Source organism: Cyanistes caeruleus, chromosome 5 (assembly GCF_971803275.1).
Source record: "Cyanistes caeruleus chromosome 5, bCyaCae1.hap1.1, whole genome shotgun sequence".
NCBI lineage: Eukaryota > Metazoa > Chordata > Aves > Passeriformes > Paridae > Cyanistes > Cyanistes caeruleus.
Genome location: NC_141705.1, coordinates 7,270,217 through 7,414,395, shown reverse-complemented (window position 1 = coordinate 7,414,395; position 144,179 = coordinate 7,270,217). Strand labels below are relative to the sequence as shown.

General features: G+C 39.3%; 1 long non-coding RNA gene across 1 annotated transcript; it reads right to left on the bottom strand.

Annotated features, from left to right (window-relative positions):
- Nucleotides 1-72,148: 72,148 nt before the first annotated feature.
- LOC147652905 (uncharacterized) lies at nucleotides 72,149-138,232 on the bottom strand. The gene is made up of 7 exons (XR_015287049.1): nucleotides 138,068-138,232; nucleotides 130,766-130,815; nucleotides 98,965-99,053; nucleotides 83,523-83,712; nucleotides 73,651-73,735; nucleotides 72,664-73,034; nucleotides 72,149-72,554 (listed from the first exon to the last, which is right to left on the bottom strand). It is a non-coding gene; the product is annotated as an uncharacterized LOC147652905 (long non-coding RNA).
- Between the last annotated feature and the right edge of the window lie 5,947 nt (nucleotides 138,233-144,179).

Genomic DNA, 144,179 nt, shown 5'->3' with positions numbered 1-144,179 from the left:
CCAGATCTATTTTGCTTTCATAATGAGCAGATATTACCACTGCACAAAGAGGATAAAGACATTCACAGTGATAGATAGGCGAGAGATTAAATGGGATCTTTATGACTTCTTCAGCCATCAGTTTTGACTGTGCGATAAGACGAGTCGAGTTGGGCACTGATTTGTTCTTTATTGGAGCCAATATTAGCATGGGCTTACTGGTGCACAGTCTGATAAAATCCATTTAAGGTGGAATCTGTATAACAATTCACGAGTTACAAGAACTTCTCCTATAAGATGCATCTTCAGCAACCTCAGCAAAGACAAAATAAGTAATTTTGCCTTTATAACTCCCTACTTTCTGTGGCAATACTCAATTAATAATTATTATACAATTCTGTGATTTATCAACCTAGATCCTAGAATCACAGGTTTAAATCCTTGTACCCAAATCACCCCTTAGCTTGCCATTGCTCTAAAGTCTGTTTGGGCAAACCTTTAAAATCCAAGCCTCACCTGATCTACCCAAGTTTTAGAGGTTGTCTGACAAAGTTTGCTCACTTTGGCTACAGGCTTTCCACCTGCCTCACAGTCCTGTTTCCCTTACAGGGCTTCTCTCACCTCTTCTCCAGCCTGCAAAAAGAGCACTGTTATGTGTCTGTCCATGGCTTGCAAGTCCTCTGCCATAAAAGGTCCCCTAGAAACATTATCAGATAAGGGCCAGTAAAGTGTATTAGAGGGAAATTTGAACAGCTTCCACTGGGAAGCTGAGACTTTGTTAATAAACATTGTCCTGCTTCATTTTCAAATATCTCAGAGTGGGGTTGGGTGTCACGTGTCTTTCTGGCAGCACAAGTCTTGCTGTTTTTCATTCCAGCAGCAGATTACAATGAAGTTATGGAGGGAATGGCAGCTGAACCCTGCTATCCATCACCACTGTGGATTCTGGGATTGCCTGAAAATGGAGGACAGGAGATGCATATTTTCATTCTGCAGTTCCAGGCTCCTGGGACCCAATTGCTCAGCTGAAGGTCCAAGCACGTTTTCTCCTCTGCTCTGCTATGGCTGAAGGAAAGAGTTGTCAGAGATGAACTGTGATGTGGGGATTAGGATCAGCATTCAGAGTTGCAAATGGTATATGAATACATTATAGCCAAGTTATCTCCATATTTTTGACTAGCAAAAAAGTCTTCTGAGGGACAGATTTTTTAGGAGATCAAAGTCTGCCACGATTCTGAGATCAATCATAAAGGGTTGAGGGGTTGGGGTCAATTTTCACTTCCAGATGCCAAATCAATTCTGTCTTGTTTCAAGACAAAGATATTTGTTTACTTAGAATATTGACGTAATTTGCTATTCCTCTGGATTATGAGTGGGCCCTAAAGCATCAATCAAAGTCTCACTGGATTTGATCTTGTTCCAATTCATTCCAAAAGCTCACTGACAAGTTTTCTCTAAGCAATGCCCATTACCCTGCCCGCATCCCTCTCTGCCTGTGGAAATCCCACGAGGACTCTGCAAATCTTCCAGCCCTACACAAGGCTGCTCAGCAGCTGATCCTATGTGGTTATTCACTTCAGGAGCATATTTCACACCGGTTAAACCAGCACACACCACACAGCCACAAGACAGCTACTCTTTTTTGTCCTCCCTCTGCTTTTATTATGACAAACTAGCTCAACTGATTGGAAAAATGTTATTTTTTGGTATGTTTTTCAGCAGGCTGAGGAAGCCGCTGGTTAATACATACTTCTGTAGGTAAGTAAAGAAACAACTCCCTGTGATGATCTGGCCATATATGTAATTTCTTGCATTATTATAAATGATATATATCTATAATAATGTCATTTTATAATATATATAATTATTAACAATTAATATTATAATAATATAATTTTATTATATATAATAATGTAATTATTATAATTATATTTTAATAAATATATTGTTATCATATTTTATTACTTATTTTATTATATATTTTATAACTATATATATGTCATTATTATTCATATATTAGCCAATATTTTATTTCAAAATATAAATCCAACCAACTCAGTGACATCATGGTAGTCAATATATGGTGAATCAAAACTTTTATGGACAACTCAGGATTGTCAAGGCTGAAAAAAACCTAATACAACCCAAACCTAGATAAATGAAGCGTGCAGAAGCAATGATGGACTTTACATCTGTATTAACAGACAGGTGAATGGAAAACCAAGAGTAGCACAACAGCCACATGAAGTTCACAGTCAGCCTCAGCTAGGAGTACTGAGCTTTCTCATCACTGGATGAATTCAAGGAGACCAACAGATCCTTGTCATTACTAATTTCATATTTTCTCCTTATTTCAAGCTCTGTCACTAATTTGGTATTTGGACCAAATTTATTACCTATTTTTTACAATTCATATGTCTTCCAAATAGAAAAACAAGCTTGATATGATATTTTGCTTTTAGAAAACAAGAAATCCAAGGTTTTGAGATAGAAATTAATGATTTCAATTAAGTCAACATCATTCCTTTGCACAGACAATACAACCCTGAACAGACAGTGCCTTCCACCATGTAACAGACTAATATTGACAAATGACAACTTCTTGTTCTGCCTTGTTTTACCAGAATCCTATAGGCAACAGTCATAAACAATTTTCTTGTATTCATCCATGAAGAGAGCTCCCCCGTGGTCTTAAACAACTGGGGATAGATGACTCTTGCCTCCAACACAGTCAGCAGTGCTGACCAGAGGCAGAGCTATGGCAAGGTGCTTGTTCTCACAGACATGTGCCACCTGTATTACAGGTATATGGCAGTGTAGAACACCCTATCAAGAAAAGAAACAACTATCAAGTAGGTAACTTCACCTTGCTGTGCATATATTGATGTTCCTTAGCATCTTTCCTTAGGCAGTTAGAGAGTGAATTAAAAGAGATCTTTAAAAGAATCTGGTTTGGGGACACCTACAGGAGTTCAATTTATACGAGTGAAAAAGTTCTTACCAATTTGGTCTGTCCTTTACTCATCTGAAACACAAATAGATCCAAGATAGGTGTTTACCTGTTACCTTAAAAATCCACAGATGGCATAAATTGTTTAACTTCCACTTCCTCTTCATGAGACTCCAAAGAGGATTACCCACTGTGGTTACAGAAAGATGCTTAAGAACTGTGGTAAAGTACTGGTTCTGTTGGGTAAGACACCTCAGTGTCTCAAGTCTAGTAATGTATCATTTATTCTCTCCATTTTAATCTCAACTGACAAAGAACTGTGTTTAAACACCAATAAAACCAGCATTGCCTCTATATACAGAGGTTTTGGTGGTCGGGTCTCATTAACAATGAAATGACAAATGATGTAGCTCATAATGCTGCCTTTTCTGTGAGGACACGTGGTCACCTGCTGCTCACATCTGCTTTAGGAAAGGATTCCACCCAGACACATGCACACATCTTCTGGCCTCAGCAAACTGTGTGGTGTATAAATATAAGAGGAAATACAAAACTGTGAGCGATAACTTTGCATACACAGAAGCATCTTTCTTCCAGACAAAGCATTTTGTCACATCTCTTTTTCAACTTCCCATCCTGTAAAATGAGGATAATCATAATAATCTCATTGGCACGGAGAGAAATTACCCAGCCTTCAAGAAATGCCACAAGGGCTTTGAAAGGTTTGTGTACAGTAACAGAAAATATGAACAGAGAGATGATACACAAATAATGAAGCAGAGAAAGTTAGTGAGATAGGAGCAAGGTACCCCATCATCAAAACACAGTGGAATGTGAAGCCTGTGGAAACTCAGTGAGTATTTGATATGGCAATCAAAAATGTATCTGAGATAAAGCATCGCTATAAAAGCAGTCATAGTCATTCATTGTAGATGTCATTAAACATGACCACAGTGTGATTTGTGCCAGTGTTATGGGATTGATTTCATCTATGTCTGGACTGCTCACTGTGTTAATTCCACCAGTAAGTCATTTTATGGCTTTGGTATGTAGTGACTGGGTATAAACTCCCAAACTTCTGAACCAATGCCCACAGCAAGCCTCACCAGAGTGGTTCACCATGGCTTTGAGGCTGTGCTACCCATCCTTACAGAGAGCAGTGCCGTGGACCTGGAGCGTGCTGGGGAAGGCCAGTGCAGCTCCTCCTGCTCCCACCACCAGGAGCCTTCACGTGGCTGGGAGAATCACCCATAGCACAGGCTCATGCCAAAGGCATTGCTGTGACCACAGCTGAGAACATCTGGATTGGCCTAAAGTTTAATTGGGATGATACTAAGAAATGGTAATGATTTCTGACATGAATGAATTATGTATGGACTGCTGTCGTTCCCATCAGAACATTCTTATCTTTGCTAAAGCTACCTTAAGGGGATAAGAAAACACATTAAGAAGGAATTTAAGCCATTATTCCAGGTAAAAACCAAGGAACTCAAGGTGAAATATGATCCTATTGCAGGATTTGTGGACATGACTGCAGGTAGGTATGTGCCATATGGTGAATACTATACCCAACAGAGGCTCTTTTTCTACACCCACCTTAAAATGAGACATTTGTAAGTAGAAGTGTTTTCAAAGGCCAGAGAAACATGGCTTTCAAAGAGAATGAATTTTCAAAACACCTGAGAGGCTTAGTGAAAAGAAGGCCATCCAGAATGAGTTATTTGTATGTCATTTTACAGTCTACAGAGACAAAAGCAGGAGAAATTAGAAAATACAGCTACGAAGGTAGCTTCTCGTTCAAGTTCAACCCCTAAGAATCATTAATGTCACAAGCATATGTCAAGGTGTAAACCAAAATGGTTCACATGACCTAACATGCTTCTTTTGTAACAAATGTAAGATGTCCAGGCCCTACAGCATTAGAGAAGAACTGGTTTTTTGTTTGCATGCATCAAAGAAAGATCCAAAAGACCAGACTAAGAAAGAGGAGGGGAAGAACATGTACCAGCTTCTGAAGTAGCACGGCTCTTAGGAAAGCCTTAAGAGGACTAAGAGTTTATTTTTGTCCAAGATTTATCTTTGATTTAGAATGATGAGAAACTACAGCAGCTCTCTTTGCCTGGCTCCTGCCCAGATCAGGGACCCACGACAGTGCAGCCTTATTACACAGAGCGGAGCAGATGCTCCCACAGCCCACTTATTTGTTTATTACCTTTAGAGGAGCCATTCACAGGGCTCCTGCTGAGTGCTGAGAACACAAAAATGTCACATTAAGGGTTGCACAGTCCAGGAGAGGCCCTGCCTGGGATGGGCACAGGCAGTGACAGAGAGAAACAGACACCACCAGAATCATCATATGAGGAAAGAGATGCCTTTGTCTTCCTGCCCCCGGTTTGCAGTAAATGTTACTGGTGACATTCCCGGGATCCCATGTCCCTGCAGCGTTGGAGTGAGGGCTGTGCCACACAGAGCAGGTACAGCCCTGTCCCAGCACCTTTGGGCAGCCAGGCAGCTTAAAAAACCCCCCAACAGTTTATATTTGCACCAAAGACTCCTGAGAAATCGAGTGAGCAATCTGCACTTGGGTAAATTTGTTGCCGTGTTGCTTTTGGCAAATACAGGGTTTGTAATTGCCCTGTTGCTGTGCTGCTCACAGCACCCAGCCACCAAGTCCTGCACACCAAACACGCTGAGGAGCACAGACTGACTGCTGGGAACAGCATTACTTTAACTTGCTGTTGAATGGCACTCCAACCACCTAAAAACCTCTCCTGTTCACTGATTTAAGCTACTGTTATAATTTAAAGTTTTAGCAGGGCAGGAGCAAAGCCACTGTAAAAGTAAAAACCAAAATGCTGCATAGAACTAGAAGATGAAAGGAAGAAAATCAGCTGTTTTCATTTCCTGATGTTAAATTCAATGGCAGTAAATCCCCTTCTTTTTTTCCAGCACGGTTTTTTTTTCAGAAATAATTTACATTCCAAAACGCATCTCATGGCATACAAATCAATCTCTATTGAGCCTGCCTGCCATTAAAGAAGGTCCAGAAGGGAAAAAAAATAAAAATGAACAATAAATAGTTGCATACTGACACATTTTTCATTTTGAAGATGTCTGTTGCTTATGTTCATAAAAGTCCAGGTTGTCCTTCAGATTTCCCCATTTTGCAGTAGGGCCAGTGGACTACCAGGGGGTTTTCCCTGCTGCAGAGCATCTGGATCTGCAGCTGTGCAGATGTGCAGAAGCTCCAGCAAGCCTAAACCACAGAGTGACAATTAACACCAGAAACAGGCATCAAAACAAGACTCTGCTGTTTCAGCCTCGATTCCAGAATAAAATCAGCTCCCTTTGGTCCAACCAGTGTGTTTTAAATACTTTGATGAAGTTTCCACCTTAAGGATTGTGGGGAGGAAAAAATAGAAAAGCAAATTGCAGAGTGTAGTCTGAAGTACTTGCGATCCTTGTGACAAATACTAATGTATAAATCAGCAGCCCAATCCAGGCCCGGGCCGCTGATCATGTTCTTTGCTGAAATGTCACCTGTTCCTATCTAACGATTTGCATAATGCAAAGCTTCTCACTCGTAAAATACAGATTAAGAGGGGAAGCAAAGAGTCATTCTCGAACCATGGAGCCATTTCAAACGAAAAAAAAAAAAAAAAAGAGTCTTTACTATTAACCCTGTCACAGCCACAGGCTTTATTCCCCTGTTTGCTATTTGAAACGATAGCTCCATTGGGAAAGGGAAATAACCTGTAAGAATCCAGCCTTGCCTTTTTATTGGTTTGCTTCATTTCTGGTAGACTCTCAAATTTAACATGAACAGAAGTAAAATAATTAAGCTATTTAACACTGGCATATTAGTGAAACGTTTGACTAGTCTCATAGACCCTGTCTGAAATGCATGGACACCTGGACATACATAGACAGATTCCTGTCAGCTTCAGTGGGGTAAGGCTCCAGTAGCCATTTTGAGGAAGTTTCTTTACTATTTATGTCTGTGTACTTCTTAATTTACCATAATTTGATTGCTATCTTACTGCCTAGGAAGAAGGGCAAGGCAGGGGGGAGGGATTTTACTTTCCCTGCAGTGAAGACAACAGCTCTTACATCCACACAAAATTCTTTTAAATCAGCTTTATGCAGTATTTGCTTTATTTTGCTAATAAAAAGCATTCAGAGTACAGCTGGAATTACATAGGCAAAACCAGAAAGATGTGTTGAACTGACTATTTCAGGTTTGAAAACAATTCCAATTGTTAAAGGTTAGAATGAGGCTTATCCTTTCCCACATTATCCTAACAAAGACTGGTCTCCTTCAGGGCTCTCAGCTGTCCCTGTAAGCAGCTGGTCTTGGCCATCAGCAGGAACTGGGTGCTGGCACTCATTTGGCTCAGGGTGGTGATTCCTCTGCTCCAACTGACTGTACTGTTCTGAGGCAAAGGTTTCCAAGGGATGGAATCTGTTTTCTTGCAACAAATTCAAACTTGCATATGCATGTGTAACACAAGGACAGCCTGACATTATCCAAGCTGCAGCGTGTGCCACATCTTTTACAAGGACTTTTTACAAGGGCATGTAGTGATAGGACAAGGGAGAACGGCTTTAGACTGAGAATAGGTACAGATCAGCTGTTAGGAAGAAATTGTTTATTGTGAGGATGGTCAGGCACTGGCACAGGTTGCCCAGAGAAGCTGCAGTTGTCCCATCCATCCCTGCAAGAGTTCCAGGCCAGGTTGGATGGGGCTTGGAGCAGCCTGGGATGGGGGAAGGTGTCCCTGCCTGTGGCAGGAGGGTTGGAGAGAGATGACCTTTAAGGTCCTTTCCAACCCAAACCATCCTATGATCCTATGATAATCATCTCCCCTGGGCCAGTTATGCCTGGCAAAACCCTCACCCAAGATATCTGGCCTAGGCAAGGTGTTTTTTGTAATAGTTTAAGATCTCCACATCTCCATACCTACGAGACAAGGTTCTGTGTGCTGTTGTGACAGGGTGGGAGATGGGAGCACACCTGAATGCTGCCACATCCTCTGTTTGACTGCCTGCAGAGCAGCCCTGGGGATTTTCAGAGAAATCAGGTTTTACTGGCATTCCCCACTGGGCTGCAAGTGCCAAAGCCCATTAACCTTCTGGGAATGGTGCAAAGCTTATATATTTCTCGTGGTTCTGAACTGCAAGTTGCTGAAGCCTCCTTGCTTTTTCTGGCAAGAGAAGTATGTCATAATGAACTTGCTGCACCCCAGGCGCTTCTGTTTCCTTCAGGAGGCTGCACTTGTTCACTCACCACCGATTAAGCAATTTCATGATGTTTTCCTCAAGATTTTTAAATCCCAGAGGAAATAAATAAGAAAACCTGAGCACAATAAGGTCCAATAATAAAGACTAAGGCTTCAGCCTCTTCTCATTGGCACACCCCTGGGGGCAGGAAGGGAAAGTATGCTACTTGAGAAACTAAAATTTGAGTCAGTTACTTTGGGAAAAAGCAGAAAGCTATGAAATATTATATATTTTCTGGTTTTTTAGAGATTCTTTTCTGATGATACGAAGTCTGAATGAGAATACGAGTTTGAAAATAACCTGAAATTTTAAGAGACCTTAGGAAATAAAGTATGGTAAAATGCAGGGTATTTAAGGCCTGAAGGTGTCACACAGCAGCAGAGCCTCTTACATGATGCTTGAAGATGAGTTGAGACATCAAATTCAATACTGATTTCCATGGGACTCAAGAGAGGCATTTCAGAGGAGATAACCCCTTCCCACAAAGGGTTACTCCCTTCCTTACTGCCTGTTTTCACAAAACTAATCAGAAATTTCTCTGATCTTATCAGTTCAGTGAAGATTGTCCAAAAAACATGACAAAAACATGAAGAAGCAGTGACATATAGGACAGGACTTCATTGAGACAAAGCTGAAGGTGGAAAATAAGGGCATTCAGCTGATAAGAAGAAACTGAAAAGGGGCCATCAGAGTCAAATTTTATGTCACTGCACCAAAGAATTTTCCATAAACTTAACTGCAGATCATATCAGTGTGGGTGTTACTGGTTATTTCCCTCCTTAATACTCTCATTTCATAGTTGAAATTTCAATATCCAGTCTAAAAAGAATTACTTTCTGAAGTCAAAGGCAATAATCTAGGACTCCAAGAAAAGCAACTTGGAAGAGAATTCAACCAGGTTCCAAGAATTGATATCCACAGAGACTGCCAAAGGGAGAGTGTTCTGTAGTATTTCACATAACAAGAGACACAATGGTTGCACAAACATTAGCAAAAGTTACTGGGAACACTTCCCTACCTGGAAGCTCTTCTTCCAGGTACTTCCAGCTTTCTGATGTGGTACAGGGAGGTAGAACAAGGTAAGAACAATGCTAAGGAGGGACAGACTCCCACTACATCAGGCCTTTTCCCTCTTACATCACCACTGTCTTCTCCATTAGTGGTTCTTGATCCCATTGTCATCTTCACTCTTGAGACTCTCCTGGCTTATATAAAGCACAGCTTATATAAAGATTATATAAAGCACATCCTCTTCCTGAAAGTCTGTGGACAAGATGGTCTAATGGGTCTTCTCCATCTCACATCTGTGATTTTTGTCTTTATAAAGTACCTCACTCCCCGTTTCCATCTCCTTCTGCAAATTGAGACTGGCTGAGGGGAAGCTTAGAAGAGAATGAGCTGTCACTTAAACTCTCTGCATCACTCAATCATTCTTATAAAAAGGGACCTCAAATGGCATCAGCTCTGCCAGGAAAGCCAAGCCACTCAAAGTTTCTCAATATTCAAGATGTGCAGAACAAATTACAAAGACCATGTTTGTCAACAAATACTTCTCTTTTGGAGGGAGCATCTCTGCTTGGAGATGCTGGTAGGATGTGAGCTGACACGCAGTCACACACACAGAGCCTTCAGAAGCTTCAGCACTTCCAAAAAAGTACCTGCATCTTTCCATAAAAGCTTGGGGGAATTGCTCTACGAATGTTGAGAGCTGCAGGGCTCTCTAGGCTCATCTGTGGTTGGCATAAGGGTCTGTAAACCAGTGCCTCCTCTGGACATAGGCTAAATCACCAAATCTAAATTCTATCTCAATTTATGCTGTAATTTTTAGGATTATTGTTTTGACACCAGGAGAATTCATTCAACCTGTTACACTTTTTAATGCAGAAGTGGCTATGCTAACTCTATATTCCTCCCACAGCTGAAGCTGAGCTGTCTATAGGCACACGCTTAATTAACAGAGGCCTGTTTAATTGACATCCCTTACCTTCAATAGAGGCTATTATTTCTGTCCAGCATGGGCAGAGCAATGGCTGCAGCACACCTGGCACTGTGGTTCACACAGATATGGCTCTGCCCTCAGACTCAATGAATAGCTCTGAATATTCACTTCTGGTGAGAATTGCAAGAATCCAAAGAAGCCAAACACTGAAATACAGGTTTAAGTCACAAAGTTAATTGCTGAATTGGGAGCAGAGCCAAGAACTGCTTTTCTATGAGGTATTTTTCTAATCTAAGAAGTAGACTTTTATATTTTAGAATATTTTACATCATATTTTATTATAGATACTATATATATTTATATATATATTATATATATTTAATATTTTATATTTTCAGCAGTATTATATAACATAATTTCTGTTGGAATTCCATTAATACTTCTACACTTTTCTTAGCATTACTCAGACCCTTTATTCTTATTCTATAGAAATATCTAAGATTATCATACATTGCTTATATTTATCCAAGCTAAAATTTTTTTTTGCACAAGCTGTCTATGCAAATTAATAATGATAATGATGATGATGATGATAGTAATAATAATAATAATAGCGATAAACATAGTTGTGATTGCTGTGCTTAAGTCTGAACAAAAGGTGAGCTGTTTCTCTACTCTATGGAGAATTCTGATAAACTTCAGGGGAAAAAAATGGAGGAACAGGCATGGGGAAAGAATCAAATGGGTTTCAGGGTCAATGTGTATTATCTGAAATATTTAATAACCCAAATATGACAACATTTTGGTTATAGTTCTATCCAGAAGAATAGATGTGATATGATCAGCCTTTTTTTTTTTTTTTTTCTTTAGTACTGATCAAGGAAAGTGAGTGATTTTCCCCTCCAGTTCTTTTCCTCTGCTTCTGTCTCCTGAGAACAATTCCTTTGCTGATTCTTGTGGCTGAGATTACAGTCCCATTTACAAGATGCATCTGTCTTCTTAAAGTGGACCAGTGTGCAAGATAAATAACAAGATTATTTATTTTCTGTGCTCAATTACAAAAAAAATTCAAGTTTACATAAATGCCATTTACCGATCAGGTTCTTTCTTATAAACATCTCAAAAGTAAGATGTTTATTATTTCATTGAAATTGTAGCATTTTCCCTGAAGACTCACCTTATATTTTCTAGGATACGAAAATCTGCATTAAACAATATCCTGGGGTACAGAGCTGCACAAATCCAAAAGACAGAGATGATTAGACAAAACACCCCAAATGAGTTGCAAAACATCTTATATTAAAGCACGACATTGCATTCACTCTCCTGTTGTGGATCTTAAAATTTACTAGAGTTAAAATGTTCCAAAATCAACTCCAATGGTTTTTACCAAAAACCACTAAGGAAAAACACAATAAGAAGCAGAAGAAAATTTATTTTTGTCCTTGATTTTCCCTTGGAGACAACCTGCTAGAATTTGCATTATACACTTGGGGGCCCAGTTCCCTCCCTCCTGCCTTAACCACTCACCCCTGCTGGAGAAGTCAATGGGTGTTCGGTGTTCCTTGCTAAGGCAGAATTGATTTGCTTGTGTTTCAGATGCTCATATCTCAGCTCTCCACAGTGCAAATAAATTGACAACTTTTCCAAACTATGAACAACCTGCTTTCGCTCTGTAATCTCAGATAATAGAATATATGTATGTGAAATATGCATATTACAAAATAGAGTAGTTCAGTTGGAAGTGATCTACAAAGATCATTAAGTTCAGCTGCCTGTTATCAGCATCTTACCTGTTAAAAACAAAAAGAAATCTCAAAAATGTGGTGGGGAAAGGTAAAAAAAGAGTGAAGGTTTTTTGGCTGTACAGCTAATATTAGGCAAAGTAATATCTACAAAAGTCTGGCCCCTGAGCCCCCTTTCTTACTAACCCAGTGGGTTAAGCCAGTGGTTTGGTGTGGATTTCCTGGGAGAAGAAGCTCTTGGCAGATGTTTCCAAGCAGCAACACTTTCAAAGGAGTGGGTATTCTCTGTGGTATAGATCATATGTGTGAAACCACAGCATTTACTTTTTCATTGTAGATGTATGGTTAAGACATCAGAAAAGAGGGATGGAAAAATCTCCTTAATATACATAGAGCCACCTTGTGGTCCCTCTTTGGATTTGGTCCCTCCTTCAGCCTTCTTTCTACATTATTTATATTTTATATTTTCAGCAGTATTATATAACATATAATTTCTGTTGGAATTCCATTAATACTTCTATACCTTTTTTCTTCTTTTTTATACCTCTTCTCTTCTTTCCCTTTCTCTTCTTCTCCTGGGAGCTGCTGACAGGTTTGATGGCTCTCAGGCACCTGTGAGATGAGAGCTGCACCCACCACATCAGGTGCTGCCATCCCCCTGAGCCCCAGCACTGCAGATTTTTTATGATCTCAGGCAACCTAGTTATTTGTTTATGCTCCTGAACAACATGATTTCCCAGACAATACCTCAAAAATACTTCATAGAATTTAGTAAAGAAGGAAAGAAAATAAGCATGAAGGCAGTCTGCTCTTTCAGCCTTTCCTTCCAGTTTCCAAAAGCTGGAACCTGTTGATGTTTTTAGTATTTTTCCATACTAAATGAGACATTTACTTATCCATACCACAGGACAATAGTGGAAAAAAATTCCTACAGCCTATCTGTAGGTAGTGGTGCACAATACAGGAAATAATGAATGGATTCCCAACTTATGCAATAGTCTCATATTTAAAAAAAAAAAAAAAAAAAAGGTGTCATGATATTATTAAAAATCTCCTATATACTAATATTCAAAGCATCTTATGTTGGGACTGCCTTGGCTCAGTAAAGCCTTTCAATGATTTAATTTTGTCATATGAAGTCAGAATATTATTAATATTTTTAACACAAGTGTTTTGTCAACTCAGGATCCAGTTTTGTTCCTGAAATTTTATTTCTGATGTTGATGCAGGAGAGGTGACAGTGGAATCAGGTAGGACAAGATGATCTGACCTCTCTATATAATTGAAGTCCATGACAAACTCATTCATCTGCCCCTGTTATACCCCAAGGAGGGCAACCAGCAGATTTGTTGAACAATTCAGAGTGCCTAGAAGAGGTTTGATAACCCATGTCCTGGATCCATGCCTCTGCAGAGGAGCCACTTCCACTGCAAGTATCCAAATGGCAAATTCCAGTGCAAGATGGAATTATTGCTACCCGTGGTCTCTGCAGATGTTTTCTCATCCCTGACTGCATAGATTATTTAAGTTTGATTGTGCATCAATTTAAATTAGTCTAGCTAAGGGTGTGTTTAGAGCCAATTTAAACACAGGATGGGAAGTAGGGATATCCTTAAATCAACCTAGAACATCGCACATTTCCATACCTCTTCCAAGTATGGAGGTTTGTTCGTATCAGTATAATTTTAAGCTTTGTGCAAGATTATATTTTTTCCCCTCAATTAGCATCTCTGTCAAAATCTCCTGAACCCAATGAGAGGCTTTTCACTGACTTCATTAGATTTTAGATCCATTCAAATCCTTCAGTTTATGACCTGTAATGATTCCAGGCTCTGGTGGAGCAGCACACTGAGCACCATGTCCATATACAGGTGGACGTGTTCACCTCCCAGTGCATTGTCCAAGTTACTATTCACTATTTTCTTAATATATCTCAAATTTTCCACTCCAGTCACAATGAAGAAAGTGAAGTTGGCACTGAATTGCTTTGAATTTCCTCCTATTCAGAGGAGTTCCTCACAACAGCTTAAGCAAAGCATTTATTTTACTACCACCTGAAGAAAAGGACAGCAGGGGAGGCACATTTTCCTTCCTTGGGATAAAAGGGCACACTGGATGCACCTCATGAAGTTGTTGAATACATGCTTTCCTCTCCCTGGATGTCTATCCAAGCAGCAATGAGAGATACATGTATGTCAAGCTGAGCTCCAGTTTTCCCAGCCTGGAAGTTGTTCCTACCCCTGCTCTAGGCCCAGGACCTGCCGTGGGTCACCTCTGCTCAATGCCACCTGGCATGGGGACAGCACAACCTAGACAGAAAAAGAGCAATTTTTTCACTCTAATTGTCTGTTGGAGACAAGACATGACCTCTGGAAAAGATCACAGAGAATACTTACAGAAAAGAAAAGTCTAAATATATCCCAAGAGGGTATGATAGGACTACCCATCTCACAGAACACACAGGACACAGAGTAGAGGAGGAAAATCTCCCTCTGAGGTCAGACACAGCCAAGTCACCATGTTACTTTAGATTTCTCACAACAGTTTTGGAGGCATTCCTCCAAAATCCAACCTGTACTGCCCACGTGCAGGAATGGGATGGCACCTCCAAGCAGCTGGCACTGGAGGCCAAAGAGGAAGGAGTAGGTAGGGCTTTATATGGAAAGAGAATGGAGAAGAAGGAGCAAGAAAGAGAAGAAGAGTTTGGTGGCTGCAAGGAGACTGAGCAGTGGGCAGAGACTGGAAGAGAGCAGGGGAGGAGAAGGCTTGGTCCAGGCAAGTGGGGAAGACATAGCCCAGCTGGTCCCCGAGCTGGCTGGGAGGGAAGGGAAGGCAGGGAGGAGGGGTAGAGGCTCTGTCCCTGTGCTGGGGAGTGGGAAGGTGCTGGAGTGAGGTGGTTAACAGACCGCACTCGGCTGCCTCACCAGGAATGGCAGTGACACCTGACTGGGAACTTGGGGAAAGAGTTGGCGGCTTATTAAAGCAGCCGGACCCCGGCTGAACCCCACGACTACACGCTAGGATTGCTGTGTGCCCCTTGATAACTCACAGCTGCTGATAAAGTCCACTGGTAATGGCTTTTTGCTAATGAGAAAAGTGCTGCTGATTATGACAAATAGCCTTGGACCAACAGGCTAAGCTGCTACATAGGCTCCCAATTGTCAGTCTGGGTGATTTTTGCATTTCATTATTTCTTTCCTGACGTCCTGGCTCCTTCTATCTTTAACGTACTCCCAGAGCCGTGTGTCACAATTTTAATAACACTTCTTTATCTCAATTTTTCCCCCCTCTCTCCATGGGAGCTGGAAACAAAAGGCTGTTACAGAAATAATGTTTAACCTCGCTCCTGTGCAGCAGCAAAAGAAACCCCACAGCTATTGTTCAAGAATTAAAAAGGCGTAAATGGGGCACACAGAGCCCACTCAACCCTTAAAGACAGACTTTTAAAAATACCTATTATTACTGTTATTTAGAGCTCTTTCCTGCACAGCTTTGAGGCCTGCCATGTTCCCTTTCTCTTATCCTGTGACAAAGGTATAGCACATATCTAAGCACAGAGAAACCTTGGTGGGAAGTGACACCGTCTCCCTGTTTTGAATGCCTTCTAATAATAGCAATATTATTTTAAAGGGAAGAATGTAGTGGGGAGAAGCCATCAAGGATTCAGAATAGACCTGCTATCTTCTTCAGAATTGCTTACAAGTGATCTCGTCTTTAAAAAATGGAAGCTGAAGAGTATGGGATGGATAAAGCAGAACAAAGGCCAATGCAGGTCCTAAGACAAGGTGTGAAAATTACGCTTTTCTGCCCTTAAGGTTACAAAACAACAGCAAACAACTGGAGTTCACCGAGGCCTCTCCTACTCTAGGATTTCCCAAAGATCTCTGCTTTTAAGTATATGCTGCTGCTTACAATTCTTGACTTGTAAAAAGGGCTGGTCTCACTGTCAGATCCTTGTCTACCTTGTTCATGACCTGGTGTCCTGCAAGAGGGAAAAAGGGCAAACCACAGCCCACAGAAACTCCTTGCAGTGGTGGTGGGGAAAGCAAGGACACCATGGAGATTGTGGTGGAGGCAATCCTTGGGCAACTGAGTTTTCAGTCTGCTTGTAAATGTAAAACCAAAGAGATAGAAAAATGCTTACAAGAGCAGAATTAAAGAGCCATGGCAGACAAAGCAGGGGCACAGGCTCTCCCCATCCCCTCTAACTAGTCAGGCAGTGAGGGATTTTAAAAGACTGAATGATCAGAGGAATCTGCAAAAGAATCGGGAGTTCAGAGTATGGGATTAACTGTATGACCTTACATCTGTTGCTGGCATTTCTCTTTGTCTGTGATTTTATAAATTGCAGCACTAGAATAACATTGGCTTTACAAGTCTTACAGCTACATTATATCAGAGACATTAAAATCATCTCAGTTGGAAAAAAAAACTCTTAGTCTTATGACTCTTAGTTCCTCTATGATATATAATATGCAACTAAAGATGGCTGCTTTAGTTTTTAAGCATCTTGAGAAATTTTGGGCTTCCTAAGCTTTGTCATCCCAAACTGAAAGAGAAGAGGCATTAAATCTTCAGTTAGGTACAACCTTCACTAATACTTCTTTACATTCTTCTTAGAAAAGTAATGAATCATGAAAATAGTTTAAAATATACAAGAAAATTATAGGACTTATTTGGAGTTTTTTCAGTTGAAATTTCCTTTGTCAACACTCTGTTTCTATAGTTGCCTATAAAATCTAACTTGAAGGAAAACATACAAAGCATATGAAATTTTTGTACCAAAGACTATCTTTAAAGTATTTGGTAGTCTTGTTTATTTGAAAATAAAATGCTTTCTATCTGTATGACAGAGCTCACTCTTGTTGCATAGAGCTTGATAATTTAAAATGGTTATTATAAAGAAGTTTGAAAAGTAATTTTTTTGCTTTACCACAGCTTCTGCTGCTCTACAAGAGGAATCTTTGCAGTATTAATTTTATTAATGCAAGGAAAGTTTACTTGATAAAATAACACACTCAGTTCACATAAGTCAACCGTAAGCGCTGGTGCAAGATCAGAGCCAGAAAATTAATGCACAATCAATTACAAAACGACTCTCAGAGCAACAACCAGATACTAATCGCTCCCTTAGAGAAGGAAACCTACGCAAAATCCTCCTGTACCTTCAAAGACCCACTTTGGTTTGCTCCAGCTGATAACCTGCTGAAAGTCATCTCCCCTCCTGGGCTCTCTAAAACAAAGCTTGAGGAGTAATTCTCAGCTGCACTGTTTCTGGGGTGGCATTTTTGGTACTTATGCACGTTTCCAGTTTTGAGTTTTACTGGTTAATAGTCCACTAACACAGAATTTTCCTGTCTCAAAAATAAAAGTAGCAGCCAGGTTCTAACACCTAAATGCAATCTTCTCCCTCATACAGTGCCATTGGTTTCAAGTCACTTACTTGAAAAGTAGCCCATTACATTGAATCTAAAGGGCCTATATTAAAAAATCCTTACTCTTCCCCCCCAGCCTGCTGTTCTCCCTCTAAAATATCTCCTTCCTTCATCCCTTACAAACAAATGGAAAATGCCTAGAAAAGCACAGATGCCATTGTAAGAGAAGTAAATATACTCACAGCAGAGTTCACACAACCTTTCTGACATCTAAGGAGTTTTTTAGCGTTTCAGTCAACATCTGTGTTGTGAGCAAAATTTTGTTACTGTTTACCTGGAAAGTTTCAATTATATAAGTAAATCAGTAAAATCCCACCAGCAGCTAGAAACTGTAGAACGTGCTTACCTGGACACAGCTAATCTTAACAGCAAGAACACATTCCTAGTATTCTTAAATTAAATTTTAATTTATACTCATAAATTAAACAGACAGGAATTAAAAACTGTGATTTTCTGGGGTTTTTTCTGCTTTTTAACAGTATTTCTTAAAAAAAAATTGCACTCCATTTATTGTGGAGATTTTCTTGGCTATATAGATGTTTGTGTTTGGTGAGGAATTTATTCTTTTCTGTACAGAGAAAGCACTTCCCAATATTCAGGTGTGGCTGCTATAAATGTGAGGACATTGTTTTAAGGAAATATTTATATGTTTAGGTCTATTGACCATTTATGCCATTATTTAAAGGGGTCACAGAAAAGGGCAGTGGTTATTAAAATGGAGAGAGCAAGTAAAAGCAGGAGAGACAGAGGGAGCGAGAGGTAAGAAACTCATAATGGGATTTTTCATGTGGAACGATCATTTTATCTAATACGTCTGAAAATGTAATCCATTACTACTAATTACCATGCTGGCATTGAAATACAGGATCACACTTACTCCAGATCCAGATAGAGGCCCAAATCTCTCCATTCATTGTTCCTCCCATCCCACCTCGCCTCCCTCCCTTTCTGCTTCTCCAAGAAGAAATTCAGCCCTTCGGACATTAGTGAAGAAGGGCCCGAGGTCTCCCTATCATCCTAAAGCAGAAGCTAAACAATATTAGCCAATCATTTTTGATAGATGAAGCATGGAAATTAGTTCCAGAGTTTAACTGATAACTGAAACCACACAGTTACATTCCATTATGGCAGCCTTAATTGATGAGCTCATTAAGCCCATTATTAGAGAAATTGATTTCAAATAGGCACTTAAAACTGGCTGGCAAAAGAAAAAGGTGAAGAGATACCGTACAATGTGAAGAAAGTAACTAAAATACATAATGAAGCAAGTAATTTTATAGGTTTGTTTAATGAAAGCCTCAAGAGCATATTAGTTGCTGTGTGGATTTTAAACACTCATTTTATGTACTAATAAAGCTCCCGTCCATTATGGGAGTTCTGAATGCCTCCAATCTTTAATGCAGCTCTGCTACTAATTAATTAATTAACCCCAGATGAAGCAATCAATTAGTCATGCAGAATCGACACTTTAAAGGTCTGCCAGGTAGCGCTGGGTACCAGTGCAGAACAGTGGAAGCAAAGTTTCTTTTTAATTATTTTTATATTGCTTTCAGCATAACAGGGAAAAAAACCCAAACAAACAGGGATGAAATTGAAAAGCTGCATTAGCAGCATAGTTAAAATGAGTGATTAACACTCTGACCTTACATTATTTCAGAGGATAAAACAGTGGAACAACACTGGAAATTTTAGAGATGAGTTCAGATTGAAGATGTACAACCCAGACAGTTAATTTTTAATACATTCATCTCAAGCAGCCGCTGCTGCTCAGATTAAATGCAGACAGCTGCAAGTTTCTGGGCAGTGCATGGAAGTCCCTTTTCACACCTGGGGTCTGAGGAAGTAAACACATGAAGGAAAGATAGTAATAATAAATCATCCAGAAGCAAATCTTTATTTTATAGTATTTATTTGAGGAAAGAGAAGCAGAAAAACAAACCCCTTGATATTAACCCCTCTCATGTCTCTTTATTTCCTCCATTTACCTCCTCTTGAATGCTAAAATGTAGAGCCTTTATCCAAAGGGCACTATATAAATGGTCTTTCATTAAACAAAGCTCATCAGCCATGACCGATTAACCTCAGTTGTAAAGTGAGATTGCTGTCTACGTGAGCTTAAGTGTGGATGAGCTGCTTTGCTGGAAGACTGAACTCATGATCTTTCCACTGGGGTGAGCTTGGAGGAAAAGCTCAGGAGATTTCACTGAGAAGACAGTTAGAAAACTGGATTGTATTTATTCTTTCAAGGATATATTACTGCTGTTATTATTATGATTGTTATTAGCAATAGCATTAATCTTCATTTTAGACCATGGAGCTCAGTCAGCTTGCTGGTCCTGTGCTGAGGACTCTTGGCAGGTCACTGGGTGATGTTTTGGGCAGCAGAAGATCAGACTGAAGCTCATTCTTGATAATGAGGGACAAAATATTTTTGTTTTGTCTTTGGGGCCACATTTTTTTATTTTTTTCAGGAGAGCTCCAAAAGGGGGTTGATAAAAGACCAAGAAAATAACTTGGAGTGTCCATGTCCAACATTTCAATCTCTTTTCACCGCACTAGACTTCATCAGACAATATCTTTTTAAGGTGAACTAAGAAAATATTTTATGTATCAACCGAGTTCCAGACTTAACATTAAAGCAAGGAATATTATTCCTGAAATCACATCCAGGAAAGATAAGTTCACACTGAACTGAGGTAAAGAAAAGTTATGAAGTTGTCTTGAGAAATGGAGGTCTTTCTTTTTAAGCGAGCTTTGCTTAGCCTAGCAAAATGAAGGCAGATATGTGATATAGTTCTCCCTATAAATATATCAAAGGAGCATCTTCTCCAGCAGGTAGAAAAATCTATTTAGGCAAAAGGGTGAAGTTGGCACAACAGCAAATGCATATGAATAAATAATATTTGAATGATAAAATTCAAATTGGCTATAAATTTAGACTGAAAATGAGAAGAAATTTACCATCAGAGCTGTGAGATTTGGGAAAAGCCCCCAAGTGGGAAAAGCAAGAGAAAGGGATCTATAGGATTTCATAAGGCACAGTTATTTATGATAGGTTATGATAAAGACTACCTGCTTGTCTTTGATATGCCTCAGAGAGGATTCCCTTTCCTTGCCTGGAGGCTGAGCTTGCTGCACATGGCATCTGGGTGGGGTTTACTATGTGCCTGTGCAGGCACTGAAAAACCTAGGCCAAAGGAATCTGCTCTGCTTGGCCTGGAGTCAGGGAGCACAGCTAAAAGTTCAAGCCACTTACATTTCAAAACAAAATTCTGTGTAGTACAAGAAAATACTTTGGGTTCTTCCTCTTTCCTGCATTTGCTTGGTAGTTTAGGGTAATATTTTCTTATGTGTCATTGGTGGTTTTGTGTCCTCATTTCTATTTCTGTGGGGTCAAGCCAGGTGACTCCCCAGAGTCCCAGTTGCTTTCAGTCTAGGCACAAAATGACCATCAAGTAGCACATTAGGGAGGGGATAATGAAGGACAAATGAGTATTTCAGCCATAAGAACACAGGTAGAATAAAGTGGTCTATGAGGTTCACTTTGCACTGAAGCACTGCAGGGGCACTGGCACCCCAAGTGAAAACACCTTGGAGCAGAGGGAGAACTGATCTGCTGAAGGACACTAAATCTGAAACCACTACATCAGAAATTAGCACGTACCTATGCCCCAGAAGTAAATTAATCTAAATAACTATTAGTGCAAGTCTTGATGTTACTAAGGGAGAAACAGAAGAGAAAGCTAAAGCTGTAAATAAAACTTAAAAACAGAGACTAGTGAGTATAAAACAAACAAAAAGGAGGCATAACGCCAAACATAAGACAAACATCACCAAATCTTATCAAGGACTGATTAGTGCCTAATTCATTCAAATTCTTCATCTGTGAGAAGCCACTGGGGATATGAATCCAAGCAGATTAGAATCAGTTGAAATATTAGCTTGAATACAACAGCATAAAACCTTTAAACATCACTCTGGTAAACAGGCTTTATACACCAGGGCTGATTGCAAGCTGCCTGCTCATATGGTGCAGAGAATGAAGCCTTAGACAATTGTGTTTCTGATTTCACGCAAGTTTTAGGCTTGTGTAATTCCAATGGCTGACCCAGAGTACACCAGCAGAATAATTGCTGTTTGAAAAAGAAGAGCAAATGACATCTCCTCTGTTAAAATGTTCTTGTTTCATCATCTTACGCCTTGCATTTGATACCAGGTATTTGACAGCAGCTTTGGAAGATTTCCTTGATCAGCCGAATCCAAATGGATCCAATTTCAGTTTTCTGTTTCAGGTATGACAGGACTGTACCAGTGCTGACCTCAGTCCCACAAACAGAGCTCTCCATCCTGAGCTGTTTGCCCATGCTCTTTGTTGTGGACTTCTTCAGCCCATGGAGGAGCACGCTTCAACACCCAACATAGCTATTCACCAGTTACTTACAGAATTTGGTTCAAAATCAGTGGGAAAAAAGCAAATCTCAGTTCTGAGTAAGCTAAGCCCCATTCTGACCTAGGAGGAGCATCCAGGAGGCACATCCAAGAGGCACACACATACCTGGTTCAATACTACACATCTTTTAAGCCACTCCAGGAATGTTGACTCCCCCACATCCTTGGGCAGTCAGTTCCAAAGCTTTTCACTTCACATTTCTTCAGTGAAGAAATTTTTCCTCATAACCAATCTAAACCTCCCCTGGCACAACTTGAGGATCCTCCCATCATCCCATCACTTGTTACTTGGAAAAAGGGACCAATCCCCACTGGCTCCTCCTGTCAGGGGGTTGTAGAGAACAAGAAGATCCCCCTTGAGCCTCCTTTTCTACAGACTGAGATTCCCCCAGCTCCCTTAGCTGCTCCTCTTCAGACTCGCCTCCAGACCCTTCCATGGCCCTGTGACCTTCTCTGGACTCACTGCAGCCCCTCAATGTCCTTCTTTTTGCGATGGACCCAACACTGAACAAGGTTTTTGAGGTGTGGCCTCTCACCAGTGCTGAGTACAGAGGGACAATCACTGTCCTGATCCTTCTTCTGGCCCTCCTGGTAGATGGCATCACATTTGGTGACCTCCAGTCACCCAGAACCCCCTCAGTGAGCCCGGACTGCTGGTGAGTGATGGAGAGTGGCTCTGAGCATTTCCACCAGCTCCTTCAGTACCCTTGGGTGGGTCCCATCCACAGGCTGGTGCCCTGGTTGCTGACCATTTCCCTTGGGATTATGGGGATTATTTCTGATTTGGAGCCCTTTCCCCCTGAAGCTGTTGAGAGCAATTTCTCACCATGAGGAGCAATAATCAGCTCTGACCATGCCTTGTGAAAACCATAAAAACAGACACTCTTGGTCTGAATTTCTCTTGCCCCTTATCTGTGTATGTCCCCAAGCTTACAGCTGCACATGATAGAAAGGCAAAGCAGAGAGTTCATAAGCTTAATAACCACTTGACTTTCACAAATACTTTCTGCTACAAGATGCTGAACAATTTAAAAATGTTCCAGTATTTATATTGCAACCCAGATTAAATAACTGTTGTCATTTTCTGCCTTCATTGTTCTCATAGTCAATTCAATTGAAAATAGGCCCATTAAAAGTATTCATTTGTAAAATATTGCACTATAGCTATTTTTTTTTATTTAGCAGTTCTGAAAACACCTACCAAGTGATTGCCATTTAAAACCCACTTAAAGGCCAATTTACACAACATTTGTGCTTGTGTAAATAAGGTTTGCTGTTATGCTAATGTGCAATTGCACCACTTGTGCTGTTTCGAAGGATAATTCACAATTTTAAATTGTGCTGTATGACAGAAGAATTCAAGGATGTTTTAATCACAGCTTTCGTTTGCATTAATCAGATGTAAAAGCACATACTGTTTTGTCTGCTGCTGAGAAGCAGGCAGTGCAGAGACAAATGACTGAAAGGAGATTTACAGTTTTTCTTCCTCAGATTTCCAATTAAACCTTGGGTATTTAGTTAACACTCTCAACTGGAAGTCTCATGATAGAGGCAATACACAGGAAGATCTATAACACCATTTAAAAAAACCCAACAACAAACAACAAAAACCCAGAAGCCAAACTAAAAATCAACCTCCGCAAATTTGCTAGCAATAGTCTTTTTATTTCAAATAACTGTAATTTTTCCTCTGGGTATTGCTGCAGATTATGCATTTTCCTTCATGATTTTTTAATGAAGGACTAATTTACCTATTGTCCAAGTGCATTATAGACTGTAAGTATGATTATTTAATTCAGAACAAAATCCAGCATGTCAAGATTAATTCATATTTACTAAATGTTTATAAATTAGGTATCTAAATCTTCATGGATGAATGCCAACTTGTACTAGGACTTATTTCTTTACTTCACAGACGTTTCTGTAAGTGCTTATAGCCACACTGCAGAACTAGAAAGAACTGGTAGCAGCAACATTTTTTAAAAATCATCTGCTGAGACCGTATAAACTTTCTAAAGCAGGATTTTTTTTTTTAATTATAGGTTTATACAGTGGCTGGCAAAATGGAAATGTAGTGCAGAAGTAGCTGTTGGCTACTGCAATACAAATAAATACTGATAATGTGTATACATTAGTGTACAATCATATAAAGGCTGGAATAAATATAGTAGTAACATTCCTTTGCTCCCACTCATTTGAGAGCCAATCTGCATAATGTTTTCCCTTCAGAAACACTTTCACAATGTATTTAACCCAGCTTCTGGGTTGGACTGAGTTTTAAAATGCCCTTTAAGGACTTCTGGTCAGCTGGTCCCAACAGACACTGTTCAGAGACTCCTATGAGCCAAACAAGGTTTTATTTACATTCATATTTAAGTCCCTGGCACAACACCCTATAATCCTTGTGTATTCATAATCCCTGTGTATTTAACCATTTAAATATAATGCAGGTGTAATGGGCTAACACTTAAAGTGTATGTGATAGCTTTTTATTCTAGCTATCCTTCCTCCAAAAATCCTTCAGTAATCCCTCTCTGGAAGCTGTTGATCTGATCCAAGCTCTTTTTAAATTGCCCCCATTCCTCCAGACAGAACCCCAGGCACTGGTATTCACACCAGTGACCTGGGAATGCCCTCTTGCTGTACTTAAGGCCAGAAAGTTGTCCATCTATTTGCCTTTAAAGCAGGTACTGCACCACTTGGGCTGTGATGATCAAACTCTGAAGGACACTCTACTGTCAAATATCCATCTCCTTGCCAAGATCTTTTCTCTACCACCATCACAATGTCTAGAATATAGGAATCAGAGAATTGTTTAGGTTGGAAAAGACCTCTAAGACCATTGAGTCCAACAATTAACCCAGCACTGCCAGGCCCACCACTAAATTTACATGTTTTTTGAACTCTTTCAGGGATAGCAATTCCACCACTTCCCCAGTTTCACTGCTTGACCACCCTTTCCATGAAGAAATTTTTCCTAATATATAATTTAAACTTTCTCTGGTGCAACTTAAGGCCATTTCCTTTTGTTCTATCCCTTGTTAACTGGGACAGGAGAGCAACTTCCACCTCATTGCAGCCTCCTTTCAGGCAGAAGCAGCATGGCCTATAACAACATTTTAACCATCTAACACAGTGCAGGGTCCATACACACTGCACCAGGAGTTTTTGGAGAGGCATTTGAGAGTGGGATCAGTTGGGGAGCCACACACCAAAACTCATTCACAGTGTAGCTCTGCAATTTTCAGGGGCTGCACTCATATGCCTCATGCATACAATGCTGCAAGTTATCCTAACAGAAGGTTTAGGCAAGCTGACTTTTATTGCTGACAAATTGAGGCTCAAGAACATGTTGCAGTGCAATGGATGGCATGGAGCTGGTCATCTGTCAGACAGGATCTCAGCTCAGAGTTTATTAATATTCATGGTTGGAAGGCTTCCTTGGATGTATGTGCCTCTACAAAGCATTCATTCCAGCTCTGCATCGACACTTGAAATAGTGAATTTTAGCAGTGTGCCTATAAAATAAATTCCCACCACAAACCTTCCTTGCAACAATAAAGTGTATGTTCTTTAACACAACTTGTTGTTGATAATAAATTTAATTACCCATCTCCTATGAAAAACCAGGGAGAACGTAGGCATAAATTGTTCTGTTCTAAAGGGAGCAGGAAGATGTCAGTGCTGCTGGAAGCCATCCTCAGTCCTGAAGAATATCTCCCAGTTTTCCCTGCGATGCTATTTCCATGTTTTCTCTGTTCTTTTGCCCCTTTAGCTGAGGGACTCTGGGCAGACAGGCAGAGCTGTCACCCCATTCAAACAGGCTGCAGTGGCACAGGACAGCACGGCCAGTGCAGGCTGTGCTCTGAGCATGTGGAGGATCTGTTCAGCTCCTAAAAGCTGGAACAACAAAGTCCTCAGCCCATCCAGAGCTACTTGGGTGGCAGTCCCACATCCTAAACTTTGCTATTCCTGAGAAAGAACTGGACCTCCTGAGAATGATAAAATGCTCAGCCTGCTTCCCGACCGAAGTGTCTCAGACACTATAGGGCTGAAACACTTTAAAAACCACCCTTGACAATATATTAAACTATTTCTGTCAATGCCTCCACAGCTCATCTGATAGATACTAATGGCTTCCAGCAACAGTCCTATTTAGCATGATTATTGTTTTCATTTTTTAAATGCACTCCATGCTCAGTTAGTGCTAGACACACCTTCATTACTCCTATCTGTTTGGAGGATCGCAGCCTCCAGACTGACATATGAGACATCTCAGGATGGCTGAAAAGCAGTTCATTACGTGAATACATCACAGATCCTGGTAACATCAATTGCAGTAACAATTCTTAATGCAGCTAATAAGGTGTTAAAAGTCCCTACAGTTTTTTTGGTTATCTGACTTGTTTAAGATACCAAGCTGGGTTTTCATCACTTCTCAATTGGAAGGTTTAGCAGATTTAGGTTTTGCTAAAAACATATATATTCTGTAGGTATGCACTTTTTTCAGAGATTCCTCCACTCTTATAAAGCAAAGTGAAAAGTGCAGGGGAATTACTGAGTACAAAATGATGTGCCAGTTGCAGCAAATACAGATTGCCAGGCACTTCCCTGGTCATTGACAGCTGTGGATGTTTATGTTACAATCCTACAAACAAAAAAATCTGGACTACTTTCTTCTTTGTGCTAGCACCTGTTTAAAAGAGGAGCTGTTTGTCACATGAAGTATAGGGAACAGAATAAATCTAGCACCAAAGAATAACCATTCCAACATCCAAAACATCTATTGGGTACTCTTACTCAGTAACACTCCTTCTGGATGGCAACACTCATGAACTCTATCGTTTTCTATGGATCTCAGCACATTGAATTTAGGTCAAAAGTGAGAAACTCTAGAGAGGGATTCATTCTAGTTAAATTAGATCAGATATTAATCTGAAATAACAGCCTGCCACTCCATGTACAACAGATTTTCCATACAAAAATATTAAAGAAAAAATTTACTCACAACACAACAGCATTTAGTCCCAAGGAGCTCAGTATTTTGATGGTTCTGTGACTTCATCTGACAGACACACCCTTTGATGGCTGAGTTCAGATCCTGAAATCAGGCAGCAAAGTTCCATGTGCATACATTATTGAAGTTTAACTCATGAAGCTACATCTCAGTGGATTGCTCCAGTGCTAATAATCTGTTTCCCTCTCTCCTCCACCTCTGCTTTATGTTTCTCACAAATCCTTTTGGAGAGATGAGAAATAAAAAAAACATTTTACTCTCCATCTATTTTATCCCTACTTAATTCTCCCTGAGAGCAATCACCAGGGAGGTATCAATGACCAAAAATGGCCTGAAGAACCAGATACTGAAGGACCTGCTGGTGGCAGTACTGAGGATGGCACTGGGTAATCTGAGGGCAGATTTCCCTATATGTCTGCTTGTATTTGTTCTGACAGCAAATAAGAGACATCCAGGTTCCAGACTGTCAGTACAGCACATTATGCAAACATTAAATTCCCTTAAAAAACAAAAATCTCAGTGGGCCAGTTATAAACTCCTCCATGATAATCATAATGGAAACATTTCTGTGTCCCTACAGCTATAATGGGATTCTGGCAGTAATCCTACACTGTTTATGGTGCTGATATTTTAAATAATGCATTCCATATCTTTTACTTTTCCCCTTTTTTCATGGTGCTGTACACACTTGGCATCCTTTCAATGACAAACACTGAGCAAAGTGCAGCAATAAATTATTTCCTCTTTGAATCCTTTTACTAAAGGAAAGAAATCTATGTGCACACACAGCAGCTTGAGTCCAGCTAGTTAATCAGTTGCATTATTATTACCACCCACCTCCTCCTGTTAAAAAGCCAGATTTTTCTACCATTTGTGCTGCTTTTAATCCATAGGAAGTCAATTTTCCACTCATATATTAGTTTATTTTATATTTTCAAATTGATTCTACTATACATTGATTTCCTGTTGTGTGTATTGTATCCTGAGCTAGGATTATACATTTAGTAGAAGTGGATATTCCTGCCACATAAAGGTTGCTGCAGCTCTATAGGACCCTTATCTTGAAAAGGGAGAGTCCAATTTTATTGAAACGGCTAAAATCCCACTTAATTGAATTTTTTTTTCCTAAGATGTACAAGCTTAGAGACTTTTGGTTTCCAATTCAACTTCAGCTTCGCGGTGTTTAAATTTCCAAACCCATAAAGACCTTTATGAAAAAGAACTTACAAATATTGTATTTCTGATATGGTGAATTACTGGAGAAGCTCAAGGTAAGAAGCAGTGAAATATCAATAGTTTGTAGAACATCTTTTGATCATGCTGGCTTTTCATGGCCTGTTTAACACATTCCTATGGAAAAAGATTGTGTTTGAACCCACATTTTACAATGTTAGAGTCCTGAAATGCTGCAGAGTAGAATTAGGGCTGTGCACTGGAACAGAAAGAAATGTGCTACCTGAAAACATTTGATGCAAGAAGATGAGGCAACAACAAATCTTAGTTCCAGGGCAAAATTTCTGGCTCAGCTCACAGCCACTGGGGTTTTGTCCTCAATTCCAGGGAGTTGCAGTTCCAAGTGCAACACAAATTTTTCCTGATTAGACCACTGTTCACACTGCCCCCACAGTTAAATTTTAAGAACCTATATCCTTGAGTTCATATTTCTTAAGTAGAAATAGACCTCAGAGAATTTTTTTTCTTTTGTTTCAAAGAAAAGTTGCTCCTCAGAGGAAGCTGCTGTAAAACTAGCTCCCTAGTTTTACTCCTGAGCTTGATTCTGCCCTATTCTTTGACCACCCCAGTCATGGCCATGTTTTCCATCCCACAGAATGCCATGATTATGGCATCTGCCCATACCAATATCAGAGCCAGATTCTGTAGGTGGATCTGTGAACACATTTGCACCATTGTTCACTTTTCAGCCAGGCTTTGTTGGTAAACCCCTGTGTAAGAGGCCTGCAGCAGAACCAGAACCTTCACCAGGATTTCCTCCAACCTGAGCACGTCTGCAGCTTCTTCCTGAGCACACTGACCACCCCACAAGCTGAGGATAATAAATACAGCATGAGCAGAGATGTGCTCAGCAGAAGATGCAATAAGACAGGTGTCCCACTGCCCAGAGGGAGTGCAAGCAGGCAGCCAGGCACTTGCCTGTGCTCCCACTGCAAAAGCCTTTACAGATGAGCTCTAAATTTATATGCTGGACATCAAGGCTGGCATGCAGAAATAGAACTAAGCAATAAAATTAACACTTAGATTTGAACTAAGTTATTTTTGTAAATCCCAAGGGTTCAGTTTTTATAGTTGTTCTGTGGTGGAAAATTAGACCCCAAATTTGTAGGTCCACGGAGCTTGGAGAGCCAGACCCCAAAGTGAGTGAGATGCCAGTAAACCACAGGGTCAGGCTTTTCATGTGAGTTTGCCTCATTCAAAGCCATGCAAAGCCAAGTGAAGCCCTGCCACCTTGAAGTCAGCATCATTTTGCAACCATCTCACACCACTGAATGTGCACAGCACACAGCAACAAAGAATGTGGTCCAAGTGGCTTGGAGGAGGCTTGTGATGTGATTTCTGGCCTTCATTTTATAGGTACTTAAGAAACGGCCGTATAAAGCCCAGCATCTGGTAATTAGATTAGAGGGCTGAATGTGAAGCCTGAGGAATAAATCTTGCTGCCTGTTGTGCTTGCATGAGGAGGGAGGAGCTGCAGAGCATCTTCCCTGGCCTGGCAGAGCAGTGGTGGCTGGCCTGGGCTCCCTGAGGAGATGGAATGACAGGCTGCTGCAGAGGCAAGAGAGGATCCCTTTCCCTGTCAAGCAGATAAGGGGCAGTTGATGTCTGGTTCAAACTAGAAAAGAGCAAAATTTGGTCAATGCTGCTGAGCCAACAGCTCTGAGGAGGAGGCACTGGATGGATTAATTCCCTCTTTTCTGGCAGCAACAAGAGAAGTTTCAGCCTGTCATTTCTCAGCAAGAGCTACATGTTTGCACCAAAGGAATACTGCCCCATGGTTTTCCCTCTGGGGAGTCTGTGCCTGTTCCCAGGGGTGGAAGGTGTTCTGTGCTGGGGACAACTAAAACAACCTGGCCAAGGAAATGCAGAAGGAAGGTGGCAGAGGAGTAAACACACACCTGCATTCTGCAGGCAGATTTCAGGCAGGACTGGATCTCCTGCACTCTGCACAGCCATTTGTGCTTTACTCCTTACCCTAGGCTCGTTGCACTTTCACCATCATATAAAGCAGACCCAGGCTCTTTGCTCCTCACCCTCTGCCTGTGAAACCCATTTCAACCCCTTCCTCCCCCTTTTTTTGTACATTATTAAAGGATTCAGACTGTCAGTGTCAGAGAGACGATGGAGGAGCCACATGGTCATGCAGTTGTAGCCTCCTGGCCCTTTGCCCCTTCCCCTCTCCCCAAACCCCCACAATGCCTTCTGGGTTTTGTTCACTTCCAGACACCTTCATTATTTGAACCGCAAGCTCTTAGGGAGCAAAGACTGCAATTCTTGTGCGTGCAGTAATTAGCACATAAATAATCAACACCAATAATATGAAAGTGTCTCTTTTTTATTCTGCACATTTTATAAGTGGTAAAGGAGGAATATTATTTCTCAACAGATATTATTTTCTCTTTCCAGATGTACATCTCTGCAGAGGAAGATTATTTTCTTTTCAGTCCTTTTTGCACATTCCCCACTGAAATATATTCACATCTTCCCCTCCACTATTCCCCTAAGTGCTGTGAAAATAAAAAAAAAACCCTAAATCTGCCCCAAGTGTAGAACATCTCTTTTAAAATGTCACCATGTTTATTTTCAAAATCCTCTTCTGCATGGTTATCTCACTGCTCTTTACATTTGCTACCTTGTTAAGCCCCCACTGTGGTAAATAAAACATGAAGAGAAATAGAGAAAAAATGTAAGGCTTTTATTTACTCTCATTTTTTGGATATATTTCTCTAGATGAATGCTTCTCCCTTTAATGAAACCCTTGACTGCTCCAGTGGTGAATGTGATTTAAGTACAGTGGAGACAGCTATGATTCACAAACCCTGTTCTACTCCAGCACTGACCGTTATCTGATGCCTCTTCATGCACAGTTGCCCAAATGACAGTTTAATGGCTCACTGTAAAGGCTAGTTATTTTGTATCTCTATCCACTGAAAATGGCTAATGGTGATAAGGAAAGGAAAAAACAAAGCAATTGTTCAGATCTTCAGACTCAACCGAGCTACTTAGCACGTGCTGAGAGCCTTCAATTAATTATTTCCTCAGTCCAGTGAAGCACTCAGAGATGATTTTAAAACTCACCAGCTGCACTAAGAGCCTATGTTAACAGGGTGCAAGGAGCTAAAATTGCACATAAGGAGAGCTAACGGGTTTATTAGGGAAATGCTGATTATATCCATATTCACAGAAATAACACCAAAAATAGGCCAAGCAGATTTAAAGGAAAAAATCAAATACTAAAAAAACCCCACTTCCCTGCCCCTTACTTTTCAGAGTGAAATGACAGAGAAAAACATGTTGAAGGAAAATACCAGACAAATTTTTAAGATATCTGTCTCAAGAAACAAAGAGATTTCTGTCAGCATTGTGCTGTTCACCTGTGACTTCATGTGAGCAAACGTATTGCAGTGCATGTTTCTGCCTATTTAAAAACAACCCAACAAAAAAAACACAGGAGGAAAGAAAGAACAGAGTAAGAGGAAAACGAAAGAAAAATCTCTAGGAACCCAATTCAAAACACCAGTTAAACACATTTTTGATTTTCAATACTTATGTCTTTTCTCTATTTTTATGGTCCATAAAGCAACAAGGACCCAATCCCAGGTAGTGGATTGTGTCTTCAGGATCTGCCACAAGGGAAAAATTTCTTACTTTAATAATACCCAGAAATGGCACAAGCCATTTGGAAAATCTAAGCTAACATACTAACCCAAATGTAAGAGCAATTTGCTGGCTTTACTTGCAGAAAAATCCTACCCAAGTTACAAGTTCTGGGTAACGTTTGCATCAGGGGTGCAATTTAAATGTCATGGAGGTTAAGATAAATAAGAGGGTCTGATAGGAAAACAGATTCATTGAATCATAAATGTGTGAATGTTTCTAGAGAACAGATTCCAAAATAATTTTTTTGTCTAGTCTAAATTGCACCACCTGTTAAGATTTAAAACACTGTCTGCCCACTGGTACTAGGTCTTGGAGTTTAAGCACAGCAGGAATCTGAATAATCAGTTCAGGTCAGTAATAAGACATCATTCAAAAGGGCTGCATGGTGCAGCTTGAGGCTGTGCTAAGTCTCTCCAAGATAGATGCTTCTGGATAGCAAAACTGACAACCATGGGATCATCCAAACTTCTGCAGGGCAGTTGTCCATGCAGATTGACCACTTTTTGCTTTCAGTTCTTTAGTATCCTGTAGTAGGTTTGCCTGTTTTCTTTTTTTTTTATTATTTTTATTTTTATTTTTTTAATATTTTTTTTTTTGGTGTGTGTGGACTCCTTACTTAATATTCTACTGGATGAATAATTTAGAACCAACACTTCTAGCTTTCAAGAGCAACACCACCACAGCTGGTGATAAGGACTTTCCCCCAAACCAAACCCTATCTACAGTCACATCACAAACAATTTATAACACACAGCTTTGGAAACCTTTTAAGATGAGCTTAAATTACCATCCCGTTTGTACTAGAACAAGTGCCTTCACACAGAGTAAGAAGGAAAAGGGGAAAAACAGAGATCTGAGATAAATAAGTCAGTTCCAGAACCAGAATTGGTCTGCCCATGACCCTCCCATATAAACTCAGACACGAAATTTCTCATGCAAACTTCTATGTAATTTTGTAGCTGGGTGTGCAGGCTTTGCATGTCCTGGGCTTTTTAAATGATCCACCTTTCTTATTTCTACTTCATGACAGTTACAAGAAAATACTAATTTGTTTCTTACCCCTGTTGTACAGGTGATGCACAGGAATGATCCCTTTGGTCATCAACATTGGAAAATCAGTGTTCCAGCTCTCATTCTCAGCATATCTAACAACTGAATAGGAGATGTGAAGAAGAGGAAGCTTGTTACACTTTTGGACAATCAGCAAACCCCATTCTGAATAACTTGTCTTCATGTTTGAGCCCAGAGTTTAATCTTTACCATTGATTGCCTATAACCATCTAAATCCACAGTTACCAAATATGCTCATTTTGTGCAGCCCAGTGCTAATTTGGTAACCAGACTGACATCAAGGTAGTGTTAATGTGCCTTACCCACACACTCAGATATTTCACTTTAAGCTCACTAGGTCTGAAAATTGAGCCCCAGGATTAGTTTGGCTGCCCAGTGCCCCATGGCTGAGGATGTGTGTTAGCTGTCAGCAGCACACAAGCACAGCTAACCCATCATTTCCAGCTCCAGTGCCTTCAGCAGTACCTGGACTCATTCTGACAGAGTTAAACTAAAATTTAGGGTGATGAAAGCATAAGAGGTATCCCCCATCACCTGTGAAGACTACAGCTTATAACACTGGTAATTACCCACATGCTCCAAGACAGAAAACTGTATGTGCAAATGTGTGCACAAGTGTGCAAATACCTGAGTACTGGCAACGTGATTTATCTGCCTGGTTTAGTCCTGCTATCTCTATGTTTCACTCACAGAGCATGTTTTACTCCTTTGTTTTTGATCCTCAATCTATGGATTTACTCATAGGTACAATTTAACTTAGGGATTTCACATTACAGCAGCTATTTCCCCTTGTACAGTCCTGTCCTAGGCAAAGAATACCTGGTGTTAATTACCGGGAATTGCAGCTCTTGAATTCGTGGGATAATTGATAATACCTGCATGCAGAAAAATCCCCATCATGATGTTTTAAAGATTCAGTTAATTAGACCTGTGCCTGGGCAATCAGGCATTAACCATTTGCCTTAGGGCTCCTCCTTCAGGCTCTTTCAGAAACCTGTTATTTAGCTTTTAGGGGTGATTAGTACAGAGAAAGCCAAGGGAGGAAGGCTGTGTGTGAGATGTTGTCACCAGGGAATAAGGAGCCCTTTGTCCTGTCAGGAACTATCCTAACAAAACATTCAAATAGGATTTAATCACTGCAGTGGTCTGCCCACATAGCTCTTAGGGTTAGATACCCCCATAAATCATGCATAGCTTGGAGTCAAGGGTGCCTTGAAGTTGTTCACAGCTGACTCTCTGCTGCACAGAGCAGATCGAGATCACTTACTGCTTCCATCGGCTTTTTGGTGCAGCCACTCTGACTCACATCTTTCTGTCTTGAAAACCTAGCAAACCACAGAAAACAGGTCAAGAATGCTTGCCTTATAAGCTCTGGTTTGAGTGAAGAACGTTAGCATCTCAAAGCAGAATAATTTTATTACTGACCTTATAGCTCATGTTTGATTACATACTGGTAGAAGGGAAAGAAATGATCATCACTTTTTTATGTTACAAGGAATCAAAATCAATTTTCTTTCACATTTTTCCTTTGCAATAGATATTCTGCCTAAAGATGGGTTTAATCAATTTTTTAAACAAGTAAGACTACTTCAAGTAAAGTGATACCCAGTGATTAATTTTGAGCTTTTAATGATACAGTTATCAGTCATGAAATTCCCATCATCACACTCACATGCTTCAGCCATGGCCTCAAGTCTAAGGAAATGACAGGGTATTTCAGAGTTTTGTGTCTTCTGTGAAAGTCACAGGGGTTGTTTGGGGTGAAATATGTGATGTAAACAGAGAAGGGAATTCTATTGAAATTACTAAATTTCTTTCCAGATTCTCAATCAAACGACCACGACACAACAAAGTGAGCAGAGCAGTAACCACCCCTGGCTGCTCTTAAGCTGATCCTTTCAAAGCAAAATGCTCAATACTGAATTCTTGAGACACCTGACTTGCCAGCCATGGAAAACTGGCCATGACCCAGCACTCACAATATCCACAATACCTTCAAGTGTAAATTGTGAAGATTTTGTAAAAACTTCAAATAGTTTCACAGGGACCACAAAATTCAGCCTGATCCCACTCTTGCCTTGAAGAGTCCTTTTCTGCATACAGCTCCTATGGAGACTTCCTTTTCCTTTTCAGATATTTATAAGTCTATAAAAATGCCACAAAAATTGAGCAAAGTAATTAAAATTAATCACTGGTAAAATGCAACTGCTTCAAGTATAGAGCTCTGTTACAAAAGGTTTCATATACAAATATCTGAAAAGTAAAAACAAATTAAAAATAGAACTTGTATTATCTGAAAAATACAGGTCAATATAGAAATAGTACTATTTAATCTAAAAGAAAAAATCATGGGCTGATTTTTTTTCTACATCAGGCTTGTAGCGCTATATCCTAACAAAACCATTGCTCAAGTTATTTTCTTAATGATTAATACTTTTGTGGAGCATTTTTCTGCATGTTGGGGAAATAAAACTCTTTTCCAGCACTCCCAGACTTTAACAATCCCAGTTACAGGATTTCAGCATTGACCATTCCATAACATCTTCATATGAAAAACTACTTCAGCCAGGAGGATTTCTTCCAGTAACACTGATTGGCAAAGTCTGATTAGCAACTGCAAATGTAGCAATTACATATGCAAAGTGGCTGAACATGCAAAAATCAGTAGATAATCCAGAGACAAGGTTGACTTAAAATCACGTGTATGCAGTCAGAAAACCAAAAATATAGACAAATTGTATAACTTATCCTTCCCCCAGGAACACCAGTAAAACTGAGGCAGTGTAGTCTAACTGAAGACCTCTCCTACATACCACATAGATAAAGCCAAACCCAAATGTTATTGAAATAACTTTGGAACCAGCACCGTTCATGTTTCTGTTAGGCTGAACTGCTCATGGGCCTTCCTTCATTCACTGCATCCTAAGACTTGTTTGGCACCATTGATTTCAATGGTGTAACTCTTGATTTATGATGATAAAATATGTAAAATTTATTAATCAGCATTGGAATATTTGTTAAAATACTAGTGGTGTCTGTACACATTATAACAACTGCAAAGACATAGGGTGGGATAATTTCATCTGCACAAATTTAATACATCAGAATCAAGCCAAGACTTCCTTTCAAAATATTTTTAACTTGGTCTATGTTGACTTCATCAGAGTTGTGTTTATGGACATGAGATAACATGAACAGAGAAACAGGCATTATGCATAAGTTGCTAACCCACAGAGCAATTTTTATTCTATATTCTTTTTGAAAGAATTTATGATTACAAAGTCACTTGGAGAGCTGAGACATTGCTTGTGAGAACCAGTGCAGCTCCACTTGCTTGAGACAGACACTGAGCCTAAGTGCCAAAGATAGGCCTTTCTATGAAACTAAAGGTTTTTTTATTAGGAGCAGAAATTAATAAATACCCACTTCTTCTCTTCCTTCCCTCTCCCAAAATCACTTTTAAAAATTGAGCTTCCTTTTCTATCCAGTAACAAAACCCTGTGTTGTAAAGTCCTGTTTGTATTATGAATTGCATGTCACATTTGGCAAGGCTACACCTGCAAGGGAAGGAATGAAGGTTGATACAATCTACCCCAAGTGCTGCAATGTCAGGACATTTATCAATTTGTAAAATGCAAGGGCAAGATTTAAGGCTTATTAAAAAAATAACAGAAAAAAGTAGAATACTGAATGAAAAGGTATTTTTGCAGACTTGTCTGAAAGTTTATAAGGATGCCAAGAAGAGCATGACATTGTTATTGGAAACACACATGGCTATTGGCATGCACAAATCTCAGCTTATGTCATAGACACCAGTGAATTACATTCCCCATTCTGCAAAAAGCTTTGCTGTTGTGATTTTTATGAAAGTTCAAGTCAATGTAATATAACCCCCTACGAAGCACTGAGAATATAAGGCTGTGCTCACTGATGGGGAAACTGGAGTCTGAAGATGCAAAGACCAAGGAAATTATTATTGATATCTTTTTTCACCTGGTCCCATGTCTCACTTGAGGAATAAACAGCTTAAAGTTATGCTACAACCTTCTGGCTTTTTCTTTTACCTTGAGAACAGCAGTTTAAAATGGGGAGTGAGAGCCATGACTTTTTTTGGAAGTAGCCTGGAAATTCAATCAAAAAGTTAATTTTTGTCATGATCTGATCCTGACTATTACTGGTCGTTGAGTCTACAATATTCCCTTTCCTTTTGAGACCCATGAGCTGGGTCTACAATTTGCTGCAATCAAATACATATAAACCATTCAAAACTCATACATTGCAGGGAAACCAATAGACACACATCACCTCCACCCAGGAACCTCCCCAGACTGAGTTCCTCCAGTTAGCTTTAACAGAGGCATTTTCTATCATAGCTGGAAGACTTAGACAAGCACTGTCTACCATTAAGAAAGAAATTCCCAGCAGAAATTCTCATTTTCTCCTTCAGGCCTTTGTCAGTCAAGCAGGGAAATCAATAAATCCTGAAAAAAAAAAAAAAAAAAAAGAAAAGAAAAGAAAAAAAAGAAAAAACACTAGGTAGGGTTCTGACTCTGGAATGGAAGGAGCACTACAAAGCCCCATGGCCTCTACCCAGCTCTCCACATCAGGGTTGTACTTCAGATGCTGCCACTGTGACCAAGGCTGTTAAAACCAACCCCAATGAATCACTGAGCAGATCCCAGCCTCACCTGCACTGCCCACAAACTCTGCCCACTTGCTGCTGCCTGGGGAGTCCTCAAGCCTTTCACACACAGATTTGGCAGCTGGTACCCAACACTGCCTCACTTTGCAACCAGTTGTGGATGTCAGATTCACACCCCACTCACAAGGTTTTCTTGCCCTAAACTTGCACAAAAGGACAAACAGTGTGGCTACTGCCCAAGGAGGATAAATGATCTTTGCTAGCCCTCATCTTTTAATGGATCCTATGTGAAAAACAGCTGATGAGTGAAGAGAAGTACAATGATATTCTCTTTCAAGGCATATGGATTCTTTAGAGCGCCTGCTATAAGAAATCCCTGCCCCCCACGATGCTTTATTTATCTCTGAGCAGAAAGAACATATACACTCTACCAGGCAACTCACAAAGCCATTTTAATAGCAGAATATAATTCCTCAGCTCTAGAAAAATGAAAGTGAAAGGTCTATGAATTATTACAAACCTCTGGCCAGGCAGCAGTGCCCTGAACTGTAAAGGCTTTTTTCTTGTGCTTAAGTTACCATGGAAGATGAAATAGTCACGCGGGCATACTGGCCACTAGAAACTGGCATTGCTAGCTGTGTATCATCTACAAATACTTTATTTTCCTGGTTTATAACCTATCTCCACTTCATAAATAGAAAAAAAAACCAAAACAATAAACCAACCAACCCCCAAATCCAGAAATGGTTTGGGTTTTTCTGTTTATAAGCAGAAACTGTCTCAGTTGATGTTTACTTTTTTCAAAATAATATTCAGGATGATAAAGTTATTTGTGAGAATGTATCAGATTATGCATTGTATTGCTGTGTGAAAATAAAACTCATTTCTGTTACAATGAAGTTGTTTTCTGCTACATGAATATCTCCCAGTGCATCTCAGCTCTAGACCAAATTGTTTTGCTGCCTGTTATCTTGTTGCCTTCTCAAGGATTACTATAAGGCTTGGCACGTAAACTAAATGCTGTCTAAATCCCTCCTCTAGAAAAAAGTCCATTTTCTAAATACTGATGAACCAAAGTTTCTTTCTAACAGGTTGATTCTTGTAACTGACCATAGGACAATGCAGGTGAGTGTCAAGGAAGAAAATGAGGAAGCAAAGATGGAAGCAAAGAGGGAAGGATGCTTTAAAGGAGAAGACACCAAACTGAGTGTGAAGAGTCCTAGACGCTGTCAGAGACATCTCAGGTGACACTGAAGGGCTGCACCTCGGGCAGTACAGTACTGGTGGCATCCATGTGGACTGTACAGCCCTTAAACCTATCCAGGCAAAGAGAGAGAAAGGAATTTAACAGCACCACACTTACCCCTTCACAACCAATAGGTGTGGGAAATAAATCTGACAGTCAGCAGAAGGGCCACGTGTTTCTCAAGAGATCTGGGCAGATGCACAGGTGCTGTGGAAGGAGCTGTAAGAAGCAGAGATTCCTGGTGCTGTGCCTCTGGCCCATCCTGTGCACCCAGGGGTGCGAAGGAGCATGTGAGCCTCTTAGGGTGCCTCCCAGAACTTCAGGTTGAGTTTGGAAGGGACCTCTGGAGATGATCCTGTCCAACTCCCCTGTCCAAGAATGATCAAGCAGCTGAGGGAGGGTCACCAGTTCAAGCTGGATCACACAGAACAATTTTCTCAAGACCATTCCAAATGGCTTTTGATTTTCTGAAAGATGGAGACCTGTTTCTCCCCAGCTGTCTCTCTCTTCATCTGGTGTTAGATGTGTTCTAGATCTAGCTACCAGAGGTATCTATCACTGAATAAAACAACTGGCTGCTTAATTTCTTATATAGTGTGAGCATGAAAGATTGCAAAGATTAGCTCTATTAATTCTAAACCATGAAGAAAACCCCTACAGATCTCTGACAGCTTCATCGCCATGTTGTACAAACAGAACAGATTTGGAGGGCTATGGAATGTTTTCCTGGCCCTCAGGACTGAAAAAGTACAGTGGCAACTTTCATGCTACTAATAAGGCACACAGGGATAGGATCCCAAATATCTGAAACACACCATACAACTCACACTGTGAGTGTTGTCATTTCAATATGAAACAGTTTCTCATCACCCCAAGAAATTACATTAAAATATCAAAATCTGACTCTATGTCTTCCTGCTGGAAATCAGGGAAACGACAAAGTTTTAAATCCTGTGCAAAACAACTGAAACCAGCAGAGTCTGCCATGTTTGCTAAGCCAGAAGCAGAAGCCAGGCTAGGAGAAGTCTACCCCAATGTGTCAAGGCACATTTTTTATCCTCAGTCTTCAAAAAAGAGAAATGTGTGTGACACATTTCACCTCGTTTGATTAAAACATTTGCATTCTAACTTGTTTGGGGTTAAAAAAGTATTAGGAACTTAATATTTCACATTGGTTTTGGTCTGTGAATTTTTGAATCATCTAGAGAATATGAGCTCCTTGATGAAAAGTACTATTTTGTGTTATGAACCAGAAAATAATGGTCTATCAGACTATAGAAAGTGGTCTAAAGCATCTATCTTTAATCTTCTTGTGTAAGTGTTCTAGACACTGTAATTTCCAATAACAATAATGGAATAAATACCTCATTAACCCCTTTAAAGCTTCCACCACCATGACAATATCTAAATGAACTGTCAGAGGAACAGGCATTGTTCAGTAAGACAGCAGACCAGAAAGTTAATATTGAGCTATATCCCAATGAAGTAACTGAAATGTATTCTCATCCTCAACAACCTGATGGCTTATACATTGTCACAAAATGCAGAAGAAAAAATGTCAAATAAGAGTCTCCTAAGTTCATAAACCACCTGACATTTCAGATCAGTTGGGAAACAACAGATAAAAAAATGCACTAACAAATTTTGGAATGGAATGTTTGTTTAGAATTTAATTCACTGAAGAGCCACTGATTGAACTTCATATTTACACATTTCTGATCCATAAACCTTTTGATATTGCACTATTCTCACCATAAATTAATGTTCTGACAGACTAATACTTATTGCTGAGCTGAATGTCATGGATATTTATTGAATAGGAAGTAAAAGCGTAATATCTAGTATGAGCAGAATATTCACATAACAATAAAATGTATAGATTTGGCTTCAGGGAACAATTCACAGTGCCTGAATGTATGAGAAAGGAAAATAGGGAACTTGTGTGAAAAACATGAAGATTTTAATTATTAGGTATAGGCTTATGGTGGAAGTGTCCACATCAAAATCAAAGCCTGTGGGTGAAAAAAATCAGGACTTTAATATACAGGGCACTGGACATTCTATTGATTGGAGCACCATGGTAATGGTCACTGAGGGAAATGCACCTCAAAGAGAAAGAGAACAGGGAAAATAAAGCAAGGAGAAAGAGCTCTGCTTTGCATACAGGTGGGGAGAACATAATATCAATGATGAATTCTACCACACAGCTCTGAGAAAAGCATTTTTCCCCATAAAAGGGTGGTGGGTAGAGTTCCTCGAAGGAAATATATAATTCCAAACAAAATTTAGGCTGAGATTTTCAGAGCTACCTAAAAGTGTAAAATACCCAATTTCCAATAAAATGTGTGTGTTAAACACACATAACTCTGCAAGGCTTTGCAAATTCCATCTTAAATTAAATTGAATCAATTTTTTTTAAATAACACCTGCCAGATCATTATGATCATGCTCAACCTATGCCACAGAGAATTTCAAAAGCACCTTAGGTGTCCATCTGAAGTTAAAAAAAGGCTCAATAAACATAGATATCTTAATAGAGGATGAATTTTCATGGAACAGTGGCCTGAAGAAACAGGCTTTCTAAATGCAGGAGAAAATTAGCCAGGATAAAAGAGAACACCACCTTCAAATCAGAATTCTGATCTAAAAAACTTAGAATTTAGGAAAACAAACAGGACAGTGAAGCACAGCAATAAAATTGTAAGAACCATGGAGAAAATCCTCCTGAGACCAAGATCTTGCCTAAACTCTGAGTTATTGGCATGAGCTCTTTCTATTCATATGCAGAAATGAATTTCTGTTTGTTTGTTGGTTTTTTTTTTCTGGAAGCAAAACCAACTTCTCGGGGTTTCTAATGATGAGACATCTCAGAAGGATCTGCTGCTCTGTATCACCAGCTGTGACACTATGAAGAGTGACCTGGAGTTGCACCTTCCCACCTCCTGCACCTTGGGCAAGAGAGCAAGACGTGCAGTAGAAACCTTTTAGCTCATCTTCCAAAACACAGAGAGTGAGAGACATTAATTTCCACTGCTTCACCATAATCACTGAGACAATTGGTCACACATCTGGACTTACTTCACCAAGTTGTGTTTAATGGTCTTTTCCATTGTTTCCAGTGATCAGATTTCCCTGCTGCTCATCACATCCTGATGCAACTCTGTTAACCTCAGGAAAGCAAGGAGGATGTTCAGTCCATAGAAGTCAGCTTATGTCAGTCATGGCTTGAAATATATATTAACTTTAGAATATATTTTTGAATGGATTTTTAGGAGCATTGTGTAGATGACATGGCACTCTGAAACACTCTTGAGTTAGCAGCTAAATGGAGATACCAAAGGATGAGTTCAAGCTATAACCTTCAGAATTGATAACTTTATTAACCAAAAAAAAACCCCAGCACTAAATATGTCACTTGATGCCTTGATCTTTAGCAGCGAGTGTTTTTGCATCACTTTTTTTTTAACCTCTTAGAGACAATGAAGCAGCCCCTACAGAGCCTGTGTGTGAGAAATTAGATTGTTATCATGAATAGAGTCTTTATGAAGGGATTCAATCCAAAGCTGTTTGCTTTCCACTTAATACTTCTACTGCCATAGTCTTTCAAATTGCTTTGGGAAGGTGCTCATAACCAGAATCATGAACAACATAGCAACAGGTTGCTGGGTTTTTTTCTTATTTTCAGTGGGCAGCTACTGCTGTGATTGTACACAATTGTGATTGTACATTGATGAATGTGACAAAAATTGCTTGTTAGACACTTAGAAATAATATCACCTCCTCACAGCCATAGTAAAGAGCTGTACAAAATGCAGAGCAGCTTTAGAAGAATGAAATCCTCTCCTTCTATCACCTTCCTGAAGCTTGGGGAAATCTCTGCCTCTGAGGGAGTCACAGCCTTCTTTGGGCATTGGAAAAGTCTTCCTCGGTTGACTCATTAAATAGCCTCAAAACTCAGTTACTTACTGAAATGGACCAAGTTGTGCCAAATAGCTGATATTTTCATTAAAACATCTTGAAGCCCACATCCCCAGAGCTGTCACTGGCTCTCTTGTGTGTTCTCATCTGTTGGATATCTCCTAGAGCACCATCAACCAAAGGGCACCAGGGACAGAACAGAATCCTGGATTTTTTGTCCTCCAAGTATTTAGACAGTCTGATTACCCCAGCATGCTGCACTGAGGCTGATGCTTATCTCGACAAACTAATGGCATTTTGATATTGAACATCTCTAATACAGACCAACACAGGTGTAAGACTTCACACCAGCTTCAGGACAAAGTTTTCACCACAGTTCTCAAATGAGCAAAACTGTCATTAGTGGGTTTCATTCCTTTGAACAGAGATTTCTGGCCGTATCTTTCTCCCCAGCCCTCCTGCCTGCATGGGGACTTGAGCAGACCCACTTGTACCCCTGTCACCACACATCTGCCAGCCCACCCAAGCACAACAATGAATACAGCCCGTGTGGCTGCATGGCAGCACAGACAAACACTTTGCAAAGAAAGTGTTTGGAAAGCTTCACTCTCTCTTATCCTCCCTACTCTTCATCAATTTGCCTTTCACCTTCACTTAACTGCTGGGGAAGCCCTTCCTGCTTTTGGGGACAACTTGGTTTTGCTCAGTATCAGGATGCAGCAGAAGGTGAGATCCTGTGCATTAATTCACTGGCAGTCCAGCTCCTAATACCTCCCCATGTCCTTGAAATTTCTGTGGTTTTCAGCACCTTTGCACTGAGGCCTTGGTCAGGAGCACAAGCAATACTCAATATCACAGGATGAAGCTCAGCAGGAGGAGCATGCACCGAGCTTGCTTGACTATTTGAATGCAAATGCCTTGCCAGGGCTGTTCTCTCCTGCACAGGGCTGCACTGAGGCTCGGGGAAACCATGCTTCCCCAAGGATTGCCCTGATGCTGCAAAGAGAAGGTCAAGTATGAAACTGTGCAAACAGTCCCCTCTGTGACCCACACCCTTTTGTGGAGCATGTGTCCAGGCCACAGGATCTGTTTTCAGAGTTTGAACCACACTCTGTGGTGTTAGTGGAGGCAGGATGGTTTCCAGACTTCATTATTTGTATTAGATATACTTTTTACCCAAATTCTGTGATCTGGTCAATAAGCAATTAGTATTTTATGATGAAGGGCAAGTGGCAGTGTTAATAGCAGTTTGTAGCTACATGCACACATGAGAGCCAAGAATAATTTTTATGACTCCAGTAGAAGTGTGTGTAACAAACAGAAGTCAATTTTTATGGCCATAATGATTGTATGCTCTCAATGCCTGTAGAAAATAGCTTTACGCAAATCAGTTAATTACCATCCAAGTGCACTTGCTCACAGACTGTTCAGCTGTTCCAGCCAATACTTGGGAGAAGCTTTCAAAAGAGGTTTAATACATTTTAAAAAAATAGAATAGTAACCAGTCAAAATCTAAAATGTATACTTCTAGTCTAAATTCCACTTTAAAATAGCATTTTACATTTTTTTAAGTGATTCATTCTAAAATTTATAGCACCAGAGTTTTTTAAAACAGAATTTTAAGCCTGAAGATAATAAAAATTTATTTGGTTATTGTAATGACACCAAGTACTTCAGTTGAAAACTCCAAACCCTCTGGATTTTAGTATTAACATTTATATTACCTCCATCTTGACCTTTCAGAACTGCATTCAAAACAAACGAGCTAACACTCCTTACAGCAATGTTATCATATTCCATCCTTTATTATTTCTCTTGCTAAATATTTTCTTCCCCAAGACTCTTAAACTGATTTAATACCCTTCCTACTTAGCCTCTACCTTATGCAGAAGCACAAGTCTTTTGCATCAATTTAAAGCCAAAGTGATGAATGGAATTTAATGATCTTTTTTGTACAGTTCTGTATAACACTAAACAATGGCCAATGCATTCATTCATGATCAGTTTTTTGCCTTGTTTTTAATTAGCTTCCTATCTGGAGGGGTAGTGTGAAAAATTGCACCCTGGGCCTTACTACATCTTTCTTTTATAAAATGTATGTACAACAAATAAAAAGCACATTTTAACCTACCAGCTACCTATTACGTTAAATGTCATTACTACTAAAGACTGGCAGCTCTGCTAACAAACACCCTCATTATTTTATTCCAGCTCTACTTTGGGTATAGTCAATCAAATCACACTTGATTTATGTCAGATGCTAACAAAATACAGTATAAACAGAGCCATTGAGTACAATTCAGTGATTCTGTGTTTATTCAGCTCTAAGCTATGAAGCTAAAGTGGATACCATTTATAACCAAGACATGCATTCTTCATGGCCATAAGAGTTAGCAGGCCATAGCTAGAGCTCTTTTAAGCCTGAGAGAATATAAAGTGTCCCTATGAGCACACTCAATTTTTTTAAGTATACAAATTAATAACTTATATAAAGATAGAAAACATTACCATGACACATATAATTTATTTTTTTTTTCTATTTGAGAAAGTTGTTTGATGTATTTAAAATAACCTAATTTGCAATGTAAGCCTCATTATTAATGGTCAGTGATTTTAGTACTTTCCAAAAGTGACTTTCTACAAGGAAAGGCTGTTAGGAGTATGTCTCCATTACACTTTCAGTCACACGGGTTATTGCGAGGGGGTTTTATGCTTTGTCTTGACGGGTCTGTACATCCGGGCTATTGACCTGGGGAAGCCCAGTTTGGTTGTGGAAAATTACAGAAAGCCAATTGTGTTCACTGAGTGATGGAAGAGCCACGAGCAATATTTCCTGCATGTCAGCTGGAAACCCTTCCCAGAGAGTTCAGCACACCAATTCCTCTCCTCACTGCTCTCTACTTTCAACAATTCTTTCTACTCAACAGCTATAAGCTGATATATATATTATACAGGAAAGACTGAGGCAGACAAGACTGCAGTTCTGAACACAGCTCCAGTTCTCCTAGAAAGGAGATACTTTAAGACTAGGTATTTCAGGGCTATGATGGATGTCTTTAAGTGCATAATTTGCAAATGGCTGATATGCATCTAAGAAAGGATAGCAGAGTTCTTGTTAGATATGCTCCAAATTGTGCCTTTGGGTATAACCAGAAATGTAGTTTATGGGAGGAAAAGAAATGAAACAGGAATATTTTTATGATAGATCTCTTAGAAAGCATTTCTGGTAAAAATTCTATTGAGTCATGCACAGAAGGGACAAAATCCACATCTCTCCTGTGTTTGGTAATGATTTACCAGAATTAGCATGGAAAGGTCAGCTAATGACAGCAGACACTCTCACTGTGTTTCACTGCTATTCCAGATCCTGAGACCACTCAAAAACCATGAGAACTGGATGGAGGTGTTTTCCATGAGTTCCTGATATGAGTTCCTAGCATGAGGACACTGTGAGATAGACAAATCTGGGTGGGTATGCCATCCATGTATCCTTACTGCAGGGTCCAGAGGGAAAATTATCTGTGGCACACTTTTCAGAGGAAAACATAGGAGGAAAATTATTAATTCATTTCCTCCTGCCACTTTAACAAAAAATCTTCCCCCTTTGCTCAAGGCCACAGTCACCAATGCTGAAAAGATTGAAGCGCATCTGCAATCTTGGAAAGTCTCTATACATGCCCAACATGATTATGGAAAATGTCTTTTAAACGCATTGCCTAACTTGACAATCAAAACTGACATTTTCTCCAATAAATACGCTGTAATGGCAACATTAAAGTTTCCATTCCACCATCTAAAACCCCTGGACTTCACAAGAAACAAATTAAGACTCTCATCAAGTGAAAAAAGCAGCCAAAACCTGGGCATTATTTGTCAAAGCAGCGCAAGAAGAGAGGAAGACATGGAAAGGAATTTCCTTACTTTTGACTTCACTGATAGAGCAAAATGCTATAGCACTATGAAACACCAGGGAATGGCATTTCCAGAAGAGATCAAACCTGAAATGTGGTGGCAGAGAGAAAACAAAAAGGGGGGAAAATGTTAAGTACATAGATTCCAGCCTGTGGCAGCAATCCTTATGGGATACAAACTCTACAGACTAGCAAGATTTAATTCAAAAATATCAAGCAATAGAGGGAGGGATGGACTTTTCCAGTCCATCTGGAACAAGAACAATGACTTCTTCCACAAGAGAACCACTGGGAACCAGCAGGTGCCAGAGATAGGAGCTAGAAATTAAGATTGCGGGGAAGAAGATGGAGCATTTATTTTTGTTTCTTTATTTCACCAAGGGTTGACCTGTTAAAATAATGGCAACACAGCATTGAAATGATCCTAGGTCTCTGTCAGACAAATCATGGCTCAACGCATTTTCTCTCAGTTACATCAGAAAGTATGAACTTGCAACCTTGGCCCCAGCTCGTTTAATGGCACACTGACAGGGCAAGAATAATTCACAGGTTGAGTTAATCAAAGGTGAAAAGGGAGAATCAGTAAATGTCGTATCCTTTTGCCACTTTCATCAATCCGACTAACTGAATTTGAGCTAAAGCTTGGCAAATTTTCTGCAAAGGGAAATTAATATGTAACACATCTGAGGCTTGGTGCTGGCCAGCAAAATTGGAAAGCTGGCGTTATATCAGAGGGTGATTATTGAGGGAGAGAATGGCCAAAGCTGAGATAATCAGAAAGAAGCTCCTGCATGTCTCTCTCCTCTGATAGCACTGTGACCCTCCCAGCCCTGCACCTGAGTAGAAATCCTTCTACTTTTCAATTTTTCCCCATCAGGAATATATTCTATTGCCCATTTCTGTTGCCCACACATGACTGAATCAATTCAATTACCTTGGAAAAGTTGATACATATTCAGGCCATGAAGACGCTCAGGATAGAAAGAGAGGAAAAGAGACAAAGAAATCCGTATTTACCCAATAATAAGTTTCATTTGGAGAAGGTTTGAAAACAATTCTCCCTCGCATTTGTCCCTGTCAGATCACATTATTCACAAATGAAGTTTACAAAATATCAATTCAATTTCAATAAGGGAGCCTGAATCCCAACACACGAGGGCTGAATTTAAGAAATCATAACACTTGAGGGGACCCTGGTGGCTTCCAAATATTTTCCAGTCAGAGGTAATCAAAAGCAGACCGCTGAATACTAATACATTCAATTTCACCCCTTTTGTTCGCATCTGTTCCCTTATAATACTATTTTCTACACTTCCAAATCACTGATGATGGCAGTTTGCAGGAAAAAAAAAGTGCTTGGAGGGCATCATATGGCTCAAACATTTTTGTGAAAACACAGTCAAATATTCCAATTAATCAATTTACTGATGAGCAAACCCATGAGCTATAGCATGAGAAAGAAAAAAACATGATGTTCCCCATAAACCAATCCAGACTGTTTTCTAACCACATTCTTAGCCCACAGTATGCCCCAGAACTTGCTGCTGTTATTAAAATTTGCAAATGATAAAATAGATGTGGTTTCCTCATCAATCTGTCCTCAGCTACTGCCCCTGTAAAGAGAAACAGAAGGCCAGGAAAGCACCAGGTCCAAGAAAGTATCCAATGCTTTCAGCTCCTGGTTTCCTATGATAAGTCAAAACCATCATGATTTCTTGAACTGGCACTGGATTAGGCTCTTCATGATAATAGGATACAGATCTTTCCAAATAAACTACATCATAGTGTCTGATGGATCAGTTTCCTCTAACATTTAATGCAACAGCTTCCACCATGCTTCCTGAAGCTAAGTAATCCAAAACCACTCCATGAACATGAAAAAAATACTGTGTTTTGTGGTCTTCCACTACTACTAAGAAATGCTGATGTAAAATTTATAACAGTTGTAATAAAACAGCAAGTTCTAGTCAAAATACAAAGCACATCACTCCATTCTTCACTAAGTGGTGGTTGGCATGGTGTGGAAAGTAAGTCATTTTTCTAATGAGCTTCACAGAAGTTTAGGAGGGAAGTGATTCTAGTTCTTCTAATCCCCCCAGTATTTGTCTAGCAAATAAGTGTCATTCAGACATCCTGTTATCACTGTTCTGTTATCATTACCATTGTTCTGTTGTCCAGAACAATGTTAGATTTTTTAGTCTCTATTCCTCTGAAACAGGAATGCATGCAACAAGCAGAAACTCAGTCAAGAGTCCAAAAACAATGCTGGATTAATTTGATGTGCCCAGTGGCCAAACCATTCTCCATGCTGCCAAAAAAGACCACAGATCTTCAGGCATTCTTTCCATTAGGTCTGCAAGGAAATTTTTCAGCTGAACACTTGACTGAATCATCTGTGCCACCTGGGTGTGGGTCCACCTGCTTGGTGTCATGACTCCTCAACAGCCAGTCTCTGGTGCTTTGGGTGGTAGAGAAATGTTACAACAACACCTTCATGGAAGTTTAGTTGTGAATTGAGTAAATTTATCAGTGAGGTCACAGCATGAAGGTCAAGTGGCAAGATCACTCTGGTGAATTGCAGGAGTTATGATTGAGACCAGAGTGCCTCAGAACAAGGACCAGAAGGTCCAACTGTAACTGCAGGACCTGACTTGATGCTTCTGTATGCCCACAGGCCAAAATATTAAAAAGCCAGATGTAAGCAGCTGTTTAACCTCAAGGTGCAGCAGCTATGCTGATGCCATTCTGGTTCCCTGTGCGTTTATGTTTTCACAGCTTGGGCATTGTATACTAAATTTCTCTAACCTCAGCTCTTCGTCACTGGACTTCAGCAAGCCCTGGTCAGCAAGGCTGAGGAGTCCCTGATATCAGCAAAGCTCTTTTGGAAAGGATGAACACAAAGTTGTAAGAAGAGGTCAGAATAGTTGTGACAGTCTGCCTGTACACCTATCTTTTATGGGATGAATCCACTGAAATTTGTAAAGAAACCTTCCTATGATGTTTGGGACAACATCAGGTCTCCCTAAGCCTCCTCTGGCAAAATCAGCGGAGCCTATGCCCTCAGGCACTCTCCCCTTGTGTCTTCTATTACTGTTTCACCTACAGCTGACTTGAACTGAGCCTGCACATGTGCAGTGACAATAAAAATAATGTATTTTCTGAAGCTGAAGAGTACCATGGCTAGCTATAGGTATGTGATTGAAACTATGTGGAAATGAAGGTAGACGAAGGTAAGATTCACTGATGCACTACTCAGCTGAAAAACTAATTCTGCCACGTTTTTGGGATACCAACTGGCCCTGATTACATAAAACCAGCACCTAAGGATTACTTGTACCTGTAATGTTTGCCTGAAATGGGAGTCATAACTTAATATTTAAAAAACTAAAAGAAGCCTGAGGGACACCACCAGCCAAAGTTGTTTCCAGACAGTACTCAAGCCTGTGTGAACACAGTGAAGTAATTCTAAAAAGAAGACAAAAGCTGTAAGATTTTCCCAGAGCAAGAAGACTAGATGTTCCTGAAGTTCTGAAGTTTCTCCACATCACTGTTTCCTCTGGATAAAGTTTTTCTTTAAAAATTTCGCCTTGATGCAGAAAATAAAATATACATGAAGTGGCACAATGGCACAGGTCCATCTGTGCCTGTGGGGACATGTGAGAACAGACCAATTGTGTGTTGCTTGTTCCTTCTTCTGGAAGAATCCAAGGCCAGGCTGGATGAGGCTCTGAGCAACCTGGTCTGGTGAAAGGGGTCCCTGCCCATGGCAGCAGGGTTGGAATGAGAAGATCCTGAAGGTCCTTTCCAACCCAAACTGTTCTATGAGTCTACTATTCTATAAAAAGTTTCATTTACAACAATGGCACAAGACTGAAAAATACAGTGCAAATTGCTTGGCATGAAATTTTTCTTTTAAGCTTATTCCATTACAAAAATCTTCACAGACTTCTTTCCCAATTTGCCTTTTTCTGGCTCTACATGGAAAGATAATCAGTGTATTAGCCCCATGCTGTTATAAAAATGGTTTTATATTTTGTGAAATTGTGCCAGGACAAAAACAAATAGGTTAGCTTAATTTAACATTTACACGTTATTGTGAACTATCAAACCAATACTTGCAAAAAAAAAATTATATTAAAATGGTGGTTAATCTAACAATTTACAAAGCATTCCATTTTAAAAACATAGCAATTGCTGTTCCTAGCTCTGTCAAGACCACATGCTGTGCAGACCTATTAAGGAATCCAAGCTTTTCTTAATCTATTAGAAGAATGAAAATGTGTAATTGGAAAAAAAAGAGTGAAAATTCTCTACAAAAGGATTTAGCATGGACACATCCTTCAATGGATTATTGTTATCAGTTTCACCATGTCAACTAACAACAATGTTCAAGTCTATATTTTTTCTATAGTATATTAGGAAAAAATAAACATTTAATGGTATTTTGAGGACATGTAAACCTCATCACTATAGTCTAAAATTGATCTTGGTGTTTCTGCTTCATACAAGCTGTTACACTGATTTTGTCAAATGTTAAAGCCAGTTCCTCTGGGAAGCCAAAAGAAACAGAGTATAAATTGTGGGTTATTTTGCTGTCCTGATTCAGCTCATATTTCCCAGCAGATGAGCAAAGAGATGAGATGGATAGGGTGAGGTTGGGACCACTACAAAGTGGTCCATCATCCCCAGGGACTAGGGGCTGAACTACCAGCTTCAAAGATGAAGCTATGAGAGACACAGAGACAAGATAACAGATCTGGTTTCTTGCACTGGCTGTTCCTCCATCTCCCAATTTGCAGTCTTACCTGGCAAGTCTCACCAAGCTGTTGACTTTGCTATTAACTTTGAATATTTCAAACAGTTTTCATAGCAATAATCCCAATATTATGTAAATGAGATTTTAACAAGAACAAGTTTGTTACAGAGTAATAAAGCTAATCCAAAAGTTGCAAACTTGGAGCCAGTCTTTGACGAAAAAGTCCTGTACCAGAAGCTTGCCAGCAGTGTGGAAGAAATAATTCATCTCAGAAGCCAGAAATAAAGCTGGTCACCAGCTTCCAGCAGCAGATATTCTGCAGACCACCTAAGAAAGGGGAGCTGGATTCCTTTATTCTCAAACACAGCCCTTAAGCTATTTCCCATAATTGAGGAAAAACTCTTAACTCTATGCTCCTACTTTTATTTAAAGAGATATAAAAAAATGTATTTGACTAATATATTCTAAATTATGAAAAGCCTGTATATAGCATTGCATTCTTTCAAACCTCCATCGCTTCATGCAAGTCCCTCAGTTTTGGAAAGGAAAAGACATCCATAATGTCAGCTTTAGTTTTGCTGATCATTTCACTTTCAAATATACATTGCTGGAATGTTTGAGCTGGTCTCAAGAGAGATTTTTGCTTTTAAAAATATCTGCTGACATTTTAAAATGAACAAGAAAAAGCTCCTAAACTCCAAAACATTTTGATATGCTTCAAGGATTAAAGTGCTTATTTTAAAAAATTCTGAATTTGGAAATGCATGTAAAACCTTGATTTCTCATCAAAACTGAAAGACAATGGTTTCAAGTTCAGGGAATGAAGTTGCTTTGTCAGGATTTATCCTAAACACTGTATATCCTCTTTTCTTTTTATAATGTTCCAAATTTTTAATGAAGACTTATTTTCAACAGCTGCACAGTTATGCCCTGTTGGGATAGAATCAAAAAGTTAAATTAGAAAACCTTATGAATAATTTATTCACCTCAATCTCTTGAAGAAACATGAGGTTTGGAATCAGCATGGAAACACAAGCAAACAAACCTACCACACTGATAACCCTCAAGAAGACACTGCAGGTTCTAGTTCATTCTAGTAATCATTTTTTTCCTACTTTTGGCAATGTTAATTCTGTGCCTTGAAAACTATCCTGGTACTTCAGAGTAGCCCTTCACGATGTTATGCTGATTCTGCCAGTTAAAGTGACCAAAATACCCTGCTCTGCAATGTTTTCAGTGTGAGGAAAGTAAATCACAGTCAGTTCCCAAAGCAGATAAATCCTTATGTATTGAAGAGCCCAGAGTGGTTTGAATGTATTTCATTTTGGAACAACAGCAGATATTTATCTAGGGGTTTGCATGTTAGAGAATCTGAAATTCAAGCAGGATTTTGCATAGTTCTGGAATTCACTCCTTTATCTGCTCAAAAATGGAGAGAGAGTCAAGGCCATAAGACATGTAGAAAACCATACTTATGGAGAATAAATATGATAATTGACCTTCCATAGCTCCATCGCTTGCTGTCTTTATCTGCATTTTACACCATCTTTAATGCTGGAGAGAATCTCATGCACTGCTTTGAATTCCCATGGAGGGGCTACTACTTTATATAAAATATGGAACATGCTGAAGCATATCCAGGCCCTGGATAACACATCTACCCCTAGAGAAGCTGTGACTTCCTCATGTGGCTCATCCTCCTCCTACTCCTCTCCTTCTTTCACAGGTAAAGTATTACAAAAAGACTGAGTGCAAATAAATTTAAATTATATATTACACAACACAGGAAAAGCCAGGGACTCCTAGTAGATGACCCAGGGCTTAAACACTCATCCTCTGCTGCCTTTTCCCTTCTGTGTAAAACTGCTGTATTTGTTCTGAAATCTTTACTCCCAAGGATAGTAACTGGCATGCTATTCCCTTGATATATTGCTCTTAGAAACAAAGCATGCTGTAAAATGAGATTATCATAATGGGATTTAAAGTTATTACAGGCAAAGTTGTAGTAACCTATAGTAAGTTCCTGGCATTTTCATTTACCAGTGAAAAAATCATATACCTACAATATGTACATTGTTAAAAAAACACTGTAAAAGAGTTTCAAGGCCTGGCACCTATATTTTGCTGCTAGGTTTACAAAATTATTACAAGTGAACTTTTATGAGAGGGGGAAGAAATAAGAAAACATTCTATTAATGGAACAAGAGTTTCACCAAAGGCATAATGCATTCAAAAATACAATAAATGTCACTAAAAATTAAAATACTTTCTTTTACTTTATACTACTGCTATTTTAAATGACACTGGCAATATAAGACAATCCACTCCCCCAGTCCATCTAGAAATAAAGTAATTATAAATAAATCCCCCTATAAACTGCAGTCATTGGAAGAAGGTCTTTGTGTGAAGGAAAACTGCACCCAAAAATAGCAAAGACAACTAAAAAAAAAAACAAAGCAAGCAGTAATACTGGAACAATTACACTGGTTAAAGATGAACTTTTAGGGGAAAAAGGTGTAGGTTAGCAGACCATCTGTAAGCATAAAGTTCTAGGAAGAACAAGGGAGTTATCAATTGCTGATTCAGCTCCTGGCTCTATTTTTAATAATTGTGCAGTGAATGAAAATGAAATCTTTGTAAGAGGATCTAAAAAAAACCAGAAGGAAAAAAAATAAAAATAAAAAAAGCAAAAAGAGAAACATGTCTAATTGATTTAAGGCAAAAAAGTAAATCATGCAAGGCCACTCCTAGACAAGAAAATCAAAGTGGGATGTGGCTCCATGGCAAAAGGACACAAGACACTACAAACAATTACAAAATTGCTCTTAAACAAATGAATGAGAGTTTCTCCACTGAAAGGTATCACCTAGTGCAGAAATGTTTTGAGACCAAACATACAAATAAAGAATACAAAATACTAAGATCAAGGGACCTCAGCCAGGGGAAACACTGAGGCCTGAAGGCCAAAATCCACAAAAAAAGCAGCATCTGGATTGTGACACCCCATGGCAAACCCCACAAATGGATTGCACATTTCTTGCATATATTTACCAAGTACCAGTAGTGTGAACACAACATAAGGTGTGACTGACCAGTGACTCAGATCAATTGATCATTGCTGCTGCAACAGATGAGGCAGGATATCACCTCAAAAAAAAACAAGTGGAACTTTTTGTTATTTTTAATCCAGATGCAAGCCCATGAGCCACCACGGGATAAGAAAGGATGGCATAAGCAGAGAAAGAAAAGCCATTGACAATTAGAAAAAAGTAAAAAGGAAACAAGACAGTTGTTTGTGTTAAAATCTGCCATTGAGGCTAAGAGTTTGCAGATGGAAAAAAAAAAAAAAATATGGCAAGGAAAAAGCCATGTTACAATTCAGGATTTCAGAAGTCATTGCCCCAAAAAAACAAGCAATTGAGATCACTTTTGATGGAAGGAAGTGCTATCCAAAGAGACAGAGCGGGTTTATAGGACAGCCCACAAATAATCACTTCAATTAAATCTAGTTTCTCCAGAATTCACTGAGTAGGTCAGGCACTAAGAGGTTGTCCAAAACAGACAGCAAGCTCAGCAAGCTTGGAGAGCTGGTATCCATGACACAGCACACACACTCTGCCAAAGAGCCTGGAGGTCCACAAGCAGGGTATCCCAGGGAAACTCTTTATTAAGATTGTAATTCTGGGGTATATCAGCAATGATTTTTCAGTGTTACTACCATAATATCCTTCTTGTAGAAGATATTATGACTTATATCTAAAGAAAGTTCCAGAATGACCAGGACATCTTTTTTATGATGTAAGGAGGTTCATTTTACACGACAGCATTTAGTTAGGAATAGCATTACAGAAAGAGATCCCTCCCTCTCAGCAACTCCTCAGAACCTGCATGGACAGCCACCACAAGGACCCTTCCTCTGAAGCAATGGAATAAATTGACACATAACCAGACAGGTCTTTTGCTTCTGTTCTTATCCTCTACTTTGTGACCCTGTGGAAACCTACAAATCCTCAGAAGTGAACATTTACACCCAAGAAACTCAACATAAATGTGAGGCATCTAAAAAGGGGTCAGGGAAGTCTCCAGAGCCACATGCAACACCATATAGACCCATCAAGTAGGTGTTTGATGAAAATATTCTTTAGAAGTTATGTAAACTCTCCTATGTCCTAGATATTGGTCATTTTGCCTCAAACTTGAAAACCATTCTGAAAGAATTCAGTGTAGCAATCATAAAACAGAGTTACTGCTCTGTCACACTTATCCCAAGAGAAGCCTTAATAGACCTGCCTGTGAATTTTGAGGGTTATGGTCCAGGTCAGCAGACAAAACCTGCACCATAACACAAACTCCACAGATGCCTTCCAGCAGCCTTAGCAGAGTGCTCAAGATGACAGAGATGAATTCTTCCTCTCATGCAAAGAGATAGAAACTGTATATCAGAGTTGACACACACAGGCATGATCCAATCCTTCAGCTTGCTTTATTTAAACTTTGCCTATTTTCTAGCTAAGTGGAATTTAGTGCTCAGAGCTATCAACACAATTTTTGTTGCTGTATGCCACCTGAATCCATGCCCAGAAAAATCACTGAGAAGCTTATAAGCCTGCAGATTGTCAGCATGAAGAAAGCAAAAATCCAATAGGACCTTAAAGTACATTTAAAAATACAGGGAGGAACAAAAATGACTTAAAAAGTCAGTTCTCTAAACTTTTTTAAGTGTTTTAAGAATATTTCAACTGACTTGGACTTTTGACAAAATAATCCAGTACTGTTTTCATAACTGAATCCTCCTTCACAAGCTGTTGCAGAGAAGGGTATGATGATAAGAGGCCAGACCCTTTTTATACATTTCTGATCTTTTGAAGGGGTGGTTAGCATTTTGGAAGTTAGCAATAATAACTGAAACACACTGAATATATTAATTTGGCACAAAAAATCAGCTGAATCAGTTATTGATTATAACTACCATATCAGTCCTGCTTCCAAGAAAAGTTCCTGCTCCAAATGAGATGATGCTGAAGCTGCAGACTGAGCCATACAACCTTCCAACTTTCTCATACCCCCAGTGGCTCTTTTCTTTTTACAGGTTGTTAAGTGGAACTCCTCCATTTCACCATGAGCTGAAATATCATTCCAAAATCCGTATGTTCTAAGAACATTATTTCATGTATAATATACTTCAGAGTAACAATTGCTTTCCAGCTTTTTTTTTCTCCTGATCTGAGAACTGCTTTGGATATTTTCCTTCTGGATTAGTGTCCAACTCTGCATTTTTCAAGACTTCATCTCATTTGCTAATTTCCTGTCATGTTTCTAACTTAATCAGCTAAGTACACCTATGTCCTTCTTGTTTTCACAACTCCTCACAATTTTGGTTACTTCCCTTTCTGGGTCACTTAAGGTAATATTAGTACTGAGGAAAGAATTAATGTTAAAAAAAGTGTCTTCATGTGTTTTGCAGTGCTATTCAAGTCATCAGGATGTTAAAAGCTCCCTTGTTCTCCTTAAAGCTCAACTGCCATGAATGCGAAATATTTTACCTACTTTGGTGGGACTACAGATGTGTAAAGTTAAGGAGGACATGGTTTTGCCCTGATATCCAGCCATTAAAGAATTTTTTGTGGAGATTTGATTTTACCAAATGGCAGCTTCCACATTCATTCTTTTTTATTTTGTCTGTTTTCACATTATACTTGTTTTATACTTCCTTTTCCATATTTACCTGGCTTACACAAAGTTTTTAAAGTTATTTTAAATTTGATGATCAATTTTTAGTAGTCTTAACACACAAGAAATTATGATACTCTAAATAAGATCTAGAATTTACCATCTTGAGCCCCTACACAACAGCTTCATGAATCTATACTACACAAAGGTGTACAAAGATATAATTGTTCAGTAATTCTTTGCTTCTCTTTGAACACAGGCCTTTCCACCTTCTCTTTCTGCAGTTTCATTTGTTCCTTTTTTATTCTTTTTTATTTTTATAAAAGAGTTCATTATCTCAGCTATTTTCAGATGGAATAATCCAACACACTTCTCATTTGCATGTAAAGTGCAGTCAATGTGAATTGATCAAAACCAAATTAACAGCAATTGGTTCCAATATTTTCCCTGTTTACACATTAGTTTGCTACCTTTAACATATAGATATATTGAATTCAGCTTAGCAACCTGAGCATGAATGCTGTGGCCTTTAAAGAGAAACTTATCTGTAATTAAAATCATGCACAAGTTTTAGTGGGAATCTGTTTACTAGCTAGAAAGAAAGCTGATTCTAAAATGGAATAGAATTTAGCTTAGTAGTTCATGTGTTTGATTCTGAGTTAAATCTCCTAAAATTATGGGGAGCTAGCTTTATTAATTTTCAGATTATATGAAGGTTATGTCTAGTTCTGGGTGGGTTTAAATACAAAAAATAATTCACAGGGTACCTCTCCCTCCCACTACACCATAGATTTCATTTTTTAGGATATCACTGTGAACTGATAATAAGTTAACACAGTTACCATCATTATAGGCATTTTTTTGAAGAAGTCATATAATAAATATGCATTGAAAGTACAAGCATGCAGTATAAATCATGTGGCACAGTGTTCAGATGACAAGCAATAAGGGCTTTAGAATAAAAACTGAAGCACATATACAGTGGTTGCTATAAGGAAATGATTTATCCTATAGTGTATATTGAATTGCTTATTATAATTTAGATTGGTAATTGCTATGGCTTCACTATACTGTTTAATTGCTACAGTACACTGACATATACCAGAGAAGACACTGCAGTAACTGCTGCCCTTATATAACAGCATTTGCATAATCTGCACTGTAGTTTATTCTTACAGCAGATAATGCACTATATGCAGGAATCAAATTGTTTCACACCATATTGATTGCAATTAAGGGCACAAATATGAACACAAAGATAAGGTATTTCTCAAGGTATTTATCACAGGACAGATGCAAATTCCCAGTTGAAGTCATTACTGTGCTTGTCATTACTGGAAAATAATTATAGAAATGCAGCTACTGGGATTTTTGTAACACCAGTGTGAGACAGAGTTCTGGATTTTTGTGCAAAATTTCAATTTTCTAGGATGGATCCTTCCAGAAGCAGAAGTATGAGAAATAAACCATCACAGGAAATTTTCTGATGCCAAAGATCAGCCCACCACTTCTATCAGCAGTGTCCCCACTGCTCTGGGGAGCGGAGTTCACAGGGAGTGGAACTCACCTCCTGGAGAGCTGGGGCTAAATTGCAGTGAGATGTCTGGATCACAGCCATCCTTCTCATTTACTTCTGAAATCACATGTGCCTGTGGGGCAGTACAAAGATTACAAGTAAATTAAACCACAAGGAGCATTACTGTGTGTTCAAGGTGCCACAAGAAGCAGCACCACATCTTTAAGATGCCACAAAGAGAAGCATTGTCTTGTATTTAAGATGCCAATTTCTTTATTTCTTAATTCTTTGCCCTAAAACTGCACTGGAAATCTTAGGAAAGACTTATGGCTGTTCTTATTCACGAGTGTTTTAGATAATGTAAGAAAAAGTCATGGATCATAGACACCAGCTATGCTAAAATGCTTGAACAGATGGCATGTTTGATGGATTTGTTTGTATTTTTGTGAAAGCAAGCGCTGTGATTTACTTTGATTTGGGAGATTTGTTGTTTGTTATACCCACAGATTCTGACTGACACAGCTAATCTGTGAAACTAATAGCAAGTTAGCTGATATTTTGGCTTCAAATTTGGCAATTCATTACTCTTCCTTTTTAAAAAAAGGCAAGACACCCAGTCTACAAGCAGAAAGAAAATCACATCACAGGACTCAACCAACGTCTGTAATGAGTTGTCAAAGAAGGGATTAAGACCAGAAAAAATGTTTGGCAAATAATTGCAAACAATTCACTGAAATAAAAAGTGAGGGCTCCTAATGTAGGATTTAAATAATTAGCTCAGCTCTAGCTCTACTGCAAAAACAAGGGGCTGCAAAAAGTTGTTAAGACAACTCACATTAAGAGCAAGCCCCGTTTCAGTTTGTGGACTTGTGCAGTTTCAAAAGGCAGCTGATGGCAGGGGACATTGATGTACGAGAAATGTAGCATGCAATCACTCTGATTGTTTGTGATCATGACATTTTACAAACAGTGCTTCTCCGTCATTTTCTAAAGTATTGTTTTAGAGGGTTGTGACAGAGGAAAAAGAAATTAAAAACAAAAACCAAAATAAAACAAACAAACAAACAAAAAAAGGAAAAATGTCATCCTGTCTCCCTAGACAAGCCAGATTGAAAAATTGAAGAGAAACTGACTTGGATGAGATAGGTTCATAGCACTGACACCATACCAGAAAAATCAGAATTAGATTTTGAGATTATTGAAGTAATAAAGCCACAGCTTCTTTTCACAGGAATTTATAGTATGCTATCTATATACTGAAATGAGTTGGCAGTACTGGCTTGTGGTCAGAGCAAGAGCTTGCTGGATGTGTTTTTATTTGACTCTGTTACTGACCTTGAGGTTCAGACCCCACTTATGAGATGGGGTTAATAATCTTAATCTATATTTCAGCTGATCAGATAAAATCTCTCAGTGCTCTCTTTAGATGCCTGCAGCCAATAATTAATGCACCTTATACTTCATTGTTTTTTCTTATTTTGTCATGGGAATTAAATAAGCTTTAAACTTTTAAAAAAATGCTTCCCTGCCCTGACCACAACCCACACTCAGCCCATTGCGTCTGTAGATGGGAGAGCAGAAGTGGACCCAATTCAGTCACCCTTTCAGCCTCAAAAGCAAGGTCAGACCATAGATTCAGCCCATGTGCTTGCAGACAGGTGATCAGGCAGTATCTGAACATCTGATATTTTCCACATGTACGTTAACAATTTCTTTCAGGCTTTCCATCCAGGTAAAACTCTCATCCAAACATTATCGTCTCTTTACTGGACTGTTCCATGTTCTTTTTCCCTTCATCTTGACCACCATCCACTAGGAAGACCTGATGCATGAACAAAATTAATTTATTTCTAATGATTTTATTGTTTAATTAGTGTTTACTACTAATTATTCAAATAATAATAATGAAAATAAATTAATTTATTGCTAATTAGTTTACATATAATACTAGGTGTATATATGATTTTAAATTTTTAAATGAAGAACAGTATTTATTGAGTTATTAATTTAGCTGAACAGTCACAGAAAAAGCTAATTTTTTCTCCATTGTGTCTTCAGCTCAGTGGGATTATGTGAATTGTGTGAATTGAATGGTTCCACCAGAAAGAATTGGCCTGACCATACACCTGAACATACAGATGTGCTTTTACTACCATGATATTTCAAGGCTAATTTCTACATGTTGAATTTAAATTGTCAGGATGAGTAATTACAGCCCTGGTGAGGCCACATCTGCAGTTCTGGGGTCCTCAGGATGAGAGACACAGAGGTCCTGGAGTGGGTCCAGCAGAGGGTGACAAAGATGATGAAGGGACTGGAGCATCTCTGTCAAGCATGTCCAGTGCCCTACTGCAATAAAATCCCTTGGTTTTCCTCAGCTGGCATTCTAAGCCTCTCCTCCAAAAACATCATGCTTTTCTCTCACTCTTGATACTGTCAAGATGAGAGACTGAAGGAAAAAGATGAAGATCTTCCATCAAATCTTCAATCAAAAGGAATTCTGCTGTCAAACCTTTAAACCTGGACCACTACAGAAACAGGCAGTAAGTGTGAACTATTCCTTTGTCAGCTGAAATTTTCTGGTTTTTTCTGCTTTTCCACATTTTGTATCCAGAACTGGCAAGGTTAAGCTAGATTTTCCCTTCAACCACTTCATTATTTTGGTAACTTTTAACCTTGATCTCCTCATTTTTATTTGTTATACTCATATGACATTTCATTCTCTAAAAGCCATCACAGTCAGAATATTTACCATCTAAAAACCCCACAAATTAAAACCTGAAGTCTCTATTTTTTATTGTGCTGAAAAAAAGGAAAGATTAATCCTGTAATAACAGAACAGTGCAAATTTCATTAGGGTCTCATCACAGAGCAAACAGCTTGGGTTCAGAATATATGGATACAAGCTGATCAATCATAATTTGTATCTGGAAATTATAAGGAGGTTTCTAATTAGTGAAATGACAAAGTTCAGGAATACCCCTCTGATAGCTGTGTTGTATTAGGGGAGTTGGTAAGGGAGAAGGGACTTCTTCAGTACCCAAAGCCCCAGTGTAGATGCACTTATACTGGTAAAGGACGAGATATCCCCTGGCGTGCACCATGAGCTGTGCTGGTAAAAGCTACATAAATAGAGCAGAAAGCTTCTTGTCATGTAGACTGTGCTGAAGACAGAGTGACAGAGACCCTGTCTGAGAGAAACTGGCTGATGTGGCTCTGGCTGCAGTAATGGAGGGTCAAATGCACAGACTGACTCTCAGAGTCTCATTCCTAAGGTTATAACTTAGAACAAGAGACATTTTTAAAACCTTTGAAAACTGCCAGTTCCTACTGGTAGGAGATTCTTCTTGTGCAGCCAAAACAAAGACTATATCACAACTAGATTAAAAAGAAAGTCTTCTCAGCTGAACCTTCAACATATGTTTTATTGACAGGGGTTTTTTTATTACCATCTGCCATTATATTGTATAAATGAGTTAGTATGGTTTATAAATTCATGAAGAGTTTTTTGTTTGATTAGAAGGAGCTGAATTTTGTCTGAAGACAAAATTTTCCTTGATTTGTAGGAAATCTATTTTATTGGACTTTGAATACCATTATTTAAATCATATACTCAGGTAGTAACAGACAATAGCTCATACTGACCTTGAATTCACTACACAGGTATAAATATAATGTCAAACCTTATTGTTTTGCATGTTACCTGGATCATTTCATATTGTGGAGTGACTTGTTAGACACCAACCATAGCAAGCACTGAATAAGTATCCAAAAAAATGTAGTTGAAGAACAGAGATAGTGGATGACCAAAAGCTTGTGCTTTGCCTGCATGAAGGTGTTAGCAAACAGTTCATTAAACAGAAAACATTTGAAATTCAGACTTTGCCAGACCAAGTCAGCCCTGCAAACACAAAGCATCAAAGTAACGTTGAGGATCTGGGTCTGAAGAATTTTCCCAAGGTCACCCACAATGTTTGTAGCAGTGTAGCAATGTTTAAAGCCGTGCTGTCCACACTGCAGACAAATACCGTAACAACTGAGCCATCCTCTGAAAAAGGAACGTTCAACAGGAATCTCTATTTCCAGATAATACAGGGTGTCACCCTCTGCTACATGAGGATATTTACACCTGGGGAAGAAAGAAATCAACAGTTCTTCCATTTTAACCTTTCTTTTGATCTTGAAGCTTCAATCCAACATTCTCAGTCTCCAAAACAAAACCAGTAAATTGACATGTCATACAGCTTACAAAATGAGGAGTGTTATCAAAGACAGCCTTTGTAACTAGGCTCCATTCAGTACATAAGCACAATTCATATTGTTCCCACCTATTACCAGAGCTTGAATATGTAAAATATGAACCATTCCACAATCTGCATACTCATTTATATTACCTATATGCGAAACTTGGGAAATAAAAAATGTTCTGTTTCCCCTTCAAATGTAGCACTCTGTGTAACACAAGCCAGCTAAGTTATCTTGGTGAGACCAGGCTTTGACAAGAGCTTTGTAAAGGAAAAGTGGGCATTTACCCTTTGAGTTTAAACCTGAAACTTCCAGTAAGAAAAGGGATTACACTTTCTGAAATTCATGACACTTCCTGGTTCCAGATTTTCTATGACTTTAAGCTAGTTTGGGATTGGTACAAATATAAAATTTTCTAGTTGATACAGGAGAGCCTGTGGTTCTAAATAAACCTTTAGCATAATGCATAAGTTTTTTGCAGGGGCTCAAGGTAAAGTGTAAAGTAGGGGAATCAACTTGAGTTTTATTCTAATTTTGCCAAACTGAAGGTTCAAAGCAAAAATTGAACATAATCTCAGGAAAAAACAGATTTTTGGCATTAAATTCTTGCAGAAAAAAATATATTTGGTCTCAGAATTAAAATGGCATTGGAAGGGTCTCCATTGAAATGTTTACAGCATCTTCTGTGAGACTCCAGCTGAAATATAACCAAGAAATTTATTCCTAAATTGCATTTGTCCTTCTCCTCTAACTCCTACTTCTTTAACATTTTCCATATTTCTTTTTATTCTCAACTTGCTTGCCTGCACTATTGCCTTCCCTGCTCTTACAGGATTCTCTTTACTACTCCTCCTCATTCCACCACCCCTTCTGCTTAAGTATCCTCTCACCATCTCAGACACATCTCCTTGTACTTGTGGTAATTCTCAGTTTGGTGTTTCTTCCTTCATCCTTTTAATCTTTCCTTATTCCTGTTCCTCAGCTCCTCTGATTCCATTTCCTTGAAATAATTTACTTCCTGGCATCTCCTGGCTGGGCTTTTCTTCCTGTTCTTACTCTGGGAAACTTTCCTAACATACAGGCCTAATGTCTGCCTACAGTGTAATCCTATTTCTTTTTATTTTAACCTTCACAGACATAGCCACGGAAGAGCTCTGTCTTTGCAGAAGCCTAGCAAGTATGAGACTGTTTCTGTGAACAGAACTCCAGCCTTCTCTGCTTCAGGCTGAAAATCCTAATTAATTCACTCTTTCCTTATGGACCATGTATTCTCACATCTTTCTTGTTCTCTGAAATTTCAGTCCATTTCTTGAAATAAAATACTGCACTCTGAATAACATTCTACCACCAAGACCTTATCAGTACCAGGCAGAGAAAAATGTATGATTTCCCTCTAATCAAGTACCTTCTCTTTCAATTTACAATCTTTCTTTGTCTGTTTTTTTCTCCAAGTCTTTCCATCCCCTAAATGACTTTAAGCCCAGTTGTGCCAGAGATCAGAATTTCTGGTCTCTTCAGGTATCTGTAGTTGTAAGCTACATATTTTCCCTAGAAACACAATGGTAGTTCCAGCCTCAAAAGAAGAGCACTGTGAATACAATCAATTGTTTACTGTTCCACCCCAATGATCTGATGTCTTTTTTGATATTCTGGTAAAAGTTGGTTTAGGAATATAAAGTAAAATTAACTAGTAATGTTGGTGGGTACAACCCCATGTGGAAAAAATAACACTGACTCTGTTATTTTGTAAAAATATTTTTTTAACTTTTCACTTTGTTTAGGGAAGTGAGAAACAGGATCAGTCTAATCTGATGTAAAGACATATGGATTTAAATAACACTTTCAGGAAAAAAAAAAAAAAAACAACAGATTTTGGAATTACCTTTAAAATCTGTGCTAAAACTACTTTTGCTTAGAGAATTTTTATATAGCATGCAATACCCATATGCTTCCAGAGTCAGGGAAGATCCTAGGAAAGAGATTTTTTTTCACTTTTACTGAAAATAAAAATGTCGTGAACAGAAATTTGAAGTTAATCCTCAAAAAACAAAAAACAGCACTAAATTATATTTTACTCTTTAAATGATATTGATAATTCTGGAGAGCAAGATCAAATTTTAAAGTTGGCACCAAGAGGGATCCCACTTGTTTCCCTGATTTATTGACAACCACTTTACATATTCTCACTTATAACTGTGAAAACAGCAATTTAATTTGATCTCTAAATTCCTCAGCTTCAGTAGACTCTTTGTAGTATATAGATAATAATTTACTCTGAATTGTTGTCTGACCACTATTTGATGCAAAGAGGAGTGAGCTGGGAAGCCTCTCTGAACCATTTCAAGCAGCCTTTCAAGAAGCTATCCAGCAAGGAAGATTAAACATTAGCTGATTACCGACAAGTAATTAACAATGTCAACGAAACACAGAAACTGAATTAATAATAATTATATCATCAACACGCTGATCATCTTGTAGAGAATCCCAGGGAAGAGGAGAGGTTAATTACTCATTGCTAGCAGAACAGCAGGAAGTCGACCAAAACCATGCCTCTGCATGGTGTTAACTGCCAGGCAGATAATTAATTAACATCATAATTGTAATGCAGACAGCATGAAAATATTGAAATATTACTTCATTTCCATTCTATTACCTATTCAGCACATTCTGTAACTTAGAGGCTTGAACTGCAAAGCTTGGTTGTGTCCAGAGCCCCAGGTGATGTGGTTTTGACTTGATTTTCCATCAGAGATCTGTAATGAATGAAAGACTGAGAGGTTTGTGAGAGGACGAAGAGTCAGCAGGAGTCAGTTCAGACAAAGATTTCTTCTGTCTTGACATGAGATGTTCAAACATGATTCAGGAAGAGTTAGACTTGTGGGTGTGTGCATGGCTAAGAGAGTTAGACTGTCGACAATTTCACCCAAAATAAATTAAAAAGATATTTGGAATATATATTAAATCACATAGAAACAGAGAACAGAACTACAGAATCACTACTGTTGGAAACAACCTCCAAGATCATTGAGTCCAACCATCAACCCAACACTGCCAAGTCTACCACTAAACCACAACCCCAAGTTCCACATTACACATCTTTTAAATACCTCCAGGGGTGGTGATTCCACAGTTTCCCTGGGCAGCCTGTTCCAGTGCCTGACAACCCTTTCAGTGCACAAGTTTTTCCTAATACCCAGTCTAAACCTCCCCTGGTGGGCCTTGAGGCCTTTTCCTCTTGTCCTGTCATTTGTAACCTACGAGAAGGGCCTGACCCCCACCTGGCTGCAGCCTCATTTCAGGGAGTTAGAGAGAGCAAGAAGGCCCCTAAGCCTTTTTTTCTCCAGACTAAACACAGTTCCCTCAGCTGCTGCTCACAAGACTTGTACTCCAGACCCATCCAAATAAGGGTGTGATAATGATGATGTCTAAGTCCCAAGCAGATCTTCAGGAAAAAGTTGTGTGGATGTTACCTATAATATTTGTATACTTCCCCTGTTGAATGTCATGACCTTCAGCTCTTCTGAAGGTCATTCCACAGATCCTTTTGTTTGATGCCTTCTATGAAAAATGCTCCTCCTCCATTACAAGTTGTGTGGTTTGAAACAGGAATGCCAACAGTCCCTACAGTGGCCTGAAGGACGGCACACTACAATGGAAATATTCCGTACAGTTCAGGATAGAATAAACTAAGAGATCCTCTACTCTCTCCATTCTGTCAAACAGCCAGAAACAATTTTACATGCAAACTTGCCCCACTGGAAAAACATTACTGTACTTTGTGTCCAAAAATATCTGTCCTATAACCATGACTTTCTGAAACTTAAGCCTTGTGAAAAGAGCCCATCAATATAACCTTACAAAACCTCCTTTAAATCAAATGAGAGAAAGGTGCAGGCAATTGGTTTACTATAGCTGATCTTTTCCCCTGATTTGTCCCACATTAAAAAGGAAGAAAGAAACTAACAAAACAAAAACCAAAACCCAGCTTAAAACCAGGAAAGCATGCTGGTAAAATAATGACTGCAAAATGCTCAGGGAGATTTGAGCTGAAAGCCACCATTACCACCAAGTGAGGAAAAAGCATTGGTACTCCAGGTACCTTGAGCTGAATAGTGCACATGAAATCCAGCTAGCATTTTCTGATATTGTGTGTCACAACTGATCTTCTTGGAGCTAAATAGCAACATAAGACAAAATGTGCAAAGTTAAACTTCCTTGATCAGAAGATATTGAATTTTGATTGTCTGTAAATTTAAATTGCCTTTTTAAAATTGTCTGAGAGATTGAAATAGAGTAGTTTTGAAAGAGCTACAATTCACCTAAAATAAAATAAGCTCACCAGGGTTAGACCCTGTTAGTATTTTAAAGAGAGTGCTCTGAAAGAATTATGGTGATTTGTAAAATATTCCCTTTGTCTCCCAAATTCACTGCATGTTAAGAACATGTAGTGCATTCCACATTTGTGCAGTTGGCTGTTTGTAAAAAGAAGTGTGCAGGTGCAGGGTGGCAGAAGAACAGGTTGGTAGTTATGCCTGGGATGTGGTGAGCACATCATGAGTTCACTCCTGGTTTCATACAGCCTTCATATGGCCTTCCTGCAATACACAGAACTGTCACCATTTAATTAACTACTTCTATAGCTCCATTTGCACCTGTAGAGCAGCAGAAGTTATACCTGGAGATAGATAAATAAGTTCATTAAGAGTTTGAATCATGTTCCAAGAGGGAACACAAGTTAAAGTAGACTGATTTCCATAACACTTGAAAAGGGAAGGACAACTACTCTTGCATTCTGGCCAATATTCTCTTTGTAACAGAGGATCTAACACCCAGAGCCTGTTTGTGACTTCTCCTTGCTCATATAAATGCTTGTGCAGTCACTGCACTATCAATCTTTAACTCATAACCTTGACAAGCACTCTGGGACTGACAGGAGCTGCAGAGCACCGAGTCCCTTTCCGTTCTGCCTGGGGCCAGGTCTTATTTCAGTCTGCACCAACAAGCTTCTCACTGGAAGTCATGTTTGGAGTATTAAATAGATATACTGAACATTACCAACAAGAGCAAAATTATGTGCACTGTCATAAACCAGGGCTAATCCTACTGTCTTCTTCAGACTTTCTCCAGAGTTGGTGGAAAGTGAGAGCACTGGAAGAACCAGGTCCTTTTCTGTCAGCTGCAATCACTGCTGGCCTCACACCATGCACAGCCATATCCTCACAAGTACAAACAGGACTCAGCTCACCCTGCAGCTGTAAAAATCAGAACACACCAAGAAAGGGACAGGTGAATCTGCAGAGCATCTTTAAATCCCTGGATCACTGCTTGAATTTCACTCATTATTCATTAAGGCGATTTTTGCCACAACAGAATGGTAATAAATGCAACTCCAAAGGACCTTAAGTCAGGGTTTGAGACTCCTTAGTCTATGACCTTATAATCTACTTCACATTGAGAACAAAGGATAGACAAGTTCTATGGCTAAATGGTGCCAAGAAATGACAGGATTTGCAGCCCTGAGTTAAACATCTTCTATCACCCCAAGAAGAAAGAATGTAATTTAACTTTCAACATTTTGCAAACATTAAAGTCAAGCCAGCCTTTTGGTGACTGAGTAGATGATAATTCAAATTATATAAATGACAAGGACATTTAACAGCTCACCTGTACTGGAATATTTAATGTGATTGGAAAAGCTATTTAAGTATATTCACATCTGGGAGCCCTTCCAGGTAGTTTGTCTCAGCAGGGTATGTTGATGATTATCTTGTTGCCCCAGTGCCATTGCCTTTGGTGTGATGTTCAGCTCCCACATGTCTTTCTGTTTCCTTCCATGATAAACAGATCCTTGTGTGCTTGTGTAGAAGAATTTCTTAAAAATGTAACAATTTCCTTTGGGAAATCCTAAACCTATTCTTTTCTGTATTCCTTTTAACCTTTCCATCCTCTTTTCCAGCAGAAATCTTGTATTTATTTCAGAGATGAAACAAATTATTCTATCTCTAAAATAAACATCTGTGAATGTTGTCTTCTGCATCTTCTGAATTTCCTTAAGTAGAACTTTATTAGGCCATAGTATACAATGTACATATAAAGTAAGAAAATGGGAGGTGCTGGCCACTTTTCCTGCATCCCTAACTCACACAGATTTATTAAAAGCAGCTCACCCTCCCAACTGATTTAAACAGGCACAATGCTGCTGTAATGAGTACTTGTACCTCAAACAGTGGTGAGAAACATATTCACATGTACCTCATCCTACCAACCTGAAGCAGGCATGCTTGAAGAGTGGTAAATTTTTTAGGAGTTTCTGTCTGGATACTGTAGTCCATAATTATTTTCAACACTGCTGTTGGCTGTCAAAGGAGTTATATGGAATTCTAGCATGGGTCTTAAACACCTGTCCTTTTGTTTTCCATACATTAACTTCTTCTCAAACTCTAGCCTTGACGAGCCCTGAAATCTGCCCTTGCTGCTTTTCCTTACATGCCCTGTATTTTACATATGTAAAATGTGGGTGTTTTTTTTAATACAGAGCAGAAAAAATGTGGGTAAAATTTCCAGTGTAAGCCAGCTAAGCTAAATCAAAATGAATAGAAAGAGACTCCCAGAAGGAAGCACACCATAGTGTAATGGGTTGATCTTTAATGATAAAATTATATATGGAACATTTCAAGTAACTTTGCCCAATTACATCCAAAGACACTGGTTACTACACTAAGGGTTTTGTTAATCTCAATAAAGAAAGGGTGGTCTGAAATGCAACCACTAGATAATTAAAATTAGAATGCTATAGATGGCTCCTAGATTACTCATTTTACATAACGAATTGAAAGCCTAATAGGAAAACTCATAATACCAGCCCTCTTAACATTAACAATTACCATGATTAACAATGATACTCACAACTCATTTTTCATTAAAGACTATGGGCAGAGATAAGCTTGTTTATATAGACTAGCTTTAGAACTGATGAGCTATTTATCACTCCAAAAGCCATGAAAGGACAGAACAGCACCCAGCAATTAAAACTTGCAAAGTGACCTCGTGACAGTGAAAGACCCACCCTTCTCTGGAGGAACAGTAAGGCAATTGTTTTCAAATCAGTTAGAAATGGAAAGATCATTTGTTGGTTTGTTAAAACATATATCTTGGCCTTGTAGTGATTGGAGCATATTGCTTCACACAGAAAGGCTCTCACAGAAATGTAGATTTTCCAGTGCACACCACAAATCCAAGAGGTGAAGTTTCAAGAGATACTAGATCAAAAGACTGATGTGCAAAGGATCAATAATGCTTTATATTAAAAGAGCAAATAAAGAAACAAGGTTTTTGCATAGGTGTTATCACAGACAAAGATCTAAGCATAAGCCATGTATGTGTCTCAACTTGATATCTCAGTCAATCCTCATTTTCCTATTCTTATTTTGGGTGTCCTGTCTCATTGCTGTATTCTCTCATTACTCCTCCCACACTAAGCTTTGGAGAAGAGATGAAGTTTCTTATTTACCTGTCTCCAAAAAAATTCCATATGGGTCCTTCTCCAGAATCTTGAAACTTTTCCTGGGTTCAGTAGGGCGCTGAGGAGTCAAGACAATGCACATATTAAAAGAAAAGGAAAATAGCAGAAGTAAAAGGAATGGGTCTTTCTAAAGGTGGAAAAAAAAATAAGTCAGACATGGCTAAACTGTTCAATTCAGGTATCTGGTATTTGTCAGGCATTGCATACAGATTCATCATTTCATGCAATATTAGACATACTCAGAGTGCAGTATAATATTAAAAGAGACTAAGAAATACCACAAAATATAAGACATCCCTGCTGGCAATGATTCAACTACCCATTGAGGAGGGAAGTAAACATTTAAGAACAGCATATATCCACTCTAGTCTTACCACTACAGCCCTAAGGAAACATAAGGAAAAGATAATTTAGAAGAAGATTTTCAAAATTACCAGTTTGAAAGATATTATATTTATATGCTTAGCCCACATTTAATTCAGGAGCTACTGAGGATTTTTATTAATCAAATTAATTTACTAGTCAATTAAAAAGCAAAACTAAATGTGAAAGCTCTATTATACCACCTACATCAGAAGCACACATGCCCATATATGCATATACAGTCAATTTAAAAAACAATGAACTATCTGTCCACAGGTAACATACATCTCCAGAAATTTTCTTGATTTACTTTGGAAAGAAATTAGATGTAAGAAATTTACTTGGTGGAGGAAGGAGAGGGAATCAGACAGCAGCCTTCAAGAGCAGATACCTTAGCTGTGCCTTTTCCATGTTTCTGTGTTCTTCTGGTACTAACTGATCTGGGGTGATGTGCTGCTGAGCCATGAGCACCACCTAACTAACCATAACCAACACATGCAACATTTATTTCCTCATGTCTCCTCCCATTGTTACACTTTATATCAGCAGCTGATGATCATACCTACAACTGATTTAAAATGAGTAACTTCTTCTATCCCAGCACACCTTGAAAATTCTGGGCAAGTTTCTGAGAGGGTTACCTTGGGCTGGTGGGAAGGGAAAGCATATGCCATGACCTTGTGGAGCCAAGGCTTTGCTGAAGACAGTGAGAGACCTACTGGGGACATGTTCTGCTGCTTAGACATCAATTAGTATCCCTTCATCCTCCCTGCTACAGCCACTGTTTTTGAAAAGACATTCTCCAAAACCTGACTTCCCAGGAGGCAGTGGAACACTGTGTTCTGGCTGATGGGAGAATATCAGACTCTTTTTCCCAACCATGATGAAATTCCTACTTTTTTGACAGCACACATGATACTATTTGACCCCCACTATGATCCCAGCTTATTGCAGTGTATGTATACAAGTCTGAACATGGTTTTCCATCAGGAATATAATGGTTACTTCACTGAAAGCTTTTGTCCTTGTTTGTCAACTGATAATGCACAAAATCCAGCCCAACACTTGTAAGACACAGGATATTTGTATGTGTGGAGCTTCATGCAAACCCAAGGGTGTCACTTCTTCAGTTTGTCTGCTCTCCTTCTGAGCATCTTGCTTTTACTAATAGAAGGGGGAATCATGCAGGCTGTGGGGTCTGAGAAACATTAAAGGGACAAAGTGGATAAAGATCTGACATGATAAATGAGGCTTGAAGTTTGGCATGATCCAAGACCACAATAAGGAAATAAACTCTACATTCAACCAGTTGAAATCACCTGTTTGCAAAACTACTTTTTCCAATAACAAATTATTTTCAAAGCTCTTGTAGGTAGAAACTTCAGTCTCAGTTCCAGGGCTGTGATTTAAAACTAACTCTAGTAAAGTGCCCAGAGTAATGATAAAGTTACATCTGGAGTATCTGCCAGCAAAATTAGACTGAGCAGATTCCTGCTGCTTTTAGTGTCAGAGGAGGAAGTGAAGAATTGTTTGTCTTGAGTTTTTTTCTTTGACAGAAGCTTGCAAGACTGGCTTGGTAAATCAAGACTACAGAGAAGTCAGATAGGAATTTAATCATGATTGACACATAGATTGCAGTCTCTTTAAAGCAAAGTGATACATCATCTGCACTCATATATCATGTCATACCAACAATACCTGATACAATATCTAGGTAAATATCATTGGAAGACATTCTTCACATCCAGTTTTCTTGAAAGTGAGTTTTAAAAAAGGATTTTTTCTGATACAGGTCTACATCCCACACATTACAATGTCAGACAGCTTTCAGGACCTAGATAACTGAATTGTAGAATAATTGGAAAGGGACCTTTGGAAGTCCCCTGGTCCAAAGCCTTTCTCAAAGTGGGGCTGGATTTGAAGTTTGAGTGGTTTGTTCAAGGCCCTGTCCAGGACTGTTTTCAGTGACTCCAAGGATGGATGACGTACAGACTTCCTGAAAAAAACCTGTTACAGAGCAAAGACAGTTTAAAAAGCATGTTTCCTTTGTTCCCTTTCTTGGGGAGAAATTGAAGTCCTTAGGGAAAGACAACACGTGGACAAGATCAACACTCACCTTCAATCTCTGTGCTTTCTGCCACCCAACATGGGCTGTGTGCTCTCTGCTGTGGCTCTGTTCTGAAGGTCTCCTTCCATACAAGTTATAGATGATTTGCAGAGGCTTTAGCTCAGTTACCTGGGTCTGTTACGACCGCAAGATATAGAAACTGACCTTTCTTATTCCCACACCTTACAAGACTCAGCCCAGGTCACCCAAATAGAGAGCAGCAGACAGAATTGAACACAGTTTTCCTCAGTTACAGCACAGCTGTAACCATAACAGAGATCAGGGAGGACAGACATAAAAATGGACAGACACTTCTTGAAGATTTCAAGTCCAAAGAAATATAATTTTCCCATTTCTGCAGTAATTTTATACAGCTTGCTCTGAAATGCAAAAGAATATTGGAAAAGTCAGGTTTATATTCTTTATTGAAAGCAAAATGAGAAGTAGGCAAAGAAAGAAAGTGTTGATGAACACCCATAAAACAACCACTATGACCTGGAAACTGTGTTTATGCATAGATATTTGCATATGCTCTGATACCTTGCAGTTATGAAATTGAGACAATGCATATAAAGACATGGACTTTAAGCTTGTATACCTAAAGCTTCTCAGGCTCATTTTCCCTGATCTCCTTATTTGTGATTTATTTCTGAAGATTAAATTAAGTTTTTAAGTAAACAGTTGCAGTGTAACAAGCTAATCTGGGAACTATGTAACTCATTTCTCACTCTTATAGATAGGAAAAATATTCAATTAGTATTCTGTCCATGTTAATTTTTAATTTAAAGCCTTTAACCAAAGTACAATGGACTTTTGACATATAAATATTAAAAATTAAATTTCCTGAGTTCATTATCTGATAATTAGAACTAAATAACATCTTAACTGAGAGACAAACCCCACGCAAAGCAAGTCAGTTCCATTTAAGATTCCATTAGAAAAGTGTTTGAGCTAGTATGTAATGGACCATAAAATTTAATTTGGAAATGATATTACCAAAAATGATGGAACGATACCAGTCACAAAAGGACATGTAGGCAGCCCTCATCTTTTCATTTGGCGTGATGTTCTTCTATTGATTCTGTAGAATCAGAAAGGAATTACTTAATATTGCACAGAATAACATATGTAGGGTTTTTCTCCTTTTCTCCAGCACCGCGGTATTTAAAAGTCAGAATTGACCAGTGTAGCTCCATGTAATTACAAAGATTTCCTTATCTTAGCCTATTTGCTGAAGTCATCCTAAAGAAAGGGTCCCCTAATCCATTGGCTGTCTCATATCTCATTTACATTGGTGGTAATCCCCATCCTATCTCAGCATTTAGGTAATGACTTTGGGATTAAATTGCACTCCTTGCAATTCTTTACTTTCAAATCTCTACAACATATCAGCGGGCCCAGCTGAATGGGGCTGTCAGAGGGCTGGAAATGCAGCTGGGGAGGTAAGGCCTCTGACTTCAAAGTGAAATTAACTTTCTCCATAATAAGACCTTTAGAAAAGAAAACCTTGACTCTGTGTTGCAAAGTATTTTGGGACGCTATAAAAAGATGCTGGGATTAAGTTATACTAAGCTCTCTAAACAAGTGTATTTAGCTATTTTCGCTGCATTTATAGCTAAAGTGGGTTTAGCAAGTGATTTGCAGATAGTTATAGATTAAAAAGACCTGCACATGTTGGGTGTATCTTTAATTTTGCTTTTTGAAAAACTCTGAACATTACTGTTCCAAACCACCGGGATCACAGCTTTAAATTTTATTTAATTTTTCACATTTGATGAGAAAAAATCTATTTGTTATGGCCTAATACCGAAAATAAAAATCAATTGATTGGAAAATTAACAACTTAGGCCCAAATTTAAGTGGACATCTAAGTACATTTCTAATTTTAAGCATGGGAATAATTTCACTGAAATGAAGGAGTAGTGAAATGTATTCAAAATTAAGTACATATTTAAATGTTGTTTGGTTTAAATATTTTTAAATTTAGGCTTCATGAGAAACTTTTTCATGAGTTATCTTTTTTTTCTGCTGCAATAAACCACAGTTGTGTAAAATACATACCTATATTGGGGGGGGAGCTAAATTATATATATCTCATTACAACTATGTTGTGAATATTAATATAGATAGTGTCATGTGTTTATGCTGCTGCATAAAGCTCTGTTACAGAAAGGTATTTTTATTTGCTGAACTTAACCTAAATCCTTAAGCCTCTTTGCTTTCCAAAAATCTACTTATTCACATTGCATCTTTTAAACCTCAGCTGTTTCCAAGATTGAGAGAACACCTTGTTTTGTCAGATTAAGAGCATCCTTTCAGCTGATTCAGCAAGGTGCTGTAATAGAGCAGATATCAAATGAGAGACCTGACTTTTAGCTGGATGGAATCCATTTAGATGGATTGTGATGAAGGAGAGAAGACTATGTCTTTTTGGCCAAAGCATCAGTTTGATCATTTCAGAGTGAGGGGAAGTTTGCCAGAAATTCCCAAAAAACTGACATAGGGCCTCTTTTCTTCTCATTAATTAACTACTAAGAGATAATGATAGCCTTACAATGTGATAGTGAATTCACTCCTGGAAATATAATTTCAAATCATCGCTTTTTGGCAACTCAGAGCTGTCCAGGAATCACAGACACATTGTCTAATTCTTTAAATATGAAATCAAATTTTTGCCATGCATGCTGCTTGGAGGCAGCATTAACAAACACCACAGGTAATTACTAAGCAGTTACACTGCATCAAGACAACGCAGAAAGGCAGTGCAAGGAATTTAATAGCAAGCACTATTAAAATTTAATTAAATTTATCCTTGTTTACACTCTAGGTATTTTTACAACAGCCTATAACCCCTGTGCTAAGGTTTCTGAATTTTTGGATGTAAACAGGGCTAAGCATCCCTTGTGTCACACCATCAGTGTGGCACCTTAACCCCACAGAGATACCATAAGCAGCTGGGGCATGACAAACTCTGAAGCGGGGATTTTGCATTCTCTACCAGGAATTTTTCACCTGGAAAAGGGAAAGGATTTGCCATCCCAATGCACCAGGAGAAGGAAGTGCCTCACTTTGAAGGGAAGCTGCTTTCTCTGATGGTTGCCAGAACCTGGGCTGGTAGGTCAGCAGCTGGGCAAGCTGCAGGGCATCTATGAACCCATAGATGTTATAAGATTATTATATAATGGTTATTTTACAACCATAGATGGTTATAAGATCATTAATGCTGAATTGACTGTGTGCTTCCAGAACCTCAAAGATATATGAACATCAGCTTCCTATATCTAGAACAAAAATATTCAAAGTTTTGATGTTTATGTGCTTTTGAAGAGTATATCCTTTACCTGGCATAAAAATCACATTCCTGTGAATGTGATTTGTGATTTGTGAAACAAAGGCAGAGTCTAAGTGTTTAAGCTCATTTTACCAGCTGTTGTAAAACTAATCTCACATGTGTTTACTAGAATGGTGAATATTTTTGCAAGTCAAACAAATTTTTATTTTGCAAATAATATTTGGAAGCAAATTGTTCAAAGGCACACCAATGTGCAAAGGCAACTTTCACTTCTGCTGCAAATCCTGGAGATAACAGAAAGCGTTAAGCACATAATGCCTCAAGAGTGCTGTACTACGAATGTTCAGCCCATCTCAGATGTCTCCTTGCAGCCTATTTCATACTCTTGGCTCTGTGGTTCAGCTCAGTTGTATCCAGTGATGAGTGATAATTGGAAGCCCTCCTCCTGCCATTCTCCAGGACGATACAGAAATTAATTCTTGTACACTGTGCATTGCATACACCAAAGGAAGTTGACCCTATCAATTTACATACACTATAGGGGCCTGCTATCACACTGCAGCCAGCAAACAGCTTCTCTTATCTAGGAGAGACCCTCATTTGTTATTTCTTGCTGAATACACCCACTCCCATTATTTCTGTAATTCTCTGCAATAATAGACCTTACCCTAATGAAACCTGCATTATGAGAAGGTTACAGTCCTGACCCAAAGACGATTAGCTCTGTGCTCTGTTATTGCTACATATGTAATTGTATAATTGATTTTAAAATTTACTTTTGTGTCCCCAAACCATATAGTGAGCAGCCCATTAAGGGGGAGAAATATAATTAATATATCTATTAAAGAGGGGCAGGATATTATTGCAATTTTAGGATTATGCAGTAAGTGTGCATATAAAACTAGGAAAAAAATACAAAAGTTGAGATTCTCATCATACTTCATATGAGGTATTTTTCACATGCAAAAGATATGAGTTTTCAGTGCACAAAACTCAAGTTCAGACACAGCTCTGTAAGATGTGCCTGGTAGGTTGGGGTCTAATTTTATGCACAATTCTGTGAAGCCAAGGGTAGAGTATTATGCAGGCCTGGGCCTTTGTTAGTCTATGCTAATGAAGCCATGAAAATCTTTCTTTCCACATTATTTACTTCTATGTATTTTCTTTACAATGCATCAAACACAATGTAAAGGTTATTCCTCTCAGTCAATAAGACACATGCTAGATAATTGACAACTCATGTTTCAATAACAAAATCTAAATAAATAAAAACATACACAATGAGTACCATATATTTTTAACTCAAGATTATTTTTGCCTTCTTTGTATCTAGTCTTTAATGTCTAATTAACTGACAGCTTCCTGCCATCTAAAGCAATTTGAGGCACACAGATCCCCATTGTCTTAGTTGTTCAAGGTGGGTGACATTCTCTTTTCAGACCAAGCTTTGTGCTGCACTAAGAACTCTGCATGTGTGAGCCCACCATGAAATGTGGGCTTTCACCTCCCAGCAGTCCTGTTGTCACTTGCACCCAAGTGGCACCTGAGACTAGACTGGCACCTGCTCAAGGCAGCGCTGTTTTTGTACTAAGAGCTGACTTTGCAGCAGAAAAGAGGAACCTGTCAGTGGGGAGGTGGGACAGATGAGACCTGGTGGTGAAGCCAGGCAGGGGCCACTTCTCTGTTGTTCCCCAGGGAGCTTACACCAGGGAAATTCAGCTGGCTGGGGCACAGCTGGCTAGACACATTCTTTGTGGACTCACCTGGTGCCACAAATGTCATTTGGATAGCCTTCATCACGTTTCTTGCACTCACCCTATGGCAGCACCTCACACCTGAGGTGTGTGCTGCAGCAGAACAGAAGAGCCAGAGCCCTCAGCAAGGGCTCACTTTCTCCAGTCAAAATGCAGACATAAGTCCCACATGCCTCCCAGTGCTGCTCCTGGTGGCTGCAGGTGCCCCATGGATCTGGTACCAGAGCTGACAGCCACCAGCAGCTTCTCTGAGGATGCCTGAAGCAGCACCAGTCCTTGGGGATGGCTGGGTTGTGTCCCAAGCACCTTCCTGAAGAAACCAGTGACCTTCTGCCAAGAAAGCTGAAGACTCTGAGGGTGACATTTATCACACCATGGCTTGGTGTCAAATGCAGGCACTGCATCTACACTACAAAGTGTGCCCCGGAGTCTAGGACAGTCCCAAAACTGCTCTGTGTTCTACACCTACAAAAGAAAAACTGACGGCTCCTAAATCAGTGGAATCATTGCCAGTAACTTCTGTCTCACCTGTGTCTGGCATAAAAATATTATTTTCAGGAGTCAGAGCTTTTCTCCATCATTAGACAAGTTCATATTCTTACTCAGAATTACTGAGTAACTCTCATCTGAGAACCATTTTACATGGACGTGCCACTATTGGATTTGTGTGATACGTTAAGGAAAAGGCAGTTGTGCAATTTGCACACAAAGTGCTTGGAATTGATCTAAAACAAACCTTTAACTTTCAAACTGGTTTAAGTGGGGAAAGGACCATTGGATAATTACATCATTTAACACATTGATTGTCTAAAAGTCAATTCTAATGATTTCAGAAATAGAGGGTATTGTGCTTTCCTCATTTTTAAGGAAAGATTTTTGCTCAGTGCAGAGGAGTAAATGGTGAATTTTTTAAAAGAGACAATGTAGAAGAGCTGCAGAAAACAAAAGTTTCATTATGCCAAACAAGGCTTATTTCACAAAAGGTAAAAAAAATCAATGGGACACAATTAAACTGGATGCATCTCCCCTTACAGTACAACAAAGTATAAGAAATCTAAATTATTTGTGTGAATTCAGAATACAGAATTAAAGAGGTAGTTTGTATCATTAGTCTGACCACATCTATTTTACTTTGAAGTTATGCATCCTCTCTATTATGTTTGGTCATTGTCACCTGATCATTAATTAAAAGGTGCCACAGTCAAAACCCTAAGATTAAATTTTCTTTTTTTTCCCCTAGGTACTTGTACAATACTGTCTTTCTCCATCAGTCAGAACACAAAATACATGATCATGTAAAAGGACACTGATATTTTGTGTTGATGTAAGACTTCAGATCATTGGAGGGCAAACTCTTCCTTTTACTCAGAAGACAGACCAAGTGGAATTCTTTGAACACACAGTAGAAAACTGAATTTTAGCCCCAGATCTCAGGACACTTAGAACCGACTGTAAAAAAAGTTGCATTCATTTAACTGAAGGAAGGTTCTTAAATCAATTTAGTCACACCATTGCAAATCCACATGGACAATATTAAATCAATTTGAACCTGGCTTATTTCAGTTTGGCTTAAGTCAGAAAGGAATCCATTTAAGCTGAAGCAATATATGCAAGGTTTACATTTGTGTAAGAGTTTGCATAAAGGCACTTGAAATAGTTTAAGTAAACCAACTTGGGAAGCAACTTCAGGCTCTGTCTACTTTTAGAGCATTTCAAACAGAACAGAACATCACAGAAACACTGTGGCTCTGCACTTCCAGTGCAGTTTTAAGGATACCAGAGGAATTTTCCTTCTTAATGGTAATTTCATTCCCAGTAAAAAATTGTTGTTAAGCTTAAATTCAGGTTGTTGTCCCAAAACTGGAGATGAGGAACATCTCTACACATCTCTACTCTTATAAAGAGTAAGATGATGTAAAGTGCCAATTGAGTCATGCAGCCTCCTCATTCTGCCCAAGCACAGCTGTGAGTGGTTTGCAGAGGTTAACAGGGATTCTCCCAGTATTTCTTGGATGAAATAGCATCCCAGTGCAAGAAGAGCAGCAGTGACATCAGTGAAACTCAGTATAGAGGGTACTTCTAGGAATCAATAGAAATGTGAGATGTTGGGTTGTTTTTCTATTAAAATAGTATAATTTTGGCAGCACAAATATATGCCAGCTCATTAGGGGGAACAATTACTCCCCAGAACCTGTCTCCTATGGAGTTGTACATATCCAGACAAGCAGCCAGCTACCACCACTGAGACAAATGCCTGCAGGCAGCAGAGCTTCTTGAACCAAGGCAGGTTTTGTCAGATTACAGTTAGACCTTCTTTTAGGTACTGGAAAGAAAATATTCACCATTTACTTTCAGAACTTGTGGCTGGCATGTTTAAAGTTTTCTTTCAAAAGTAATTAAGTTCCTATCAAAAATCCAGCTTTCTTGGTAGAAAATTAATTAAAACTGACCATTTCTAATTCGGCAGGGGGATGTGACCTTGCTGGAGCAATCAAAAAAATTTTCAGATAAACAGAAAATAGGAGATGTTGCTTCACATAAGACCTTATCTCTCTTTTTGTCCATCTTTTTGCTCTATGTCTATAACTCAGAGATTTGCATTGCTCTGACAGGGGAGGTCTTTGTGCTTTTGACATAAAGATGAACTTTTCTGTTGCTCACATTGCCAATTAATTTGCTTCAGGCAAAAATAAGAAGACTGAATTTTACTTTCCTAAAGAAAATCTGTAGTAAAGGCTGTGATGTGGCAGAGTAGAAAACAGAGAAGGTGTGACAGACAGTAAGAGTCCTAAGTGAAGGATCTCCTGCTTAAACAATATATAAATCCTCCTTTTGTGATATTCTTCTCCATGGACAACAGTGCTTCTGTCTCATGTTGCTGGAAAAGCTTTTCTTTATTTGTAGTGCCATTTTCAAAGGAGCACTTTCAAAGGAGCACAGCAGATGCTGAGGGAGCATCCTCACCCATGAAGTGGCTTGAGAAGGGGAAATTACATACATCTACACTCATCAGCTTGCAGCAAGGGTCAAGGCCTTCACTCAAAAGCACCAAGTATTTCCTATGCTTCAAAAAGCATCCCTCAAGCTGTACAGAAAATATCACAGTGGAGCATTTTCAGCTGCAGCTCTGGATCTCAGACAAGGTTGTTGAGAGAAGCTTAGCAGAACATTTCCTATCCTAAAATGTGGAAGTTCTTGGCAAAAAGCCCACCATGACACCATAAATGTAAGACCTGAAAAACATTCCAACAAAAGGGTTTTGGTACTGCTGCTTGTTGTTTTTGCTGACTGACTACAAAGCCTTTTCCAGGGGCTCAGAAGCAGCAAATTTCAGTGTCTTTAGGACTCTGCAATTGCTAAGAATGTGCCTGGCACCAACCTTCAGTATTTTCTTACCTCAACGGCCTGCAAATACTTGTGAGTCTGGCTTTGCTCTGCCACTACTGGAAACACATCCACCTGCAATTTAGCCCATTTTGTAAAACAAGGAGAAGACCCCTACCCACATCATCCCCATCTGGTTTTCATTCCAACCTGGACAACCTGACATCAATGTGGCAGGAATTTGTGCACAGATGCTCCAGCCATTCTCTCTATCAATACTGAAATGTCAGCAGGAAACATGCTTGCAGAGGTGACAACATTATCTGGGTGCTGACAGATTCTGCCTTGTGGATGTGGCCAATGAAACAAGCCAACAGCAGGGAGAAGGAGTTAGCTGTGAGCAGCACAGGAAAGTGGCAAATGCTACAGAAAAAAGGTATTATCCCTTTTGTCCCAAAAACAAGTGGAAACTGCAGAAATTCTACATTCTTCATCTTATCAATGTGAAAAAACACAGACAGTCACAGCTATTACACATAGTATTATAGGAAGGCAAGAAGACATATATTTCTTCTGAAATTCATCTGATAACTTCAGTAAATCACATGTCAAAATGTTTTTGAAAAGTGAAGGTTTTGGGAACTGTTTCTTTTGCTTATGTTAAAGCAAAAGAATGAAAAAATACATAAAATAAACTGAGATGCTTAATCATGGAGACAAAACTGAGGAAGATTATTCTGCCTTAAAAATAGAACTGCAACTTGGAAGTGCATTTTTAGAAGTGATTTTATTACAAATTGTTCTATCAAGAAATATAATGAAAATTACGGTGAAGCACGTACATTTCTCAGTGACCAAAAGGGTTATAGGGAGTCTGTGAAGGTAAGCAATTCAGCAAGAGTTAAATTGTCTTAGAGAGAATAGTTGTGATGAAACCATTCCCCTACCATTGCTTGGCCATCATCAATCACTTAGAGCAGCCACTGTGTGGTGGGAGGATATGTTCTGCTTCAGGCCATCAGAGAACCCAGACCCTTAAATTGGATAGTTTAGAATGTTCTAACTCTACTGGCTTGGTAGTCCCAAAGATTTCTCTTTGCCCATGGAGGAATATGGACAATTGTGCCAGGCGTGCCATGGGTCATTTGGTCTCTGCTCTTTGCGTGCTGGGAATGCTTCAAACTTTTTGTTCTCTTTGGAATGTGCAGTAAAGGCTCTGTGCAACCCATTCAGCTGGGCAGGCCCTAATAGCCAAACCCTACAAAACGTGCTAAGCACCCATGACCCAAAATATAGACCTACAGAAGCTCTGGAAAGACATCCAACATGGGGTTTTTGGGGGAATCAAAAAATCTTGGAAAATCTGAAAAATCAGGAACCAGGGCGGGCAAAATTCAAACCCATGAGGATGCAAGAAAACAACACAATTTAATGAAACAGACACAATTCAGAGGAAGGAAAAGGACAATGAAAGTTGTCTTAAGAACAGTTAGATACTACATCCTTTTCATCATCTGACACCTAGAACCTCTTTTGATCTACAATTATATCCACTCGTTGGTCAAAAAACTCCAATAAATGAAATTACTGAAAAGCAAATAAAAACCCAAACCCAGAAGTTCCTCATTCTTCAGCCCAACCCTCTTCAGGCTACATGTCACATCTGTTTCCCTCTAGTCTGAACTGGTGTATATTTTTTTCTGTCTCCAAATATTTGCATGAAACGTAGGATACCTGTAACTGGAACATCATTGTGCAACATGTGAAACTACCTTGAAATAAAATGGTATGTGTTTCACCTTGAAAGAGAAAGACTTTATTCTAAGCCAAGTCCATCTATTTGTGCAGCCACTCAGACGTCTCTAAGAGCATCAGTTCTTGACATACATGGAGACAAATCCTATCTTTTTTGTTGTTGTAGTTGTTGCAAGGACTAAAAATGCCAAATTCCTAAAGGCATTACTACTATCAGGAAAATTTACATTAAGAGCCATTGATAACATTTAACAAACATCCTTTAGACAACCTCTAAGTAATGGATCTCTGCAGTTCGTATTTGCAGGCAACCTGAAAGCCCTTTCACACCTGAGCAAGTTCTGGGATTGCACTTACAAAATTAAGCAGGTTTTTGATAAGGTAGAGCAGCAAAGACTATTTGTATTTTAGCTCTACTAGTTGTTGCTGCAGGGGCTGAAGATCCATTGCTTTATGCCCAAAACACTTCTCCAATAAATGCAAGTTCAGATTAGATGCTTTCATGTACTTGAGTTATTTAATGCTATTTTTCAACTTTAATCAACTCCTAAAATCCTAGAAATGCAAAATTTATTAGATAGGTTAAAATAAAAAAAACAAACCCAATGAAACACCACACAAAGAGCTGTTCTTTACACCAAGCTTAGAAACATATTTGTGACCTCTCTCTGGTGAGCACCTTAGACATGGCAAACCTATGCATTGGCACCCTCAATTATTGACAGCAATGAGCACTTGCTCACCTGAGCAGTCACAAGAGGGTGAAGGAAAGCCATCATATTGTTCCTCCAGGTACTGTCCCTTGGTGCTCAAAGGCATCACATCTCCCAGCTCCTCACTTTGCTTGCTGGCGTAGGATAATGTATTTCTCACAAAAGGATTTGGTGAGCGCCTGATTGAATCAAGCACAGTTCCACACAAAGCTCAGAGTCACTGTAAAAAGAGAACCAATGGCAAACATCTATAATTATTTAGTTTTACTTTTGCAATCTATAGTCTATGTTATTTTTGTTCTCCAGCTCTTACAAAGCAGTGAAGGGGTGATTCCCCCACCTCTCCTTCCCCCCCCAGGGCTTGCATATGCTTGACACTACTTGGAAAACTGACTAACAGGGTGTTCACTTTTACCAGGCCATTAATTGATAACACTTAATTAATCTGCCGTGTGAGAGATCAAATGAAGATTGTGTCCCACAACCAGCAACATATATTGACTTTGTTATTCCAATTATGTGTCTGACCAGAACAGCCCTTTGGTATAAGATTTAACCTTTGAATCACCCTCAGCACAGAACTAGATCAGCTGCTGGGGATCTGACCTGAAAAAGACCTTGACACTGCCAGAGCTCTCTATGTGCTTGAAAATGTTCCACCTTGTGCTTGTCATAGCCGTGTTCGTGTTGTCATTTGCAATTACATTTGCGTGTTGGACACGATTCTTCGATAAGCAGCCGATAATTAGCAGGGAGCTCTGATTACAATTTGCTGTTTCACATTGGCACACGTTTTTGTTTATTTTGCTGTGTGGTGTTGGATTTTTTTTTTTTTTCTTTAAAGAATGCCCAGAAAAGAGCAATTAGTTTCAGCAGCAATTGGGTAAATGCAGCAGACAAAGACAGCAAATTGCCTTTAGCAGACAATTTATAAATCAACTGTAGATTTCCAACTCAGTTTTTATTTTTGTTTCCGTGGGTTATCTTCCACTAAATTGATGGGTAACATCATCAGAAGCAGTTTGGGTGCCATTTACTATAACAAAACATAATTAAAAATATATTCATCAGATTTTCTGTGGCTTTCTACAAGGACAGTAAACAGCAGCAACATAATAATGAGTAGCAATTGACCTTCTCTATCCGCTAATTTTGTGACTTAAAATCCATGTTTCTTCTCCCATAGAAGTCAGTATAAAATCCAGAGCAGACATACCCAAAACTCCGTAGCAAATCTTAGTTAACATCCACCTGCCATGAACATTACATACCATTTTGTCAGACATGGGTCTGACCAGGATATGGATGGCTATTTTATGGTGCAATTTTCTGTAATGCAGCTTTTCTCCAGTAACACCCTTTCCAACCAGAGGTAGAGGTAAGCGTGCAAATGGGACAAATTCTTTGTGCAAATGTGAATTGCACAAAGATGAATTCTTCAGAAAAGAACACAAAGGACCGTAGTAATACTTTATTATTATTATTATTATTATTATTATTATTATTATTATTATTATTTAGGAAAAAAGACCATAATATTATAATAAACCAACCTTATCATTAGAGCATAGAATTTAGCAATATTACTTGATGGCATAGAAGGGAGGGAAAAAAACCTGGTAGGTCAGAGGCAGTTATAAATAACAAAAACCACAGAGAATGAGACCATTTCAGGTCCTCCATCTTGTCTATTACTACAAAATAGTGTGAAGTAAAACTGCTCATGGTTCTGACTGTTCTGATGTAAAACCACTGAGGTAGGTCTAAACTCAGATAAGTCTGAAAATTTTAATAGAGTTATGAATTTGAAGTTGCTTTAAGAAGGCAGAGCATCAATCTCTTGTGTTAGCAAATGAGAACATGGTAAGTCCAATACCTACACTGTAATTTGAATCAAGGTTTATTTTTTAATAAACACCAGGAGGGATAGCTGGTCCAAAAGATTAACACATGAGGCTCTTATCCCTGGGTTGTTGCCTTTTAAACAGGGTTCAATAAATTACTTATTTCTTTGTAACACCCCTACATAAGAAACAACTATCAAGATGTTTAATTAACTGATTAAATGTCACAAGTTTCTAATAACAAAAACCAACAAATGTAGAAGCTAACAATACATGTACAGTGACAGCCATGGAAACATTTTGTACTAACCAAGATAACTAGTTTTCTTATTCTTTCCATGAAATGCAGTAGAGTCTTTAACTTTTACCTGCCTGAGTAACTTGGCAAGCAGCAGAGCTGTGCAGAAGAAATGCCTATGGAAGGTACTGCCTGAAATCACCAGTATCCAAAAGCTATAAATCCACTGCAGGATGAGCCCCCAAGAAACACTCCTAATATTGGGGTGAATCTTGAACCCACAGCCTTCTAACTGAGGTACAGAACTGCTACCAAATGAACCAAAAGCACATGGGAAACATTCAAAGATAAATGAATATATGCCAAGGCTTATGTGTGCTATCAAGCAATAAATACACTAGGAGTAGGAAGTGCAAAAAGTAATTAAGGTTAAGAAAGAGGCATTTGCAAGCTATAAAACATTAGATAGAGAGGAGGACTAGAAAGATTGCAGAAGGAAGTTAAGAGAGTGTAAAGAAAAAAATTAATACAAGAGGCAGAGACAGAAGGGGAGATTGCATGAGAGGTTAAGACAAATAAGAAGATAATTTTCAACTCTGTAAGGCTCAGAAGTAAGATGTTGGAAAACTGTCTCTGGGAGATGGTAGAGAAATTCTATTCTGAATTAGACACTGTGTTAAAGCAGGTCAAAATCAAGTAATTCTAGCTCAACATTTGGAGTCTCCAAATGTGGATTCTTGTGGTATTAACATATACATCTTATATAAAATTGTGCAGCTTCTACGAAGGGCTGCAAATTGACCAGCCTATATATACATTATATAATGTCATGACATAACATATTCTACCATCTCCTAGAGACACTTTTCCAACATCTTACTTCTGAGCCTTACAGAGTTGAAAATTATTTTCTTATTTTTCTTAACCTTTGTAAGGACAAATGGATAAACTATACTTGGTGTGAAACCAAACTTAGTGAGGTACCTTAAAGTGTTTGGAAGAATGTCAAGAGACAAGGTGCAAATAGGCCAGATAGGGAAAAAAGACTCCAAAAACATTGTAAAAGTGATTTAATAACAGCCAGTCATATCAGTGAAAATAACATTTTAACTGCCAGAGGGCTCTTTTGCACTTAGACCGCAATGTAGAAATATGAAATGGCCAGAATACAATGGGGGACTGTGGACATCCTTTCATTTTTTCATCCTTTTCTTCTTGAATGTGGTAATATTAACTATTTGGGAAGCTGCTGCTGAAGTAAGAATGGGTATGTCTTAGAAAAAAATCTGTGTAAGTACATACAAGGACACTTTCACCTGCAAAATCTATATTCAAACTATCTCTGGAAGGAAAAGTCCCGGGCAGAATGGCAAAAGCAGAAGTATCTTTTCTTTCTGGCAGTAATGGAAAGGGGTGATGGTGTAAAAGTTAATTTTTCTGTAATGCATTTCCCTCCCCACCATGAGGAGTTTTAATTCTTAGTATTTCCTATGTAAATATTTTTTGAGTATTTACATTGAACAGTATTAAAGTACATCGCTTAGCAAAGTTTGAAAGCTAACAGGGCACATACTTATACCTGTACAGTGGTAGAGGTGGCCCCACTACCTGTTCAGCTAGGGCCTGGTTAATGAATCCAAGGAAAAGGTTACAAAAGGCTGCAACTGGCTTCCTCCTGCTTCTTATTACATCTGACCACTTAAAAAAGAAAGTGACTGCAAATTCTAATACAGCCTAGTCACCTTTGGCACTGGGCTGAGGAAATGAGACTTCACCGAGACAGAGGACCCCCACAAAAAAGTGTGAAAAATTGAAATGACAAGGTTGTGTTGAGAGCTTGTTGAATAAATGAAGGGAATGAATTGAAATTTACATTTATATAGCACTGTTCATCTGTACTGTATCACTCAGGACTAAGGAGTTGGTGGAAGGCTTACTTTGCCAGCACAGCTGCACTGGGGAATGAAGCAGAATTGGACCAAACATCATTTTCCCAGAACCAGACCTACAAAAACAGGAGAAGGGTGAAGAACCTGTGTAAATTGTAAAAAAGGTGTCAGTCAGGGAATAAAACGTAGAGAACTTTATGCATGGAAGTTTAGGAGGTGAGAAAGGTACTGAATATTAAGTTTAGATCATGATTGCAGGAATGAAACAAAGCAAAGAAAAAATAAACAATCTAACCCTTTTATTTGTTCCAGTCCAGGAACAGGTATCCCACCATTTCTCACTCTAAGAAAGTGAAAGACTGCAGCTATGGGGATTCAATAACTCAGCTGTTGCATTGTTACCAGTCCTTACAGTTAGAAAGCTCTTTCTAAAGTAAATCTTAAATTTTCTTCAGTTCATTGAAGTCTATTACTTCCTAATCAATTCTTGCTGAGCATGAGGTTCAACAGAAGAAATCGATCACGGTGCTCTTGATAACAGCTTTTAATATACTGAAAAGTGGATCATCTTCCTGTTGGTCCATGGTACAGCTAAAGTTGTGCTCAGCACCTACCTCTGATTATCTGACCCTCATCTTTTCCTACATATAATGTTACTATTAAAATACCAGAATACAGCACTCCTTCATAGTCTAAACTGAGATCTCTTCCACGTATGTTTGATTCATGTTGGTAATTGGATGTTGGATGTTTGGGAGACAAGCTAGCAATTACAATTGTACACTCACTGACCACTTGTGCACAAGGACAATTTGCCAAAATGACATTTACATACCGGTGGAACTTACAAGTTATTTACCTAATTCATCCTCCAGGGTCCTAGAGAGGAGCTCACCTTGAAGCTATTCTTTCATCCATCTCCTCTGGCAAATCCCAAGTCATCTCATGCTAATGCTGCCACAAATCTGCTTTCTATTACCATCTGCCTCCTAAAAATTAAATTCCTTAAAAGCAGCAAAAGAACATCCACAAGGCAAGAGAAACTGCTACCACTTGCTGGTGCAATAAAGAGTTGGTTGAATACCTGAAAAATTCAGTGCTCAATAAAGTTATTCTTCCAAATGCAGCAGAACACGTGGAACATTGAGCACATTACATTTTTCCAATTTGTTCTGAATTTTAGTGCTATTAAATTTATTTATTATTCATTTATTATTTATTTATTAGGGAAATAGCTTGACCAGTATGTCTGACATGTACACACAGCAGAATTTTCTCCTTTCCTTGCAATAAAAGTCATACAAGTCAGCCCCAAAATCATGAGATTTTAAAACGGTCCATAATGCTGCAAAAATAAGCTGGAGGGTTTTTTTGCAGTGACATTTATATATAAATACAGATTTAAAAAGCAAGTGGCATAACTCACACAAGACATATCATCCCATATCTGCTACATGCTGAAAGCCAAATCCCACATGAACTGGATATGCAGGCATGTGCATTTTCAAGGCACTTTCTCCCACATTTCCTTCTCCCATTTGCCCCTCTCACCTTACTGCAGTGATTTCCTGACAGCTCTTCCCTGACCATCCCTATCCTTTAGCTCCCACCCTTTGGCTTTCAGGGTTGAGCTGCAGGCCCCCTTTCAGCCTCCAACTTACAAGACTCTCCCACTTCCCCAGTGAGCGCTCATCTCCAAAGTGAAGGGTTTCCATCAGCTGGAACATGTTTATTTTCTTGATGGTGGTGATGGGCACCCTGTGCCTCCTGATTTCAGCTCTGCCTCTGCATCAGAGCAAGCAAAGACAGCCAAGGCTGCTCCTGAGAGCATTTCAGGCTGCAGCCCACAAACAGCCTGGTGAGGAGCTGTGCAATACAAAATAGCACCAGTGCTGCTACCATTAAACCCCTTTCTTGAGATTCCTTCTACTGAGATGAAAACACTACTAATTCACAGGTACTAATTAATTCACCATTTTTAACAATCTTAGAATACATAAAGATTTGTTTTACCATTATAATGTTCTTAATATAGTGATTTTGCACAACAGTGGCAGGTCTTTGTTCCTCAACATTAACTTCTATACGTAATAACATAGCATTGGAAAAGACAGTTTTGCTTAAGTGATAAATACTTTGCTTCAGGTGATAAATTTCCACTTTTAAGAAGAGTTTCTTGATTTAAATGCCTAAAAGTTCACATTTTATTTTATTGCAAAAACAAACTCAGAGAAGAGCAGTGGCTTCCCACCTGGCCTCAGATGTGACATGCCTTACAGGTGGGTTCTGCTGATGCCTCTGGCAAAGACACCAAGAAGACACCAAGGAAGACCTCTACACCAAGGAATTCACTCAATGCTGCTGGAAGAAAAAGGAGACAGCAAACCCTCCTTTCTCCTGAACTTTCCTTAACTTTGCAAGTGCTTTCAATTAGCTCACAGTGAAATGGGGCCAGATTTGCAGGCAGAGATAAACATGGAAGATTACAATAGCTCAGAAAGTAATAATACAAATAAGGATCTTTGCTGAAGCAGGATTTAAATAACTAAAAATGTTATTGTTGCTCTGGAGCTGAAACCACAGATGGGAGGAAAATGTTAAATTAAACTTCCAGGGTAAATCAAGTGTTTTTTCACCTTGAGAGCAGACCCATGGCCCAAGATACAAAATACTGGAGTAACATATTGAGAAAACATATCCAGAAGAGGAAAGTCCATGCGTATAAAAATCAAATTTTGCAAACTATAGTGCAACATTGAGAGGAAACACTCAACAGAGCAAGCTCAGAGGGTTAAAGGAATAAAGAGTAAAATTCTGTTGAGCATACATAGTCCATACTCACAGAATAACTAAGGTTGGAAAAGATATTCAAGATCATCAGGTCCAGCCATTAACACAACAGTGCCAAGAGCATCACTAATCCATGTCCCTGAGCACAACAGATATGTGTCTTTTAAATACCTCAGGGATGGTGACTCCACTACTTCCCTGGATGCCTTGTTACTCCACGACACACTAGAAAGAAGAGGCAAAAGAAGAAACTGAGTGGCTGTCAAGGGAGGGAGGTTTGAAAAGTGAGCAAGCTGTCTTAAACTCACCATTAGAAATTTAAAAGGATGCCACTTTGGAGTGAGGACAGAGTCAAGAGGAATATAGCACTTACCAGTGATGCCAGAACCTCTCAAGAGTTTACAACTGGAAAAAGCTGGAAAATAAGAATTATTTCCTCACATCAGAAATGAGGAAATTATTTGCTGCTTTGAGGAGGAGAACTGAATGGAAATCAAGCAGAAAGCTGGCAAGACATTTGAGTGGGAGTAAAACTGAGACTGGTTACTCAGGGTCAGCCAGACTTTCCTCTTTGCCTAGCTTCCTGGGATAATGTCATGCTGAGCAAATGAAAGCAAGACAGCTTTGGGAAATCTGAGGTGGCTGATGGGAAAGGACTATTTTGTACCAACCACCAGTACCAAGAATCCCTGCAGATAAGTGGGCGAGATCTTATAAAAAGCCTTAGATGGCCAGGTACTGAGAAAGAGGCAGAAGCAAAAAGTCTGAGGATTAATAGTGTCAAGGAAAAAACAGACACAAATCCAAAAGCAGCTTATTATATCAGGAAGAAAGAAAGCTACAGTGCTAGGCTGGGGTAAACTTCTAGGCCTAGGCATGGACAGCTTGGTAGACAAAGTTCTCAGGCATCTTGTGAAAATGATTAACATCTGTATTAACATCTGGCATTAAACTGAGTTCCCAGTTGTTCCTCTACCATCATTTCTTCTGGGGGCATCTGGAAGTGTCCTGGACCTACCTGGTTTGTGCTCAGAAGTGAGGCCACAGCTGGTGGAGCAGATGTACAAGAGTTTGAAATATATTCATGAAGAGCAAAGGGGAGTTTGAGCTGTAGACAAGGAACGAAATGGTGTTGAAGGTTCAGCAGGGGAGATAGAAAGGTCATGAATTAAACTCATGAAATGTAAATTGGGAATGTGGGGATGTTTTAGAGAGAGAAAGGAGCAAGGAAATTGGAGGCCTGGGAAAAGCACAGATAAGCTGAATAAACAAAATATAAAGAGCTATCATGGCAGTCATGCGCCTGCACAAAAGAAAAATGCTCTTCCAAAAAACAGATTCCCTATTAAGTGATTTTGCTTGATTTTTTTCATGCCACTCATGAGTTATCAATCTCCCCACCCATAAAGACAAATGTCATATCAGCCCTAACCCATCAGCTATTCTCAATTTATCACCATTTAATATATATTAAAATGCTCTTACCTCTGATTGCAAAAACAAACAAAATAAGGCAACATAAATCAAAAAGAAAGGGAAAGAGAGAGGAGGAGGTTGAAGAGACAGAAGGGAGATCTGCTGCTCAAAAGAATAGATTTTTTTTGCTCTTGATCTTTGCATCCAAGCTCTCAAGGCCTCTCCACCACAAAAATACTCCAATGGTCTCACACTGTAAATCACATCAGTAGTTTATTAATCCCCTCACAACCCAGAAACAAATGCTCAGCCCTGGAAGGAGAGTGGGGAAGCTGCAGAGTAGTAACAAACTCAGCAACCCTACGACTCTCTCTCTCTCTGATCCCATTATAAACTAACACAATATTTTTCTCCAATTTTCAGTCGGTATTGCAGCTCGCAGCAGAAAAGATACTGAAAGCAGCAGGAGCCAGGCAGAGGTGTCAGACTTCAGAGCGGACACTGCCTTGGGACCTGGGGGGGCCAGTAAATCAGTGCACGCTTGTCAACAGCTCCAAGCTGCAGGAATTACTCGAGCGAAAATAACAAATGGCTGTCATTGTGGAGCCAAAAACCTGTGATTATAATTATCACATCCCCAGTGACCTTGCATAAACTTTAATCCCTCTCCAATGGAGCATTTAAATAGCCTGCATCTACTGGCAGGGGACCGTGTCCCCTCAGTTGAAAATACAGGGAGTAGGAAAGAAACGAGCCACAAAGAAACCACCAAGCCCCTCTGTGTCTTACAGCTTGTATTAAAGAGTTGTACAAGAAAAGCCCTGTCACTGTCATTTTAATTGATATTTCATAGTCATCCTGGATTCAAAATGCCACGGTGGTGTCCAAATTCAGCTAATCCCAGCACCAAGCATTTTAATCAGATGAAAAGGTCAAATACTCCAAGTTTTCATCACTGCATTCAGTGGGCTGAGAAAGTGGGTATACAAGGTGTGTGGATGGGCTGCTGAGTCAAGGAATCTTCAGGGAGGAAACCTCCCTCCACCTTGGAGAGGTTAGCTCACCCTTGAAGGTCCCACCATGATCAAGACTTGAGTGAATTCTTCAGGTTTAATAAAGATCTTTTTCCACTGCTAAAATCAGGTATTTTAGCTGCTTGAATACTTTCATAGTACCCTTAGAGCCACGACTGGATGTCTTTAAAGAATTAAGGACAGTTATCTGATGGTACCATGTTCTACTTCTCTAGGTTGTAAATGTACTTCCATCCAATACAGACAGGTGTTGCAGAAAACACTAGAAGCTCTGAATCTGGGGAAAGGAAAAAATCTGATTCTAAAGGATTTCACTGTCCTCATGTTTCTGATCCTGAAAGGATCCTTTTAGGGAAAAATATCTTTCCATGCTATTCTGTACTCCAAAGCACACCGAAAGCACAACAGGTGCAGGAATTTAATGAGATTGTCTTGAAATTGTAAGAACCAAGTTGCTCCATGATAGTCAGATTAGTAGTGCACCAAAATTGTTACACTTGCAAACCAGGTGATTTCCCCCAGAAAAAAAAGCACCTCCTGGAGTCAGCAGATGCTCCCACATACAGGCAAACAGCAAATGTGGGTTTAAAATATGAAACTTTATATCTTCCATACAGGTGTTAACAATGTTCTGCACAAGCTTTGCACCATGGTATCACATAACAGCAATTTTTTCTTCAATATTTCTGCAAGAAGAGAAAATGAACTTATTACTGGAAAAGAGCTTTGCTAATTGCACAGTCTTTCATTAGGTTTCAGAGAGAGTACAAGAGAATTGCTCATTCAAATTAGCAGTAATTTTAACAAATTCAAAATTTTTAAAACAGAAAAATAAGAGGAACATTAAGTCTTAAGGGAAAGCCATTTACTGAGATAGGGCAAAAATTTAAGCATTTCTATATTAGTGTGTAGATTGGTGTATGTAATCCCTACCTGCACTTCTCCATGTTGAATAAATTAAGTAAAAGTCATCTACAACAAGAAATATATTTCATAAAACCAGAAAATTTTACTGTCTAGAAAAGCAGAAGTACTTGAAATAGATTAGTTCATGCCCACACTAAGTTTTAAATGTTGGAATTAGAGATAAAAATGGTTAAGAAGTAGCCTTTATACAGTTAAAGGGCTAGAATGGATCACAAAGGTGCTTACTCATTTAAGGTGGTTTTCCAAGTCAATAAAAGCCCAGTATATATTCCAAAGGGAGAATTCTTCCAAGCAGCTGCATTAACCTAAACCCCATGTCCTGGCAAGCCTCTAGCAAGCTTCTGCAACAGTGTTGGCCCCATTTGACAGGGCATTTGAAAACACAGCTACAGCAAAAACAAGTCTCATTTCTGCTCTGTGTTGGAATTAGGATGTTCTTTGGACCAGAGAGACAGGGTGGAGAGAGAGAGAGAGAGAGAGAGTGAGAGAGAGAGAGAGGGAGAGAGAGAGCGAGAGAGATCCTCACAGAGCTTTGTATGCCTGAGGCACTCTGGAAATAAGTGGTGGCATAGGAGAGACAGGTCTTTTCAGCCACTGGCACAGGAACTGGACTGAATCCAGGTGCCCTCAGAGGCTGTGACACCAAGGCCACTCCACAGCCACCACAGAGTAACAAATTCCACCAGCCTCGTTCATTTGAAATGAAAACTCTCTGTTTGCATCACTGCAACATAAATAAATACATTCAATATCATGGAATAGTAGCTTGGCACATTTATCCTCCAGTCAGGAATCATTCCAAACACCATCTCTCCTTTCGTGATTACCAAAGTGATTCAAGTCTAGAGCTGTATATTCTACGTGCTGCATGCATGAAGATCTGGTAAAATCCCTCTGTTTTATCCCACATACTGGTGATGAGCTACCACCAGTTATCTTTCCATTTTGTTTCTCTTTTGACACTCAATCCAACCCCACTCTTCCAACACTTTTTTCCATCTCATCTTGGAGAATGGGCAGTTTCAGAATTTTTTTCTTTTTCTTCATGCCAATAACTGTAAAACAACTGACAGCAACTATCATCAGTGTTAGATTAATGGTTGGACTTAATCACATTAGAGATCTTTTCCAATGTTAATGATTCCATGATTATTATAAGATCAACTTTTAGTTGCTTGTATCAACTTGCATGTATATTATTTTGTGAATTCAACTCTAAGGAAAAAAAAGGACAAAATCTGCACTTTATGTGTTTTAATACTTGAAAAGACACTAAATCTGGCACAAAATCATACATAAACCCCTGATAGCATTGGCAATTTTTCATTATTTACTATGAAGTTAGTACCATGGGAAAGTGTTATCCCTTTCTTCCCTATTATGAGAAAAATCACAGGCACTTGCCACCACATATTTTATATTATGATCCTGTTCTGGGTATATGTTCATCAAAATTTAAAGTTTTTAGAAATAGCTACTGCTGTACTGTGGAATTCCTTTGAAACTATAGAAATTTAATGGTTGTGAGAAGAGAATGATGCCCTGTGAATGAACATTTCATTTTTTCCCAGTGGCCTGGGCTTTTTACATAAGCCCTTTGCAGTCCTGTGACCCTGACATCCCAGTAAAAAAACACAGCAGTGATGTTTGTGTGATACAGCAGGACCAGGTGACTGTACAAATGGGACATTTTTGAGGAGTTTCAATTTCAGCACAGAGCAAGTTGAATAAACAGCTCATAAAACTGCCTTCACATTATGGGGCAAATTGCTCATCTCTGACTCACAGTTGCTCTTGGCTTCCCGTTCAGAACTCTTTCCACGAGTCCCAGTGGCATTAATGGCAGCTCCACAAGCAGAACAAATAGACAATCATTTCATACTGAGAGAAGAATTTCCCCCACATGGTGTGTGTCCATCACACAAACCCACCTTGCACCAAGGGAGGGAAACAACTCCTGTGAGCCTCCCCATCCCTCCCTCTGCATCCCCCCCTCTCTGCTCTGCTGCCTGTAGCCACCAGCACCAGGCAGGCAATCTGACATTTTTAACAGCTTTTATCTTTTCATAACCCTGGCTCCCAGCTGTTTCACGTTTCCCTGCACTTTTCTGCCGCGATGCTGGGTTCACTCAAAAGACAACCCTAGCGTACTGAAATGCCAACAGCAATCTCCAGCCCTGTAATATTTTGGCCTCCTAAAGACCCCATCCTGAGGAGAGGGTTACTCTGAGAATGCAGTGAGACCCAGATGAATAGAGATGTCACTACCCTTGGTGAGATCCTCTGTACTTGAGCTAAACAAGGAACCTCACCACGCCTCAGCACAAGTCAAAACCAGGTAGGAAAGAGAAGGCAGAAATGGGCTGCCTTACCCCAGGTGAAATCACCCCATGGCTTCTGATCACCATGAAAATTTAGGTGCTGGGCAATGCATCTGGATCTTGGCACTGTAGTGTCTTTTTTCCCAGCTTTTGCAGAATAATTTACTGACTGGAATTATCTATTTTTCCAAGTTAATTTTTTTCCTTTCTAAGCCATACAGACCATCAGACTGGTGCTGGATAGAGTTTAAACACCCATAAGCTTCAAGCACTCAACAATTCTTTTCCCAAGAGAAATATTCAAAGTATTTCTTTCATATTTTTTACTCCTAGCCCTTTCCTCAAGACATATGTCCTGTATGAAGTTCAGACTGGGCTTGAAGAAAGAAGAATCTGTATTTAGAGAGCAGTATTCCTCTGCCATGACTTCAAAAGTGTTTCTGAGTCCCAAACTTTTCACAGTGTTTCAAATCCCTAAAGAATATGGACCTGACCTTGGGATCTTCAAGAGGCTTTTCTCCTGAAACTGGTGTGTTTTCCAGCAATAACAACAGCCAACCTGCTTTCTTCTGAAAGAAAAAATAAAAAACAAAAAAATCAATTTATCAGAAAATCTTCATCTATAATCAGCTCCAGGCAGCACTGCCAGCTTTAGTTCCAGGTTTCCCTCACAGTGTAGCTTCCTTCTTCAAGCTGACCTCCCACAGTCATATAAATACAGCAAAAACAAGAGCCTGTCTATTCAAAGGATCATTCTGATTGGTAGTTGTGCCCAAAACTTGCAATATAAAACCTATAGGTTTAAAATTGAGAAGTCAGTTAAGAGACATGGAAATTGCATGTACTACTTTTTTGATTTAAATTTTTGAGAGTGTCACCCTCAATTTCTCTGTCCTTTGAGGTAGAAATGTAGTTCATCTTTCTTCTGGTAGGAAGCTGAAAGCACTCTCTTTTCATTCCTGATTCATTTCAGCTCTTTTCTGTGTGGGTAAGGTTCATGTGGTTTGATGTCTGATAATGAAGATTTGGCACAGCTTTAAATATAAGTAATTAGGGAATCCATTGACCATAACAAACAATGGACCAAAAAAAAAAAAACTTGTAGAGAAGGTACTTCCCAGTTATAATAGCATTCCCATTATAGCAATTTTTGCCTGTAATTATAATTCACAAATTTAATTCACTCAAAAAAACAAATACTTTTTTTTTGCTTAAATATCTTAAATCAAGCATTAAATTACAGCTCTTTCAGGAATGAACCTCATCATTAGCTTTCTTATGTGAAAGAGAAAAAAGTAACTCTTGAAAATCTGCATTTAAGGGGCAAGTGCAAGACATCTACACAATAAAATCCCCTGGTACACTTCCACATATCACATGTCTATGTGCTCACATATACATATATGCACATGTGCATTTATGGATGCATATTTCTATATTTTATATGTTTACACACACAAACATACATTCACCCTAAGAAAAAGAAACCTGCAATGATAATGTGATCCCCACTAGCCCAGCACTTCAATTATAAAGCAATCCTAGCACAAATCCAGAAAATGTCACTGTCACATGCTTCCTTTGTATGCTGTTGAAAATACCTCCAAACTTTGGAAATTAATCACACAGCAATGCCAATCTTTTAAGCCAGGCATCTATGAACCAACCTCTTCCCTACTGAATGAATTACATTGAAATCATATAATTGCAGGCTGCCATTCAGTCACCCTTAACAATAGGAGACTTTGAAAATTGGAAATTTTTTTCCCATCTGACTCCCAACTTGCAAGCATGAAGCATACAGCAAAAGCTTGGTGCCTTTTAAATTACCTAAAATCTACATCCTTCAGACAAATGAACAGGGAGAAAAAAAAAAAAAGGGTGCAATTTAAGGGCAAATCATTTTGTGTTAATCCTTGGGAACTCAAAGCATGAAGATAAAAGAAGAAAAAATACAGGTTTCACTTTGCTCATTATGGGACATTGACTTTCACCTAATAGTATGCAATTAAAATTTCTTCATGAGATTTCCTTATTGAAATAAGAAAGATAGTGCCGTGCTGAATGTGGTGATAGATCTGGTATAAACGTGCTTCCTGGACAAACTGATTTATCATGTCTCATTCCAGCAGTACTTTCTTGCTTGCTCATTTCTCATCTTATTACTGTGAAGTTGTAATTAAAGAGGATCCTCCCACAGAGAAGAGTTCTCCTTCAGGACAAGTTAAATTATAAATGCACTGTTCTTTCTCTGAAACCAATTTAAAGGGGCAGTCTGCTGTGGGAAAGATGCACATCTAATTCTTGGGGCTCCTGGCTCTGTAATTTTATGCAGGTCTCTTTCTGTTAGACACAGAATAAATTTGGTTTGCCAACTGGGTTTCCTGGGAAAACATACCTCTGCAATTGACTATTTCAATTTAAATACAAAGACAATTCAATTAAAATGGTATTGAACCACTGTGCCTGATTTACTTCAAAGATACTTCATGTATGATCACTCGTATAATACACCAAAATATTTCAGAGGGCACTGCAAAACTACTTTAGGACTAGAGCCTGTAAAAATTCTCCCTATTCTTCAGGAAAAATAGAGCAACAGAACAACATCTGACCACAGTCAACACTGACCATTATGAGACTAATTTGCTAGGAAGACACTACCATAAAAAAACACAAGCAGTAGGCATGAGATTAATTTGACAAGCTGATATCCTTCTTCTGCCAAATTCTCAGCCTTTCAAATACACAGACTTGCACCAACTAAAGTTAAAATAGAAAACATTATTTGTTGTCCTGTATTTGAGCTCATATCCCCATTGCATTAAAATATTTGTATTAAGCAATGGCAAAAATCCAGTTTTCTTCAAGGGAAGAGATTCCAATTAAGGACACCCAGTGGTGCTGTAACTGAAGAAGGTTCTTGTGCCTTTGTATCTGAACACCTAAACCTAAATACAGGGTACCCCCATTAGACTCATCCCCTCATTTTTGTTGTTCCCAATGTCCTTACTTTATAAGAACGTGAGTTCCAGGAATAAGAGTTATTCATATCACTTCACAGCAGCTCTTGAAGTAACTTCTGATGCTTCCCTGGGGACTCTGGAAAGACAGAATCAGTGGGTGAACTTCATAAAATGGGGCAAGGAGAGAGGAATACACTGAAAAATAGGGGTGAGCTCTCTGAGCTTGGAATGCTCATCCAGGAATGAGAATCCTTTCTTAGCTATGGAGTATATATGTACCTTAATATTAAGCATTACTGTCATGGTATCCTGCCTTTAATGTCAAAGTGGGATCTGAAAGAATTCAGATCTCTTGATAATGAAAATCCATCTGATACTCAAAAGGCTCACATAACAATGAAACAGCCTTTTACACTGCTACATCCTATAGCTTTATATTTCTCCTTGAGTCCATTAATTTAATTGCATCTCTGGATTTAATTTTAAAATATTTTATTGTAATCATAGGAGACAGCAATAATTTATTAATGTGCTCAGTAGCACTATGACACACTAAGGGCAGCATTATATTTGCAGACATATAATTTCAGAGCTAATTTCATAAAAGTATGGGTGAACTTGATCCTTAAATTAAAACCATTGTCCTTTGCTAGAGAATTAAGACAGGCAATTCATCCTGTGTCATATCTACAATGTTTTAAATGTGATGCAAAGACCTGCATAAAAGTGAGGTGTTTGCAGCAGCTGATATGACTATGAGGGTCTAGATCCCATGAGGAAGAAAAATGGAAAAACAGTATTGTGCTTATAGACAGTGACATATTATAACTGAATATTTTTAAGTCCTTTTCAAAATATAAATTATAATTATATAATTTTTATATGTAAAAATGCTAAACAAAAAATATCTGAATTCAGCTTTAAAAACCATGGTGTCTCAGTAAATATTATTTCCTTGGCTTCTGTTTCTCCTTTACCTGTTTTCTTTCCCATTTTGCCAAGAGAAAAGAAATTGTGGCAAGGAAAAAAGGAAAACAACACAGGACCCCAAAATCCCACCATTGCTTGCTCCATCACATTTTTTGCTGATAATTCTGTGTGTTCTATTAGTACTGCAGATTGTCTGTGCTAATGAGTTGCAAATTTTCATATTCAAAAGTACATTTCCATTTTCATGGAACACACGAGGTCACATCAACATATGTGTGTTTCTGTGGGTGGCTGCAAGACCTAAAGAAGGGGTAACATCAGGCAGGTGGCCTGTCTCTAGTGGGGTTCCACAGGGCTCCATCCTCAGCCCTCTGCTCTTCAACATCTTCATGAATGACCTGGACAGGAGACGGGGAGGGACACTGAGCAAGTTCACAGATGATACAGAACTGGGAGGAGCTGTTGAGTCCCTCCAAGGCAGGGAAGCCCTGCAGAGAGACCCCCACAAATGAGAGGGCTGGACAATCACCGACCGTGTGAGCTTCAACCAGGAAAGCGCCGGATTCTGCACCTGGGATGGGACAACCCTGGATGTACGGACAGGCTGGGGAATGAGGGGCTGGAGAGCAGGGCCATGGAAAGGGACCCGGGGACCCTGCTCAGGGGCAAGTTGAACTGAGCCAGCAGTGCCCTGGCAGCCAGGAGGGACATCCCTGTGCTGGGGACATCAGGCACAGCAGCACAGCCGGGCAAGGCAGGGATTGTCCCGCTCTGCTCTGGGCTGGGGCGGCCTCACCTCCAGTGCTGGGGGCAGCTTTGGGTGCCACCATAAAAGAAAAACATTAAACTATTAGAGAGTGTCCAAAGGAGAGCAAGAAAGATGGTGAAGGGCCTTGAGGAGAAGCCGTGTGAGGAGAGGCTGAGGGCACTTGGTCTGTTCAGCCTGGAGGGGACTGAGGGGAGACCTCAGTGCAGGTACAGATTCCTCGAGAGGGGAAGAGGAGGGACAGACACTGATCTCTTCTCTCTGGGGACAGTGACAGGAGGCAGGGAATGGCCTGAAGCTGTGCCAGGGAGGTTTAGGTTGGATATCAGGAAAAGGTTCTGTCCCCAGAGGGTGGCTGGGCACTGAACAGGCTCCCCAGGGCAGGGGTCACAGCCCCAGCCTGACAGAGCTCAGGGAGTGTTTGGACAATGCTCTCGGGCACAGGGTGTGACTCTGGGGGATGCTGCTGTGCAGGGACAGGAGCTGGACTGGATCATCCTTTTGGGTCCCTTCCACCTTAGAAGATTCTGTGATTCTGAAATCCACTTCAAAGGTCCTTTTCTATAAAATTTTAACACATTTAGATATCACATAGAAGGTGAGGTGTATAAACAGTCACAAAGTAGTCAGAAAAAAGAAACATAACCATTGACTCAATGTCACTTTTAGTCAAGTAAACATTCACAATAAGTGATTTTTTGAGGCATTCCCTGCTCTGATAAAAACCTCCATTCTGTTTGAAATTATAGAAGATACTGGTTGTAAAGAGTTTTTTTCTAGTTATATCATTTAACACAGAGAAAATTTTAAAAGTTCAATAAAGTGACTTAAAACCTCAAATACTCTTAATCTGCTTTCCAAAGTGTCTAGGATCAGATTAGATCTGAATTTATACAGAATTTCATGTGCAAAAATTCTCTAAAGTTGCATATTGCTTGCCAAGCTTCTGACAAGGAAGAATTTTTACAGATGAATTATTACTTATTAACTTACAGCATGGCAAATAGAGCTGCTGTGGGCAGCACCTGGTCAGAGCCAAGCAGACAAAGAGCTGTGCTCTCACCAGTTTATGGGGTAAAGGGACAACTGGAGAAACTACAAGTCCAAGCAGAAGATAAGCAAAGCCAGAAGTGCTCATTAGCTCTCAGTCCCAGGACAGGTAGGGATTCAGACACTGCACATAAAGAATTACAATCTAGATGCAGAGAATAAATAAAAGAACATCCCCAACCAGCAGACTCCTCTCAGTCCCTACTCCCTTTTGTTCCTACCAGTTACTTCTGCTGGCTGACAAATCATCTCCCTGACACAATAAATTTGTTCTGGAACATTATCTCAGGCTGAGGAAGGTCAGGATGTGCTAAAGGTCATGTATGTATTAACCCACTACATGAGAGTTCCCACCTTTAGTTTAGAACACAGTCTTAAATTATAAACTATTGAACTGGCTATAACAGATCCCTCATAAACAGCCTCATTTACCTGACACGGTCTCGAGATCTGCCTGAACACCTTGAAAACAGGCCTGTGTCCTGTCACTCCAAGGTATTATTAAAGGCAAAATCCATTCTGTCAAACACTGGGCAAGTGGAGCTAAAGTCCCAGAGACAAGGGAAATGAGGACAGTCTGATTCCAGCCCCAGCTAAATTCGGGTGCAGAGCACACACACTGGATCAGGGTCTGGTCTGAGACAACAGAGACCATGGCTACAGGAGTCTGCACTTGACTCCAAGATTACTTCAGCACCTACAGAGGTTGTAGTATATTATATATTTTATGTTTTCTGCCAAAAACATGGTCATGGAGTTTTGATGCTGATTCATCACTTCTTAATCTAGGGGAAAAAAAGGAGGAAGGAAAGAGGGGTCATCTTATTAACATCTCTGTATACTACCATTTATTTGCAATTTCCAACCAACTGTGAGATCTGGGACAGGAGATCAGGAATCAAAGGCCAGTAAAAGGATCTGGCTGCAAACAGCATTTTTGACTCACTTTCCTTGACAGAAAACCATTCTCTGGCAATTGTGGAAAAGGGAAATGTTGGCTTAGTGCAAAGAGCAAACACAGAAATCTTTTAAAGACACAGATATCTTGTATCTCTGCCTTCAGTGAGCTGTTTCTCCTTTTTATTCTCATTTTCACTCTCCGTCTGTCTTCATTAGTCTGCTGGCACTCTGCTAGGATTAGTGGGCTAGTTTCCATGGTTTCTTATTTTCACTTTCTATCTTTCTTTGCTTAACTCATTAAATTGCTCATTACTTCACTGCACTTTACAGGAGACATATTTATTGTATTAGTTACACAATGGCCAGATTAGTAAGTGATAGGCAGTTTGCTATTTGAAAGAACATATTCTAATAGCAGAAAGGAAATTCAGGAGACACAGATATTATCTACTAGTTGTAACAAAACTGGGATAGCTAGTAACTGCTAAATGTTTACCCTTTATCACTAGAAATATGCTACATGATTATAAAAAAGCTGGTGCAGCACCCACACTGCTCTTGCTCCCCAGCAAAGGGAAGCATCATGCAGAGCTCTCAGGACCAACACCATCTTTACCTTCTCCTCTTTACCTTCCATGACAAATTGCCATGATAAAAATGCCCAGACAATGGCTTTTCCCAAGTTTGGGAGGAGCACACACAAGCCTCCCTCTGGCTGCTGAGGAGGAGAGGAGCAGGGACAGCAGGGAGGAACCAGGGTATCACAGGCATTGTCCTGGCCAAAGGAAGCCCTCTGGCATAAAAACTGAGCTCAAACTCAAGAGTCTTGGCACCACTTCTCAGATTTCCACCATACTTGTGCCAATTGTATTACAAGGAAATTAATTCTGATTAATTTCTGATACTCATGTCCTGGTAAAATTCTTGAGTAAAAATGACTTTTCACTTCAGTGGGAGCACAGTGGGGCTGGCTGAGAATACTCAAGCCTGTATTCAAAGCAGTTTTCAGCCCTAATTCAGTTTCCTGTGGTCGGCCTCTGGAGTTTTTTATTTGTTTGGTTTTCTGATTGTGACAACTTCAACACCCACTTCTCTGCCAATTCACCTCCACTGTCTGTTCTTCATTTTTCTAATAAATCCCAACTCCTCATCCTCTCCATTCAAGTACAGTCCATTTCCCTCTCTGGTCAAGTCACCAAGGGTGCAGAACAAGACAGTGTACCTTGCACCTCTCACTTACTCATTTGATCTTTCCACAGTTAAATCTAACCTAGTTGATTCAATTATGCTGAAGTTTCTCAGATGCTGAATGTAATCATCCATGCTCTGTCTCTTTAGCTTGACAGCCCTCCAAGACACAATTCCTTTCAGCTGAATTAAGATCTTTCCTGCAGTTAGTGAATAGTATATACAGGGGTTCATGCCACTCATTCATCTTCTCTGGGAGTTCATTTATCACTTGAAGGTAATCTACTGTGGAGAATTTTGATCAAGAGGATGCCTGATTTTTTTTTTCTTTCTTTTTTTGGTGGTTTAAAGAAAATTCATTAGTTTTTAAAGGATTACCTGGGTCCCTTGGCCAAACTTAGTAGACATAAAGGGCTTTCCACAGGATTTATGAAATGTAGCTTTCCTTTTTATCTGAGTTGTATGGAAATGAGATTTCTTTTTCCTCCAATAAACCCTATGAATGCTTTTATTTTTTAGGATGTGAACAGGAGCAATTCTCTTTCACTATCCTTTAATGTTAGCCTTCTGTTGCTGGCTTTACCATTTCATTTTATACATTCTGGCATAGAATGGAAGCACTGATGTTTGCTAAGTTTGTCAGCAGGGCTTTTCTACAGTAAACTTTATCTTGAATTCCTACTGATAACAGTTTTGCTCTTCAAAGAATATCAAATCTGTCCAAGACTGCTGTTCTATCATTGCCCTTGATAGAGAATAAGATCATCTTTTGTCATCAAGAAGAATTTGTTTTCTGATAATTTTATATCCTGTAAAGCCTTCAAAAACTGTCCCAGGTTTAAGAATGCTGTATCTTTGAATATTTTGTAGTTCTTCAATTTAATTAATTATCTTTAAAAATATTTTTGATGCAATACAGTGAAACAAAAAACATATCTCCTCAAACTTCAAAAAAGAAATATATGAGGGTACAGCAGAATAGCGCATATAAGTGAGACAGATATGAAAAAGACATTTTTAAGGTTGGAAAGCACCAAGAGTGACCCATTTATTTCTCAGAGCTGTTTGAAAAACACATACATTGCAATTCTGTATATGTATGTTGTTCCTTATAAGATAAATGCTTCAGCAACCCCTGCTGTATAAAAATCTCACTGTTAAGCCTAAACAAGAAACTGACTATCCCTGAATCACAAGCCCACTGAAGAAGGGAAGACAGAAGAACAGGATTTGATGATAAAGGGAAGAGGAATGTGCTGTTTGCAGTCAGGGCTGGAGATGGAGAACCAGCTCTCCCTTACCACTCATCAGGCAAAGCCCTGCTCCAAAAAAGGGTGCTGGGAGTTTTGGAAGGTGGAGCTGGTTGTTATGGTTTCTGATATGATGAACATGGATGTTTTTATCACTGTGGAATTGCCACCACTGTTAAAGCTTAGCACAACCAAAAGCTACAAAGGTTAATTTTCCTTTTTAACAATTTCATCTAAAAAATTATTTTACATTTCAGTAAGTTTTCTTCCCATGATTCATAAACAGAAAAATGCATGGGCAACCCAGGGAGAACTTTTCCCTCGCACAAAAAAACAGACAAAAATTAAATACTTTTCACTGTTTCTGTGTTAAAATTAAGACTTTTTAAATGAAAAATTACTTTCTGGAGAAACCTGTAAAACAGAATGCCTGAAATGGTTTAATGTTTTAAAAAATTTAATAAAATTTGGTATTTAATTACAGAAAAATAAAACAATCTAGTTTTTAAACTCCACTCCTGCCTACTTGGTCTTTCATCTGTATGTCTTTGGCACCTGCTGGTACCAAATTTCATTCTCTCTAGAGCACGACCACTGGTCAATCCTTATATCAGTTCTTTCGAATTAGGAAGACCATGTTTCATCCTTGAAACTATAATACCACCAGAGCCTGGCCTAAGCTGGAATCTGGCAAAACATACCTCCTCTCCAAGGGGGAGTAATATCTGGGGGTGTTCAATCTGAAAACAGCTTATGTATTCACTCAGAAATGTTTTTCCCATAGAGGGAAGGGGAAATATTGTCACATGTACTCTGCTTATAAATTAAAACACTGAAAATATCAAAACTCTACCACATTCAATCCAAAAAAGCAATTTTGGGCCAGCTCCCATTAATCCTTTTTGACTTACACACTATAAGCAGAAAGCTCATCTCAGTGGCTCTTCTGTTACTTCCTTTGAAGGGAAGACATATCTCAGTCAATAACATCTTCATATTTTTATTGAGAACTAAAAAAGTTGTGCCACATTTTAGCACATTATCCAACACATGTGCTTAAGAATCTAACACTTCAAGTACAGCACTTCCTTGACACCCATCCATCACCAGGTGGTGGCACCAGGCTTGACATGCAGGGAGCTGACCCACCACAGACACCCCCACCCCATCACACGGATGCTCTGCAAATTATTCACACCTAAAATCTGCTGTCCCACCACAGCATCTTGCTCACCACACCACTTCTGCATTCAGCCCTGTTTAGTGTGTCCTGTTTCCTGTTCAGTCCTATTGCAGTGAAAGCTCAGCTCTGTAACACCCTGACCCTCCTGTCCCCACTCCATCAGAGCACTGACCTGTGAGCACACGAGTGGTCCTGCGAGCCCTGGGGTCCAGCACTGGCCCAAATTTGTTACTGAAGTGGACCCAGGGTGTTTAGCATGTGACACAATCAACTTCTTGAGACTTTTAGACTCGTGTGCTGGAGAGCATTTTTATTCTGTGACTGCTCTTACTTGTTTTGACAAAGATACTGTGCTAATAAAGTCATCAGAGCTTTGCTTTTACTCATTAATGAAAGCATTCATGGGCACGTCCATGTGTCTATAGATTACTGTGGAAAAACACAGTAATTGTAAAATTAAGGATTCTATGCAACTGTTCTTATTATTATTTGAAAATCTCTGATGGAATTGGTACAAAGTGCAGAAATTTCATCCCTCTTTCATCATTACCTGAACCTGTAAACTGAGAAAGTGTTCAAAAAAGGCCTAATAACTCACCATATTCTCTGACCCTGCTGCTATTACAAAATAACTGCTCATCTTTTTGTATATTATTACTTAAATAAAAACATTGACCCTAACATCCTAACCTTTTTAACCTAAAGGATATTTTCTTTGTTGCATTACAATGCTCTAAATTGTGTACAATTACCCCTGTTTTCTTTGAAATACTCAGTAAGGAATAAGCAGAAGCAATTAGAATAAGAACAGAAACATTAAGCATTAAGTAAAAGCAGAAGCATTGGCTTGCAAGGAACCTGTTTGCTGCCTGTAGAAGACAAGATTATTGTATACTTTGTTTAACACCCAGGCAGCAGAATGCAGGACCCTCTGGTACTTTTTATTTATTTACTGGCAATCTGCTGTGTTATATCAGATGAGGCTCTATAAATACTAGTAAAAAACTATAATTGCACTCCAGAGCAAACAAACTTCTTCCAAGCATTGTAATCTGAATGCATCATACCCCAAGTGGGTGCAGCTCAATGAATCAAGCTGTCCTAGACTCTAACTGAAAGGCATAATCCGCTTAGAAGAAGCACCAAGGGAACAGAAATACTATCAGTTCCAATGAAAACAGTTATCTGCTTTATTTAGCAGTCCCTCTCTTCCTCAGCTCCCTGCATTCAAGATACCCCACAACCTTCTGCTCTCTTCTTGTCCAGGCTTCCATATGGCCTGAAGCACACCAGAAACAAAGGGCTCAGTCGTGACACACCAGTTTGGGAGTTTGGCCTGGTTAATTACTCTGCTGTAGTGTAGGAAAGGGTTGGCATTAACTTGTACTCATCAGGTACATGAGATAAACCAATGCAACCAGGAAGAATTCAGTCTCCCAAACCTTTTCTGCACAGTAGTGCAGGTGATAAGTACCTTATCCCCTGTGGTACCATGCAGACATGGGTGGCTGGAAGAGGTGATGTGATTTACTCAGTGAGAACGAATGGGCATGCAATTCCAGCCTGAAACAAGGAACAAGAGCTGTATGATAGATCTAGATGCAAAGAGATTTTGCCCTGGTTGCTGAGATAATTCAGTCTGTTAAAATTCCTGCAGTTTTCAATGAAATAAAGATGTAACAATAAAATATAAAAAAATTTAAAAATCTCAGATTTAGATTAGTTATTTAAACCACAATGAAAAAATAAACTGTTTATAAGCTATATACAGTTTTCTTTCTTTTTGAGAAATATTTCTATATTTCTATTTCTTGATAGTCAATTCATTTATACAGTTATAATCAAAACCTATTTCATTTACAATACCTGTTTGATATCTAATCTATTCAATACAGTAGCAAGTTATAGATGTGTTGTTCCATATCTATAAGATAAAACAAATGTTAGTCACCTAAAACATCTAACATATAAAAAAATACAAAAGCATAATGATGTTATCTTGTTAGTACCATATATATGCAAACATTCTGTGGACATTTCAGCCAGGAATAATAAGAGATCCTCAGAAGATAGGAACAAGAAACCAGAGGCTTTAGCCCAAACTACAGACCAGATTAAACTCCTATGGAGTAGTTCAATCAAATTTACACCTCTCCAGAGTATTACTTCCAACACCTTTTAAAATCACCCCAACACAAATAACACATGAGTATTATGACAGGATTACTATTACTCACTGCAAGAAAAACATAATTTACTGCAGTTCTTGTTTAGTCATGGTTTTCCTGGGATTATCTGCTCATGTTAAGATTGATTTGGCTAGTCTACATCAGTCAGACAGCAAAAGCAAAAATTCTGCCCTAGAATGTATGAACCCAGTAATGAACAGGGAACTTTTTACTGTAACACTGGAACGAAAAGTCCTGGCATCATACTAAATATTTAAAGATAGCTCTGGTAGCTCACAAAAATGTGTAAGCAAACCAGAAAATTTTTAAAGGTTTAAAGGATGGTTGAAGGCAGAGAAAGAGAAATTGTTAACAATACCAAAATATTCTGTAACAATTTTGTTGAATGAGCAATCTGGTCTAGGGGGAGGTGTCCCTGACCATGGCAGTGGTGGGGGTTGGAATGAGATTATCTTTAAGTCCCTTCCAGCCTAAATCATTCTAGGATTTTACTGAGCAGCTCAACAGCCTTAGACTGTGTCCTGTGGAGCTTTCTCTGCACTCATGTTCAAGCCAGTGCTGGTACCTCAGGGCTGGTGTTTGGCACACTCAGCCCAGCAGAAAACCCTCACTCCTTTTCCCTCCTTTGGCTCCTTCATCTTGCACAGTCCGTAAAATCAGGTCCCAGTGGGACAAAAGCATCGAGGTGGTACAACCCCTTCTCTGCCTTCAGGATGGGAGAGTTTGTCCCAGGGACATCTGACCTAATGGTATCAGTGTCTTTCCATTAATTATGTGGAAGTGGCATCATTTGTTAAGCTGGTATGACACCGGTGTATCGGGTCCCTTAAAAATACATATGAGTAGGCAGAGATAAAGGGGAAAAGAGAAAGAGAAATCTTGAGAGCGAAGAAGAGAGGCACTATTAAACACTTTGTACTTATCTTGCTAAGGAAAAGCTTTGTTCCAGGGGGGAAAAAACTCTCTCTTTGAAGCTATCCAAACAGTAAACAGCCCATTTTTTAAACAGTGGCGTATCTACAGCAATGCGTACATCAGAGGACTGGCATGAAGAAAGCATTTTTTCTTAGAGATAAAACAGCAGAAAGGGTCTCTTGCAGTGGTGATAATTTGGATATTCAATTTTACTTGGATTTTCAGGGCAAATCCAGAAAAAGTCTAATAATCCCTTAAATAAATAAGTAAATAAGTAAATGTGTGTGTATATATACATTAAGAACTGTTAAGTATGCTGATTCATTGCAACATATTCCTCTCCAGAAAGAAATAAAAAAGGTTTCAAAGCCTTCTCATCATATTTTTGCTCTGTTTTAAGGGACATCAGAGTTATTGTGCATTACCATTGTCTGGACAGATGTTTTGGTGTTAATAGTCCAAAATGAGGATAGCTTCTCCAGCCCAGCTGCACACAAATGCTTGAGCTCTCAGCAATCACATGCCGAGCTGGCAAGTGGCACAAGGGATAAGGAGAGATTCATTCCTTAAAGATTCTAAAGATCCATGCCCTACAGGTTTTAACTAAGTTCCTTACTGAACTTTTTCTCTCTATGGGGAGCTCTCCTGCACCACTTAATTGCCCTTCAGGCTTGCCCACAAGGCAAGAGATGGGTTCCAGGTCTGCTTTAATTTCAGGGGATTCAAGTCCCCAGTGCTGCCTTTGTTCTTCCACGGGAGGGAGGCAAAGGCAGATACAAGGCTCAAGGGGGCAGAGGATGAGGAGCAAAGGGGAACAAGAGTGCAGTTCCATTCTGGAACCTCTCAGAGACAGGGAGCTCACCTGAGCTCTTTCCCATACAGAGGTGTAAGATCTAATTTTTCCTTCAAAACTTAAAAACACCTTCTAGCCTTCAGCTGGGTGAAAATAGTTCTGCTGTCAATAATTCATAATCTGGGAGGGCATTAAAAAATGATCTGTATCACACAGTGATGCCATCCCAGATATTCAAGCTTCTGCAGAGCAGGAAGCTGCCACATTAAATTATTTCTTCTAGTTTCGTAATTTAAATGGAGAGATCAACATTACAGCCTTGGCAAGCAATGGAAGTGAAAACAGACACTGTAAAAAACATCATGATTTCTGCTTCTCATGCAGCAACCACCCATTGATAAAAGGTGGCATGCGTTTCTCTCCTTCACAGGCTCACTAGTAAATAATCATCAATTTACACAGTCTAGCACAATACCTCTGCCTACAAATTGCTTCTTCAAAGACTTCCTTTTCCCCTGGAAGCACCACTTCTTAGTGTGTTGAAATTACATCTTATTCTTTTCTTTGAAAGATCTCTCACGGCACAGCCAAATAAAGAGAGACCATTTGCATAATTCTTCTTTTTAAATTACTTCAGGTTGATACACGTTCTTTAGTGAATTGTTATTCAGCAGGACATGGTCAGATGCAGATAAAGTGCTATAGAAGGTGGAAGTTAACATCCTCAAATCTGATCAAATAACATTTCAGTTTTAAACTGATACTGTAAATCACAAGGGATTACAAAGCTCTAGCTTGATTCAGCTGCTGAAACAGACTTAATATCAGAGCATCCTTTCGTTCAACAAAAGATTCTGCTCTGAGCCATTCTCAGACTTGTAGCAAGCACAGATTATCATTCCAGCAGACCCTCACAGCCAAATGGATTATTTCCTGAAAGTGGGCCTCATCTCTGACTATATGCTGACTATAAAATAATTGTATTTAATATAAAATTATTATATGATTGAAAATACATTACATGTATAAAGGCAATAATAACTAAATAGTTGCTTTGTCAGGCCATTTTCAGCTTCTTTGATTGCACCAAACTTCTTAATAACTTGATAACTCAAAATATTCTCATTTCCTTTTAAAAGGCTACAGACCTGTTGTTTTCATTGTTGATACTGAAAAACTACCACAGGGTTTTCACAAAGACTTGTGCAAAGGCTTGATTCTGTTCATCAAAAAATGTGAAGGCACCCAAAACCCCACATTGCAGAGGCCACATCTAGAAAAAGTATTTATCATTTGTGCTCACATGAATATCAAACCTAAACATCACAGTCTGAAAATAAGAATGGTCTTAATCTCATTGCTTATCTCTCACCAAAATTCTCAGGACAAGCCCACAAGTATAATCTGTCAAGGGAAGTTGTGCAAGGACCACTGCTTGGTATAGCAAAAACAAGTTTGGAGTAGGCACAGTTCAGAACAATCTTTCACTGTTAATAAAACAGCTGAGGCTACCAAAACAGTCTTATCTCTGGTCTAATAGCACTTGGACCAAAGGAAAAAAAATCCACAGCAGTCATTTCTCTCAAATGCATATGCATTCACACACACACACACTCATATCCTGAAAAAGGATGTGTGAAGGACTGATGGACCAGTACAATGACATATATTTGCAGTATAAAACATGCAAACTGAGTGTACAGTCAGGGATTTTTTGCAGAGTTGTGAGGTTTTCAGATGTTTTGACCTGTTGTCTCTTAACCTCCTCCCTCTCCTAGTCCCAGCCTGAAATGGAGCCAAAGCACAGTAGGCATCTGTGTCCTGGTGTCATTAGAAAATGGGCAGCAAGAGCAGGTGGATGTAAATCAGGATGGTTCTGGTGAGGTGAAAGGAATATTTCTTCACAGCCAGCATAAAGGCATCTTGATGCAGCTCTTAGGTAAAGAGCAGAATCAGCAATATAAGTGTTTGGGTTTGTTCCCACAGCACTGGAGATGCCTAGGCAACTTTCCTTCAAACTTTGGATGAACTGGTGGCAATTTAATTCCCAGAATCGGGTAGGAGGAAGTACATTATGCCCAATAAAGCAGAGCTTTTCTTGAGTCATATACTGAAAACACTTGAAAGTTTATAAAAACTTCCATCTGAACTGATACAACTCACAAAAAATATAATGTATTTTTCACATAGTTACAGACTAAACTCAGCAGCTGGATCTACATTCTCTTTGGGTTGGCTTTCTCACTCCCAAGAAAATCACCATCACTTTTCAGCTAGAAAACATCTGGGGAAAGCTTGACTCTGGGTCCATCACCCAGTGTTACACCTGCCACTTGCTCCATTTTTAATCTTTGCTTCTCCCTTTTAGCACTATTTACCCACTAAGGAGCAGTCTCATCACAATCCAGGCTCACTGAAAAGTCTCAGTGAGTCCAGGAGGTTGCATGGCAGTATCAAGAGTAATAATTAATATTATGAAAACAAAACTTAACTGCTAAATCCCTCTTAGGAGACTTAACAAATAACATTAACCTAGAGCATAACTGAGTACATTTTAACACCATTCTTTACAATAGGGGTTCAATTACCCACAGCAGATTTTTTTTCACTGTAGTCATAAATTTAACACCATTCTAATGAGTCAATGAAGAGCAAACTGATGGGTAGTTTCATTCAGACTAGTGCTGTTAAGAACATTTTCAATTAAACATTCTTTTTCTGAAGATACATTTTTGTCTGTCAGAATGTAAATGCTTTGCACTTTTCGCTTGATTTCAAGAATTTATCAAGAAAAACATTTTATGAATCAGGATGGATTCTCCAGACACCTCAGGGAAGAAACAAAACAAAACTCTGCTCTTTTGAGTGCAGATCTGGTATTTTAACATAGCTTTGTTTTAGAAAATAAGTTAGAAGAACTGTGATTTCTTTCAGCACAAACCAGAAAATACTTCCCAAGACTTCTGTAGAAATGGAGTTATTTGATCAGTTCTAACACTGACTCCCTACTTTAAATGTCTGGGAAATAAATATTGTCATTGACAATGAATTTTGGCAGCTTATTTTACCATTCCCTAGACATCTGATGGGGAAAAAAACCAGCAAATATTATGTGATATCTGGTTGAATGCTTAAATTGTATTAATTGAATCTGTTAAATGGAGTATGCTCTTTATAGACATAAATTGATTTACTTTTGTGTATTCATCAATAGTTTTGATCTTGTATTGATAACATGGTTTCAGCTATATTGCTCTTCTATTAGAAAGAAATACTGCTAAGTTTAATAGCTGTCTCGCTACTTGAAAAAGTAAATTTCAAACAATTCAAGGAAAAGTTGGCTTAGACAATACAGAAAATGAGAAAATAACAGCACCAAGAAGTTAGAAGATAACACATCCTAAGAAGTACTGGGAAATTAAAAACTAATGTGCATAATGAGATAAAAATATATAATTAAAGACAGTTACAGATAAACTTTTAAAATAGATGTAACTGTCCAAGGTCTGAAAGCTGTCAACTGCCAAGTCCTAAGTAAAATTCTTAACTTTCTACAAAAAAGGTATTTAAATAAAGGGCCCAATTATGATTCTTCATCTCCTTATGGTTGTGTAGCTGCTCAGAAGTTCTCTGAAGTTTCTATCTCCAGTAGAAGTTTACATCTCTGAATAAATATGGACTCCAGATACTGGGTGAAAGCAATCATAATATTTCTTTAATTCTACAGGATCTTAGAGTGATGTCAGAAAACCCAACATTAAACATTATTGGCTCTGCTGCTGACAAAAATGCTTTTGTATTTTTGAGTCTGGTCAAGCATCAAAAAACATTCTTCTAGAAATGACACAAATAAGGAATCAGAAGACATCTGTGGTGTTATGCAGAGGTTTCCAGTTTATTATACTCTGCTGGGCAGTTACTGGAAATAACCCCCTGCAGTTAAGGGCCTGACCCAGCACCAACTGAGCTCAGAAGTTTTCAGTAATTCCTATATTCTCTGGACCAGAAAAACTCATTGTTACCCTTTCTCACGTAAGTAATTCAAAGTAAAGCATTCTACATGCCTGGAAATCTGCACCTGGACCCCAGGGATGTGCAGTGTCACCCTCTGCCTCTTCCATGCTCACAGCATTTTTATTCAGCTCTTTCTCTCTGTGGGGAGAGAAAGGTAAGCCACCAATTAGACACCAAGCCTTCCTCCTATGAAATCAGCCCAAAATGCCTCTGGACATGAGGAAGATTTGCATAAGACTCTACTTTAGCCCAGCATGAGATTCAGTGATGCAGGTGGATTTTTTCCTTTATTTTATAGCTTCATTTTTTGCCAAGGTAAAAACAGATATCATCTATGAATATCTATTCGTGCACAGTTTCTTTCCTCTTCTTTCTAGAATTAATATTCACAGAATACAAAAATTGTTAAATCATACCGAACACCAAAACCACATAGTCTCTGAGTAAACCAGAGATATCCTAAAACCTTGTTTTAGGATAATCTTCCTCCTACTGCTTTTCTCCAGTGAGTCACTGGCTGTGTGCTGAGACTCAAGCAATTCCTAAGAGCCATTAGAGGGACATTTCTGAAACTTCCACTTAACAGACTCTTTAAGCATATTCATTTTTAAAAAGCCACTTCACAAGATCTCCTCTCCCTGAAACTGAGGCTTAAAAAAAATCAAATATGATACATAAAATAAATGAAAGGGTGCAGAGTGTAGTGGAGTTCCTTGTGAAAAGTTTCTTCAAAAAGTAGAAAAAAGGAATTTGAAGGCTACAGTGCAGGGAAAGTGTTGTTTATAACAAACTGTGATATGCAAAGAAAATTGGCCAGGTGAAAGCATATGATTGTGTTACAGCAAATGCCAGTTAAATTAATATCCGGCACTGAATAAATCTCTTAATAAAATTACTGCACTCTAGTACCCTACACACTCTGCATATGTAATAAAACTCTTTAAAATGAATAGCTGATAAGAAAATGAACCTGTTCAGGGAATGAATAAACACACTTTCGCATACACACACAGAAATACCAAATGGTGAAACATTCTCATAGTGATTATCAGACTGTTAAAATAATAACCCTGTGAAACAAATAAATCTGCCCCACAGCAAATTATGTCTCTGCTGTACTTATGGTGAAACCTTCTACAAACACCTGATAAAGGAATAAACCTTTTAAAGGAATAAATTGACTGTACAGTAAGGTTATCCGCAGATTTACACTGGACTGCAGTGATAAACCTTCTTTTTCATTAGTCCAATAGATCATAGGATATACAGTACTTACAAATGTTTCAGTATTAAATATAAGCTGGAACACTCTGCTGTATGTATGCATTTGAGGGCAGGGGGTCAATAAATAGACTGAATGTTGCTTCACAAAATATCTGTCAGTGTGCACTAGCAGAATACCTGATGGAGAGATGAGCTGGCTGTAAAACATCCCCTGCACACCCAAACCTCCAGCCCACAAACACTAACAGGCAGCCTGGGGCTCAGCAGGGCTAAAAATAATGGGTATTTTAAATGCTTAACACCACGCACACAGAATATAAAAAAAAAATTAATTTTAATATACATTTCTGCTGATGGATTTTAACATTTCTAGATGTGTCTGGCCCAAGAAATGGGCAGACCCAATGCCAGAGACCTGTGCCAGGCTCTGAAAAACCAAAGTGCAAGAGATGCTGTGAGCAAAGGCTAGAGTAAAGCTACAAGCCCTCCCCATGGCCATGGCTCCCAATATGTCCTTGCATTTCTCCTACACAGAAAAGAAAATGAGTCAGGATCAGGTCCCAGCTCCATCCTGGGGGACAAGAGCTGCTTCTTAATCATAATCTCCAAAAAAATGCAGAAAATAACATTTCTCTCGGGGGGGAAAAAAAATCCAAAATTATCACTGCTGTTATCAAATGAATCCTACATTAAGTATGGACAGTTTTGAGGGTCAGAAAAAAGAGATTCATCACTCCACTCCCCACTAGGCAACCAAAAGGAAGAGAGGAACAATCCTTTTTCATAGAATTATAGAATGGTTTGGGTTGGAAGGGACCTTCAAAGGCCATTTAGTTCCAAGCCCTGCCCCTGCTATGGGCAGGGAAGCCTTCCACTAAACCAGGTTGCTCTAAGTTTGGTCCAATCTGACTTTGAACCCTCCCAGGGATGGAGCATTCCATTCCAATTAGCCCTCCCAGTTTCTGGCAGACACTTCTGGTGGCAACATTTGAGACTCAAATGCTCATAGCAACAAGGGCACAGAGGAGTTCTGCACGGGAAGCACAGAGCATCCTCTGCCTCTGGTCCTACCACTGCCCCTCCTCTCCTCAGGCAGCCAAATGCATCCTCAACCTCGCGGTGTCAACCACATAACTAGCTTTAATAAATTCTTTAAAACACACACTAAACAAAAAAATGTAAAAGCTACACATGTTTCAAGTCCTAAGGAGCAGAGGCAAATCAGCTTCCTGGATCAGTCTGTTGATTCAGCTCAAGCCCTGAGATAAAAGGTGGTGAAGAAAAGGAATAAGAAAGAATGAGAAAACTTCTATGTTCTTGCCACTCTTCCAGAAAGGGGAGGGACAAGCAAGTAATGTGGAGAACAACTAAGATGAAATGTGATGTTGAAATGAATAAGTAAGTTCATTATATTCTACAACATGATAAGACTTTGCAGGCCTGATTACAACATTAAGGGACGGTGCTGCAATATTATAAATTACAGGGTGAAGCACTCCTGTTTCTGTCTCTATATTTCTAAGGTGGGAGAAGTTAATTATTTTTATAGGCCTAGATATTGCAAGGATGAGGATATCAGAATATCTTGTCATCAACTCTAAAGACAGCGGTGAAGAAGAGGAGGAGGGGAAGGGGGGAACCACCCCATTTAAAGAAAATTATTATAAAAATACTAAAAATGATACATAGATTTTTTGACCTACATCCATCATTTTTACATGCCTAGGTACTTCATGTCTTGTCTCCATAAACCATCAGTCTGTTATTTTTCATGAGGCTGAGAGAAAATGGTCAAAACTTAAGACTTGGAAATAAAAAAGTAAAATAAATATAAAAGTAAAATAAATATATAAACAAAATCAACATGAGCAAAAAGGTTAATGGGAATTTGTATGATTTTATTATTATTAAGGAACACAGGGAGAAGAACAGCATTTCTAGCACTCTAAGTGGCCTCTGGTACAATCAGTAACCCTGAAGTATATTCAGCAATCTTCTTTTTTTTTTTTTTTTCTATTGCCCACCGCAGCCTATATTACAAATACATAAATCATAATGTTTCAACAAAAGCAAAATTTAATTTTCTCCTTTCAGCTGTTATCTGGGCCGGGTGGTATATGGCAGGCTGCGGCCGAGTCATTTATTACACTTGCTGAATGGATAATGGCAGGGAGAGTCTATTATACCCAGCTTTGTTAGGGCTCTGAATGTGCTACTGAAACCTGTGGCAGTCTAAATCTCTTTACATCTGTAATAGATACACAGCACCCTATTATTTCATGCCAGAGCAAAATTAAATAGTTGTGGGTAGGGGAAGGGGAGGAAGCAGGGCTGGGGGGAGCACAGGGGCTCTGGGGATGGCGCTTTGCTGAGAGTGTGTGAAAGGCAGCGGGGCCCCGTGCTCATCTCACACACACATTTTTGGTTTGCTGTTCAAGAAGCCAGCCTTAAACGGGGACCGCCCCTGTGCTCAGCTCATGCAGCGAGAGGCGCCTCCTCCAAGGGGGAATTTTACAGGATAATGACAAACCTCTCATGCCCAGGCATGAGGCAACCCAAAAAATCTTCTCTTGTGCCCATGTTCCTCTCTCCCTGAGGGTCTCCATTTGTCCTTGGCACTCAGCAGCTGCTGGTGGCCACAGCAGTGATCCCAGGCTCGGGGCTGCAGAAGGAACTCCTGCCTTTCATCCCGTGCCAACACTGGCTCAGGAAAGCTCTGCCATCCCCTGATCCTCCCCCTCCCACCAGAAACTACCAAGAGGCAGCAGGCAACCTCACATCTCCTGAGCTGGTAGCCCCCTCACTAGTGGCTTGTCTGACAGCCTGCACCCAGCCCAGGAGACCTGCAACAGCACCCAGTGCCCTGAGACAACACTCACCAGGGAAAAAAAAGAAAATTCTGTTAATTCTGAAAATAGGAAACTCTATATTTCTGGACAAATATATGATTATTAGGAAAAAATTGAGTTTTGTCCTTGGAGGGCTTGTTAGTTGTAAATTTTATGGGCAAGTGCATCAGCACACATGGTTTATGTACAAACCAAGGTTCACACAGCCTCCTCTGGTAACTAAGTTGTGTCTGGTTTGAGTACAAGTCCAGCCTGTAAAGCAGCCCCCAGGCAGAGGTACAGGCTTCAGCACACCGGCTTCCACCAGCACAAACACACAGACAGGAGGCTGCAGGAGCTCTCCAGCTCAGTAACCTCTCACATGGGATTTGCCTGTCTGCCCAGCTCAGGAAGAGTAGGTTACAAAGAGGAAGGGCTGGTTCTTCAGAGCAGGAAAGTGTTTGCTTGGTTATTAGACCTGCTGTATTCTTGACAACAGAAACCATAAGATAATGGAGGGCAGAAGGCAAAGCCTTCTGTGACAGTGACTGTAAATAAACTTTTCAGGGTGTTTGTGGCAACAGCAGTTTTTTACACTATTTCTGTTCTGTTCCAGCTCCACACACATTTGCTCTATATGTACTTTGTGGAGGCAGGATCACATCCTTCCCACAGTGCCTCCAACCAACAGCTGCAGAAAGAGAGACAGAGCAGCCCACTGGGGCTCCAGCAGCCCCCACAACAGCAGCTGGGTGGGACTTTGGGAAATGCAGTCCCTGGACTGTATTTGAGGTGTAGAATCTTATTATCATATAAAGGTTTGGGCTGCCCTGGGGAACATCAGCTGTCCAAGAAGACTTTGCGCATATGGAGAGGGTGACACACAACTGACTGGTTTAATGCATACAGTTGTGTTTCCCTCTTCTGGCTGGGATCACTGGCTATGGAAATCTCTGGCAGAATTCTCTCCAAAATCTTCTTTAGCTTACATGGTACAGACCTATGTCACAAGTTTGATAACTGTACACAAGGTGGGTTTCATCAGATGGGCGTATCTCCTAGACATCACCTGAGCCCTAGGATGCAAAGCATGGGCCTCTAAATAAAAATTACAGAAGTCAGATTGTTAAAAGCCATTTCCTGGGAAATATTCCTAGGAAGCAGCAAAAGAGAGGAGTGCCTTGAAGCAAATAAAACTGGCTGGACCTCTACTGCCCTGCACAGCATCCACAGTAAACACAGCAATGTCCTTTACAGTGCTGCACCCAAGAGACCCAAAGACAAGCAAATCAGAGCCAGAATAACAAGTTTCTCTAAAGTTAGCCCAGACAATCTTATTATTCCCCCCAATAAAAAACAGAGTTTATCTTTTAGCTCCCCTTAACTCTATTATCAAGCAAGAATTCTCTTGCTGCTTTGCTTGTAATAGCATTGTCCTCCTCTCAGATAACAAGAAGAGACTTACCCCATCCTCCTACCTGCCAAATCTTCTACCAATCTCAAGCAAGAGGATTAAAACTGCTACTGGGTGAGGCTGCAGATGCTCTGTGCCTGCTCACTTTTTAGAAAGCCATCTTATCTATGCTCAGAGAAGTAAAGGCTGTTCCCTCAATGTGTCGCTTTGTTATCGTGAGCGGGCTCTTTCACCATCGCGCTTCCGAAGCAGATTGATTCAATCTGCAGATAGCAGTGTCCCACTCCCAAGAGGAGCTAAAAGCCCCACAACTCCAAACGTTACAGCAGAACATTTTGTCTTTTATCATTATAAGGGCTCACACAGGGGAGTAGGTTGTTTAGTGCTTTTCTCTTGGAAACATAGCTGGGGAAGGACTGATAGTTCCTTGATTTTTCAGGGGAAATCTATTGACTATTAAGTAGTGACTCCCATTTGTTTCCATGGTCTGAGTCATAGGATGCTTTGGGCTGGAAGGGACCTTAAAGATCATCTAGTTCCAGACCTCATGCCATGGGCATTGACACCTCCCATTAGATCAGGTGGTTCAAAGCCCCATCCAACCTAGCCTTGGATATTTCTAGGGTGGGGCAGCCACAGTTCTCTAGGCAACCTGTTCCAGTGTCTCACCACCCTCACAGTAAAGAATTTCTTCCCAATATTTAGTCTAAACCTATGTTTTATCTGTTTAAAGCCATTCCCTCTCGTGCTATCAATCCATGCCCTTATCAAAACCCCTCTCCAGCTCTCTTGTGACTCCTTTAGGTTCCACAGGCTGCACTGGTGAGCGAGGAGGTGAAAGGAGACATGTCTGATTCATGGATTTTTTTAACTCCCTTTTGTGACCACTGCAAATCTCCAGAGTCTGTCCTCATGTTCTCATGATTAGGAAGCCAACATTTTGGATCGTGCACAAGACCATCAATGCCTTAGCTTCCAGATAAAATCATGTCTTTATCCTTCCCTGCTGTGAAGTTGTACTGAAATATATGACAGAGTGGCACTGATGCTCTCCCAAAGTATCAGAGCCCAGCCCTGAGTTGGAAAGACCTTTTGGGCAGATTTTATGCATCTTTTGAATTTTTCAAGGGCAAAGCATGCAAGCACAGCTTTGATAGTAAATGCATTAGAATGACTGTATATCATCAGCCTGAAATGGAGGATTAGTTCTAACCTGGATTCAACATTTGAAAAAGTCCATTTGCACCAGACTGTTTGAGAATTTCACCAATTTTGTGCTTGTCATTCATGAAAGAATTGAAGGATAAGCAGCACCACAGGGCATGAAAACAAACTGTATCTTTGTTGATAAGCTCATGGAGGCCAAGTGCCTCAACAAGTTAACCCACACACTGATGGCATTGCATATGTTCCCAAGACTGTTTGGCACTTCCTCAGGGTTTTGCAATTTTGGCAGTGACAGAAAGGTGAAAAAACTAGGATATGAACATCTGCCCTCCTAAAAAACCAAGGGTGCAACTCCTGCTTCAGTATTCTGAATTTTTATTCCGTAAGTCCTACTGCTTCATGAAATGGTGAGGCCAGGCAGAGGAGGACAATTTGCCACAGCATCAAAAGTATTTCCCTTCATGAACTTTTCTTTTAAGACAATCTGGTATTAACCCTCTTATCATCTTTTAACTCTTCTCTGAACCTTCCTCAATTGCTGCCAATGATATTCAATAGAAATGAACTTGAAAGAATAACTGTCCCTTGTGGAACTTGCTCTGCTGTGATAACTTTCTTTTCACTGAACACCACCTCATTCTCATCCCTCATCACCTCATTCTCATATTTCTTACTCAGAACAAAAATTTCCCAGCTATTTCCCCTCCATGTTATATACCCATTTTCTTGGCACTACTTATTCATTTCTCTTCTGGATTCTCACATAATAAAAGTGTACCAGCTCCCAAATATTGTGCATGAAAATTTTTTTAACTTCTTTTTCCACTTAAAATGTTTGTTAAGGACAGCCAGAACTCAACAGTATATACAATTATCATATCTATGCCCATATTATACACAAAACTGAAAAAGCAGTCGTGGCATCTGTCGAGTAAAAGACTAAGAAGGAACAGGTCACTTTGGCTGATTGGCTTTCCACATCATTTTTACCCTTCCACAGAAAAGTTCTGGTATTATGAGAAGCCATCACTGAAACTGCTGTGGTAACAATTTCTGGACTAGTTGAGTACCCAGATTCTCACAGAATAAAGATATTTGAGCAAAGCTCCAGAAGTTCATCAGGAACATGATGCAAACAGTCAGGGCTGGGGCATCTCTGTAAGCACATCTCCTCCTATCTCTAGAAACTACTGTGTCATACAAAAATGTGATGGGCACTTTTATGGTAGTGAGATTCCCCAAAGAAGTCTCTAGGTGGCTGTCCTCAAGTTCATTTGAAAGTCAGTGGAAACTGAGAACCTGCCTCCCTGTAGGTCCTTTTGGAAAACTCCATCCTGAACCACTGAAGACATTTCATCTGTACCTCATGGCATATTGTATGAAAAATTATTTTTATTTGGCACTATGGTAATTGCTCCAGTCTCAAAGGAGGTTGCATTGCCCCTGTCCTCAGCACTGCACAGAAATCCAGGAAAAAAATTATTATTATTATAAGGTTCTTGTAATTTATAATCTAAACCAAGAAGAAAGGAAAACAGTATCAGAAAACACACCCAACAAATGATCATGTAGAGAGTTCAACTGATGTAAAACAGATTACCACCCAAAAAAAATTTAAACTGAACCTCAGCTCCCAATTTCTTGACAGGAAACACACAAATCTAGATCTCTGTCCCACGTATTTCATTTCACTCAGTGAAAACACAAAGCAAATTTTATAAACATGTATTTGAAAAAGAAATACGAGCATACTGATAACAAACAAACAGACATGATTTTTCAAATAGCAAAGATAAAAACAGACACACAAACTTCTAAAAGAAATGCTGCTGGTATTAACCATGGTTGGAACAGTGATCACAGCCACTTGCCTCTTCTGTTTGCAAGGCTTATGTGGGTCCCACAGGAACTTCCATTTAAATAGGGGAGGGATTTCATCTCTAAACAACAAGACTAGTGTCAGATGTATCTGACACACCAGGCGTAAAGGTTATAATTTCATGAGGCTTGAATGTTTTTTAATTTCAACCAATTAAATTAAACCCTCAGTCTGAGGGCCATAGCGCATGGTCCCTGAAATGACCATTTACCATATACATCAGAAACTCAAGAGGTTTCCTTTTCTGTGTTATTTCCTCAGCCCAGTGACTAGATGAAAGGAAATCACTGAAGCGTGAGCACTATAACAATATAAAATAAAATCAGAGATGAAGGTTTCCAAGGGATATTTTTTTAATGCTATTACACTGCTTAATTTCAAAGCTACATGCTCAAACCCATGTTTTCTGTTGAGTCCCGTTAGACTGTAAGAAAAGAATTTACTATGTAGATTTGTAATTATTTCTTTGTAGGGAACATAGCAGTTTGAAGTACCTGGTAATTAAATGAATTCTTTAGCCTTCTCAGCTAAAGAATCACACACTTTTTGCAGCATAAATAAAATGGCTGAATAAGAAATGTGCAATATTTTTGAGATTCACAGGAAGTTTGGGATCCAAGATTCCCCCTCCTCCCCACCATGCCAAGGAATTTAAAAGTCGCATAGACTTTCAGGGCTCCAGCAGTAAAGCTTTAAGACACCTCTCCAATTGCTCTGTCAGCTGCAGACCCTGGTTTCATGAACATATGTCTACAAGGAGACATTTCCATTTTTGCAGCTTTCCCATGAGGCTTTACCCACTTATTACCAATGGCAAATATTAATGCAAAGTTATTGACCCAAATCACAAGATATTTGTATTGCAGCTCTTCCATGCATTTGAACACCAAAAACCTCCTGACTCATAAGCAAGGCCAATTTCCTACCAGAAAGAGCAGGAGGAAAAATAAAACAAGTAATTCCTTGCATCAACATTTTCCTCTATACAAGTTCACCACATTTCCTACGACATTAAATTGTAACCCTCTAAAACAGCAGCATGGAAAGGCCACAGGCAAGAAAACCAATACATGCCAAGTGCTTTTGGCTTCACACAAGGAGGAGATGCATAATACTTGGACACAGATGAGCTTCAACAGTCTACCATGGCTCAATAAACAAGAATCCAGATAATTCCTGTTTTGCTTGCAAGGTTAATGCATGGCCCTGAACAGGTCATTCTCACTTATCATTAATCCTGTTTTTCAAACAGAGAAGTTGATATGATAACTTTTTTTTTAAATTCAAAGACACAGAAGAGATTTTTGTATTAGTACTGCTAATGTTAATGCTGAAGGACAACATGCTTCCCAAAAAAAAACCTACAGTAAATAGATATCAGCCAGTGGTACTTATGGGTGTTTCCCTAATCTTAGATACTCCCTGCCTCAGAAATCATTTAAAACAACAACTGAACAGAATACATCCAGACTCCAGGCTGGTATTTAATTGCTACATCTCCACATTTTCAAGACAAAGATCATCCTCATTAGCCTATCAAGAAATTCTAAAACACAGGGAGGTCTGAGATATGAAGATTACTGCTAATAAGAAATTTCTGTGACTTCTGAGAAAAAATCTTAAGAACTGATCATGTTACTATTTTCTTCTCAGTTTCTATTCTGAGGTAAACCCTACAAGACTCTCTGCAACTGGGCACTAGGAGCTATATAAACATACAGTAAATCACAAGTTCTCACCTCTCCCAGAACTGAAGGAGATTTCAGTGTTCGATTTAGCAATCACAAATGAGTTTTGATTCAGATAAGGAATCCTTCCTGTTGATAACAGTGAAAACATGGAAGCAAAAATCTGTTGAAAATTACAATCAACAATCTGCAGTTTAAAAAAATGAAGCTGTTTCAGTAAACTATATGTTGATTCCATTTTAACAGTAGACAACAGAATTTGGAATTATACTAAGGAACTCCTGTTGGGCCTTAAATATAGGGAGATAACCAGGGAGTAAACATATCTTTTCTCACTTTCATATCTTCATTTTCACTTTAATTTCCCCTTCCAAAAATATTCATATTACAACAAAGAGGATTACAGAAAAAAAACCCCAAAGAATTGGCACTAGCGGGTAATAGAATATAAACACTTTCACCTCAAGGTCATCAATTAAAATCCAGTCCCAAGTGGTAGTGACTAAACATCATTACCCTCTGATAGCTGTTCAATTGCATATTTAAAATGGAGTTTCAGTTCTCCAAGCACTGCAGAAGCCCCTGCTGGGGCTCACACAAGCCGATCAATGCTCTGGTGATTTTAGAAAAGACCCCAGAGAGCTGAGATCATGTGGAGAACAGAGATTGCATTGGGGTTTGGTTGTTTGGTCTTAAACCCCTCCCTAGCTCCTCTCTACATGAACTCTGATTAATATTTTGCTATGTCCTGTTCTTCCCAGCCAATGTGTTCAGTCCTGTGCCTTGGCCTCCCTCAGGAGCGCTGGAGAAGGCTTTGGAATGCCCTAATTGCAGTCTTCCAGTATCTGAAGGGAGCCTGAGTGAAAGATGAAGAGAGAATATTTTCAAGAGCTTGGAGCAAAAGAACAAGGGGGATGGCTGTAAATGGGCAGAAGGCAGGTTTAGATTAGATTGGGAAGAAATTCTTTACTGTGAGGGTGCTGAGGCACTGGAATGGGTTGCCCAGAGGAGTAATGGATGTCCCAAGCCTGACAGTGTTCAAGGACAAGCTGGATGAGGCTTTCAGCAACCTGGTCCAGTGGAAAGTGTCCCTGCCCATGGCACAGGGGCTAGAACTGGATAATCTTCAGGGTTCATTTTAACACAAGCCATTCTGATCCTACAACTGGAGTCACTGGGCTAACTGCAGAGTGCATACTTCAGTTGCTGGTAAGATGCTCTTTCTTGCTCCTCTGGTGCATCTTGGACAGAAAAAGAGATTTTGGGACTGATGTTACTTTAACTTTCTCCATTGATCCTCAGTTTTACACAAGAGGCATCTAGGTATCTGGTAAAACCTGGAATCACCTCAGAATGGGGCTCAAATACCTGCAAAATACCCAAGATGATGTTGTGGCAATGGTGATTGCTGTTGATCTCATTGTACTCACCTGCAGGTGAAGATGAGCTTCTGGTGCCAGGCAGCTACAGACCCTCATTTCCAGATGTGGACAGCAGGGAGATGTGATTTTTGCAGAACATCTGCAACACTTTCAGTAGCTGCATTTCAGATGTTTGCAGCCACCTCCAGCTCAGCCACTCCATGATGACTCCTCAAGTGTCTCAGGGCAAAGGCAGCTTCAGCCACCACAAAGCTTGCAAGACTGGGATGATTGTTAAACCTCATTTCATAAATCCATGTTGAGAACAGCTGAAAACTGGGTTTATAGCAGAAATACTACTGAAGCTAAAATTCTTTGTGCAGACCATCAGTGTGCCCAGACGGGGGGGGGGGGGGGGGGGGTGTGAAAGAAAGTCCAACTTATACCAATGTAGATTCCCTCCAGATTCCAGTCTTTAACTGGCCTGACCTTTTCTAAAAGGGTTACATCACACACAGACCTCAGCTATTACCCCCTAAATGCTATTTTCTGTACTCTAGAAACCTCACTGAAATAATCTGGTGACAAACCTTGTTCTGAAAGCCACCCATAAGCAGAACAGGGCCACTTAGGAGTTTCTGTCCAGAGTGAACAGGGAAGTCACTGCCCTCCCACCCATATTATTCCTTTTCTTAGATTCACCATCTGGGAAGGAGCCAGAGATTCTAAACAAAGATAAGGTGTAAAGAAGTAGACACGACATTAAAGAAATAAAATCCATATCAGGGCAATAATGGTCATAAAGCAATAAAGTGGATGTATAATAGTTCCTGGACTTTTAATTTGTGACTAATTTGTTGCACAATGAGGTTGCAATTTTCTAATTGTGATTGCCATTTTAATTTTACTCATGGCTGTGCAACTAACAATGTATAGTCTAGTAATTAAAATTAATTGTACCTTCACCTGCATATTTCTATTAGGCTGTTAAATTTAGTCAGTAGGCTCAATGATTTTGTTCTCTGAGAGATGCTGAATTCATTTCAGTGAGCCCAATTATGTTACACTCTGTAATTCCTGTATGAAAAACAAGCATTTTACTTTAATATGAGGAGTTGCTACAATCCCATTTTTAAAATCACATATTCAACACCAGAATTCAGGCTGACAGGAGATACATGTAAGGGGCTTTTTCTTTTAAAAATAACCTGCTTGTGAGGTACCTTTTACAAAACTAGCAATTACAGCCCCTAGGAATAAATCCAATGAAAACTCAACTAGATAGTCATCATTCAATTAATTTCATGAACAATTAACAGATGTCTCCCTAACCACACACACATGGTTTAAATTCAATCAGAATTTTATGACAAGCTGCAGATTGCATATTTGAAGCCACAGTAACAGTGACAGAATAAACTGTTTCAACACCGAGGCAAAACTATGAAAACCCATGTTGTCACTTAGGATGCTTTACAGTCATGCCCCAACTGTGCAGAACCCATAGCACTTCAAATCCTGTTATGAATTTTCCTCCAGAAAAGGGCATTGCTCATTTTCACACCGTAGCCACAGTTCCTGGCAAATGCAGGACTACCAAAATATGCTGTAGTGAGTTAATCATCAGTGGTGATATTTCTCAAACTGACTTGTAGCCTTGTCCAGAGCACAGCAGTAGCAATCCAATGCAATTCCTCTTAAACCCCTCAGTGTTGTACAGATTTACCCTTGGGGCCCCAAAAGAGGCATTGGACTCCTCTTCCTTCAAGACTCTCAAATGTCTCAAAATAAAAACAAAAACTGGATAGTGCCATGTAGGTCCATGCAGGTTAATTTAACCCTTTTATTATGGCTGGGATATCCTGGCTGTCAAGCAACAGAAAACTACTTGATGTCAACATGCTCTGAAGTGTTCTAATTAAACCTCTGCTTGTCTATCATAGCAGGTTCAAGATGTTGAAGCCTGCTTTTACAATGTGTGTGAACTTCAGGGTCAAAGCTCTAAGAAGGTAGAAGAGAGACTGGAAGAAATAAATCTGGTATAATCTCAAGATTAACACCTGGAAGCCAAGATGGAGCAGTTATATTGCACCAGTCAGAGCAAAAACTAAATTACAAATTGTCACTAAGCTGGAAAATTTCCTTCCTGTGTGGAGAGAATCAGTGGCAGATGTAGATACCTGACTTCTCTGATAATGAACCCCACTATGTAAAAGCAAACCACTTGACATATTGGCCCTTTTTGGTCTTTTATGAGTCAACAGATGAATAAAAATCTCCATTTGTCAAGTTAAAGCACAAAGAATGCTTACTGAAAAGTTGTCAGTGAACTGCTACTCCATCAGAATCTGATAAAGAAAAGCAAAGTGAGATCATACCAACATTCAATCTAGATTTTGCATTACTATTAATAACATGCAATAAGTATAGTCACATGATTTTAATAAATACCAACAAAAGTTGCATTACCAAGAGTCATGTGGACCACAACTAAAGCAGAGATTATTTTTTTAATCATAATAATTTCTTACTGTTAAATTAAACTGAAAATAATCGTAATCAAGAAGAAAAATTTCTATAAAAATTAATACAGACAAATATTATTATATAAATTAAACAGATTTAAAGTCAGAAAATCCCTCACTCAAAATCCAGAGTAAAAATGAGCATCCCTCTTGAACTCTTTCCCTGGTAAGTGCAGCAAGATATAACAAAACAACATCCCTTTAACCTCTTTTACCCTGCCTGGCCAGTGCACATCTTCACCATCTCCCTACTTACCCACCCAGCAGCTGCACAACCCTCCTGCCCTTGTATCCCTCACTATAACCAAAGGAGAAACTACATGGTCACGGGGAAGATGCTTTGCAGTGAATAGGGCTCTGCTGCACTGGTTGTGCCATTTCCTTCTCTGCTCCTGCTTTTAAACTGGAGCAATGGCACTGTCTTGGCAAGCACTGAACATATAAAATCAAATCTTTCACTCTCTGCCAAGGCATTGCTCCTTCATCCCTCTGTCACAAAAACAGTTTACTGTGAACTGAATTGCAACTCATCCCTTTGATTTTTTACCATATACCCTTTATTACTATTTTCCCATATAAACCATTGTTAAATAACAACAGGACCTTCTCATAACACTCAAAATAATTGGCTATTTTGGATGATATTATCAAGACTGTTTAATGTGACTTGGGTGAGTGACTGTTATTCATGCAATTCACCATTAGCCCCTTGACCTGGATCATTGCTGGAGCAAGTTTTATGAGCTTAATTGCATTCCCCCCCTTCCTGTGTAAATTAGTCTGCACAAATAAAATTTCCTACTTATTGTGCATCATCTTGTTCACAGTTATCTTCTTCCCAGACATCATCTTCACAGTTATGAAAGTCTATTAAAAACCAGAACAAAACTCCAGTTGTATTTGCTAAACTGTATGAAGCTGAAAAATAAACCAGTCAAAGTGTACCAGCTATTGTTATTTTATTAAATGAACAAAAGGGCTTTTGTTGATCACGATTATATGTGACCAGACAAGGAAAAAAATTCATGAGAGATGGTGGAGACAGAGACTAAGAGCTACTACAGCATTGGAAATTACAAAGCTTACTGTGGGGGTCTATATTTGTTATAAGATGGGTTGTTATCTTCAATCTAAAAGCGACCTTGATAAAGTATCTTTTGACACTTTTACTGCTCCTTTAAATGAAATATTCCCTATATCTTCAAGAATCAGCTTGAGTGGAATTGACTCAGTAGCTCAGCTTTACAAAGACAGGGGAAACATTTTCTAATTTAAAAGAAATTTGAGAAAATAGTTCCATTCCCCTCTCTATTATCTCAGCATTCTGGAGCTTAGGTTCTGAAACATCAACATGCACAGTTTGCTTTACAATCCTTCTGCAGAAATTAGCTGACACCCATCAATGTAGATAACAGAAAGCAGTGGCATTAACACTTGAGAGTGCATTAATCTTTCCCAAATTAAAATCTGCACCACAGCATTTAAGATTGAGGCCACCATGGTTCAGTGCTGTTTGACCGCCAATTTTGATAAAAGTGTTTTAAGAGAGGTGAGACTTAGATAAATTGCCCATGGTTACACAACAGCAGCGAGGGTAAGTGCTCAGTCTATTGGCTGCCATCACAGTGGGGTGTCACAGGCTTTTGCATGTTTGCAGAAAGCACAAAACAGAAGGAAAAGCAATACATTACACTATATTTCTTGGAGGTGATATCAATATTGTATTTCATTGGTGGGAGACAAATATACTTTCACATTTGAGTATCTGAAGATAAAGGCACCTTTGGTTGTAAAACAAATGGATATTTTCCCCAGTTCCCAAGCCAGTCACTTTCTCTTGAGTTTAAATGCAATCTGCCTGTGCTGAGTGGGTGAGTTAATCTTCAGAGATAACACCCATATGTAGCTCTCAATCCAGGTCTCTATGAAATGAGCTTTCCAGTCAACACACAGTGAGCAAATCTTTTTTTACCACGTGGTGCAATTTGCACTGGCCTGAGTCCTGCTGACCTCAAGAGTGATGCTCAAAATGGACCTGGGTCTAAAATTCAGGCCGAGTCTCTCAGCTGAATCAATGCTAACATATAGAATATATCTTTTCTCTGCTTACCCTGTTGCAAAGGTTTTGAAATTCCTATTCTTGTGTTTTCAGAAAAAAACTCCTAGTAAAGTATTCAGAGATCTCTGAAAAAAGCCACAGTTGTCCCAGTGTTTTGAAACTCTTATTTCACTGCCGGACTGAAGAATGTCGAAACTCTGCATGACTTTCAGTCAGAATTCATTGAGTTCCTGGGATTTTTCAGATAACCTCAAAGTCCCACCATTTTATCAAATTTGTGTTCAGTCTGATTTTTTTTTCAGTCCAAGAGCTCAAATATCTCTGTAACATTATTAGTTATTAACAGAACTGAGAACACGTTTTATTTCTTGACCCCAAAAGCTGTACCCTAAGACTTGATTCTTGTTCTCCAACAGCTAGGATTTGCACTTGGATTATTTGTTTTCTTACGCTATTTTAATGTGTTTTAGTGAGGACAAAGCATTAGAAATTAGAAGGAGATAAAACACTGATTCATGTACTCACCTAACAATGAAATACACCATAAAATACAATCAGTCTGCTACTTCAGTTCTCTGCAAAATTAGAAAAGCAATTAAAACAATGAATTTAATTTCTTTTTGTACCATAATTATCACTTATGCAGAAGAGCAATCACTTCCAAGAGGTTAACCCAGAGAAATTGGAACCAGATTCCATGGTTGCTCTTTGCTAAGGGCTGGGAGCTGATGTCCATGGTGGAGATGTGACCAGAACGCCAGGGACCAAGTCCCTCATGCCAGCTCATTTCTGACTTGCCACAGCCAAATCATTTCACTGTCTCAGCATCAGGCCCTTCCACCTATGACAATATAATCATAACCCTACTTGCCAAATCTATGAGGGTTATGAAAAGGAAAAATCTAGGAAGCGTTTTGAGATCACAGAATCCTTAAGGTTAGAAAACTAAGATCACTGAGTCCAGCAGCTAACCTGGCACCACTGTGTTCACCATCAAACTGTGTCCACAAGAGCCACATCCAAATGCCTTTTGAACACTTCCAGGGAAAACCACTGTGAAATCATAACAGTATAAACTGTATGAAACAAGCTTTTCCAGGAGAAATTAAAGATCAGTTGAACCACCAAGAGTTAAAGCCCATGCCACCAGAGCTTTTGCCTTGGAAATCTTTTGCTTTCAACTGCCATCCTGTGCCAGTTTGGATTCTGAACCTCCAAATTGTGGATTCAAGCTCTTTTTACATTCTTTGCCATTTACTTTATTCAAGCATATGTGAGCAAATAAACCAAATTAGAGTAGCCTTATGTATAAAAGCATTTAAAATCCAAGTAATCAAGTTAAGACATTCATGCCATGAATGATGTGATGGAGTTCATCAATTGGCTCTACTACAACTAGGGTAGATACAATTAAAGTGCTATAAAAGATGCCTCAGCCCCTAAGGTTTACAGTGGCTTAAGTAATCAAAGAAAAAGAGGTGGGGAAAAACAAAACCAAGTGGAATTGAAAGTGTGTGTCCTTATATTTTAGGTGCCTCAAGATTTAAATCTCAGATTACTAGGAAGACACAAAAAATTTTGGGGTGAAAGCAGTAGCTAGAAACTCCTCTCTTCTGGGTGATAGAAACATGTTTTGTCAAAGCAGGGGACACAGGAGACAGACCCCTCTCCAGAGCTAGTGAAGGGCAGCAGAACAAAATCCCGGAGCAAAGTCCAGGAGCTACAAACTTGTACAAAATTCACCACCACCTCCTTCAGAAGCCAATAATACTTCCATGACCCTACTTGAAAATAAACTACCTGACTTTTTAGGAAGCTAAATCAAAATGAGAGGCTGTATTGCACATGGCTTCAAGCTTAGCTGAGGACATGAGAGCAAATAAACCCTTTGGTGATGGAGTTGATCATGTTATACAGGACACTACTAGACATTGCTGTGGTGATAAGGAAAAAAGTGAAGAAAAAACAAGAAAAATATTTTTTAAAGGGAAAACAGAGAAAATAAGAAAAAGAGATTGCTGTTTATCTTTTAGTTATAACATAGTCAGACACATTACATCCAACAACAGCTTAGAATTTTCTGTTTTTCTTGGGACTCTTTTTCATTTGAAAACCAAACCAAATTTAACTGAAAGGAATGAGTATTTCATTCTGTCTCCAGGGATCTTGTGAGCTCACAAGGCTGCTAGGGCCAAATGGTGATAATACAGCTCCTAGAAATAGTTTGGTTCAATCTGGAGACTTGATGCACAATATTAAAGGAGGGAGTAAAGCAGATGCTATCAGCCTGTGCTGATTAGACTGGACAATGTGACATCAATTATTATATTTCTGATTTAAAACCTTCCCGCTGATCTGACTAATCTGTGCTATTAGAGGCTTGAATAATTAGACAAACTAGGTTGAACATTAAGCTGAACTGTCCCTCTGAAGAAGTGGAGGATAAGGCAGAGGACTCCAGTCTTTGCTTTAGAAGCAGAGAGACAGCAGGACAATCCACCAAATCAGATAAGCAAGAATCCTACAGAAATGGAAACCTGGCTGATAGAACAGATGAACATCCATTGGAATGGACTGTGGTAACAAGAATAATTGGTAACAGCTGTAATTGTAATTTATTATTTGATTAGAAGTCTCAGCACATTAAATATTGTACTTCTGAGATTCGTTATCATCAAATGGAGCTCTGGCTGGGGTCTGACGTGGGGTGTGAGACTCAGAAGATGCAATTCGCATTTCCAGATGGATTTCCATACCCATCATGCCAGTCACTCCAGCAACACCTTATCTGGGTGGGACTGAACGTACTGGAGAAGACACACTGAAATTACAAAGAATCAGGACCGTTCATGTGTCCAAATAAGAAATTACTGTTCTGAAAAAGCAACTGGGGCTGCAGCCTGACCAGTATCTCTGTGCACCCCATAACACAGCACACGAGTAAGGACTTCAGGGCTGCTGTTCATACAGCTGCAGAGGCTGAAACCAGCCAGGAATCTGGAGTGACCAGAGACACTGCAAATTGTCTGCACATTAAGTGTAGTTCGTTAAATATAAATGCATAACTTAAAGACAAAAAAACTCACAATTCCCCATTGTATGGAAGCACACAGCTTCCTTTGAGCAGCCATGGATCCTGCAGGAACATCTGAGGCTGAATATTAAGCTCATTCAAGTTGCAAATAATGGTATTCACTGCAGTTGTGTGAAAGTGACCTGCATGTTCTTGATGCATGGAAGGTTGGGATGGAGTTGTTAAATCCAAGAAGCAGCTAGGGTTTAGAGATTTGCAACTGCACCAAAAGCACTGATAAAGAACAGTTGATTTCTCTCATTATGTAAAACATGGATGCTCTTGTCTTGGCCAAAGAGGTAAGAGCATAAGATTTCCTGCTACTTACAGGTCGTTTGGTTGAAAAACATTGTCCCTTTGCAGTTTGGTCTATTGGCAATTAAATAACAAATACAGGACATGTAGATGGAGTCAAAAACATTGCTGTGCTTTACAGCCTGCTTGTACAATAACTCTCTAGCTGGCAATGCAAAATGAAAAGAAAAAAATCCCAAATAAAAACCACAGAGCAAAACTGTAAAGCAGCAAAGCTCTGCTGATTTCAACAGAGCTGTGTGAATTTACTGAGGCTTCTGTCCCTTACTGTTTTGAAGCTTCTATAATTAACTAAGAAAATTCATTAAAAGCGTCTTCTCCATGCAAGGTTTGTTTCCCATACAAATTTTATGTCTCTTCCAAATCAGGTTCCATGTGAATGTGAAATTCATGCCAGAAACATGAGACTTTTTGGAGATGCAGGTAGAGAGGGAGCTATACAGAACACAAATGGGATATTGGGATATCCAACAGAAAATACCAAACAAAGATGTCTGCAAAAATTCTGTTGTGTTTTTAGATTGATTGAACACACAAAGAAATTGAATATGGTGTTTGTTAAACAGAGAAGGTTGTAGACTTGCAGAATCATTTAGGCTGGAAAACACCTCTAGGGCCATTGAGTCCAATCATCAACCTGGCATTGCCAAGGCCACCACTAAACCATGTCCTCAGGTACCATATCCACACCTCTCAAATACTTCCAGAATGGTAACTCCTCTACTTCCCTGGGCAGCCTTTTCCAGCCTTTGCTTGATTACCCTTTTGGTGAAGAAATTATTAATATCCAATGTGAACCTCCCATGGCAGATCTTGAGACCATTTCCTCTCATTGTATCGGTTGATTTTTGAGAGAGGAGACTTTTCCCCACCTGGCCACAATGGTTTTTTAGGTACTTGTAGAGAGCAATGATCCAAGCTTTTAGGTCAACAATTTCCAACTTTTAAATTATCACCTTGAGTAGTAGGATTTTTTAAGAAAGTAGTTTGAGATGAGATTACCTTTCCCACTGGTGCCTACAATAAACTTTCATTATTATTTGCATGAAAAATTACTGGATTTCACGATGCAGGACTTGAAAAGCTCAGGAGCCAGAGACACTTTCTTTAACCACTAAAACCAAGACACTTCTGGAGAACAGTATTTCTTACCATTTGCATATAAGCACATATTTACATCATGCTGAGAGCGACTGCTACCCATGAAATGAGTGGCACAGCAAAGCAACCACAATAATGACAATCTTTTCGTTCCATCACCTGCACCACGTCCCACTAATCTGTGTTTCTGCAATTCAAGCAAACATCCCAGGATCTGTCAATCTTAATATCCATCTCTGCACTCTCTCCTTCCCTGTGCTGGCTCAGAACTGTAACAGGTATCTATGTCTTGCCAAATGCAGAATTTTAATTTGAAATTAAAATTGCTGTTTAATATTAACGTAAATGCTTTTTTTTTCTTGTGCATGTAGTTTAAAATTACTTAATTAGACATTTGAATGTGAACATTGAATTATCTTAATCAAATCCCAGGCTCTGCAGTCTCCTTTAAAGCCTGATGGGCAGCACCCATGAGGTGTGTCATATGTGTTTGGGTTTGACTGTGAGGGGAACACAGATGCAGCTGTACCAGGACAAACCCAGTGCATCTCACACTGCTTTACATGCCTGCCACCACTGCAAGCACAACCACCCTGTGTTCCATGATAATTGCAACAAGGTTTTGCAAATCAATTAAAACCCACATTGTCTCCTCTCTGTACACAAACAGCACAGAAACACCATGTCTTTTTTTTTTTTTTTCCCCCAGCAATTCAGCCCTTCAAGTTACATTTTTGTCACCCTTTACCTCAATGTCCACATTGTGGCTGTCAAGCCAGGAAGCAGCAATGACAGCCACATCTCGAAGAGCCATCTTTCTCTCTCAAATAATCTAGTTTGCAATGGATATCTTTACCTACTATTCTTCTATTTTCCATCTCATGAGCTGCCATGAAATTGGCATTTAAAACTAATTGTACGGTAAAACCTGGCGGATTCCAGAAGCTGTGTCTGAGATTTGTGGTGAGGCAGTGGGACCAGATTCCCCCCTGTATTAGTTTTCTGTCTGCTACATAACTGTGAATGAGTGCTAAAGGGGATTATTAGGCCCCAGTGGTGAGATAGAGTGCATATAACTAATCTGCATTGCTTATCTCAAGCAGACAGTGGTCTGTCAGGACCTGTCTACATGCCCTCCATGCTTGTCCCTTGCCTTTATTGTCTTGCCGCTGCTGTTGCTGCTGGTGGCTCTCCTGTGCTCTTATAAACAACCAATTACTGCCCCAAACAGATGTCTGTGGCTATGATCAAATAATTCAGTTGGAGTGAAGAGGCCTTAAACAGGTCAATTCCATTCAGTTAGACATGGTATCTGAGCGGAGGCGAAAGGAGGCACTGCAGGGTGACCTGAACTTGTGAGTTATTGAGAGCAAGTAAAGTTAGGACAGCGGATAATGAATCAGCTTTTGCTGGTTAAAACTGTAAAAAATACATAAAATGAAAGCTGAAGAATTATTTAAAATCCCTTTTGCCACCAAAAACTGAATGGGTTTTTTTAATGGAAAAGTGAATTCTTTTACAAAGTACAACATTTTCATATTATGCATTTGAATTAATAAAAGACACATTCCTCCCTGAAATGAGCCATTAGTTTATAAAGTTAAAAATTTATATATAGAAACAGAAGAGCAGTGAGTAAGCTTGGTAGGAAAGTTTTAATTAATTCTGGTGCTGATGAACCATAATCTCCACAAAGAAAATTTGATACACGTGTTTTTGACAAAGTATGATTGCCATTAAAATCTTGTGCAAACTTCAGGGTTTATAGTTTGCCTGTTCAATAAATTTGTATTTAGCTTTTGTCTTCCTCAGTCTGCAGAGGAAACAATGCGTATCGGGCAGATGCTCAGGCATCAGAACAATTAATGTAGCCTTCAAAAAGAAAAAGCAAAAGGAGACCAGCTTTAAATCTTTTGTGGCTATGCACTCACCAACCACCCTACACATGATCATAAAAATACACGGTTGTTTGATGGGTTGTTATGTTAAGCTGTAACCATAACCAAAAGCCATGACCAAGGGGGTGAATTAGAGAATCCTTTTTTTGTCCTCTCCTGATTTTACAGCAAGATTTTCCATTCTGCACTGCTGTCATACAGCCACCCAAGCATAGTGGCCTGATCACTATAAATTCATTGGGGATTGGGCCCAGAGAAACAAACAAATTTCCTTGCAAGACTGAATCAATACTATTCATGTTCTGTCTAACTAAGATATACAAATATTCATATGCCTAGGTAAGGCTTAGCCAGCAAAAGAGGGTTGCAAACACTGGAGAAATCTGAGACAGTTTCACTCAGTTTGCCAGAAATGTCTCAAAAAACTTCTCAGACACCCCCACAACCAGGAGAGAGTCTTTACCCAAAAGATCTTATGATCTCTGTATATGGTTTTAGCAGAGATAGATATGGAAATGGTTTATGTAGAAGGCAGAGAGAAGCTGGATCACATATGAGGAAGCACTGGGAGGGATCATGCATAGAAGCAACATCTCTGGACCTTCAACAGCCTTTTTATCTCAAAGCAGCAACAAGTTGCACAGGGTTTTCATACTCTTTGGAAAGATAAATCCTGTAGCAAGGACAGGGGCTTTATAAGACCAGAAGATGAAGAAGCAGCAGCTGTAGGTGCCCTTTCATGGTAACTGAGGGCAAAACGAGAGGGAAACGAAAATTGGTAGGCAAATCCAGAATATTAAAATTTTGAGAGACTGGCATTTTGTATGCAGATGGAATAGACAGAGAGACAGATGTAAAGATAGGAAAATGGGAGATAAGAGAAGGACTGAGAAAAGGACAAAAGGCAAACAGGTCTTTGGGACTGGTAAGGCAACACTGGAGAAACATTATCAAGGCTGATATCTACATTGAAGGCTGAGTTAGAGACCCTAAAGAAATTATTTAATGTTTATTACCAATAAAGGTCTTAAAATAGGTTTAAAACTTAGTCTTGTGATGGAGTACAGTTTACTGTGGGGAGCTAAGCCATTGCTGAAAGGAAGAACTTTTCCTGAAGCTACGGTCCAATTTCCAGTTAATTCCTTGTTAATCTCAGTGTAGTCAGGACCACAGGCCTTAACTTTGGAAAAGGAGACAATATCTGGAAACTTCATGTATTGGTTTGAAAAGATAGGTGTCTGCTAAGGAAGGCAGGAGCTTCCCTTGAAATGGAAAAACATGTAAACCACCCCCCTCCTCCCAAATTATTATAATCTTGAAATCAAGGGGCTCTCAAGAAAAGATATGGGAATAGGAATTACTTCTTTAGTTCTTTACTAGGAAAATTAAAATAAAAATGCTGTAGTACAGAAAAAAACATGGACAGAAGCAGAATACAACCTGACAGCCTGTTGGTTAGGGTGTTGGCAGCAGCTCTCCTGGAGTGACAGATGTAGTTCTGTTGAAGAAATAATCCTGTAGAAGGGTGTAGTTTTCCTCTGAAGGTCCACTGGTGATGTAGATGGCTGAAGTCTCTCCTCTGGGATCCAACAGTGAAAGGCTGCCTGTGGTGTTCCAAGTCTCAGATTATATCCAGGTAGGAATGCTTGGCTCCTCCCCCTGGGTGGAGCATCTCCCAATGGGATGATGTCATTTTATCAGTCCTGCAGTGAGACTCAATGGCCCAATAACAGAAGATATCCCCTGGAGGGAGGATGGGTCATGGAAGAGATAAAGAACACTGCCACAGCTGGTTTTAACAAATGGTAATAGAATACTACTTTTGGTTACATCTTGCTCTGCAACCCAGGACACTTCACAACATATGTGATCCCAGGGCAAATTTCATAATAAAGAAACTGAGTGAACACCTGGTCCTTCAGTTTATTTTGTGCTGTTTTCTGCTAGAGCAACTCAGTATTCCTCACCTGCCTAACAAGGTTTGTCTAGCCAAGCATTCTCAGATACACCTGTACAAACAGCTGGTACCCCAGGTCACACTCACGATTTTCATAAAATAAACCCATGAAATTTACATACAGTTTTACAGACTGTTAACACACCCTGCAATTTGTACTTGCTTATCTCTACTCCATACATAGAAGACCTAATCTTTCATTAAAAATCAATATCCCCCAAAACACTAATTGTTGGTACTTCTCCATCAGCTAATTCTGATTTCTCATTAGGGGACACCTTATCCACAGTATCTGCTGACCAAAATAGTCATCCTCCATCCTTTCTCCATGTTATCACATTGAAAATAAGCTTAATTATTCTACTTTTCTTCTTAGACACAGACTTCCTATATTGGCAGCTTTTGAGGTGTGGTTTGATCACAAAAAGTAGAATATGTCACAAAATAGAACAGAACAGAAAAAAACATGGCCAGATCATGGAAAATCTGAAGAAGTATATTCCTCATTCACTTTCTTGCTGGAAAAACTGAAAGTACGAAACATGCAGTCTTCAAGTCTGGGATGAATTAAAAACATAAAATACAATCTTTAAAACCATTTTAGGTATTTTGTTATTAGCTGCTCCTCATCTTTCTAAATCTATCTGTGCTACTTTCCACCCTCATGATCAACATTGGCTCCTAACAGTCTAAACTGCTAAATTCAGACTAAACAGTTAAATTCAGCTAATCTAGCTGAGTGTTTCATTTTGGAGAACTATTCAAACAGCAACCTAATACATTGACAAAAAAATAAAATATTTGTGTTTTAACCCCTTTTGTAAAAGCCCTGGGAAAGATCCTGCACCTGCAGTGTTTTCCCACATCCTGGGGCAATGCTGCAGCTCCCATGCCCTCTGCAGCCTTCCAGATAAATCGACACCATCTTCAGATATTTAAGGAAACAGCATCAACAGAACAACCTATTACTTAAACAAGGGACTGACCTGCAACACCTGCCCAGTGCTGTGCTGCATTAACCTTACCAGCTGAAAGCTCTCTGCTTGAAACACTTAGGAACTCTATTAGTCACAAGGGTAGTCAGTGAAACACAGTGGCCCAGAGGATGACTCAAATAGCTAAAACCACAGGTGACATTCTCTGAAGTTAAGAAAAGCTTCAGCTGAAGGAGAACAAGAACCAGGAAATCCTTTCCTAGTGCCATGATTTAAAGGAAAAAAAAAGAAAACTCCTAGGTGTAGAGTCAATTGCTGAGCTGGTGCACAAACATTGAGTCAAAGTCTGCCTTACCTTTCACACAGAAGACTGCAAATGATGCAATCACCTTGGGCTCTCTTTCAAGCCCGTTTGTAGAATCCTCTACGGGAACAGGGCTCCCACAGATCACAGCCAAATTACAGCTGCATTTCAATGACTTGCAGCTCCATTATTTTTCCCATACCAATAACAGCACGCATCTACGCATTGCCAGGCCATGATGTTGGAAAGATCAGTTCTGCCTTCAACAGCTGTTTGCATCTTTGCTCATGTCCATATTAAAACTGGCTTTTATACAACCAGCCCCTGCATAAAACCACCTGCTGGATGGATACTCTTGGGCCACTCAAGTACTCTTTTACAAGATCAACACCAACAAGAAATGGGCCAGAATATTTCTTTACAGCACAGGTGAGACCTGAGATACTGTTCACAGAAGGCACTGTAATTCAACTATTTGCGCACTTATCGTCAAAAGTATCAAGAGTTTATTCAAAAGTAATTAAACAAGAGAACACCTATGGGGAAATACTAAATTCTCATAAGGGAGCATGGGCCAAGTGACAGAGCAGAGACCAACTCAGAAGTGCAGGCTCCAAGAAAATAAAATTAGCAAATAGCATAAGCAGAACAAACCGATTTCTGTTCTCTCAAGACTACCATAAATCTGGCTTGGTATTAGTCTAGAATGGATGGGAAGAGATTCCAGACAAGTAATGCTAGCTGATCCCTGAAGGGTTTCCAGTTTAGCACACAAGTAGGTGTATTCTCAGCCCAGATACTCTTAGAAACAATCACTGTACCACTGGTTTGTGCTGAATAACTAATTAACCTTAGCTTCAGCCCAAAGGAGGTAAAAACCACTCAACATGCATTTAGCAGTGATAAAAATCAATCTGTAAAAGAACAGATGTGGCCCCTGGTTTGGTTGGGATATTTCTAAAATATTAAACAATCCTTCCTGTAATATAAATAACAGGAGCATAATTGAATTAATATTGACGAATAGTAATTGCTCCTTGTTCCTCAAGTCTGCCTTTTATTAGTGGGAGGAGTGGTGGAGGTTATTGTCTCTCAAAAAAAAATAAAAAAAAATCCTGAGGCCTGGAGGCACCTTTTCTGCCTTATTATTATTGTAATAATGAGGGCAACTGATTTGATCTCTCCTTACACAATACTGCAGCACAGCGATGGCTAAATAAACAGCCAAAGTCCTTTTGTCCCTGTGGGCTGTTTCTCGGTAATTAAAATCAATAGGATCTTTCTCGGAGGATCTCTTTAACCTCATAGAGCTACACTGTTCTGAGCAGCCAATGTAAAACAAACAAATGAACTCACAGACCTTGTTGATGGGGAAAATAAAATACAAGCAGCACATTATTTTATTAGGAAAATACTGGTTTTGGAGAAGGGTCATGGAAGAGGCTGTATTTAAACCTTTAGATTTTTTTTATTTCTTTCTCCCTTCCCACCCCATCCCCCCTACACTTTCTTAAAAAAAAAAAAAAAATAAAAAAATACTCTGGCAGCATCCTGTATTCCCAGAGGTCATGTGAGCTAAAACAGTCCATTGATCTTCCTTCTTCCAGAAGGGGAATAGGCAACAGAGGAAAAATAAACATTACCCACTTGAGGCTTGTGACGACTCAACTTCTCCACGCAAGGTGCTGTGCATTTAAGGTTCAAGAGGGGAATAAGTCAAGGTCCCCAGGATTTCACTGATGCTGGTACATGCAGTTGCATGTAATTATGGACAAGGACAGTGCAGGCTATGGGGGCTGGGATCCCTGGGTACACACCAATCCTGTGGTAGATATCACTGACACTGCTCCCAGGGATGTGGTGGTGATGACCAACAAGACATATGCAACAGAAAAGGATTTACACCACACTGTGGAATATTTTTGAACCCTGAGCTGTCTTGGAAGACACAGTGCTGCTGAACACAATGCTTCCTTGGGAAAAATCTGCTCAGGGATCTCTTGTGTCCAGGTACACAGCAAGGTGAGCCGAGCTTTGGTCTGACACACTGGCAGTCTCTCCTTGTCCTGTCCCTTCTTATCTGGGAAAGAGACAAACTCCCACCTGGCTGCATTCTTCTGCCACAAAATTTTAGAGAGCATTAAGGTCTCCCCTGAGCCTCCTTTCCTCCAGGTTGAGTGCCCCCAGCTCCTGTAGCTGCTCCTCATCAGACGTGTGCTCCAGACCCTTCCCCAGCTCTGTTGTCCTTCTCTGGACACACTCCAGCACATCAATGTGTGTCTCACAGTGAGGGGCCAAAGATCCTCAGGAGTGGGTGGGGAGAGTGAGACTTGAACTCAGAACACCTTAAAACAAGGTGTTACTAAAAGTACACAAGCAATGTAGTAAGTGCTACAAGAAAACCTGAGCATGAAGCTGTTCTCATTGGTATCCAGTCTGACCTGCTGACAGCTGTTCTACATGGTACAGCCATGTACAAGGAAATAGGAAAGCTTCCAGTGCCTTTCAGGTCACAATGAAAGGAAAATCCCTCTGTGCCTGGGTTTTTAGCATTGAACTGTTTGGGCTTTGATCACCACAAGGCTCTGGCTGGGAGCAAGGAAGACCTGATACATGTGTTATGTATGCCACCATTATGTTATGTGTGCCATCCAGAGAGGCCAGGACCTACCAATTAGGGTTAACTGATGGTCTGTACATAAAATCCACTTCCAATTGCTCATAGACCCTGTAAGCTTTAATCTTATAAACTGGACGTTTTTTCTTCTCAGGTTTGTGCCTCTGGAAAGTGTAACCTATGGAATGTTTCAGAAAAGTGGGCCAGCTGTTTTCACAGGGAAAAAAAAAGTTGAAAATAAAACACATAGGCATTAAACAATCATATGTTGGGAAATCTTTCAGCTGAACAGCAGTAACACCTTTATGTGCTGGGCAGCAACTTGCTATTTGCAGGTGAGGTGGTGAAAAGAAGCCATAACCATGGAGATTTTCAAGTTAAGAGCTGTGAAAAAAAATAATCTCTGTGTTCACTTGCTCAGTATAAGTTTCCTTAGATTCTTCTGGCTCTTGAATAAATAATAACACTTATAAAATAAAAAGATCCCATACACAAAGAGGCAAACTGCAGACAGGGCTGGGAGAGATCCTTAAACCATGTGGGACTGAGCCACCAGCACAGGAGGGAGCAGAGAGGAGACAGATCCAACAGGCGTGAGACAAGTCTGAATTCTCTGTGCCAGCAGCAGAGTGCAGCTCCCAGGTCATGTCCCTCCTGTGAGATGCTCAACAGGGAGGTAGGGGTATACCTTTTTTATCCTAAATCCAGTTAAATATCAGTGACCACCCTTGAAATGCCCACACTGAACTGCAGAAAATTAAGGTTTGACAGCACCACACACAATCATCAGCTCTCTCCCACTCTCCAAAAGCAGGGTCAGGTACAGGTGCACTATTCCTGATGAATGGTTATCTGACATTAAATACCTCAAACATCAGAGACCCCAATATTTCCCTACCCATCATATTCCAGCATTTCACTACCCATACCTATAAAAAGTTTTCCTAATTTGCAACACTGAATGCAATTTGAGCCCTCAACAGCAGTAGATAATTTCCTCATTTCCAGCAACAGGACCTAATATGCAATATTTGAAGACTATATTAGCACTGTTTAACCCAAATGAAAGAACCAAATATTCTTTTAGCATTTGAAAATCTAAGTGTTTGAGGTAATTTTATTACTGTGCTTGTATTCTCTCTCAAGTTGGTCCACTTCTTCCTTGGACCAAAGTGTCCAGCCTGGAGCCCACATTCTGGTGAGGCACTTGGACGTGATGAACTGTTTCTCCCTGTTGGCAAAAGGCTTTGAAAGGCTGCTCTTCTTGTCCAATTTGAGCATTTCTGACCATCTTTATCCCTCAGGAAGGTGAGGATAGCTTTTCATAAGACACATCAACACTTAATTCATAAGGATTGCAGAGATGTGTTTACTCCCTTGAATTTCTAAAAATTTTATCCTATTACAGGATCGAGATTTAAAAAGTTGGTGTCAAGTGAAAGGGATAAGAAACTTTGGTTTTCAACAGCTTTTTCAAAAAAGCCTCTTTCCTCTGGTTTCTATCATTTTTATTCCTATTGCTGTGGGCTGTATTTCAGTTTCATAAATTTTTTGCTGTACTTTTCATAATGCTAAAGCTCCTGTGAATGGAATAATTTGTGAACATAATATTGAATTCTTCACCTTTTTTCTACACAAACATGGAAAGGAAGCATTTTTACATATTTCAAAACAAAACAATCAGATACAAAGGAAATAATGTAAAAGCTGATTAAAGATAATGAAACTCTTGTGAGTAA